We start from the raw sequence: 144,179 nt of genomic DNA, 5'->3' as shown, positions 1-144,179 counted from the left end.
AAGGTTCACCTGTATTGCAACCTCATTGATGCATCACCATAACTGATTTTTAAACACATGGCGAACATTTCAGGCAATAACCTGTGTTGGTGGCTCAGACTTCAACTCCCCCTATTTCCGACCTCTCTGTTTATTTAGAAGATACAGCGGTGGAAAACAGGCTCTTCAGCCCACCGGGCTCCTTGCGCTCCCCTTCCTTAACATGGATCCCATCCCCCCGCCCTGTTCACACTACTCATGAAGAAGGGTTTTGGCCTGAAACTATTTCCTTCGCTCCATAGATGCTGCTGCACCCGCTGAGTTTCTCCAGCAATTTTGTGTACCTTCGATCTTCCAGCATCTGCAGTTCCTTCTTGATCCCTTTCTGGCTGTTTTGTAATGGTTAGTTAATGGGCATTAAATAAGAATTGTATTTCACTTATGACATTGCACCTTTGATATCACCATAACTTTAAACACATGGCAATTTCAGGGTGTGTTTGGCTCAGACTTATATTTCAGTTTTATTTAAAGATACCCGCTCTGGCTCCGGGTCATTCGTTCACACTACTATGTTGTAACACTTTCTCAACCACTTACACACGCAATTGACCTAAGGGCCTGTCCCGCTTGGCTGGTCATTTACGCGAGTGTGGGTAACAGCGCGTGGGTAGCGCGTGGGGTAGCGCGGGACGGGTGCATGGAGTGGTGTGGAGTAGTGTGGAGCAGCGTGTGGAGGAGTGTGGACTTCGTCCTGCACAAAATCTTCATGCGCCACCGGTCTGTCGCGTAACTGACGGCCAAAGTGGGACAGGCCCAAGACCCTGGCGCGGTGCAACGTCTCACCTCCAACAGCAGCAGAAGCAGGCAAACGATCAGCAAGCTCAGCCTGGGGCTCACGGCCGTTGCGGATCCGGATCCGCCCCCACTTCTACTCCCAGAACGGGGCCAAGACAATTGAAGATAGACACAAAATGCAGGAGTAACTCAGCGGGATCGGCAGCATCTCTGGAGAGAAGCAATGGGTGACGTTTCGGGTCGAGACCCTTCTTCAGACTGAAGAAGAGTTTCGACTCGAAACATCATCCATTCCTTCTCTCCAGAGATGCTGCCGGTCCCGCTGAGTTACTCCTGCATTTTGTGTCTATCTTCAAATGACGTCACGCGCTCCAGACGGCTGTGCGGACGTATGATGACGCGCGCGACAGTTGCGCGTAATTCACTACCGACCTGTTGTGTAAATGACGATCCAAGTGGGACAGGCCCTTTAAACCCCAAAGCTGAATGTCTTTGTGATGTGGGAGAAAACTGGAGCACCCAGAGCACCTAGAGGAAACCCATGCGGTCACTGGAAGAACGTGCTTCAAAGGCCAGGGACGAACCTGGGTCGCGGTGCTGTGAAGCAGCAGGTCTAACAGCTTAATGATTAGCGTTGGTATGTGAAATCTTTGCTCCACTTCCTAATTCTCAGGAAGGCTACAAGTAAAAGGAGCACATAACCCTTTACAAAATATCTTGCTGAAAATCTATCTAAGTCACACCGGGAGGTCTGGAGAAAAACGATTTCACATTTACTTACATTTAATTTTAACATCAAATACAAACCATAGAAAACGAAATTACCCATTATAAAAGTACAGAAATGAATTGTGGATATTTCATCTCTTACTATGTTTACAAAGGATATGATAAAATTAAACTTTTAATATATCTCAGCTATCTACGTACATTTACCAATGTCATTAAATATTCTGCTGTACACAATTCTGTGAAAATCTTGCTTGATAAACTCCACTGAAAACTTTAGGCAAGCAATGTCACATTAAAACTGCATCAATTATACAGGCGTAAATAATTTATTGTCCTTTGAAATGTGAATCGTTAAATTATCCATGGTATCTGTTTTATTTTAAGAATCACCTGCTTCACATTTGATGAATATTGGGTTGAATGGCATATTAGGTTAATCTGGCAGGAGGATCATTTGTACTGGTTTGAAACCTGACATTGAACCAAGGCTACGAGGAGCAAGTTGCTAACCCTAAATAAAAGGGCTCTATATATTAAAGTTGGGTGAAGCAGGGCACTGATATTAAATAGCTTCTTCCTTTGATGTGTAGGAAAAACCTTTCGATCCAGAAGATCACAAGCAGCAAGACCCTTGAGAGAATAGACCCTTGATCTTCAGAGATGCTAAACTTGCTCATTGATCTTACTGGGTGGGGCACTTGGAATATATGCCACAAGACCACCTAAAAAAAAAAATATTTTGTGAATAACATAAAATCCTTTCCATAGTGCAGAGGAAAGTCAACATTCCAGTATAGCACCAAGGTCAAGTGAACTATTCCGCGAGCATTGCCACTTTCATTTCACTGCACATCTCGTATGTGTATGTGACAAATAAACTTGACTTGACTTGACTTGACTATTCATCATTTCCATTATGATCAGGAAAACGTTGTTTGATATAAATAGCCTGCACCTTTGTATAGGTAGAACTACATTTTTCATATCTGTTGTGCTGATGCAAGTAAGAATTTAATAGTTCAGGTTTGGGACATATAATAAAATACTATTGACTCTTGAGTCTAGCACTTTGTGACTTATTTTGTTAACAAGCTTCTGCAGTTCCTTATTTTTACCTCAAGATTTTTATTGATTCATTTTTCCAGAATTAAAGAAAATATGTATTTTTATTCATTCATACATTCATTCATACATCATTAATTCATTCATTCATGCATGCATTCATTCATGCTACCATTCATTCATTCATGCATTCATTCATTCATGGAATGAGCACATGGAATGAGTCTTTTCTATTTGTCCCTGAAATCAGGTGTCAAACAGACTGATAAGTCTGAGGTGATAGGGGTGCCAGATCAGGTAAGGCAGTATTCCTTTCCTGAAAGAGAGAACAACGGTGAACTAGGCATGGGAATCCCACAGTTAATGGTTATGGTTTTTGTGTTAATTTCAGATTTCAGATTACTGACTGGAATCTTGCATAGAGCCAATGTGATCTTGATGGGCCATGCTGTAATATTTTTCTTAATCTATGATTCTGCTTTGGAACAAAGAACATAGAATAGTAGAGCACTGGGATGGGTCCTTTGGCCCACAATGTTTGTGTCAAACATGATGCCTAGTTAAACTCTCATCTGCCTACACATGATGCATATCCCTATTCCTTGCATTTCCATGGATAATTCAATGTTGTTACCATTGTGTTACCAAGTGACCACCAGGGGTGCCAGGGAGACGGCCAGCCCTGCCGGCAGTCTGTTCGTTTTTAGCATATTTTGTTATTTTTAGTGTTTGTTAAAAGTTTGATTTAATGTACTTCGGTTTGTTTTATGTGGGGGGAGGGGTTGGGGGATCAGGGGAAACTTTTTTTCAAGCTCTTACCTTCCTGGAGCTGTGGGCTCGAGGCCCACGACCGAGGAAGAACAAAAGGGAAGGACTTGAACTTTATTTTGCCTTCCATCACAGTGAGGAATGTTTTGGAGTCACTGTGGTGGATGTCATGTTGAAATGTGTTTTTGAGTCTGTTGCTTTTAATTGTATGATTGACCTGGCCAATGAAATTCCTCGTATGTTGCAAAACATACTTGGCGAATAAAATCTGATTCTGATTCTGATTCTGATTGTGTTGTAAGCTACTCAAGCAGAATATGAGGTGCTGTTGCTCCATTTTCATGTGGCCTTTGGCTATGCTCCTTTGCCCTCCTTGATACACTCAAAATTCACCCCCAAGTGTTTTGGTGTGTGCTATCCAGACAGCAGAAAGACTGGATACAATGAATTACAGAAATGTAAAGAAATACAAAGAAATTATTATAATCAAGCTCGTGAATAATCGCAGTGTACAGATCCTTCGCGCATTAATTTCCCACCCCGTCCCTTATTTCCTTTTTATTCACTCCCCTTTCCCCTTCCCCTGTCCTTGTTCATTCATATTGCTCCCTCCAGCATTACATTTCACTCCTCGTGTTCTCTCCGTATCTGACTCCCTGTCCTTTTCACCTCTAGTCTTTGTCACTCACTCCACCATCTGCCAATCATCTCCGGCAGCTGTATCCATCTATCACTTACCAGACATTTCGGAGTTGGCGGTTGGTGCCGTGCTGGAGCAACTGACGGGCGGAGGTTGGCGGCCCCTGGCCTTCTTCAGCCGGCACCTCAACCGCGCGCAGACCAAATACAGCGCATTCGATCGCGAGTTCCTGGCTCTGTACCTGGCAGTGCGCCACTTCCGCTACTTCCTGGAGGGCCGCCCGTTCACCGCCTACACGGACCACAAGCCGCTCACTTTCGCCCTGGCGAAGGTTTCCGACCCCTGGTCCACAAGACAGCAGAGGCAAATGGCCTACATTTTGGAATATACCGCTACGTCGAGGGGAAAGAGAACCGGGTGGCCGACGCATTGTCCCGCCCCGTTATCGACGCCGTTTTCGAGGTGGCGCCCGGAATTGACTATTCTGCCCTGGCCGAGGCACAGCTCACGGACGGTGAGATGCCCGCCTACCGGACTGCCATCTCCGGCTTCCGCCTCGAGAATGTCCCTCTCGGTCCTGGAGGAGCGACGATCCTGTGCAATGTATCGTCCGGTCAGCCGCGCCCCATCGTCCCTGCCGCCTGGTGCCGGAGGGTTTTTTGAGGCTATCCACGGACTGTCTCACCCATCTATCCGGGCGGCAACGGCACTAGTGGCCGCTCGTTTCATGTGGCACGGTCTGCCCAAGCAGGTTGGCCACTGGGCTCATAGAAACATAGAAACATAGAAATTAGGTGCAGGAGTAGGCCATTCGGCCCTTCGAGCCTGCACCGCCATTTAATATGATCATGGCTGATCATCCAACTCAGTATCCCGTACCTGCCTTCTCTCCATACCCTCTGATCCCCTTGGCCACAAGGGCCACATCTAACTCCCTCTTAAATATAGCCAATGAACTGGCCTCAACTACCCTCTGTGGCAGAGAGTTCCAGAGATTCACCACTCTCTGTGTGAAAAAAGTTCTCCTCATCTCGGTTTTAAAGGATTTCCCCCTTATCCTTAAGCTGTGACCCCTTGTCCTGGACTTTCCCAACATCGGGAACAATCTTCCTGCATCTAGCCTGTCCAACCCCTTAAGAATTTTGTAAGTTTCTATAAGATCCCCTCTCAATCTCATAAACTCTAGAAAGTATAAACCAAGTCTATCCAGTCTTTCTTCATAAGACAGTCCTGACATCCCAGGAATCAGTCTGGTGAACCTTCTCTGCACTCCCTCTATGGCAATAATGTCCTTCCTCAGATTTGGAGACCAAAACTGCACGCAATACTCCAGGTGTGGTCTCACCAAGACCCTATACAACTGCAGTAGAACCTCCCTGCTCCTATACTCAAATCCTCTTGCTATGAAAGCCAACATGCCATTCGCTTTCTTTACTGCCTGCTGCACCTGCATGCCTACCTTCAATGACTGGTGTACCATGACACCCAGGTCTCGCTGCATCTCCCCCTTTCCCAATCGGCCACCGTTTAGATAATAATCTGCTTTCCCGTTTTTGCCACCAAAATGGATAACCTCACATTTATCCACATTAAACTGCATCTGCCAAACATTTGCCCACTCACCCAGCCTATCCAAGTCACCTTGCAGTCTCCTAGCATCCTCCTCACACCTAACACTGCCCCCCAGCTTAGTGTCATCCGCAAACTTGGAGATATTGCCTTCAATTCCCTCATCCAGATCATTAATATATATTGTAAATAGCTGGGGTCCCAGTACTGAGCCTTGCGGTACCCCACTAGTCACTGCCTGCCATTGTGAAAAGGACCCGTTTACTCCTACTCTTTGCTTCCTGTTTGCCAGCCAGTTCTCTATCCACATCAATACTGAACCCCCAATGCCATGTGCTTTAAGTTTGTATACTAATCTCTTATGTGGGACCTTGTCGAAAGCCTTCTGGAAGTCCAGATACACCACATCCACTGGTTCTCCCCTATATCCACGCTACTAGTTACATCCTCGAAAAATTCTATAAGATTCGTCAGACATGATTTACCTTTCGTAAATCCATGCTGACTTTGTCCAATGATTTCACCACTTTCCAAATGTGCTGCTATCCCATCTTTAATAACTGACTCTAGCAGTTTCCCCACTACCGATGTTAGGCTAACTGGTCTGTAATTCCCCGTTTTCTCTCTCCCTCCCTTCTTAAAAAGTGGGGTTACGTTTGCTACCCGCCAATCCTCTGGAACTACTCCAGAATCTAAAGAGTTTTGAAAGATTATTACTAATGCATCCACTATTTCTGGAGCTACTTCCTTAAGTACTCTGGGATGCAGCCTATCTGGCCCTGGGGATTTATCGGCCTTTAATCCATTCAATTTACCCAACACCACTTCCCGACTAACCCGGCTCGTACCTACATTCCGTGCCAGACGGCAACGATCCAGCGCCATGTCCGTGTGCCTCTCCAGGAGTTCGGTCTACCTCACCGGCGGTTCGACCATCTCCACGTGGACATTGTGGGGCCTCTTCCGCCGTCCCGGAGCATTACCCACCTCCTCAGGATGGTGGACCTCTTCACGCGGTGGCCGGAGGCCATTCCGCTGGCCGATACTTCAACAGCTACTTGTGCTCGTGCGTTGTCCATGCACTGGATTGCTCGCTTCGGGGTGCCGGCGCACATCTCCTCAGACCGGGGGCCACAGTTCACCTCTGAGCTGTGGTCGGCCATGGCTCGCTTGCTCGGGGTGCGGCTGCACCACACCACGGCTTACCACCCACAAGCTAACGGTCTGGTGGAGAGGTTCCACCGGCAGCTGAAGGCAGCGCTGAAGGCACAATTCTCCAGCCCGCACTGAATGGACGAGTTGCCGTGGATCATGCTGGGCGTTCGGACTGCTCCTAAAGAGGACTTGGCCTCATCATCAGCAGAGCTCGTGTACGGGTTCGCCCCCCTTCAGGGCTCCCTCCGCCTGTCACTCCACCTGTCCTCCCGCCGGTCCCTTGACCTATCCCTTAACCTGTCCCTCCACCTGTGCCTCCGCCAGCCCCACGATCAGCTGACTTCCGCACGCGGGCCGGCCGGACCGTGCGCCCGCCAGTGCGTTTTGTGCCTCGGGTTCTGGGGGGGGGGTCCTGTGGCGGCTCCCAAGGGTCAGGCCATCCTAACTGTCGAACCCCTCGGCACGGGAGTGGTTCAGTCCGGAGGCGGCCCTTAACCAGAGGGTTTAAAGGCAGGGGTTTGGGTGCCATCTTTCTCTCGTGTGGACTTCCCTACAACCGGGAGGAACACAAATAAAGGTGCCTCTCGAAATACCTGACTCCTCTCTTTCGTTTCAGTGGAAGAATGAGCCATCCATGGTTTCAAGATTTTGCCAAGCCGATCTAATACATTTTGCATTATGCTGGTCAACGGATACAGATCTATAACTTTGGTGGATGGATACATGAAGATTAAGTAGCCACCTCCATGGCTTGAGTCTTGATTTTACTTTGGATGTAATAAACTTAGTATACACGCAACAGCCATGGTTCAACAAGGTATAAAATAGAAAATGAATGCAAAACAGGCAGAATGCTGTGTAGTGGTTTGACTGAAATATATTGTTTTGAACTACAGTATTTCATTCATCCAAATGTCGTGAAAATTTGGTTAACTGAGCATTTTCAAGTTATTATTATTTTCTATGATATTTCTTATGTCAACACTGTATAAACTTTTGATATAGGAAAATTTATGTAACCATGCGCTGTTCAAGGTCTGACAGTGAATGTGCTGAATCACTCAAAGTGTTTTAAGAAAAACAGCTGTCATTCACAATTTGAAATTTGAATTCAGTAGCTGAAAACATGTTTTAAAATAATTCCGGAAAAAAAACAAGTAGTTTCCAAGAAGAATTCATAAATTGCAGAAATTGTTTTAATGAATTTATTGAATTGTGGACTCTTATCTTGCTACTGTGCTCCACACAATCACATTCATTCCTATCCATGTTTTACCTGTAGTTGTGGCCAGCTAGCAAGGTAAATATACATTACTGTTACGATATTTATGTTGCAAAATGTATTTCAGAAAACTTGACGTTATAATACCAGCATACAAAAAGATAATTTACCTGAATGTTCCCAAGTTGTTTTAACTGCTCTTGAGGATCTATTGATTATAACTAATCTGTGATATTGTCAAGAAGAGTTATTATGCCTTGCTGCCAATAACTTCTGCATTTGTTGCATTTAGAATGGCAGGCAGTGACTAGTGGGGTACCGCAAGGCTCGGTGCTAGGACCGCAGCTATTTACAATATGCATCAATGATTTGGATGAATAGATTCAAAGTAATATTAGCAAATTTGCAGATGACACAAAGCTGGGTGGCAGTGTGAACTGTGAGGAGAATGCTATGAGAATGCAGGGTGACTTGGACTGGTTGGGGGAGTGGGCAGATGCATGGCAGATTAAGTTTAATGCGGATAAATGTGAGATTATCCACTTTGGTAGCAAAAACAGGAAGTCAGATTACTATCTAAATGGCGTCAAATTGGGAAAAGGGGAAGTACAACGGGATCTGGGGGTCCTTGTACATCAGTCTATGAAAGTAAGCATTCAGGTACAGCAGGCAGTGAAGAAAGCGAATGGCATGTTGGCCTTTATAACACAAAGAATTGAATATAGGAGTAAAGAGGTCCTTCTGCAGTTGTACAGAGCCCCGGTGAGACCACACCTGGAGTATTGTGTACAGTTTTGGTCCCCTAATTTGAGGAAGGGCATTCTTGCTATTGAGGGAGTGCAGCGTGGGTTTACAAGGTTAATTCCTGGGATGGCGGGACTGTCATATGCTGAGAGAATGGAGCGGCTGGGCTTGTACACTCTGGAGTTTAGAAGGATGAGAGGGTATCTCATTGAAACATATAAGATTGTTAAGGGCTTGGACACGCTAGAGGCAGGAAACATGTGCCCGATGTTGGGGGAGTCCAGAACCAAGGGCCACAGTTTAAGAATAAAGTATAAGCCATTTAGAACGGAGATGAGGAAACACTTTTTCTCACAGAGAGTGGTGAGTCTGTGGAATTCTCTGCCTCAGAGTGCGGTGGAGGCAGGTTCTCTGGATGCTTTCAAGAGAGAGCTAGATAGGGCTTGTAAAAATAGCGGAGTCAGGGGATATGGGGAGAAGGCAGGAATGGGGTACTGATTGGGGATGATCAGCCATGATCACATTGAATGGCGGTGCCTGGCTCGAAGGGTCGAATGGCCTACTCCTGCACCTATTGTCTGTTGTCTATTGTCTCTATTTTAGTGCCTCGCCGGTAAACCACAGGACCTTGTGTGGACCCCCGAGGCTGTGGCTGCATTTGATGGTGTGAAGGAGGTGGTGGCCAAAGCCTCCATGCTGGTGCACCCGCCAGCCGCTGCCTCTAGTGCCCTCACGGTGGATGTTTCTGACACTGCTGTGGGAGGGGTGCTCGAGCAGCTCAACGACGGCCACTGGCAGCCGCTGGCCTTTTTCTGCCATCATCTGCGGCCCCCGGTGAGCAGCTACAGCGCCATCGACCGGGAGCTCCTCGCCCTGTACCTGGCTGTCCGGCATTTTCGGTATTTTCTGGAGGGCAGGCCGTTCACGGCTTTCACTGACCTCAAGCCCTTGACGTTCGCCTTGGCCAAGGTGTCTGAACCCTGCTCTGCCCGGCAGCAGCGGCACCAGGCACTCGTGTCTGAATTCACCACGATCGTTCAGCATGTGGCTGATAAGCTCAACCTGGTTGCCGATGCTCTGTCCCGCCTTGCTCTCCTGGCAGTGGCGGCCCTGGACCCCAGCGTGGATTATGCGGTGTTAGCCGAGGCACAGCGCACGGGTGGCGAGATGGACAGTTACAGGACGGCCATCTCCGGGTTGCGGTTAGCCGACGCCCCTTTTGGCTCAACAGGAATGTCGGTCCTTTGTGATGTGTCCACCGGGAGACCACGCCCTATTGTCCCCGTGGGTTGGTGGCACCGGGTCTTCGACTCGATCCATGGCCTGGTCCACCCTTCCATCCGGGCGACTTCCGCGCTGGTGGAGGACAAATTTGTCTGGCAGGGCCTCTGTAAGCAGGTCGCAGCTTGGGCCAGTTCCTGCATCCCCTGCCAGACGTCCAAGGTCCAGCGTCATGTGCGAGCACTGGTACAAGATTTTGTGGTTCCCTCTGGCTGTTTCCGACACATCCACGTGGATTTGGTAGATCCACTGCCGCCATCTCGCAGTGCCATGCATCTACTCACCGTAATGGATCATTTTACGAGGTGGCCCGAAGCTATACCACTAACGGACACCTCCGCCGCGTCTTGTTCTCGAGCACTAGCGGCCCATTGGATTGCCCATTATGGGGTGCCTGCAGACATTTCCACCGACTGGGGGGCCCAGTTCACTTCCGCTTTGTGGGCCGCACTGGCGCAACTGTACAGGGCGCAGTTGCGTCACACCACCGCCTATCACGCTCAGGCCAATGGGTTAGTGGAACGTTTCCACCGGCATCGGAAAGCGGTGCTGAAGGCGTGGCTCACTGATCGACCAGTTGCCATGGGTGTTGTTGGGCATTGGTACGGCCCCTATAGTGGACCTGGACCCATTGTCCGCTGAGCTGGTGTACGGCTCTCCGTTGCGGGTACCCAGGGATTTCCTTCCTGCGGCTCGGGGGCAGCCGGAGCCTGCTTCAGCCGTTTTGGCGAGTCTTCGGGAGAAAGTGAGCAGCCTGGCTCGTGTTCCGACCTCGCGGCATGGTACAGCACCAGTATATATGCCGTCGGACCTTAACTGCATGTTTGTATTCCTCCACAGGGACTCGCACCGGTCACTGCTGCAGCGGATTTATCAGGGCCCTTTCCAGGTGTTGAGCCCCCGTGTCATGACTTTCCTGTTGGATGTCGGGGACAAGGAGGAGATTGCCTCGGTGGCTCACGTCTAGCCCGTCCACCTGGATGTCGATAGCCCGGTGGTGGTGGCTCAACCCCGGCATAGTGGCCGTCTGCTGGCCGTTCCGGTGGCACCTGCTGTGCCTGTCTCCCCTTCACCTGTTGTGCTTTTTCCCTGCACCACTACCGTATCCTGGCTCTGTTTCGCCATTCCCACTTGTATCACCTGTCCCGTCCCTTATTTCCACTCGGTCCAGTCGCCTTGTCCGGCCACCCGCTCAGTTGCGTACCTCAGACTCCGGGGGGGCGGTCCTGTAGCGGCACCTAGTGGCCTGGGGAATCACAAACCCTCACTATTGGCTGGTGCGGTCACGTGATCGCGGGAATGTTTTTGTGGGCTTTTCTATAGCATTCATTCAAGCTCCATACTGTTAGAAGGAGCTTCGTATTTTTGGCTGTTCTAAATGCGTTTGAGTAAATCGCTTTATTGTCATTCAAAAATAAAGAATCTTACCTTACTCAATCGACTCGCCAAAATACGTTGAAATTTTGCTGAAATGGAAGTTTAAATAAAAAGACTCAGTCCTGTATTAGATTACATATATGCATAAAATATCACAAAAAGTCATTACACTAGAAAATCAAAATCCCATGGCATGGACTGAGTGCTGAAAAATGTGACCATGGAAAGGATGGCTGACAGGGGCACACTGGGCAGAAGGATGTGTTTCCCTGATTCTACAATTAGTAAAAACAATGGCATTTTCCTGCAGCAACTCCATGGGCGACGCAGTGGCACAGCTGGGAGAGATACTGTCTCACAGCGCCAGAGACCCGGGTTCGATGTTTCCATGTTCTCCATGTGACTGCATGGGTTTCCTCTCAGTGCTCCGGTTTCCTCCCACATCCCAAGGACATGCCGGCCTGTAGGTTAAATGGCCTCTGTAAATTGTCCTTAATGTGTAAGGAGTAGACGAAAAAGTAGGATAACATAGAACCTGTGTAAACAGGTGATCGATGGTTGGAGATAGTCACAAAATGCTGGAGTAACTCAGCGGTACAGGCAGTATATCTGGAGAGAAGGAATGGATGATGTTGCAGGTCGTTGGCATGGACTTGGTGGGCCGATGGGCCTTTTTTCCATGCTGTATCTCTAAACGAAACTGTGATGTTTGGTGGACTGTGTGGGGTGGGAGGACCTGTTGCTCCTCCCGTGCAGCAGGTGGCGCTGCACAGGACAAAGGGAGATGTTTTGTATATAGTTTATCCTGTCTAGACAGTGTGCAGCCATTTCGAGTTGTCTTGCTGCCAGCATTGAGTAAAGCATTAAAGACTTCTGTTGTAAATTGAAGACTCTCAAGTTTTGTGCAGACCTAGGAAAAGAACACGAAAGTGGTGTCAGGAGTGGGATACTGTGGTTGCGTCCAAAGACCCATATAAGAGCCTAATATACGATTTAAAAAAAAATTTTTTTTTTGAGTTCCATAGTGTACTCAAACTAACATCTCGGCAATTTGATCGTTTTGATCCCAAGCAAGAAAGGTGGTTGTCGTATTGAATGTGCGCTGTTTTATTTTGAAAGCATGGCAATTACGACTGACCTGAAGGAGATGCTCGCCCAGAAGACGCGTTTGGTCCACTATGAACCATTGAAGCCGATCTCGCTGGCCGCCGATGCATCACCATATGGTCATGGAGCTGCAATCTCACAAACAGCGCCGAACAGCAAGAAAGAACCAGTTGCGTTTGCATCCAAAATGCTGACGACCACCGAGAAAAACTACAGCCAAGTGGAGAAAGAACAGCATCCAGATAATGCAAATACTGATATCTCTTCAAAAGAGAACAATGAGGAAAACTGTTGATTCTGAGCCTTTAGCAAGAGTTGTGAAATGCTGAAAAAAAAGAGTGAAGCGAGGTCCAGCCAAATGGAGACGTTCAAACAGGAAAGGGGGAATGTGATGTTTGGTGGACTGTGTGGAGTGGGAGGACCCATTGCTCCTCCCGTGCAGCAGGTGGTGCTGCACAGGACAAAGGGAGATGTTTTGTATATAGTTTATCCTGTCTGTAGACAGTGTGCAGCCATTTTGAGTTGTCTTGCTGCCAGCATTGAGTAAAGCATTAAAGACTTCTGTTGTAAATTGAAGACTCTCAAGTTTTGTGCAGACCAAGGAAAAGAACATGAAATAAACTAATCCACATCTTCGCTGTAAATTTTCTCTGTTGCAATTTAAGTAACAACAACATTATTCAAAATATGTTGATTAAAGACAAAAGTATTATCATCTAGAGTTGATTTGAGCCCATTTAACTTCAAGTTCATTATCATATCTTCAATTTTGCAATGTCACCTATTCAGCAACATTTCAATTTGATTTTTCTTTTAATCAATGGAAATATTGACCACAGATCAACCAAAAGGTTTTATGGCACAAAAATAAACGATTGAATAACATTTTAAAGTTGGTTATAAAAATTTTGTTTCAGAACAAAATAACAAAATTGTCAAGCATTTGGAGCTGTTAAAATACTTGAAACACGTTGGCTTCTTATCTGTAAATAATTGAGTTAAAATGGTCGAACAGAGATATCGGGCTGTCACATTGGGAACGCCAGCATGCCAGAAAGCAGCAAATTTGTGCAGTGTGATTGAAAGGCCCTTTTAAAGCAGCCACTGGATGACACATTATTTCCAATTTCCTCACCAATTATATTGTTCGGACTTGTTGTTAAGATGTGCAAGTTTTTTGATTACTTGCAAGAAGGAACATTGAATGAATTCTGGGCTTGGCTGCTTAACAAGGGAGGTTGTGTAAATATGTCACGTTTGCTCCTATATTGCTTCTTTCCCAAAGTAATGTTGTAAAAATCCACAATAACCAGTTTCGGAGAAGGCTGACCTTTGTCCTAAGGTGCATCAAGCCCCCCTATCACCCTTGTGCTTGGTAACCTACATTGCATTTTAGTTAAACATTGCCTCATATTTCATATTTTCTTATGTGTTTCCAAATTACTCCATGGTCCTATACCTCAATATTATTTTAATATGTTCAAGAAGGAACTGCAGATGCTGGAAAATCGAAGGTACGCAAAAAAGCTGGAGAAACTCAGCGGGTGCAGCAGCATCTATGAGCGAAGGAAATAGGCAACGTTTCGGGCCAAAACCCTTCTTCAGATAATATTTTAATATTATTGGTAGAGTCACTGTGGATTGAGTTGAGGAATTGCAAAGGCAAGAAGACACTAATTGGTGTTATCTACAGACCCCCAAATAGGAGCCCAGATGTAGGGTGTAAGTTGCAGCAGGAGTTAAAACTGGCATGTAACAAAGGTAATGCCACTGTGGTGATGGGGGATTTCAATATGCAGGTAGAATGGGAAAATCAGGTTGGTTCAGGACCCCAAGGAAGAGAGTTTGTAGAATGCCTCCGAGATGGATTCTTAGAGCAGCTTGTAATGGAGCCGACCAGAGAAAAAGCAATTCTGGATTTAGTGTTGTCTAATGAGCCAGATTTGATAAGAGAACTCGAGGTAAAGGAACCGCTTGGAGGTAGTGATCATAATATGATTAGTTTTAATCTGCAATTTGAGAAAGAGAAGGTTAGTGAAATCGGAAGTGTCAGTGATGCAATTGAACAAAGGGGACTATGAAGGCATGAGAGAGGAGCTGGCCAAGGTAGACTGGAAAGGGATCCTAGCAGGAATGATGGTGGAACAGCAATGGCAGGAATTTCTGGGCATAATCCGGAAGACGCAGGATCATTTCATTCCAAAAAGGAAGAAAGATTCTAAGGGGAGTAGGAGGCAACCGTGGCTGACAAGAGAAATAGGGATAGAATAAAACTAAAAGAAAAGATGTATAACACAGCAAAGAGTAGCCGGAAGCCAGAGGATTGGGAAACTTTCATAGGACAACAGAAGGAAACAAAACGGGCAATACGGGCTGAAAAGATGACATATGAGGGGAAGCTGGTCAGAATATAAAGAAGGACAGTAAAAGCTTCTTTAGATATATTAAGGGAAAAAGAGTAGCAAAGTCAAATGTGGGTCCCTTGAAGGCAGACACGGGTGAAATTATTATGGGTAACAAGGAAATGGCAGAATAGTTGAACAGGTACTTTGGATTTGTCTTCACTAAAAGAAGACACAAATAATCTCCCAGATGTACTGGAGGACAGAGGATCTAAGGGGGTAGAGGAACTGAAAGAAATTTTCATTAGGCGAGAAATAGTATTGGGTAGGCTAATGGAACTGAAGGATGATAAATCCCTTGGGCCGGATGGTCTGCATCCCAGGGTCCTCAGGGACGTGACTCAAAAAATAGTGGACGCATTGGTGATCATTTTCCAATGTTCAATAGATTCAGGATCAGTTCCTGTGGATTGGAGGATAGCTAATGTTACCCCACTTTTCAAGAAAGGAGCGAGAGAGAAAACGGGGAATTACAGACCAGTTAGCCTGACATCGGTGGTGGAAAAGATGCTGGAGTCAATTATTAAAGAGGTAATAATGGGGCATTTGGAAAGCAGTAAAAGGATTAGTCCAAGTCAACATGGATTTATGAAAGGGATATCATGCTTGACTAATCTTCTGGAGTTTTTTGAGGATGTGACAAGTAAAATGGATGAAGGTGTGCCAGTGGATGTAGTGTATTTAGACTTTTGGAAAGCCTTCGATAAAGTCCCGCACGGGAGACTGGTGACTAAAATGAGGGCACATGGTATTGGGGGTAGGGTGTTGACATGGATAGAAAATTGGTTGGCAGACAGGAAATAAAGAGTAGGAGTGAATGGGTTCTTTTCAGAATGGCAGGCAGTGGCGAGTGGAGTGCCGCAAGGCTCGGTGTTGGGGCCGCAACTGTTTACCATATATATTAATGATTTTGAAGAGGGAATTAGGAGCAACACTAGCAAGTTTGCGGATGACACAAAGCTGGGTGGCAGTGTGAACTGTGAAGAGGATGTTAGGAGGTTGAAGGGTGACCTGGACAGGTTGAGTGAGTGGACAGGTTCCTGCAGCTCTATGAACATTTGAGAAATCTGTTTTCCTCCACCTTCTGGATTCCTGTGTATCGTCACACTTACCTACTGGACCATTGGGAGATGAGCCATTATCTGCTCGTTTTAAGCTATAAAAACTCTTCCCAAAGCCTTTTAATTTTTTATCCCTTTAATGTACTTTAAAATCTTCCTTTCTCACACTCAATGGAGTATTGAATATACTGATGAATGTGATGAATATACTAATACTGATAAATACTCTTTCACATTTTATTTGTGTTACTTTTTTGCTATAAAACTGTTTATACTCTGAGTCAATCTCATCATGTGCTTTCGTCTATTAATGGCAATGGTTTATTTTCATCTTTCAGGCATAGTCTCTCTCACATCTCTATACTTCCTTTCCTGTGATCGGAGCTGGATAGTGACTAAGTATATGTGTTGTGCCTCTAGTTATCGAAGGGCATGGCTGGCTATTGTCTTCACCTGGTATTATTCACTTTTCTGAACTATGACCCCTCTCTTTGGCTGGAGTGCTTATGGACCAGAGGGTATCAGAATCAGCTGCTCAGTTCATTGGAAATCCCACACTAGGAATGGAATCTCTATTACTAAAAGTCTGATCCTGACCACTTCCTGTTGTTCTTTATATTGATTTTAGAAAAAACGCTGCTACTTATGGCTGCGAATTTTGGCCATCTTATTCAGTCCCCCTCCGCTGTGCAGGACAAGAGGATTTTTTCCCATTGATGAAAAATAAAAGATTTACTAGTGTTTAAAAATTGTTGAGATTCTCACTCCTGAAGGCCACGCCCCTTCCGGAGGGACTATAAAACCCGAAAGTGTTGAGTGCCTCAGTCAGTCTCTGCAAGATGGGGGAGCGAGAGGGTCATGTTGCTCAGTCCGAGCTGTGAATAACACTGAACAAATGTCTACTAAACTGTGAGTGTGGTTTTACTGGCCGTAAGTGCCGCTAATGTGGTTTGAAAATGAAAATGTGGTTGGTTTGAAATAAAACACAGCAAATGGTTGGTTTGAAATAAAGCACGGCAAATGGTTGTTGGTGGTCGGTTTGAAATAAAGCACAGCAAATGGTTGGTGATGGTCGGTTTGAAATAAAGCAGAGCACAATTAGAGCACATGGTATTGGGGGTAGGGTGTTGACATGGATAGAAAATTGGTTGGCAGACAGGAAGCAAAGAGTAGGAGTGAACGGGTCATTTTCAGAATGGCAGGCAGTGGCGAGTGGAGTGCCGCAAGGCTCGGTGTTAGGGCTGCAACTGTTTACCATATATATTAATGATTTGAAAGAGGGAATTAGGAGCAACACTAGCAAGTTTACAGATGACAGTGGGTGGCAGTGTGAACTGTGAAGAGGATGTTAGGAGGTTGCAGGGTGACCTAGACAGGTTGAGTGAGTGAGCAGATGCGTGGCAGATGCAGTATAATATAGATAAATGTGAGGTTATCCACTTTGGTGGCAAATCAAGGGGGCAGATTATTATCTCAATGGGGTTAGGTTAGGTAAAGGGGGGGGGGTGCAGCAAGACCTTGTTCACCTTATTCACCGGTCACTGAAAGTTGGCGTGCAGGTACAGCAGGCAGTGAAGAAAGCTGATGGAACGTTGGTCTTCATAACAAGAGGATTTCAGTATAGTAGTAAAGAGGTTCTTCTGCCGTTCTATAGGGCTCTGGTGAGACCACATCTGGAGTATTGTGTACAGTTTTTGTCTCCTAATCTGAGGAAGGACATCCTTGAGATTGAGGCAGTGCAGCGCAGGTTCACGAGATTGATCCCTGGGATGGCGGGACTGTCATATGAGGAAAGATTGAAAAGACTAGCCTTGTATTCACTGGAGTTTAGAAGGATGAGGGGAAATCTTTTAGAGACATATACAATTAAAAAAGGACTAGACAAGCTAGATGCAGGAAAAATGTTCCCAATGTGGGGCGAGTCCAGAACCAGGGGCCACAGTCTTAGAATAAAGGGGAGGTCATTTGAGACTGAGGTGAGAAAAAACTTTTTCACCCAGAGTTTATGGAATTTATGGAATTCCCTGCCACAGAGGGCAGTGGAGGCCAAGTCACTGGATGGAATTAAGAGAGAGTTAGATAGAGCTCTAGGGGCTAGTGGAAACAAGGGATTTGGGGAGAAGGCAGGCAAGGTTTATTGATAGGGGACGGTCAGCCATGATCACAATGAATGGCTGTGTTGGCTTGAAGGGCCAAATGGCCTCCTCCTGCACCTATTTTCTATGTTTCTATGTAAATGGTTGGTGGTGGTCAACTTGAAATAAAGCACATGATTAAAAGTCTAAACTTGACTACTTCCTGTTTGCACTGCATATTGATTTAAATAAAACGCTACCACTTACGGCTGAGATTTTTGGCCATCTTACTCAGTCCCCCTCCGCTCATCAGGTGCAGAGGATTCTTCCCATCAATGAAAAATAAAAGTGTTATTAGTGTTTAAAAAATGTTGAGAATCTCTCTCCTGTCAATCATGCCATGAAGGCCACGCCCCTTCCGGTGAGAGGGGGGATTGATTATAAAACCCGTAAGCGTGGGTGTGGCTCACTCTCTGCAAGATGGAGAGGGAGAAGTCACGACCCTGTCTGAGCTATGAATCATCTGAACACACTGAATGTCCACAGAACTGTTAGTGTGGCGTTTATGTGGCGTATTGTGTGGTTTTATGGTGGTTTCACCCTGCTTGAAATGGTATGAAACTGCATTTGAATTTGGTGTCCTTGCACCCTGCATGAAATGGTGTGAAATTGCATTTGAATTTGGTGTCCTTGCACCCTGCATGAAATGGTATGAAACTGCATTTGAATTTGGTGGCCTTGCACCCTGCATGAAATGGTATGAAACTGCACTTGAATTTGGTGGCCTTGCACACTGCTTGAAGTGTTCGGAAACTGCACTCGAATTTGGTGGCCTTGCACGCTGCTTGAAATGGCACAAAACTGCACTTGCATTTGGCGGCCTTGCACCCTGCTTGGTGGCATGAAACAGCACTTGAATTTGGTGGCTTTGCACCCTGCTTGAAATGGCATGAAACTGCACTTGAATTTGGTGGGATTGCACCCTGCTTGAAGTGGAATGAAACTGCACTTGAATTTGGTGGCATTGCACCCTGCTTGAAGTGGAATGAAACTGCACTTGAATTTGATGGCCTTGCACCCTGCTTGAACTTGCATAAAACTGCACTTGAATTTGGTGTCCTTGAACCCTGCTTGAAGTGGTACCAAACTGCACTTGAATTTGGTGTCCTTGAACCCTGCTTGAAGTGGTAGGAAACTGAACTTGAGTTTCGTGGCCTTGCACCCTGCTTGAAGTGTTAGGAAACTGCAATTGAGTTTGGTGGCCTTACACCCTGCTTGAAGTTGTAGGAAACTGCACTTGAATTTGGTGGCCTTGCACCCTGCTTGAAGTGGTACCAAACTGCACTTGAATTTGGTGGCCTTTGCACCCTACTTGAAATGGCATGAAACTGCACTTGAATTTGGTGGCCTTGCACCCTGCTTGAAGTGGATTGAAACTGCACTTGAATTTGGTGGCCTTGCACCCTGCTTGAAGTTGCATAAAACTGCACTTGAATTTGGTGGCCTTGAACCCTGCTTGAAGTGGTAGGAAACTGCACTTGAGTTTGGTGGCCCTGCACCCTGCTTGAAGTGGTAGGAAACTGCAATTGAGTTTGGTGGCCAAGGTTCCCACTGTATTCCCAGGAGGTTTTAACACAGTGACAGTGACCATCCTGAAAAAACTGTCCTAACGTTACATTTATGCTCTGCTAATTAATTCCATCTTCATTGAACTAAAAATAATTTTGGCGAATGAGTAGATTGGGCAAACAATATTATATCACAGATTTCTTGCCACAGAGCCAAAGATTAACTCTTTGCAGATGGTATCACCACGCACGATGTTAGTATATTCAGATGCCACAACTATTTGTATTTATAGTGCAAATTTGGAATCAATAATTGCTCACAAATATGGGCTTGTTGATTAATGGCCACAAGCACAAAAGGTATCGATGACTATAAACTGTCTGTTGGCTACCTGATTTCTCATCATAAATTGCAAGGAATGGCATGGGTGGATCAGGTGTTGAGGTGGATGAGGTGTTGAGCAATTTGAAGAGTGTTATATATTGTTGAATGTTTACAACGACCTCATGTTTACAACGACCTCAACGACCAGCAGAGACTGCACTTCCTGCGGGTGCTCAGGAAGAACAACATCACTCAGAGGCTGCTGCTGTCCTTTTATCGGTGCTCCATTGAGAGCATACTAACATACTGTGTATGCGTGTGGTACACCAGCTGCACAGCGGCTCAGAGGAAAGCGCTCCAGAGGGCCATTGACAACGCCCAGAGGATTGTCGGCTGCCCTCTCCTTACCTTGGAGGACCTACACAGTTCCCGCTGCACCAAAAAAACCCAGAATATAATAAAGGACATCTCCCACCCCGGACACTCCCTGTTTGAACTGTTGCCGTCAGGCAGACGGTACAAATCCACAAGGACAAGGACAAATAGACTAAAAAACAGTTTTTACCCCACTGCTATAAAAGCACTAAATGTAGCCGCCAAGGAACGCAGGGGCGATACAGACTAAGGGACTGTGGTAACGGTGAAATCGACAGAAGGATGGAGGGTTGGGTGTGTATGCGTGCTTTGTCTGTGATATTTATTTATTTGCTTATCTTTATTATTTTACCGTGGATGTTTCGTTAGCTTTAGAAATGTTTGAATGCTGCACTGACTGGCTGACATTTTAAATTTTGTTGTACATGGCCCATGTTACAATGACAATAAAGAAACTATTCTATTCTATGATGCCTAGGGCAAGCAGGTCATGAGTCACATGACCATGCTCCAGCAAACCACAGCCAACAGCTGATACAGTATCTGCAAATGCACTGTGGAAAACTTGCAAAAAAACGACTATTTCACTGGTTCAATGGTGCTTTTGTTGTCACAAGTGCAAATGCACAATAAAAAAAATATTCTCTTACGTACAGTTCAGTAAAATCCATTTGTGTGCGGCACAGTGGCACAACGAGAGTTGCTGCCTTAACAGTGCCAGAGACCCGGGTTATAATTTCAATTTTCCGCAGTAAATATTATTTTTCAATTGATAAAAATACATCTATTGATGCTCCTGAACACATCATCAGTGATGTACCTGGGGTCATTGGGTGTTTTGGGTCTTTCAACATCAGACACCCTCACCCAGGCGACCCAGCCGTGGTTGATCAGACCACGAACTGTGTTCAGGTGACATTCGCTCCTCCCCATGGACCTCCTCTCCTGATCCAGAGCCATCTCGAGGCTTTCTCCGCTGCCTCTGTGGTGTTCTTGATGGCCCTTCTCCTCGCCACTCCGTTGATGCCCAGTGCACTCAAGGCTTCGTAAAGCGATTGCCCTGCAAAACCTATGCAGCCAACCTCGATGGGCTTACACCTTGCCTTCCAGCCCTGCTTATGACCAGCTCTTCATACTTCGTCATCTTCCTCTTGTGGGTCTCCTCCTGACGGTCCTCCCATGTCAGTTCCAACAGGACAATATTTTTGGTCGCCTCTGAGACCAGGAGGATGTCTGGCCTCAGGGTGGTCGTGGCAATGTGCTCTGGGAACTTCAGCTGTTTCACCAGGTCTACAGAAAGCTGCCAGTCCTGCGCAGTTGCCAGGATTCCTGACGGATTCCTGGCTGCTGTGGTTCTTGACAGCTGCCCTCCGGCCTTCACGAAGGTGATCATCTGGGTGGTGAGGTGTGCTCATCTGCAGCTGCTGATTCCTATGCTGATGGCTTCTGCAATGGGTTTAAGAACGTCCCCTTGCCTGAGCATTGGGGGCAATCCGGAAACAATACATGTGAACAAAATGTATCTTTAGAATGATTTAAGCTACTTTTAAATGCAAACAATATGGGGAATAGGGTCAAGTGGTTTGTCAACAAGGCCATCAGAACTTGTTTCCTCAAAATACTATTTTAAAGGTCATCTGGCTACTCCAAGGAGATGGTCTTCGCTTTCAGACTATCCTTCCCATTAGTTTGAAGATAATCAGATCTCCTTAATTTTGTTGAAGAAAAGCTTCTATACTGATGGCCGCCATCTATTTTTGGAGTACCTGCACCTTTTCTTCCCTGGGATGGGATGACAGTATTTAGTTTAGTTTAGAGATACAGCATGGAAACAAGCCCTTCAGCCCACCGAGTCTCCGTCAACCAACGATTATTAAGATTATTATATATGTGATGTATAACTTGGCCACCTTGGCCGATATAACTGAAGCATGCTACTTTTGAATTTTATTTCTCCGAATGATAAACAATAAGATTCTGATACCTTTCCGTGAGGTTTGGTTGAGCTTGGCATTATCAGGTACCTCCAGTGATGCACTGAATGAATCCAATATTATACATTCGCTCTTTAAAAACAGCTGTCATTTCTGTTTTCCCTTCTAAATAGATATGAATTTCACTGTTTGCTTTACAAGTAACTCAGATATGACACAATATTTAAGCTGCACAAATGTAATTCTGTTGACACAAATGTCATGTCAGTAGCTGGTTGATGTAATTGAAACAGATATTTATAGTCAAGGCTGTAAATCACTGTGACTCCTGTCAACATGAATCCAAACTTAATTCATAACTCACTGAGAATATTCAGTTGCACGTATAGATTGATGGCATGATTTAAAGTCTTGTTTTTTTTGTAAATATGATTTGGAATATCTGGACTGTATATCAAATGATCTTCTGAATTCTTATTTGAGCAGGTTGGCAAAATAAAAAAGAATGAAGCTCGCCAGAAAGAATACCGTGCCCTTTGCATGGTGATTACCACAGTGGTTTGGTTCTTGCTTTGTTGGCTGCCTTATGGAATTGTGGCATTCCTTGCAATCTTTGATTAAAGCAGACATCATTACACCTGCAGCTAATATCGTGCCAGCCATCCTGGAAAAAATGGAGCTTTGTATACAATCTAGTTATCTATATCCCAATGAATAAGAATGTAAGTTAGTCAGAAATAATATAATAAACAATGTAGTAGTACATAAATATACTGTCTATAATATTTACAGAATTTGTCAATGTTGCACCTTTGAAAGGAGTGTGTTAAAACACAGTTGTGATTGAACATTATTTTTGAAAAAAACAACTATTTTCATCAATAGATAAGATATTCAAATTATATATTGATATTTATATTGCTTTGAATGAGATTTGGAAAATATTCAAATAAGCAATGTGTGCAGATAGAAAGTAAATATTAGTTATGATAAGTTTTAATATCCATCAAATTGAAACTCATTCTTCTATGAAAAATATTAATTCTTGATTAGTAAAGGTGTCCAAGGTTGCGGGGAGAAGGCAGGAGAATGGGATTGAGAGAGGAACGGAAGATCAGCCATGATGGTGGAGTGGACTCGATGGGCCAAATGACCTAATGCTGCTTCTATGACTTATGAACATGATTAATCCTAAAGATTTGGTTGATTTGAGTCTGTGCCAGTGCCTTTTGAATGGTGATGAGAAATCATCTGAGCTCCTACTTTGGAAGGACTGCAGCAGTAGAAATGAGGATCTACTTTATTGGTGACAACAATGTTACAGGCAGAAAGCCAATAGTGCAACACCCACAATGTATCTTGCTGAAGGAACGTGCTGAAGGTGGGTTCTTGATTTGCAATGGGAAGGCTTTATTTTCACATGAGATCCATCCTTATTGTACGGGAATGGATAATATGTCAGAAGTCAGTGGACGGGAGAAGAGTCTTTGAAAATAACTCTTCTCACATGTAAATAATCCAAATATGCACACCAACAAAATCCTTCCATTAGTACACCTGGGATAAAGGTACCTGCAAGTTGTTCAATTAAAGTTAAGGCCGCATATTGTCTAGCAGTTAGTACCACTGCCTCAGGGTCCAGGGGTTAGGCTTTAAGCCTGTCTTTGTAGAGCCAGCATATTTTCACCATATCTGTGTTGGTTTCCACTGGATGCTCCAGTTTCCTGCCACACCCCAAAGACATGCTGGTAGGTATATTTGATATTGTATACTTTGTGTAGGTTTGTGGCAAAATCATAAATGGGAAATTGACGGTCACGTGAGACAGGATAACTTGAAGGACTGTAGGGAAAGAGAATAGGTGTGCTCTGTTGGAAATTAGCATGGACCTGATGGGCTAAATGGCCTCCTTCTGTTTCATAGTAACCAAAATACAGTTGTTATAATATAAACAGAAACAATTTAAATGCATGACTCATGTCAATAAGCATCTGTGGAGAGAACAAACAAAATAACTTTTCTTCAAAAATTTAAAATGTCAGGAGCGGGTTTTATTGCCATATGTCCCGAAACCGAACAATGAAATACTAACTTGAGTCTGAAGAAGGGTTTCGGCCCGAAACGTTGCCTATTTCCTTCGCTCCATAGATGCTGCTGCACCCGCTGAGTTTCTCCAGCTTTTTTGTGTAACCAATGAAATACTAAAATACTGGTTTGTAAACACACTACCTAATAGATAATATAATAAACAAACTAAAAAAGGTTCAATATATTTAAAAAAAAAACAATATAGTGCAAAAGCAAAACAAAGCTCAAAGACTCTATGCAACCCAGGCAGTTCGTAGTTCGCAGTTTAGTTGGAGTTCGTAGTGTTCAATAGCCTGACGATTGTTGGGAAAAAGCTGTTACTCAATCTGGATGTTACAGTATTCAGATGTATGTACCTTCTTCCTGATGGCAGGAGTGAAATGAAAATATTTCCAGGGTGGTGTGGGTCCTTGTTAATGCTGATTGCCTCTTTCTGCCAGCCCCTCTAATAGTTCCCTACAATGGTGAGGAGGTCAGTACCCCTGATGGACCAGGCAGTGTTCACCACTTCAAGGCAATGAAAACATACATTAAAAACAAGAGGAGTTAGAACTATTCAACGACAAAGGAAGGAATTTATGCCTGGAAAAAATTATTTGGATGAAAATCCAAAAACGTAGGCTGGCTAATTAACAAGATCAACCATACTGATTGGCAGAGTTGTGGATACTAAGGAAGGTTGTCAAATAAATTAATAGAATTTATACCTGTTGGAAATATGGGCAAAGAAATGGCAGTTGAAGTTTAATCTGGACAAGTGTGCTACGTTGCCTTTTGGAAGGTCAATGTACTGAGGCATCTTGGGGTGCAAGTCCATAATTCCCCGAAAGTGGCAACACAGGTAGATAGGGTGGTAAAAATGGCGCATGACATGCTTACCATCATCGGTCAGGATGTTGAGTATAAAAGTCAGGAAGCCATGCTGCAACTGGATAAACCTTTGGATGGGCCTCATTTGGAATGTTGTGCATAGTTCTGGTTGCCATGGTATGGAGAGGATGTGGAGTCTTTGGCAGAAGAGGTTCGCTACTTTCTAGTCTGTATTGAAGTGTTTAAGCTCTAAAGAATGATTAGACAAACTTGACGCTTCTTCTGGAGAGTCGGAGGTTGAGGGATGTATAAAATTATAAGAGGCACAGATAGGACAGATAGAGTCATTTTCCCACGGTGAAAATGTCACATAATAGAGGGTATTCATTGAAGGTGGGAGAGGGAAAGTTAAAAGGAGTTTTTTAACAACAAATGTTTTTTTAATATACAGTATGCTTACTGCCTGGAACACAAGGCCAGAGGAAGTAGTGAAAGCAGATTTGATAGCAACATTTAACAGGCATGTAGGCAGTCACATATGTAGACACAGAATTGAGTGATATAGGTCAAGTGCAGTTTAAATTGGCATCATGGTCATCACAGACATTGTGGGCCAAAAGGCCTCTTCCTATGTTGAACAGTATTATGCTTTACTAAAGATTTGTTACCTGAAGCCGACTGTAACAAATCCAAGAGAGAATTTGTACAAGAGTTAATGTTTCAAATTTTATTGTTTCATACAATAATAATTACAAAAGGTGAACTTATTTGCCGACAGTGAAATTTGTTTGAAGGCATTTTGGTCATTTTTTAATTTATCTGTTTACAGGATAGAATGGCCAGCATTTACTGTCCATCTCAAGTTGTTCTTAAGGCGACAGATAGCACAATGGGCTAAGAGTTCGGCTGGCGACCGGAAGGTAGCCGGTTCAAATCCCGCTTGGAGTGCATACTGTCGTTGTGTCCTTGGGCAAGACACTTCACCCACCTTTGCCTGTAATGGAATGTAATTACGGCGGCAGGCGCGGGCACACCGCGACGCCCTGTGTCTCCCTTTCAAGGGAGATGCTAAAAATGCATTTCGTTGTCTCTGTACTGTACACTGACAATGACAATAAATTGAATCATTTCATTTTCATTTCATAAAGTGGTAATGAGATGGCTTGCTGAAGTTCTCCTGCTAATGATGATCCCATAATATTATTGGATAGGGAGTGCCAGGATTTCAATTCATCAGCAACAATGAAGGAACTGTGATATATTTCTAAGTCAGGATAGTGAGTGAATTTGTTCATTTTGACATCCCATTTAAATTTAACTATTAAAGCAAAAATAAATTGAATATGCAGTACCAAGTAACAAACTAAAGATGATCAGAAACAGGGAAAGAAGCAAGCATCATGCTTTACATCTTGACATTTTAATTCAACTGTGTTCCTAGATCTTTGCCCAACAAATATTTGTAAACTCTCCCAAATTGTAAACTATGGCGCCTCAGATATGTGCCACAGGATCTGAGGATGATTCCCAGCATAAGGCAGCAGTGCCATTGCACTTCACTTTGTAACTGTTCATTCAAGGAAGCATGTGACTTGCCTAGCAGCGGGAATAGACTTGATAGGCCGAATGGCCTAACACTGCTCTAATGACATAAAGTAATACTGAAGCCAAAAGGCAAGGCAGCTCCTTTACCACCTCAGGCAATTGAGGAAATTCAGAGTGTCTCCGAGGATCCTCCAGTGCTTCTACGCAGCGGCGGTGGAAAGCATCTTGTCCGGGAGCATTACCATCTGGTTTGGGAATTGCTCTGCCAAGGACAAGAAGTCTCTGCAGAGAGTAGTGCGTTCGGCCGAATGCACTATGGGAACTTCACTCACCCTCCTGCAGGAACTATACAACAGGAGGTGCAACTCCAGAGCAAATAAAATCATGGGAGACCCCTTCCACCCCTGCAACGGACTGTTCCAGCTGCTACGGTCAGGCAAACGCCTCCGTTGCCATGCGGTGAGAACGGAGAGGTTGAGAAGGAGTTTCTTCCCAGAGGCAATTCGGACTGTAAACGCCTATCTCACCAGGGACTAACTCTACAGAACGTTTTTCCTTCCATTATTTATTATGTAAAAGAATATGTGTGTTATGATTGTGTTTATAATTTGTTTGGTTGTTTTGTTGTTTGTCTTTTGCACAAAAGTCCGCGAGCATTGCCACTTTCATTTCACTGCACATCTCGTATGTGTATGTGACAAATAAACTTGACTTGACTTGACTTGTGTGGAAACCGGACCTTCGGCCCAACTTTCCCACAACTACACTGGTCCCACCTGCCTGCGTTTAGCCCATATCCCTCTAAACCTGTCCTATCCATGTACCTGTCTAAATGTTTCTTAAACATTGCAATAGTACCTGCATCAACTAGCTCTTCTGGCAGCTTGTTTCATTCACCCACCACCTTTTGTATAAAAAAAGTTACCCCTCAGGTTTCTATTAAATCTCTCCCCCCTCAACTTCAACCTATGTCCAATGTTTCTTGATTCCCCTACTCTGGGCAAGAGACTCTGTGCATCTACCCTATCTATTCCTCTCATAATTTTGCACACCTCTATAAGATCACCCCTCATCCTTCTGCGCTCCAAGGAATAGTCCTAGCCTGCTTAATCTCTCCCGATAGCTCAGGTCCCCGAGTCCGAACAGCATCCACAGAAACCTTCTCTGCACCCTTTCCAGATGCGGCCTCAACAAAGCTGACTGACGAAGGCCAATGTGCCAAATCCTTTTGACCCCCCGCTCTACCTGTGGTGCCACTGTCAACTATGTAACTGCATCCTACATCCCTCTGCTCTACATTAGTCCCCCAGAGCCCTACTATTCACTTTGTAACTTGGCTCATTTTGCTGATACTAATTAGACCTGCCTATAATAGGTGACTAGCTCCAGGCCTATCTGACTTCCTTAATAAAGAACGTCAATTAAAGTGCCCTCATATTTTATTCCAGTGGTAAATATGTTCTACTTGACACTTTTACTCCTCTATCGTCTCTATAAAGCTTGTGTGTCAACAGCTCATTGCACATCTATTGCTTTTTAAAGCAAATTTCTTAACACATAAGTAAGTGAAGACAAACATGTTTATTTACAAGTTCTATACAGTTTGTATGCATATAAAATATATAAAATCAAAATGTTTCATCCAGTAATTGTTGAAGCCATTTGCATATGTTTTTCATACTTCATAAATGATGAGAGGAAGTAAGTTTGAAATATAATTGAAATTTATCTCAATGTATTTCACTACGGGAATTACTGGACTTCTGGGAGTCCAATCATAAAAGTTAAATGCTTCAATAAGGGCTCCATCTGTTTATAACATTACTAAGCCTAAGGGTTGGGAGTAAAATTAACAACATACTATTTATTTAAACCACACAGGTCCTGTACATACAAGATCTCAGCAAAATTATGGCAGCACAAAAAAAAGGGGAATTCCTTGTAAATCTATTGTCTAAATCTTTATTTGAAGTTTGACAATTTCAAATGGTCTTTTACGAATGCATTAGAACACAGTATTCTGTTACAAAATACAAAAGGTTTAATATAATGGAACAAAGGAAGACTCAAAATGCTGGAGTAGCTCAGCGGGTAAGGCAGCATCTCAGGAGAACATGGATAGGTAACGTTTCAGGTTGGGATCCTAATTCAGACTGGATCGGTGTCTAAACAAGGGCCCTGATCCGAAACTTTGTCTATACAGAATGAAAAAGGGTCCCTTAGCAAAACGTCGCCTATCCGTTTTCCTGAGATGAGTCTGAAGAAGAGCCTGACATAAAACGTTGCCCATCCATGTTCTCCTGAGATGTTGCCTGACATACTGAGTTACTCCAGCACCCTGTGTTTTCTTTTGTAAACCAGCATCTGCAGTTCCTTGTTTCTATATATTGTAACAAGTCTGTTTCACAATCTCTCTATCTTATTACCTTGAATCCACCCCAAAGTTGGTCCTAACTACTCATTTCAAGTATTTTAGTTAAGCTTCAGTGTATATGTCATGTACACAACATGTAATTGTCCTGCAGCACAAGATTCATTGTTCACTGGAACACTTCATGGTACTAAAACCAGGCAGAATAACCTTGCCTTTTGAATATAAATCTGCCTCTACCCCTTTGTTCATCCGCTGCACCAGAAGTTTCTCATACAGCAAAGGGTGGTAGGCTCCCAAGGTACATGCTGCATCATAGTATCGCTCGTGGTAGTGACAGAGATCAGTCTGTCTGATGGAAGGGATATATTCATAGATATTGACATTATCACACAGAGACATCATAATGAGAATTCCTGCAAAAAGAGATAAGAACACATGATTACCTGCAGTATTTGCATTAAGAAATCCTTCTAAAGACATTTCTGTCTATCCACACCTTATTAAAAACTGGAAAGATAAAAGATAATTTTAGTGTAAATCATCACAACACATGATGATGCCTGAGCAAAGGACACAAAGTGCTGGAGTGACCCTGAGCCAGGAAGCATCCCTGGAGAATATGGATAAGTGACATTCTGGGTCGACAACCTTCTTCAGACTGATGGTAGGAGAGGAGAAGGGAGCTGAAAATGTGGAGAGGCAGGACAAAGCGTGGCATGTTATAGGTCGACATAGGCAAGGTTTTTTTTTTTTAAGAGGTATAAAGACGAGTGAGAAGAAAAGAAGGCGGAGACGGGTTTGAAGAGTTGTGGATTGTAAAGCCAGAGGGAGTTAAATTGTGGGTGGAAGAAAGAAGTGGGCCTGCATTTTGACACCAAGGCATCTCTTTTACAGTTTATTTTCATTAGCAAAATGATCTGTGGCTGTGCGATCGATCCATATTTTCATCTACATATCTTCATTTGTTTCTTTTCAAGTATTTTTTTCAACTAACCAAAATGTGATGTCCCAATAAAATATTTTAACAAAAATAATTGAAAAACAAGAAACCTGTTGATTAAGGGAATTAATATGCGTTAATATAGGAAAGTATCACTGAGATTAGATCAGCCATGATGTTGTTGAATAGTAGAGCAAGCTTAAGGAAGTAGGTTGAGTAAGTAGATAATCACATCTCTGTCTGAAGAAGTGTCTCGACCCGAAACGTCACCTATTCCTTTTCTCCAGTGGTGCTGTCTGACCCGTTTAGTTTGTCCAGCACTTTGTGTCTATCTCTGTGCAAGTGTTAGTTTAATGCATTAATGCACTGGAGATTACTCTTTTGGGCTAGAGCTGCAGCATGTCTCTCATCCAGATATTGGTGTCTTATATTTCTTATCAAGTTTTATAATGAAAGAAAAATCAATGGCATTCCCTCCACCCCATCCCCAGTGCAATACGTCATATGACCATAAGCTATACTTAGCAAAGTTGAAGCACTTTTCTAGCAAGGGTATAAAGATGGCTAATTAACAGACAACAGTCACGTTGAAATGTTGTTCTTCAGACTGAAAGAAGGTTAATAGCAGTATTATACAGGGATCAGATTCTGGCCTTTTTATTGATCTACATTAATTAGCAACATGTTCTAAATTTGCAGATGACTTGGAACACTTAACAGTGTGACTGCAGAAAGGTTGCTGGTACATTGCAGCTTTGTATAAACAGGCTTTTATACAGACGATGCTTTAAGTGGCTCCCTGTCACAGTAACCATTCTGTAATTCTGCACAGTCTACGCACTAAAGTGAAAAGTAGTTCATCATATCTAAGCAAAAATATAAAATTTAAAGCAAAGTATAGATCTTGTTTAGGAATGAGAAATTACTATGAAGTCTGTAATAGTTTGTGAGCTTGATCTGTTCAAACTTGATGCTGCATTTGCTGCATTGTAACAGTGACTACATTTCAAAGTGTAATTTGGATGGAGTGTTCCAAGAATGTAAAATATGCAATATAAATTTAAATGTTCCAATAATCTCTTACAATAAGACCTTTAAATGAACCTCAAGTGGAAAGAAGCTGGCTAGCTGAGGCATAATGACACTAATTTCATCCCATACCAAATCCTAAAGGACAAGAGACCATTTTCAAGTTCCTAGGAATAAATATCATCAGCAATTTGTTCTGGCCCAGCCACAGCAAAGCTATGGCCAAGAAAGCACACCAATGCCTGTACTCCCTTGGAAGGTTTAAGACGTTCGGCATGTCCCCAACAACACTCACCAGCTTCTACAGATGCGCAGTAGAAAGCATTTTATCAGGATGCATCACAGCCTGGTTTGGAACCAGCTCCATCCAAGACCTCAAGAAATTACAGAGAGTTGTGGGCAGTGCCCAGACTAATAGGCAAACCAAGCACTCTGCCTTCCTTCGACTCCATCCACACTTTACGCTGCCTTGGCAAGGCTACCAGCATAATCAATGATCAGTCTCACCCCGGACCTCCCTCTTCTACCTTCTCCCATCAGGCAAGAGGTATAGACGTTTGAAAAAGCACACCTCCAGTTTCAGGGACAGTTTCTTCCCAGCTGTTATCAAGCGACAGAACTCTTCTCTCAGCAGCTAGCGTGCGTCCCATCTACCTCATTGGAGACCTTTAAACTATCTTTAAACGGTCTTTATCTTACACTAAATGTTGTACCCTTTATCCTTTACTGCAACTCTCTTTACACTGGCATCAGCCAATCTTCCCTGTCCCGCCTGCAACTGGTCCAAAACGCCGCAGCGAGACTTCTGACGGGCACCCGAAAAAGGGACCACATCACCCCGATCCTGGCCTCTCTCCACTGGCTCCCTGTGCGGTTCCGTATACATTTCAAGACCCTCCTCTATGTCTTCAAAGCCCTCAATGGGCTTGCCCCCTCCTACATTAAAGTCTTCTCACCCACCACTCCACCTCCAGGTCCCTCAGATCGGCCGACTTGGAGCTGCTGAATATCCCGCGGTCTAGGTATAAGCTTAGGGGCGAACCGCACTTTTGCGGTTGCAGCTCCTAGACTGTGGAACAGCATCCCCCTTCCCATCAGAACTGCCCCCTCCATCGACTCCTTTAAGTCAAGACTAAAATTTTATCTATACTCCCAAGCCTTTCCTGACGTCCACTGAGCGAAGGCTATATGTATATATGTATGTAGTTTGTTTGTTTATACTATTCTTATAACAAATGTAAAGCACTTTGGCCAACGAGAGTTGTTTTTTTAAATGTGCTATATAAATAAATGTGACTTGACTTGACTTTATCTCTGCACCATGGACGGCTTGATTGTAATCATGTACAGTTCCTTCTTTGACTGGATACCACACAAACAAAAGTTTTTCACTGTACCTCCATACACGTAACAATCACAATCTAAATTAAACTCCTTGTACATGTCTTTCCTCATCAAATTTTTTGAATTAACAATCATCTTCAGACAGCCCTGCCAAATTTTAAGTTTCTTGCAAGCATATCTCCTTAAAAACATCTTTAAAGTCCAAAGAAGGATCCTGATCCGAAACATTGCCTATTCATATTGGCCGGAGATGCTGCCTGTACCGTTGAGTTACTACAGCACTTTGTGTAAACTTGCATTTGCAGTTCATTGCCTCTACTTGAAGGTATGTGAACAATGCAAAATAAGAAATAACACTCACATTCAACTGAATGGTTCTACCTCAGCTGCTATTGTTATTTATCTGTAATTTTTTAAATATGTATGTATTTTTACCTTATCTTATATATTTAAAATTGTTCTTGTGAATCGCACCGTGGGATTGACTTTTAAATTTCGTTGTACCATGTGCAATGACAATAAAGAGATTCATCATCACGTACAGTTTGATGCCTACACTTCCCTAGCAGTAAGCAATAAATTATAACAGGACTACATCGTTTTCGATCCTGTTAGAACCAGGTTCGATTCTGATCACGGGTGCTGTCTGTACGGAGTTTGTACGTTGTCCCTGTGACTGCGTGGGTTTTCTCCGGGTGTTCCTGTTTCCTCCAACATTCCAAAGTTATACAAGTTTGTAGATTAACTGCCTTCTGTAAAATTGTCCCTGGTGTGTAGGATAGTGATAGTGTACAGGGTGATCACTGGTCAGCGCAAACTCAGTGTGCCGAAGGGCCTGTTACCGTGCTGCATCTCTAAACTCTAAAGTTTAGTCAGACCTCATCTGGGCTACCCTGTGAAGTTCCTGTCACCAAGGTACAGGAGGGATGTAATAGGCCTACAGAAGGTGCAGAGGAGGTTCACCAGGATGTTGCCCGAGATGGATTAGTTAAGTTGGGAGAGAATGGAGAAATAAGATCTGTTCTCCTTGAAGCAGAAGTTTAGAGGGAACATGATTGAGGGATATAAAATTATGAGGAGTATAGACAGGGTAGACTTTAATAACTTTTCCCCCATATCAGAGGTAGGTAAAATGAAAGGATTTAGGATATGGAGGAAAAGATTCAAAGGGGATATAAAAGGAGCCTTCTTCACCCGGATAGAAGCTGAGTCACCAACAGTGCTTAAGTACTCAAGTTGGCGATATGCAGAGTACTGCCCTACCAACTACAAATTCAGAAGGTTCAGAAGGTTAAGAAATGTCCAGATATATACTTGAAACACACAGGGCTCGGGACCAATTGCTGGGCAATGGGATTAATGCAGAAGGATGCCCACTGGTTAGCATGGATGAATTGGGCCGAATCGCATGTTTTTAAGCCTGTTTCTATGGATGGCAATACGATACATCACTAAGGTAGAAAGCAATCTGAGCCTTGTGAAGTTATTTCAGTTTTAGAAACCTGGGTTTTATTTACAAGAAGAAAAATACTTTGAAAACAATTCCTTTTATAATGTATAGTCGGCAGTGTGCTTCTAAATAAGCTGATACATGTGGACCACGTTTTGTCATCTATTCTTTAAGGCAAACTTGAAAACCGTATCAAATTCTCTCAGGATTCAGCTTTGGTAAATTGAAATGTTGACGTATATGTGGATAGCATTGCTTTTACAGACTACCATAATAGGTTGTTTCTGTGCTTTCTCCTGCAGTTTTACAAATGCCTTCTCAAACTTTTCTGCCGTAAGTCTACCTCGGCATCGTGTGCACCAAATATACGAAGATCAAAAAACACTGCCCTCGAAAGAAAACTGGAATGTGTTAAAATCATCCAACATTTATACCGAGCATGTTTATGTGTATTATGTGATTCAATCACAAAATAAAAAATCAATTGTAATTAATAATTAGGGACCTCCTGGAAGTAGGATTTTAAAGTTGGATCTCCAGCGTGGCACAGAGAACTTTGCTCATGTATACCTGCCTGTGTTATCTGCAGGCCTTAACAGCCAAGAAACGAGCTTGCTCGTGTCTTAAAGAGAGGCCTGACTTAGCAGGTGCAATCAACCCTGGGATCCCAATCCTTTATGTAACTCGGGCATCTTGCTATTGAGGGAGTGCAGATTCCTGCTATTGAGGGAGTGCAGCGTAGGTTTACAAGGTTAATTCCCGGGACTGTCATATGCTGAGAGAATGGAGCAGCTGGGCTTGTACACTTGGACTTTAGAAGGATGAGAGGGATTCTCATTGAAACATATAAGATTGGTAAGGGCTTGGACACGCTAGAGGCAGGAAACATGTTCCCGATGTTGGGGGAGTCCAGAACCAGGGGCCACAGTTTAAGAATAAGGAGGAAGCCATTTAGAACGGAGACGAGGAAACACTTTTTCTCACGGAGAGTTGTGAGTGCGTGGAATTCTCTGCCTCAGAGGGCGGTGGAAGCAGGTTCTCTGGATGCTTTCAAGAGAGAGCTAGATAGGGCTCTTAAAAATAGGAGAGTCAGGGGATATGGGGAGAAGGTAGGAACGGGGTACTGATAGGGGATGATCAGCCATGCTCACATTGAATGGCGGTGCTGGCTCGAAGGGCCGAATGGCCTACTCCTGCACCTATTGTCTATTCGGCAGTTATTTAACCAGGCTCTCCCTCAGGCCCAGCACCCCACTTCACCGTGGAGTGAAGCCCACAGCCCTGGCATGCAGAAGCCCTGCCTACACCCCTTCCTTCCTCCATCACCCGTCTAACAACCCTCCAACACTGATGGCGTGACAGTACAGATGTTAGCTCTACTGCCTCAAACTGCTGAGATCCAGGTTCAATCCTAACTTCTGGCGCTGTCTGTGGGGAGTTTGCATGTAATGTTTCCAGCATGTATTCCAGTATTCCCTTCTCAACACTAAGAAGTGCTGGTTGGCAAGTTAATGGGTGCTAGGAGAATCAGAGCAGAGTGGATGGGCATGTGGGAGACAATTATTTTTTTTGCGAACCGTCTTCATTTATGTTCAAACATTTAAAAATGTTTTATGGTGTATTATAAATTGTTTTTCTTCCTCTTGTTGGCTGTATATTTAGCTCATTTAGAGAGCTCTTTTTAAAAGAGTTTTAAATTTAGATTTTAATTAGATATTTAAATTCAGGCCTTTGAGAGGAAGGGAATTGATTATGGTCTTAAAATGGTGTTTAGTATTTGTTATTGTAGCTCTGCAAACGACAGGACAAATTAATTAGATTGCAAACCCTTGCTCTAAATGTACAAGCAAAACTTTAATGATTGCTAATCTGTCTCATTGAAGCCGTGTTCAGATATCTCAGTTCAATGTGATCTCATTAATATCCATTAGTAATCAGATTCCAATTAGTTTGTTATTTACACCAGGGCACAATGAAATTCTTGTTTGCATGAAGCTCAGAAGGTGAACAGTATACACGATAATGAAAGGTACATTGTGCAAATGTTTAAGGAGGAACTGCAGATGCTGGAAAATCAAAGGTACACAAAAATGCTGGAGAAACTCAGCGGGTGCAGCAGCATCTATGGAGCGAAGGAGATAGGCAACGTTTCGGACCGAAACGTTGCCTGTCTCCTTCGTCCCATAGATGCTGCTGCACCCGCTGAGTTTCTCCAGCATTTTTGTGTACCAACAATAAATGTTGCCTGGATCAGAAGGTTTCAGCTTCAGGGAGAAGTTGGATAGGCTTCTCTGGAACGTCAGATGTTAAAGTGAGACTTGATAGAAAGAAGTATATAAAATTATGAGAGGCATCAATAGGGTAAACAGTCAGAACCCTTTTCCCCCCCAGAGTGGCAGTATCCAACACAATAGGGCATAGCTATAAGGCGAGATGAGGGGGGGGGGGGTTAATGGAGATGTGTAGACAAGTTTTTTTTACACAACACAACAGTGAGGGCATGGAACGCATTGCCAGGGCTGGTGTGGAGGCAGATACAAGAGTGGCATTTAAGAGGCTTTTTAGATAGGCACATGGAAATGCAGGGAATGGAGGGATATGGATCATGGACAGGCAGATCAGATCAGTTTAACTTGGCATCATGTTTGGCTCATACACTGTGGGCTGAAGGGCCCGATACTGTGCTGCACTGTTCCATGTTCTATACATCCAGTGACAAATGCAAAACAGCAGAATGATGCAAAGATGATAGTGCAATTAGAAGTAATGAAAAAAAAACAACTAAACAATAACAAAATAACCGGATGAGGTGGAGTTGAAGGTACATGGCAACACCTCTGGCCTGTCCCACTTAGGCGATTTTTTAGGCAACTACAGGCGACTGGTTTGTCGCCACATGTTCGCTGGTGGTCGCCGGGAGTAGTCTCCTCAGTCGCGCAAAAAGTCATTCTGGTCGCCACCAAATTTCACCATGTTGAACATTTTTTGGCGACAGTGGGTTTGACTTGACTTCTCCTGCTGTAGGTGCTGTTGTAGGTTGTCGCCAGGATGACATAGGTTATCGCTGTTTTTTCTGAGACCTGCTACGGCTATGACAGTCGCCGGCAGTTGCCTAGAAAAAAATCGGCAAGTGGGACAGGCCCATTAGGATGTGAAAGTGGCAATTGGTTCAGCAGTCTGAGAGCAGTGGAGGAGAAGCAATTTTCAAGTCTGGACACATCCTGTCTCCTGAATCTTCACCCAGAAGGCAGCAGAGAGAAAAGGGAATGGCCAGGGTGGCTGCAATACCTTGCTGCTGTAAACTTCAGTTTACATTCGTTTAGTTCTCTTCCCTGTCGGGTCTCCGTTGTCGTTGGGGCCTAGCACCGTGGAGCGGCCTCCAGACTTACTATCGTGGGGCTGGCTGGCCCACCGGAGCGTGGAGAGCTGTGGTGGCTCGCGACTGTGACCAGACTTCGGGGCTTCGGAGGCTCCAGCTGCAGGCCTGTGGACGGTGACGTCGGGAGCTCGCGGGTCCCTGGTGGGAGACTGCTGTTCGGAGCTCCCATGGCGGCAGCTTCTCCCACCCAAGTTGTGGGACTGAAGACGACCCGGAGCGGGGCATGACATCGCCCGGCGTGGCTTTAACGGATGCGGGACTTGCCATTGCCCACCGGGGTCTTTAACATCGGGAGAGGATGGAGAGCAGGGGAGAGACAAGACTTTGTCTTCCATCACAGTGAGGAGGAGATTCACTGTGATGGATATTTGTGCGAGTTGGGTTGGTTGTGTATCCTGTAAAATTGGTTCTTCTTGTTGTATGGCTGCAGAAACCAAAGTCCCTAACGAAAAAATAAAGTTCATTGTATTGGATGGGGTGATCTCTATTCCCATACTCAGTGGGCCGAAGAGCTGTATCTCTAATGTCTAAAAGTCTGATTCAAGATAGTCCGAAGGTCTCCAAAGAGGTAGATGGCATGAATACTTTTTATAAAATGATCAATAATTCAACATGCTATGTTTTAATTTAATTTTTTCCCAAAATGTGATTTGTTCTTGGTGCTGTATTTATTTCTGTAAAATTATTTCACCTAATTATTTACTCAATTGTCAATCAGGCTAGAAACATTAAACTCTGCTTTTATTACGTAACGATTCATTTGATTAAGATACGAACACAGCTGATAATAAATTAGTGGTGTTTTATGCTTCCAGTGAGTTATTTGTTCCTCTATTATTTTATTGTCAGCTTTTTGGTTCATGTTGATCATTGCAATCCAGTACATAAATACGACAAAGTTATTTTGAATGCATTGATTCTAATGTAACGTATTTTGTAATCAGAGACATCAAATGATTCTCCGAGCTCAGTAACCATTCAGTGTGGGGCTTGAAACAATAACTAAGCTTATCAGAAATCAGATACAAAACAGTGCCCTTTTCAGGAACAACAGAAACAATATAGACCATTCACTAATCAGATTAAAGAATCATTAGAGGTCTAATAGTCCAAATCAGGAAATGCTCAGTAAAATATTCATTTCAACATAAAATCTAGAATGGAAACCAAACTAAAGGAAATTAAAAATGTGATTAAGAGAGGGGAATGAGCCAGCAAGGGAAAATATATATTCTCTCATTTTCAAACTGACCAATAAACTAAAACCTTATGGAATCTTAAGAAAAAGGCAGTCAATTGATTAAATATATTCATGTTGAGAAATCAAATTATAATTACTTTTAATGAAATAAAATGTAAATTCTTGAATTAAGTTTAGTTGAATATATTTTATTGTTTTAAGCACTAAAGTTACAATTTTTTTTTTTAAATGACTAAATCGTTAACAGCATGCAATGGAACTTAGCACAACAAAGGATTGTGTAACAAAAATAGATCAGATTCAGAAAGGACAATGTAGAAACAAAGAACTGCAGATGCTGATTTGTGTTCTCCAGGTATGCTGCCTGACCCGCTGAGATACTCCAGCACTTTGTGCCCTTTTAAATTTAGAAAGAATATAGATCTCAAAGTCTGAAGAGGGGTCACGACCCAAAAAGCCACCCATTCGTTCTCTCCAGAGATGCAGCCCGACACACTGTGTTACGCCAGCATTTTATGTCAAGCTTCGGTATTATCCAGCATCTGCAGTTCCTTCCTACACATAGATCTCAAAGTGCTCACTTGAGAACTTTTTGAATATGTGAACTGTGAGGAGGATGCTATGAGAATGCAGATTGACTTGGACAGGTTGGGTGAGTGGGCAGATGCATGGCAGATGCAGTTTAATGTGGATAAATGTGAGGTTATCCACTTTGGTAGCAAAAACAGGAAGGCAGATTATTATCTAAATCTAAATGGTGTTCATCAGTTGAAAGTAAGTATGCAAAAGGGGGAAAAATACAAGAGGAGGGATATAGGGGGTCCTTGTTGTCTAGTCAGTCATTTGAGGAAGACATTCTTAGTGCAGCATGCAAGGTTACAGGATGGCGGGACTGGCATGTGAAGAAAGTTGGGCTTGTATACTTCATTTAAAGGCTGAGAGGGAATCCTATTGAGGGTTTGTACACGTTAGGTAGGAAACAGCATGTTGGGAGAGTCCAGAAGCCACAGTTTACGAATTGTACGTTTTTAAAAGGGAAACCCTAGTACACAGTTGTGAGTCTGTATTCTCTGTGTGCGGTTTTCTGGATACTTTCAAGAGAAAGCCCCTCAGGGGAATTTGACTGATTGTGGAATCCGCCATGATCACATGAATCGGTGCTGGCTCGAAGGGCCGAATGGAGTGCACCTTGCATTTTATCCCTGGTGGGTATATTTTCACAAAGGTGTAATTCGGCACCGTGGAGCCCATCCACTGTCCTCTCCAAACATCAGAAGGAAACAAAGACTGATAAAAATAGGTTGGGACTGTCATTAAAAGTATCCATTTTGAGCCGAGAGAATAAAATGATCATGTGGGTGTGGGCTGCTGCCTATAGGAAGATGTGGTCACCTACATTTGGAGAAGGTAATCTTGCTGCCTGAGCCGGGAATCTTTATTGAAAGACATAAAATGCTATTTAGGGTTTGGACACTCTTAGAAAAGAATAGGTGGTATTGGGTCGGAATGTTCCTGATGTTGGGAGAGTCCAGAACTCTGTAAGGTTTGTCAGGTTTGGCCCAGGTTTCTGGTGTGTTAAGAATATCGCTGTACCACTGGGACTTAAGGCATTTAGTCCCAACCCCACGGACCTGACTGCAAGTACTCCAGCACTTTGCATTTCCCACAAGATTCCAGTATCTGCAGTTCCTTGCGTCTCTCTCAATGTCAGCAGCTTTGGGGATGGTGCCTGCTCTGCCACAAGCTGCCTCTTTCCACCAACACCATTTCCACTACGTTAGGCTACGCAACAGGTTTTGGGAAGTAAAATATTGCCAGAAAATCCACCGGAGACAAGCGTGGACAGCACAGTAACCAGTAATAGCACTGCCAGAGATAGTTTGACGGTAATTACAATTTATTACCCCATTATAAAATACACTCAAACTTGAATCCACAAGCCTCAAACATAAATGCACCACTGTTAATCTTTTCCAGTCGTAGTCAAAGAGTGTGGAAACATGCCCTTCGGCCCAACTTTCCCACACCAACCAACATGTCCCATCTACGCTTGTCCACCTGCCTGCATTTGGTCCATATCCCTCTAAACCTGTCCTATACATGTACCTGCCCAAATGTTTCTAAAATGTTGCGATAGTACCTGCCTCAACTACCTCTCCCAGCAACTTGTCCAATACACCCACCACTGAGCGTTTACTCGATGTATTCCTCTCATAATTTTGCACACCTCTATAAGATCACCCCTCATCCTCCTGCGCTCCGAGGAATATAGTTGTAGCCTGCTCAACCTCTCCCCATAGCTCAGGCCTTCAAGTCTTGGTATTATTCTTGTAAATCTTCTCTGCACCCGTTCCTGCTTGACATCATATTTCTTATAACATGGTGCCCAGAACTGAACACAATACTCTAAATGTGGCCTCACCAACGTCTAATATAACTGCAATATGACCTCCCAACCTCTATACTGTCATGGAAAAGTACTGAAATTGACTAGTCTACATTTGTTCCAGTGAGACACTAACAGAGCAAAGACCAGGAGTGCACAGGGCAAACGGAACAGCAACTTCCCAACAAGTGCATTTTTCTGTGCATGAACAAAATGCCAGAAATTGTTATCCAACTTGCTCCTTAATAACAATGTGTAAGTTGCATTGTGGATTATCCTCCCACAAAATGATCATCTGTGTGAGAACATTTTCATTTGGGAACGTGACATTTGTGAGAGATTCACAGTCTAAGAATTGAAGATGACTACATACAAAGCACCATGTTGTAAATGGCTTTGGGTACCATTACTATCGAAGAAAGGTAAAGCATATATTAATTATAATCATCACATGAAATGGAACAGTTGTGAGTGATAGCTAGAGGTAGCTGTAACCATTTCTACTGGAGCAAAGAAGAAATACAATTCTGCATCAAATGCATTTAAAATACTGGATTTAGATTTTTTTTTAATTATTCCGGATTATTTTCTATGCTGGAGAATAAGAGGCTCGGTCTGAAGTATGCAAGTGAATGACATGTTTTGTTCCTAAAAGGCTGAGGGAGAATTGTATGCAATTTCTTCACTTGCATTCTTTATTAAATGTGTAAAGTGTTTAATTTGTAACAACTCATAAAATGGAAGAAAAATGGTGATTGATAATGTGTAGCATATAAATTATTTCTCTGCAGTACCCCTAGGACTCTGCTATTTCTTTATATAGAAATATAAACAAGGCAAGTTAATGCTCTTCTGTCTATTCTAACCAGGATTAATGTCAGAATGCTTTACACACTCAAGTTCTTAATAGTTCTTTAAATTGGCCATGAATAGCTGTTTGTTTTTATTGGAACAATTCACTATTCATGCATCCTTTACCAGTTGCGCAAGATTTTGCCTTTAACAATTGTGCTCTTCTGAAGCAGTATCCAACAGTTTTTAAGAAGGAACTGCAGATGCTGGATAATCGAAGGTTACACAAAAAAGCTGGAGAAACTCAGCGGGTGCAGCAGCATCTATGGAGCGAAGGAAATAGGCAACGTTTCGGGCCGAAACCCTTCTTCATCTAACAGTTGATACATAGATCCATTTAGTTCAGTTATTTCAATTTTTCCCCTGAAACCTTCAAGATACCTTTATTGTCCATTGCAAGCAAACTTATTGCTAATTTAACAACCAATTTTTCAGCCTTTGAAAAAATTTGCTAGAGTGCTAGAGTGGCAATTTTTCAGCCTTTTATTAATTACCTTACACAATTTATTGCTGTCCCTTTAATTTTCCAGACATTTCTTCAAAAAAGCTTTGGTGGACATGTCAAGCACAACATCACATATTCTTGTTGATTCATTCTATGAATTTATCAATTCATACAACTGTTATCTTCAATCAATTATTGTAAATGTTTGGTCACGTGAAGTTAGACTATCAGATCTATTATTAATTAATTTGCAATCCCATTCTTTCCAATCCTATTGATCAAATTGCATATTGAATGAATGAATATTGAAAAACTCTGGTTGGAAACTCAGTTTTCATCTCCCTTCTTTCAAGAGGTGTAGAGTATAAGCCATCAGATGGTCTGTTAATTTTAGGTTGCTTTCACTTCCAGTATCATTTGTAAAAACAAAATATATGTCAATTCGATTTTTTCACTGGCCCATTCATTCCATTATGGTTAACAACCTTACCATACTTATGATGAGACACATCAGAGGGGAGTGAAGTAATGAGATACAAAGTGCTAGAGATATTCAGCAGGGCAGGCAGCAGGTTTTAAAGGGTTCCTACCCAAAACGTCACCCATCCTTTTTCTCCAGGGATGCTGCCTGACCCGCTGAGTTACTCCAGCACCTTTTACTCCAGCACTATGTCCGGTACAAACCAGCATCTGCAGTTCCTTCCTACACATCATTTAACATTCCGGGTTGACTTCTTTCAGTACCACACCAGTTCTGATACCAGATCATCAACAAAGAACTCCGACATTTGCCAGCATCTTATTTCACATTTTCAGCTTCTGAAATATTTATCTTTGCGAAAGGAGGCGGCTGGACTTACCAATGAATCCGGATGACGGGGGATTTGGCTGGATCTTTTCCTGAGTATTTTCCTGGATTATATCCCAAAGCTGCCAAACAAATTTTGGATGAAGGATGTAGAAGGGCTGCTCAGGGTTCTTTCTCCTATATCGCAAGTAGGGCATGAATAGGTTGTAATCAGGCTTCTTGTACCACTGCGGAACACAAAATGTGCATTAGAAGGGGAACTAAAGGGCTCATTTTCAATGCTGGAGCTCAAAACAGAAACACATTCTTTCTTTCCCTTTCCATTATTTATAAAACAGCCAAACAAATTGATTTATTTTCATATAAATTGGAATTCTGGTAATACCAGTGATTGTATTTGACTTTATAGCCCAGATACCCATGACCAGAACTAAATTTGGTTTCAACTCTGTGATTTACGTCAATTATCATGGATTGTAAAGCGCGCACCATTTTAAGTGCGTTCTGCTAATCAAACCTTTGTGCAGGTCCTAGGCAGTTTGGCCAAATTATTCTTTCTCGCGGAATCCTGGACAAAGGAAATTTCTATCACGAGACATACGGTTTGCATGGAGCACAATCAAATTTTAATCAAATATTAAATTAATATTAAAGATCAATATTATTGAATGTAAATGTTTTGTATGCTTAGTGCGCCTTGGGTCCTCCATGCGCGATTGATGTAATGTTTGCATTATTGACGTCACATCAGCTGTTATTGAACTTGAACTCAGGGTGGCAGGTTGCACCACCATTATTGTCATGTGTTGCTCGAGTCTGGACCTCAGTCAACTTCCATATTCCTGACGATTATTCTAGGTGGAGTTGGAGGGGCTACAACGTCCTCATGGTTGCTTTGAGGCAGGTAGTGGCCAACTATACACCCAAACCCAAGGGCACACCTGCCCCAGATGATTTGATTGGTTGCTTTACATTTGCAAAGGGCTCAACACTTAAGATATGGAAACAATCACTTGAACTGCAATGGCTACAGACCAAGTGCTGGAAAATAGGATTAGTATGCTCGATGGTCGACATGGAGACAGTGGGACAAAGGGCCTGTTCCTGGAGGTATTTGTCCTGACATTATAAAGTTTCTACTTTGATTATGTTTTTCTTATAAATAATGGACCTCCATAGGCCTAGATTTCATGGTCTTGCTGCAAACCAGTGCAAATTGCATAGGTAACAAATGTTTATTTGTCAGCAAAGGCATTTTCAGACAACCTTCCTTAATTTCAGATCAAAAGAAAAACAAGATGAGCTATAGGGAGAGGCTGAGCAGGCTGGGACTATTTCTTGGAGCACAGGAGGATGAGTGGTGATCTTATAGAGGTGTAAAGGGGTCACAGTTTAAGGATAAAGGGGAAATATTTTAGGACTGAGATGAGAAAAACATTTTTTACACAGAGAGTGGTGAATCTCTGGAATTTTACTTCGGAGTCACGTGAGTGACTACGTGAAGAACCCCGCTAGGACGCATGCGTGTCATATCTCTACACGCATTGCAACAAGTCACAGCGGCAGAATTTAAAAGCTGGGAACAGCAGATAAGGAGACTCTGCGTTCTTTCCACTTACTTCACAGGTGGAGGCACGGACAGATCCACGAGAAACAAGAAGGCCCTTGAAAAAGCTGGCGGGGGAGAACCGCGGAGTTGTGGGCAGCCAGCAGCAGCCAACGGCACACCAATCTCCCGTAATGGGAACAGCTGTGCCCGACTTCACTCCCGCACCGGCCAAATCAACACCACGGCCGGGCGGTAAAGCGAAGCAAAAAACAGACAGAGTCATTGACTCCGATGAGTCCGACTTTGAACAGCCGCGAGCGGCCAGTGCCCGTGAGCATTGGGGCCGGTTGGAGCGGCTTCAGGAGCAGCCGCGAGCGGCCAGTGCCCGTGAGCATTGGGGCCGGTTGGAGCCGCTGGGGGAACAGGAGCAGCCGCGAGCGGCCAGTGCCCGAGAGCATTGGAGCCGGTTGGAGCGGCTGTTGGAGCAAATACTCCAAAGAGGCAGGCTCCGGGAGAGGGAGCCTGGTCACAGTGGGCAGCTAGTAAGTCCTACAGCAGTACCTCTTGTAGGGCTGCACAGTGTTTCTCCCTCATCAGAGGGGAGCACGGGGGGTCAATTCTGGGCTGACCCTGAAGAGGGGTGTGCAGAACATACCCCTAGTGTGCATGGGGTGCAAGAAAACCTATTGGATATGGTGTCCCAGTTTATTCAACCCGACCAAACTGGCCAAAACCTGAAGCCCAAAATAGCTACAAGGACAGGCATTATTGGACACCACAGCAAGACATTTACCACCAGGGAACTGCAAATCACTAAATGTTCCCAGTGTATTTGGAAACATGTCGGGGCATCAATCAGAGCCAGGGACTTGAAAATACAAAAAGTTCTGAAAGTCCTAACAGCAGGAATTACGGCTTTCGCCCGCACAAACAAGACATGACACAAGATCACCAAGATGCACTGGCTTTATTTTGCAACTCCCAATACGAGTTAAATAGTATTAGGAAGAGTGCCATCCAACCGGCTTTAGACCCCAAATTTGCAGGCCTCTGCAAACCTGGAACCTCCAAACCACCAATACTACTATTTGGAGGGGACTTAACCAAACAGGTAAAATAACTTGACGAAGAGGCTAAAACCCTGGGGCTCATTAAAGCAACGTCCAAAAACTACTTCGGCCAGAAACAGCACCCCTACGCACCCACCAGTCGGCCAAGACAAACTGGTGAAAGCTCGAAGGCCATGAACACTCAACATCGGTCTTTTTTAGGCCATGGCCCAGACCGACCTTCCTGGAAAATGCGCAAACCCTCAACACCAACCCAACTACAGACCCAGACGCCGGCGCCTCAATGTCCACGGAGGATGCCAAAAAAGTAACAAACCTACCACTGGTAACCATGGAGGTAGGTGGGTCTGGTTCCTTACGAATTGAAGGGAGCATGGAGGTTGGTGGGAGATTACACTTATATCTGGATGCATGGAATAAGTTAACTGCCGACACTTATATTTTAAGCAGTATCCAGGGTTATACCATAGAATTTATACAAAAACATAACCCTCCAGTTCAGCATGTACCGAACCGAATGTTCGTGCTCACAGGCAAAGAAAAATCAAAAGCACATGCTGAACTACAGCGGCTTTATAAAAAAGCAGTAATTGAGAAAACCCAACACGAATCACAGGAATTCGTATCCAACATCTTTATCAAAAACAAGAAAGATGGTGGTTGCCGCATCATCATCGATTTGACTAATTTGAATACTTTCGTACAATATATTCATTTCAAGATTGATTTCCAAAGGTTACTACATGGCAAGCATCAATTTAAAAGATGCTTACTAATTGTAATTGTAATTGTAATTGTAAATCTTTATTGTCATTTCCTGAGTATTCACATACCCAGAGGAAACAAAAAAACGTTGCTCAACCAGTGTCCATTCAGTTTGCATTAAAAAATAAATAGGAATTAAAATTAAAAAATACATGTCATGAAACAAATTTAACACTCTACTAAACATTCAACAGCCGTTCCGACTGGCAGCGGCACAACAGTGGCTCTGCTGCAGTGTGGGGGTTTGTGCGCGATACTTGGCAGGGGGCAAAGTCCATTTAACAGTCTTATAGCCTGTGGGAAGAAGCTGAGGAGCATCCTGCTGGTTTTGCAGCTAATGCTCCTGTACCTCTTCCCAGATGGGAGGATGGAGAAAATGTCATGCGATGGGTGGTAAGGGTCTTTGATGATGGAGATGGCTCTGTTGATACATCTCTTCTTGTATATGTCCAGCAGGAAGGGGAGTGGAGCACCAATAATCCTGCTCGCGGTCTTCACTATCCTGTCCAGTTGGTGCCGTTCGTACGCCTTGCAGCTCCCGAACCAGGAAGTGATGCCGTATGTCAGTGTGCTCTCAACAGTCCCCCTATAAAAAGTCCGTAGGTGTGTGGTGGGGAGGCCTGCTTTACATAGTCTTCGGAGAGGGTGATGTCGCTGCTGGGCTCTCTTGACCAGAGCTGTGGTGTTGGCCGTGGACGTCAGGTCCTCAGACAGATGTAGTCCTAAGAACTTTATGCTGCTGACCCTTTCCACATCAGCTCCGTCGATGTGCAGAGGTGTATGGTGTTGTTTCCCCGCCCTCCTGAAGTCAACTACTCCTAAACAAGCGGTAACAGCCACAAAACAATTATTTGAAACACTGGGGTTTATCATCCATCTAGTTAAATCTAAATTAACGCCTTCAACCACAATGGATTATCTGGGGTTCACCATTAACTCAGTTATTTGCTGAAAGAAAAGGTTACAGCCTTAATAGAGGCTTGCAGCAAAATCATTGACATCACTAAACCATCCATCAGACTGGTAGCAAGAATAATTGGCAAAATAGTGGCTGCGTTTCCAGCCACACAATTCGGACCTTTACATTATCGAAATTTACAGAGGGCGAAAATGCGAGCACTCAAAATTAATGGTGGTCATTTTGACAAGACCAATGAAGCTACCAACAGAAGCCATAATGGAACTAAAATGGTGGGAAGATAACATTAGGCATTGTTCCAATCCAATCATTATCAGCAACCCGTCTATGGTACTACAAACTGATGCCAGTGCACTTGGTTGGGGTGCTACCAATTCCATCTCCAGCTGTGGAGGGAGATGGAATGCACAGGAGGCATCATTATTTCAAACACTGGGCATAAACTACCTGGAGATGTTAAATGCATTCTGTGGCCTTAAGTCATATTGTTCTGGGTTAAATCACCAGCATGTTAGACTACAAATTGACAACACCACCGTGGTAGCATACATTAACCATATGGGTGGAAACAAATCGACATCATGTGACAATCTGGCCAACACAATTTGGAAATGGTGTATCCAGAGAGATATTTGGATATCAGTTACCTACTTACCAGGTAAACTAAATTTAGTGGCAGACACCAGGTCACGCAAATTCAATAAAAACACTGAATGGATGTTGGATAAAAATGTATTTGCTGAAATTACAGCACGGTATGGAACACCAGATATCGATCTATTCGCATCCAGGCTCAATCACCAGTTATCGAATTATGTTTCATGGGAACCAGACCCTGGGGCAGCGGCAACAGATGCATGTTCGCTGTATTGGGGGAAATTATTTATTTATGCATTCCCTCCTTTCTGCCTCACCAGTCGGGTATTAAGGAAAATACAGCAAGACTCTGCGTCTGGTATTTTGAAAGTACCCGATTGGCCTACTCAATCATGGTTCCCGGTGATACTCAACATGGTATTAGAACCATGCATCACCATCCATCATAGACCTAATTTACTGGTTCATCCCGTAACAAGGGAAAGTCACCCATGTCATAATTATACAAACCTATTAATTTGTAGAGTTTGAAAGCACCTCTACTACACCTGGGACTGACGGACCGAACAGTGGATATTATTTCAGTGGCCCAGACAGTCCACCAAAAAACAGTACTTGGTGTACATCAAGAAATGGGAAATGTACTGTCACAACAATAACATCATCCACAGATCTATGAACATCCCGTCTGTTCTGGAATTCCTGGCAAGCCTCCATTACGATGGGGGGCTCAGTTATAGTGCCATCAACTGCGCCAGAAGTGCTCTGTCAACATACCTGTGGCAAGGAACAGAACGGCATTCTGTTGGGACACACCCCCTGGTAACCAAACTCATGAGTGGCATTTTTAATGTTAATCCTCCAAGAACCAGGTACTCCCAAATATGGGATGTGAGCATTGTACTGACCATGTTAAGAAACTGGTCTCCACCTACACCTCTGTCCCTACAGAAACTGACTATGAAAACAGTCATGCTGATGGCCTTGGTCACAGCACAAAGGGTCCAGTCACTACAGAAACTAAGGCTGGACAACATTACTATTTCATCTGGAAATTTAACTTTTCACATCAATGAATTAGTCAAACAGAACAGACAGGGGTCAGCAGGCCTAAAAATAGAATTCAGGGCCTACCCGACAGATGATCGTCTCTGTATTGTAACACACTTACTATTATATATGGAGAATACTAAGATCACCAGAAGCAAAGAAATGGCACTTTTAATCAGCTACAAACAGCCACACAAAAAAGTGATAGTCCAGACCATCTCGAGATGGCTAAAACAGGTCCTAACAAAGGCTGGAGTAGACACTAACATTTTTAAATCTCACTCCACCAGGGCTGCAGCTACATCGGCAGCTATGAAGTTGGATGTTCCTATGGACCAAATCCTCAAGACAGCAGGATGGTCAACGGAGAAAACTTTCCAACGATTTTATAACAAACCAGTAACTGAACCTGGAACATTTGCAGAAACAATTTTAAGTTCTGTAATATGATTTTACCCCATAAATAGGGGCTATGATTTGGTGTTAATAAATTTATCGTTGGTTTTCAATATCGTGTTGATGTCTAATGATGTTAACACTATTCTCCCCATAATCAAGGTAGATATGATGCATGGACTCGTTTGAAAACACAGAGCTTTAAAATCTTCATGTAGTCACTCACGTGACTCCGAAGTAAAATAGTACCATTTTTGAAGTTTGATCGTTATTTTATGAGGAGTAACGTTGAGGGAATACGTGCCCTCCGCTCCCACCCTTGATCATATACTCAACTGGTATCTCTTCTCTAATCTTACTATGTTTAGTCATTACAGTTATCTGTGATTTCACACCGCTGCTTTGAAGAATGACACGCATGCGTCCTAGCGGGGTTCTTCACGTATTCCCTCAACGTTATTCCTCATAAAATAACGATCAAACTTCAAACTGGTAAGTTCTCGTTTAATCTTACTATTCTCTGCCACAGAATGTAGTTGAGGCCAGTTCATTGGCTATATTTAAGAGGGAGTTAGATGTGGCCCTTGTGGCTAAAGGGATCAGGGGGTATGGAGAGAAAGCAGGTACAGGATACTGAGTTGGATGATCAGCCATGATCATATTGAATGGCGGTGCAGGCTCAAAAGGCCGAATGGCCTACTCCTGCACCTATGTTTCTATGTGTATAAAATCATGAGAGGAATAGATCGGGTAGACACACAGAGTCTCTTGCCCAGAGTAAAGGAGTTGAGAACCAGAGGACATAGGTTTAAGGTGAAGGGGGAAGATTTAATAGGAATCTGAGGGTACCTTTTTCACACAAAGGGTGGTGGGTGTGTAGAACGAGCAGCCAAAGGAGGTAGTTGAGGTAGGGACTATGGCAACGTTTAAGAAACAATTAGGCAGGTATTTGGATCACACAGATTTAGAGGGCCATGGGCCAAAGACAGACATGTGGGACTAGTGTAGATGTGACATGTTGGTTGGTGTGGACAAGTTGGGCCGAAGGGCCTGTTTCCACGCTGTATGACTCCATGACTCTGAGGTACACTTCTTACGATTAAATTGGACACAAGATAGAGACATTGACTTGTATCGTTCACAAAAATAAGCCAATAAATATTCTGTTGAGATTCTGTTTTCCATTTACCCCAAAATATTGTTCCACGTCAACCTACGTGCTTTGAAATAACAGCTTCATGCCATGGCTATTTTTGCCCCTTTGGGACTCATCTTTATTTGATGGGAATAAAGTCTTGATGTGTTTCAATTTTATTCTGAAACAGGATTTTTGGTTTTCTGGCTTTACATTTCAGAATTGTAAATATAGCACTGAAGTCAAAATGCAATTCTATGCACCAAAGCCATGGAAGGGTGAAGAGACAACATCTGCCAAGCATCTGGATTTCTCAGCAACCCCATCCTCACCAACCACAGTTTGAATATTTGCTCTGCTGAACATATTTCTCCTGGGACAAACCTCGTGTTTGTCGTACCCAGTGGATCTTAAAAAGTTTCCCGAGTTAAATAGCAAGGAGGGAAAAAGAAGAATATTGGGAGCAAGGGAGTACTAAAGAACAAGAAAACTATTTGCGCAACAATTATAGGACATTCTCTGAAATAGCTCGGGAAACAAGAGCAAAATACATTTCATGAAAATGAATATAGAAAGGAGGGAAGTAGCACATTAACCAAGCAAATCAGAAGAGAGTAATATTAATCTAAGATTAATATTTAAATGACAGTTCCACGGAAATCTCTACTGAAACCAATAGGTTAAACAATGAATTGAAATATAAAGTCTTAATCTTAAAGAGTCTTAATCCACTCCCTCCTTATGTAGGGAGTGGATGAGAAAGCGGGATAACATAGTGTAAACAGGTGATAGATGGTCTGCATGGACTTGGTGGGCCAAAGGACCTGTATCCATGCTGTATCTATAAAATTAATCTATGCCAAGCCTCCTCATATCTACCCTAGGACCATGACCCCACAAACCAACACCAGGCCACCATCACCCAGGCCATTACCGATCTCATCCCTCTCAGCAGTTACCAAACGTATAGATTCCCAACCCATACTGCCCTTTCCTATCTCCTTCCCAAAATCCACAATTGTCCTGAAAGACCCATTGTTTTCTGCCTGCTCATGTCCCAGCCAATTAACTACAAACCTGCACATCTTTGGAATGTGGGAGGAAACCGGAGCACCAGAAGAAAACCCACGCGGTCACAGGAGAACATACAAACTCCGTACAGACAGCACCTATAGTCAGGATCGAACCAGGTCTCTGGTGCTGTAAGGCAGCAACTCTATCGCTGTGCCACTATGCAGTCCTTTCACTAAAATCTTGTGCACAGCTGCATTCCCCAAACAAGGTTTTACTACTTCAAGGTGTTGCTGGGTGTAATTTATGTTGGATGAGTTTGCAGATGACACAAAGCTGGGTGACAGTGTGAGCTGCGATGAGGATGCTATGAGGCTGCAGGACAACTTGGATAGGTTGGGTGAGTGGGCAGATGCAGTATAATGTGGATAAATGTGAGGTTATCCACTTTGGTGGCAAGAACAGGAAGGCAGATTATTATCTGAGTGGTGTTCGATTAGGAAAAGGGGAGGTGCAACGAGACCTGGGTGTGCTTTGTACATCAGTCACTGAAAGTAAGCATGCAGGTACTGCAGGCAGTGAAGAGAGCTAACGGCATGTTGGCCTGCATTGCGAGAGGATTTGAGTTTAGGAGCTAGGAGGTCCTACTGCAGTTGTACAGGGCCTTGGTGAGACCGCACCTGGAATATTGTGTGCAGTTTTGGTCTCCTAATTTGAGGAAGGACATTATTGATATTGAGGAAGTGCAGCGTAGGTTCACCACGTTAATTTCCAGGATGGCGGGACTGACATATGATGAAAGAATGGGTCGACTGGGCTTGTATTCACTGGAATTTAAAAGGATGAGAGAGGATTTTATAGAAACATAAAATTCTTAAAGGATTTGACAGGCTATATGCAGCAAAAATGTTCCCGATTTTGGGGCAGTCCAGAACCATAGGTCACAGTTTAAGAATAAGGGGTAGGCCATTTAGGACTGAGATGAGGAAAAACGTTTTCACCTAGAGAGTTGTGAATCTGAGGAATTCTCTGCCACAGAAGGCAGTGGAGGCTAATTCACTTGATGGTTTCAAGAGATTTAGATTTAGCTTTTAGGGCTAAAGGAATCAAGCAATATGGGGGAATAAAGCTGGAACGGGATACTGATTTTAGATAATCAGCCATGATCATCTAAAATCATGGCTGATCATGATTGATCGAATGGCCGAAGGGCCGAATGGCCTACTCTTGCACCTATTTTCTATGTTTCTATGATGATGATAGCATTTCATTGTTGCAACATTGCTCTCCAAAATCATAGATAATACCAAAGAGAATAATCTATATTACTAAAAGTCTGATCTTGACCACTTCCTGTTGTTCTGTATATTAATTTTTGAAAAAACGTTGTCACTTATGGCTGTGAATTTTGACCATCTTACTCAGAGTCCCCCTCTGTTGCGCGGGACAAGAGGATTTTTCACATCAATGAAAACTAAAAGAGTTATTAATGTTTTAAAAATGTTGAGATTCTCTCTCCTGAAGGCCACGCCGCTTCCGGAGCGACTATAAAACCCGGAAGTGTTGAGCACCTCAATCAGTCTCTGCAAGATGGGGGAAGCGAGAGGGTCACGTCTCTCAGTCTGAGCTGTGAATAACATTGAACACATGTCTACTAAACTGTGAGTGGTTTTACTGAACTGTCAATGCCCTTAATGTGGTTTGAAAATATAGTTTGGAAATGCTAATGCCGTGTTGCCTTTGGTCTGGAAATGCTAAAGCTGTGTTGCCTTTGGTTTAGAAATGCTAAAGCTGTGTTGTCTTTGGTTTGGTAATGCTAAAGCTATGTTGCCTTCGGTTTGGAAATGCTAAAGCTGTGTTGTCTTTGGTTTGGTAATGCTAAAGCTGTGTTGCCTTTGGTTTTGAAATGCTAAATATGTGTTGCCTAATTAAAGTTGCCTTGTCTAATTAAAGTTGCCAAGCCTAATTAAAGTTGCCAAGCCTAATTAAAGTTGCCATGTCTTCTATATAATTAAAAGTCTAATCTTGACCACTTCCTGTTTGCGCTTTATATTGATTTTAGAAAAAAACGCTAACACGTATGGCTGTGATTTTTGACCATTTTACTCAGAGTCCCCCTCTGCTCATCAGGCGCCGAGGCTTTTTCCCATCGATGAAAACTAAAAGAGTTATTAGTTTTTTAAAAATGTTGAGATTCTCTCTCCTGCCAATCACGCCATGAAGGCCACGCCCCTTCTGGTGGGAAGGGGGACTATAAAACCCAGAAGTGTGGGCGTGGCTCAGTCTCTGTGGTTCCAACGGTACGTGGTTCCAACGGTTCCATTACCTTCAATTCTACCTTGGATACTTCCAGATGCAACAGTAGACTTTACAATATTAGAACAGAAAAACAAGGATAAACAACGTATGTATAATTCATTCATCATACAGGAATACATTGACAGATACTACAGCTTTGTCCAAATTTATACAGATGCATCAAAAGATTCAGTAGATAAAGTAGGAGGAGCATTTATTGTACCAGAATTTCACATCAAAGTAGGGAAGAGGATCAATAATGAAGTCTCAGTATACACAGGTGAAATGATTGCAATATTGTTAGCGGTACAGTGGGTCGAGGATACCAGGCCTTTATGGACAGTTATTTGTTCAGATTCAAGTTTAGCAATAAAGAGTTTACAGCACAGCCATTCAGACAGTAGACCAGACATTTTGATAGAAATACAACAAACACTATTCAGAATTCAAATGATGGGGCTTACAGTCATATTTTTATGGGTACCAGCACACATTGGCATTAGAGGACACAAAATGGCAGATAAGGTGGCAAAAGAGGTAACAAAAAGAAGTAAGATTGATTTAAGTATTAACATAAAACTGAAAAAGCAGAATAAGGAATTTGATAAGAGATTAAAATCAGAGTGTGTCAGAATTGAAAATGATTACAACAAGAAATTTAAAGGTGTAAAGGATGATTTTGGAAAGCTGGATGAGATAATGGAAGAAATGGAGAAGGAGATAAAAGAGATTGTCTCGGAAATAAAGAGTTTGAAACAATCACAGAAAACTGAAGAGGAAAAACTTGGAAGAATGACTGATAAATGTCTGGACCTGGAATCAAGAACTCGGAGATATAACTTGAGAATTCTTGGGGTAAAGGAAGGACGCGAAGGGCATGAATCTCAAGCATGTACTTTCGTTACTGATTTGCTCAAAGATGTCTTTGAACTGTCAGAAGAACCAAGAATAGACGTCGCTAACCGAGTTGGGTATGTTGCACAAGGAAAAAAGTATTCAAGACAGATAATCGTGAAATTCCGTGACATCTCTTCAGTGGAATTTATATTGAAAAAGATCATTCATGGCAAGAAGCTAACATACCGTGGGGATAATTTGCGAATATTTCGTGATTACTCTCCTGAGGTAGTCCAGAAAATGAGATTGTTTACACCGGCAAGACACACTTTGAGGGATGTCCCGGGAGTAAGATATGGAATTTACTTTCCCGGAAAAATGAAGATATCTTATAATGGCGTTGAACGCTCATTTGCAGTGCCCGGAAAAGCTTTAAATTATGCAGAGGACATCGCTAAGAAAACATCGGGGCAAGCTGCCGACAAAGAAGAAGATTGAACTTTTTACAGAGCTTTGAACTGATTAAAATGGCCGAGCTAACCAGACAATTAAAAAGCTTATCTCGTTGGAATGTGTTATTCAGAGAGCTTGGTTATATTCAACCTTGGATGAAAAGCTCAAAGTTTAAACCCTTGGCACCTGCCTGTACGGTAGTTAACCCTTTGGTACCGGCCTGTATGATGTATGGTAGTTATAGAAAGGGATATTATGTAAGAATCCTGGGGGGATATATATTGGAAAGTTTAGATTAGACTAAGATTGGATAATTGGAAGGACATATATACTTATATAAAATCGTGTATATGTTGTGTTCTATATTTGTTTTGGGGTTTTTTTTACTCTTTATGTCTCTTCCTGGTAACTTTTTTTTTTAAATTTTTTATTTTTTCTCTCGGCTGTCACTCACTGGTTTGATAAACTCATATAAGAAAAGACAAAATATGAAACGGTATGTAACTTTTTATGAGGATTCACCAAGGGGGAGGAGCTCAATGTATAACAACATCACGGAGGTCGATACATTTTTTGCCATCATTGATGGCTATTCGTCCTTAAGGTATCTTCCCTTAGATACCTTAATAGCACCTTTTTTTTTAAAGCACAATTTTTATCTGTTTAATTTTTTTGAAAGTAATTGTATATCACATTCTTTTTTTTTTTTTCTAAGGCACTTTACAAGAAGGAGATGCAATATAAATCTAATGAACCGGGATGACCACCCAAGTCCTAAAATTCTGAGGTATTTGGTTGCACCATATGATTCAGGAATATTACCCTGATTACAATGCAAGACGATAGACAAATAAAGAATGGAGGAATTACATTTTGTAGTTGGAATATAAGGGGTGCCAACGAACCAATTAAGAGGGGTAAAATTTTTGCCCAACTAAAATCGTTGAAAAGCGACATAATGTTTTTGCAGGAGACCCACATGAAACAACAAACACAAATAAGATTAAAGGCGAATTGGATAGGCCAAACATACTACTCCTCATTTACTTCTAAATCTAGGGGTACAGCTATTCTTATTAGGAAAGGTATTCCTTTTAAATTAAAGAATACTATATCAGATAAAGAGGGAAGGTATACTATAGTCTCGGGTGAAATTTATGCAACCCCACTAACTTTGATAAATATTTATGCTCCGAATTTTGATAACCCCCAATTTTTTGATAAAATTATTGATATAATATCAGAGTTTAATTACCAAAATGTGATAATAGGGGGGGACTTTAACTGTGTTTTAGATTCATATCTAGATAAGTCATCAAAACAAAAGAAGAGTAATTTAAAATCTAAAACTAGCGAACTTCTAAATACATATATAAAAAATACTAATATAATAGATGTATGGAGATCTGCTAATCCAGTTGGAAGGGAATACTCGTTTTACTCTCCGGTGCATAAAACTTATTCAAGAATTGATTATTTTTTAGTGGACATGAAATTAATGCCTTATACAAATAACCCAACATACCACATTAGTAGTATCTCAGATCATTCTCCGTTGACATTCTCAGTAAAATTTGAGGGAATGCCGGGTAAAAAATTTTTTTGGAGGTTTAATACACATATTTTAAATGACGTGCAAGGATATCAATATTTAAAACAACAAATGAAACTTTTTTTCGATACAAATGATATACCAGGTACTTCGCCTTCTTTATTATGGGAAACTTTTAAGGCATTTATGAGAGGATTATAATTTCATACCAAAGTTTTCAAAATAAAAAGAATAAGACAGAACAATTGTTGTTAGAACAAGAAATCAGACAGTTAGAGTTGGATAATGCCAAAGATTCCACGACAGACAGATAAAACACAATAAGATAGTATTACTGAAATTTAAACTTAATCGAATTTTATCGGCAAGAGTAATAAGACTATTCCAAATTACAAAACAGGAACATTTTGAGTTTGGTGACAAGCCACATAAACTTTTAGCTCGCCAATTGAAAAAAAAAAACAAGAAAGGGAAAATACTATAACCAAAATTAAATCAGAGAAAGGCGAATTACTAATATTACCTAAAGATATTAATAATAGATTTGCCCAATTTTACCAAAACTTATATACATCTAAAATTAAAATAGAAGATAGTAAAATAAAAACATTTCTAGATAACTGTAATCTTCCAATACTGGACCCTTTGGAACAAGAGGAACTAGGAGCTCAAATTACAATCAAAGAAATAAGTGAAACAATAAAATCGCTGAAAAATGGTAAGACACCGGGACCAGATGGTTTTAATAATGAATTTTATAAAAAATTTCAGGAGATAACGGCCCCTTATTTATTTAATTTATACTCCCATGCTTTTAAAGAAAACAAACTACCTGAAACACTAACAGAATCAACTATTACGCTTATTCCAAAAAAAGATAAAGATTTAGAAGATCCGGGCTCGTACAGAGCTATATCACTTTTAAATACAGATCAGAAAATTTTAGCAAAGATTTTAGCAAGTAGATTAAGCAAATATATTAGTAAACTGATAAACCCTGATCAAACGGGGTTTATACCTAAAAGATACTCATTTAATAATCTGAGACGTCTGTTTAATATAATGTACTCGCATAAAGTAGAGGAAGAAGATATATCAATTATTTCTTTGGATGCAGAGAAAGCATTTGATCAGGTAGAGTGGCAATATTTATATAAAGTACTACAAAAATTTAACATGGGAGAGAATTTTATAACATGGGTAAAATTATTATATGATAAACCGATGGCAAGAATTTTAACTAATAACATGTTATCTCAAAAATTTCAACTATCAAGGGGTAATAGGCAGGGATGTGCACTATCACCCCTGCTATTTGCCCTTATGATAGAACCTCTGGCTGAAAGTATAAGAATTCATCCGAATATTCAGGGCTATAATACCAGGGACTCAAAGAATAAAATCTCATTATATGCAGACGATATACTTTTATATATTACAAAGTCACAAACGAGCATACCAAATTTATTAAACTTAATAGAGGAATTTGGGTCTTTTTCTGGATATAGAATAAACTGGAACAAAAGCGAAATCATGACATTAAAACCTCAAGAACCTACACACTTACTGAAGTTCCCCTTTAAAATCGCAACAGAAAAATTTAAATATTTGGGTATTCAGATTACTAGAAAATATAAAGCATTATTCAATGCTAATTTCATACCTTTATTAAATAAACTTAATACACAGATTAAATTTTGGAAAACACTTCCCTTATCATTATTAGGTAGAATAAATGCAATAAAAATGATCTTCCTACCACAATTACTATACCTATTTCAGTCTATACCGGTATATATACCAAAATATTTTTTTAAAAAATTAGACTCTAACATTACAAATTATATTTGGGACTATAAATCACATAGAATCACAAAAAAACACTTATGTAAACCAAAAGAGGTCGGGGGACTTTCACTTCCGAATTTTATGTATTATTACTGGGCAGTGCATATTAAGAATATGATTTATTGGTTGGATAGTTCTACACAACAGACAGAATGGATAAAAATGGAGAAGGAGGATTGTCATCCTTGTAATATAGGAACGATCCTCTTTTCCCCAAAAAAACTGAATAACACAATATATAAGAAGAACCCAATTATATATGGTACAATAAGAATTTGGAAACAAATAAAATTATCTTTAAAATTAAGAAATCTATCACTGTTAATGCCAATTGCGAATAACCCTTTATTTAAACCATCTCTTATTGATAAGACATATAACCAATGGGAAAGTCTCGGAATTAGAAGGATCAGGGATATGTACGAAACAGGAAACCTACTATCATTCCAACAACTACAATTAAAATTTAAATTGAAAAACAATCAATATTTTAAATATCTTCAGATTTGCGACTTTGTGAAAAAATATATACAAGGATATCAAAAAGTAACTCCTGACTTATTGGAAGAAGCAATGAATATTGAAGCTGACTCACAAAAATTAATATCCTATTTATATAATAGTATTCTAAATATAGACCTACCATCGACAGAGGTACTTAGAGAAGAGTGGGAACGGGAATTAATGATAAAAATTACGAAGGTTAAATGGGAAAAATACCTGATATATATTCACAAATGTTCAATTAATGTAAGACATAATCTAATACAATTTAAAATTGTACATAGATTATATTATTCAAAAACAAGATTGAACAAATTTTATCCAAATATATCCGCCACTTGTGATAAATGTCTAGCCCAAAAGGCAACTATAACACACTCCTTAGTTTCCTGCATAAAACTTTATAGATTTTGGAATGATATTTTTGAAATACTTACAAAATTATTCAAGACAAGAATGGAACCTAATACTGAAATGATTATATTTGGTGTAATGGAAGATGGGAATAAATTGAACACATCTCAAAATCTATTCCTTAATTATGGTTTAATAATAGCAAAAAAATTAATACTTAAATTTTGGAAGGGTACATCAATACCAACGCTTAAAATGTGGATTGCAAGTATGTTGGACACTGCTCATCTTGAGGAAATGCGATTCCTCCTAATGGATAAATCAGACCAATTCATAACGAGTTGGTCTCCATTCGTCGTTTTTTTGGAATCATATGGTGTAACACAATTGTAAAAAATAACTGTTTCAGGACTGGACGAGGGTTGGTCAAGACTATAAATAATGATCTCCTTTTCTTTTCACTATTTTCTCTCTCAACTTTCTTCATTTACTCGTTTTCTTTCTTCACACACTATATATTTCACATTTTTCTATCCTTTACTATCTAACCTCTTTTTCTTATTCTCATCTTTTTTCAATGTAACAAAAAAAAAAAAAGAAGTTGTACATAAAATGTATTATGAAAATATATATTAGGCACTTTGGTGCCATATGACTGTGCTTACTTCTAATAAAATAAAATATAAAAAAAAAAAAAAAAAAAAACATAGGTAAAACTGAAATCAAAGACATTATTAAGCAAAGACTGAATGAAAGATGGCAAAAGCAATGGGAGGAAGAGTGGAAAGGACGGTGGTTCTACAGAGTCCAGAGGAAAGTGGGAGAAATGAGATGTGCAGGAAAAAACAGAAACGAGGAGACAGTAATTTCAAGAATCAGATTTGGACACACTGCTCTGAACAGTACACTTTTTATAATCGGCAAGCATAATACAGGCAGATGTGAATACTGTGGGCAAGAAGAGACAATAGAGCATGTCATTATACATTGTGAGAGGTATGAGGAAGAAAGAAGACAAATGAGTGAACGATTCAGAAAAGAAAAAGTACAATTTGATTTAATAGATATTTTACAAAAGAATTCATATAAGTGCTATCAAATCCTAATGCTTTTTCTCAGGGTAACCAATTTGTTTGGAAAGATATAGGTTATTAGTATATAAGTTGTAATGTTATTTGATCCACACTCCATACCAGTTGCTGGTGGTAATGCACGAAAAAGTTGTTTGCCAACCGCCAAAAAAAAAAAAAAAACATAGTGGCTCAGTCTCTGCAAGATGGAGGAGGGAAAGGTCACGACTCGCTGTCTTTAGTAGCCTTGCACCCTGCTTGAAATGGTTTGAAACTGCACTTGAATTTGGTGGCCTTGTACCCTGCTTGAAATAGAATTTCAAGGAATAGCCGCGAGTCAACTGCCAGCCCACCAGCCGTGAGTGAGTGAGCTGCCAGCACAACAGGCTTGAGTGACTGAGCCGCCAGCCCAAGAATCCATTCGGCCCACAATGTCCACACTAGCCCTCTGGAAATCAGTCCCTTCAACCCACAACACCCATACTAGTGCTCCAGACTAGTATGGTCTATCCCCCCCCCCCACCACGGGCCACCAATATTGGGATTGGTGGAGAGGTGGAATATTGCGTTGCGGAACCAGTCCTCCAGTGTGATACTTAGTCTAGTTAATATCTAGAAATGAGCTAAAATCTAGTCTGCAGCTCACAATTATGCCATTTATCATCTGGTTTCTCAGAAACTCATCCCTATTCTGCAAATTAATAAACCTTGGATTTATACATTCTCAAAGCACTTTCCACAGTTGCTAAATTATTTTAAAATTTAGGCAAATATAACTAAAGGGAAACAGGGTGGATAATTCGCGCATTTGTAATCTACACAAATAAATCAAGGATAAATGTAGGTCCTGGTAGAAAGCAAAGGCCCTGTTGTTCTTCAACGCTTGCTCAATTCTTTTATGTACAATTAAAAAACAGAAAGTGGGCGGTAGGGGATGGGGAGTGAAAAGAGGGGAGGTGAACATCTGAAAACAGTTTCAGAAATGCAGGATCGAGTATCGTATTTCATCGGGGTTTTGAATCTCAACCTGCCTGACAGGGAGATGAGTGCATGAACTAAGTGTGTGTAACTATGACTGAATTAAAGTGACACTATAGGACACAACATGCTGGAGTAACTCAGTAGGTCAGGCAGCGTCTCTGGAGAACATGGGCAGGCGACATTTCGGGTCGAGACCCTTTTTCAGTCACCCATCCATGTTCTCCTGAGATGCTGCCTGATCTGCTGAGTTACTCCAACACTTTGTGTCCTTTTGTGTATTAACCAGCATCTGCAATTTCTTGTTTCTACATGAGGCGACACTACGATAATCTCTAGTCATTAGTGCTAAACACATGGTCCAAGGGATGATTGGGTTAACATATGATGAGCGTTTAACGGCACTGGGCCTGCACTCACTGGTGTTTAGAAGAATGTAGAGGGGGGGGGGGGGGGGGGGGGGGGGGGGGGGAAAACACCTCATTGAAACTTACCTGATAGTGAAAGGCCTGGAAAGAGTGGATGTGGAGAAGATGTTTCCACTAGTGGGAGAATCGAGGACAAGAGGCCATAGCCTCAGAATAAAAGGACGTACCTTTAGAAAGATGAGGAGGAATTTATTTGGCAGAGGGTGGTGAATCTGGAATTCATTGCCACAGAAGGCTGTGGCGGCCAAGCCAATGGATATTTTTAAGGCAGAGATTGATAGATTCTTGATTAGTACAGGTGTCGGGGGTTATGGGGTGAAGGCAGGGGAATGTGTTTGAAAGGGAAAGATAGTTCAGCCATGATTGATGGCGGAGTAGACTTGATGGGCCAAATGGCATAATTCTGCTCCTATAACTTAAGTTCTGAAAACATGTTAACATCTGCATCTTTTACTTCACTTCCTAACGACCCATCAACATTTATCGTCATAGTGATTAAATACCCAGCATAACATTTTCCTTCTGTTCCTCTTACCTTTAGCAAGTTTACAGAGTAAGGAGCAGGATCCCAGGCTACCAGAACAATATTCTTGAATAGGGTGCTATTGTTAAATTGGTGCTCTGGGTTCACAAGTATCTGGAAATCAGGACACAAAGATACCATTTTAAATATTTGAATATTCAAAGTTTTATACAGCTGCACCATGACTTCCTGACATTCATATTAACTGCCTCCACATCTTTCTCACACTACTCACTTGTGTTGCCACATTCAGGGGGCTATGGACTTGCACCCCAATATACATGTGATATGTTTTGTTGACGGATGATAATATTAAGGAACAAAATGTAGATGAGAAGCAAGTTCAAAATTACTTCTTCAGTGGCTTTGGCTGTTACAGAGACAAGATTAATTTCAAGTACAGGTCCACCACTGATTTTCCGGCACCCTTGGTTCCAGAGCCTTGCTGGATTATCCATTATGGTCATGGTCATGAGGGGAGTTGAATGGTACCGGCACAGTTCGCCAAGGCTGCCGGGAGGCCGAGATGCCGGCCCACATAGTCGGCCTTGCAACTCAGCTATGGGAACGAATCAGCCGGCTCCGTCGGGGCCGGAGTTCCAGAACCCCAGCCGCAGAGGGCAAATTCAACCCTCCAATCGGAGGTTCGTCCATGAAAGTCTTGATGAGGTCAAGATCGGCCGCCTCATCCGGCCTAGGTGCCACATTTTTGCCTGGACCTCCGGGGTGGGTTTTTAAGCACGCTCCCATAATTTTGCACGGATTAAAGGAGGTGCTGGATCATCTGGAAAAAAAAAAAGTGGTGGACCTGTATTTTCCTCCTAGAATTGGCTCACGTGATTCCCGTCCCACTGAGGGATCACACCAGAGAAAAATGTAATGGTCAAAAAGTAACGTCACAAGTCACACAAACCAATGATCTTTCTTCTATCGTCAGGTCATTAATTTCCCACTGATTGTGTTTGAATAAATCTTCCGTGTAGAATTTGTCAAATCATGTTTGAAGAAGGTTGAAACTTTTGTTTAAAAATAAAAACATTATGAAGTGATAAACATCAACGACATGATCCTTGGATGGTCAGCCTTTGACTATATTAACAGACCTGCTACATTCCATTTTCAACTTCAAGATGAGTACGTTTCATTATTATAGTTGTGGGATTTGGGGGGGGGGGGGGTGAAGAGGCACCAGGGAGATGCCAAAGGAGTGTTACCTCCACATTGTATACTTGTGGTAAACGACATAAGGAGTTTAATAATGAATAAAGAAGCTTTAAAGTCTTTCTAGGGGTGATGCCCCAATGGTATGAAGAATATTTTATAGTGAGAAACAAAAATAACTGAAGCAAAGATACATAAAGGCATGTGATCACTCACCTGCGAGTTAATAACACGGATTGTGGTTTTGCTTCCAACATCGTTCTCATAACCTTGTGTAGGGGCCGCATTAAATCTTAGAACCGCATCATGAGAATCTGGAAAACAAAAAGAGTAACGATCTTTGCATTTATTCAGGAATTTAAGAGAACTGAATTGTACTGTCAAGTTAAGTCAAGTGAGTTTATTGTCATGTGTCCCTGATAGGACAATGACATTTTCACTTTGCTTCAGCACACAGAACATAGTAGTCATTTACTACAAAACAGATCAGTGTGTCCATATACCATAATATAAATATATACACACATGAATAAATAAACTGCACAATTTATCCGACAATGCCTGCAGAGAAAAAAACAATATGCATTCAATTCTTCTCTAGTGTCATTACATGGCAGTTGTGTACAGAGCATTGAACAGTACAGCACAGGAACGGGCCCTTCAGCCCACAATCCTTGTGCCGAACATGATGCCAAGTTAAACTGATCTCATCTGCCTGTACATGATTCATATCCTCCATTCCCTGCACTTCCATGAAACCTATCTAAAAGCCTCTTAAATGCCACTATCCTGTCTGCTTTCACCACTACCCTCGGCAATGCTCTCCAGTCACCCATTACTCTGTGTAAAAAAACGTATCCAACACATCTCCTCTTACCTTAACGCTAGGCCCTCTAGATTTTGACATTTCCACCCGAGAAAAGGTTCTAACTGTCCACCCTGCCTCTCATCTTCTATTAATACCTCCCTCTGATCCTCCAGAGAAAATAACCCGAGTTTGTTCAACCTCTTAGTCCCCATCAGCATCAGCAAACCTATTTGCAAGGGTATTGGTCTCAGACCTGTTGAGGTGTCAAGATTAATATCCTGGCCTCTTAAAAAATGGTTTACAGAAAGAATAGAGTAAAAATGGCTGCTTGATCATTACACGGACTTGGTGGGCTGAAGGATATGCTGTGCTGTATCTTTCTATGACTCCTTATAGAGTAGCTAATGCTTTCTCGTCCAGGCAACATATTGGTGAAGGAGAACTCCAGCTTTTTGTAACAATGGGACCAAAACTGCCCCCAATATTGCAAATATTGTTGCAACTATCGATTTCTGCAGATGAAACAGTAAATGTTTATGAAGTTGCTTGACTCTGGTTGATGAGCAGTCCAATTAGTTGGATCTTGTTAATATCAGGAAATTGCAATTAAAACTGCAATGCCCTCTGTAGCTACTTCAATGTTAACTATAGTGCATTAGAGGGCATAGCTATAACATGAGAGGGGGTGCAGGGGAAATGGTGGAGGCAGATACAAGAGCAACATTTAAGAAGTATTTAGACAGGCACATGAATATAAAACAAAACACTAAAGGGCCTATCCCACTTAGCCGTCATTTACGCGACAGGCCGGTAGCGACAGAGATAGATTTGAAGATAGACACAAAATGCAGGAGTAACTCAGCGAGACCGGCAGCATCTCTGGAGAGAAGGAATGGATGATGTTTTGGGTCAAAACTCTTCTTCAGTCTGAAGTAGAATATCAACCCATGCAGTAGAATATCAACATAGAAACATAGAAAATAGGTGCAGGAGTAGGCCATTCGGCCCTTCGAGCTTGCACCGCCATTCAATATGATCATGGCTGATCATCCAACTCAGTATCCTGTACCTGCCTTCTCTCCATACCCCCTGATCCCTTTATCCACAAGGGCCACATCTAACTCCCTCTTAAATATAGCCAATGAACTGGCCTCAACTACCTTCTGCGGCAGAGAGTTCCAGAGATTCACCACTCTCTGTGTGAAAAAAGCTTTCCTCATCTCGGTCCTTAAAGATTTTCCCCTTATCCTTAAACTGTGACCCATGCCAACTGATTACTGTGGACATCATCCCAGATAACGTATAATGATACAATATATAAAATATGTAATCTGAGCTGCACAGTGCAAGCAACTTCAGACTCACACAAAGCCACTGTGCTATAAATATTTATGAATCTTTATGTCCACAAGATGGCAGAATAGGTTTGTCTGTCTTAGTGCAACGCATTGTTACGTGTCGCTCTCCCACAGCACATGGAAGTCCAGTTATGGACCACTCTGGGGTCCTACATTACACTTATTATAAAAATGCCTCTGGATGATACTCGAGGCCACTCTGTGAGATAAATGAGATAATATTCTTCCAAAGATAGGTAGGAAAACACATCGGATTAAGGGAACATGTAAACATCTGGAAGATCTCAGCAGCCCAAGCAGCATCTGTGGAGGCAAAGGGATGGTTGATGTTACAGATCGAGACCCTGCATCAGGAGGGAAGACAGCCGGCATATATAAGTGCAAGGGAGGGGTGACGTACTGTAGGTGGTAGTCAGTGGACTAAGTTTGTTATTGTTCTGTATATGAGCTACAGTGAAAAGCTTTGTTTATATGCTATCCAGTCAAGGAAATGATCATACATGATAACAATCAAGAAATCCACAGAGGACAATAAGGATCAAGGGTACATCTTTTAGTGCAAGATAACGTGCGATTAATGATAGTTTCCAACGTGGTAGATGGGAGTCAGGACTGCCCTCTAGCTGACGAGAGGGCCATTCAGTAGCCTAATAACAGCTGGGAAGAAACAGTCCCTGAATCGAGAGGTTTGCGTTTTCAAAAATTGATGCCTCATGCCTGAGGGGAGAGGGAAGAAGAGGCAGTTGGAACCTGAAAACCTCACCTCTCCATTTCCTCCAGAGATGCTGGCTGATTTATTGAGCTCCTCCAGCATTTTGTGTCTCTTTTTGGCATTAACCAGCATCTGATGTTCTTTTTTTTTTTTAAACATAAAGAGTTAATGAGTTTTGTTTGAAACTGTGGTGAATCATGGAGTTGTTTGAAATGAGGTTCTTTCCTAACAGTCCATGACTTAGAACGTGGCATGACTTTCGGCATTGTGTTTGTCAGACTACATTGCATCAATTTACTATCTCTAATGAAGCCTATCTGGCATGATAGTGATGCGTCTATCTGTCTGTCTGTCTGTCTGTCTGTCTGTCTGTCTATCTATCTATCAAACTCTGGGGCTATCTGTCCGGCTGCCGTCTGGATCCCTTTCTGCCTTTTGATTCGTGCCCGATACTCGCAGATGTCCAATTGGAATGGCCGATGCTCGCAGATGTCCAATCGGAATGGATCCATTTGCATGTACGGCTGCCGGCTGCATTTCTTCCTTTGATTCATTGCCACGCCCAATCCACACGCTCAATCTCCGAGATCTTTTCCATTTCGGTAGAGATTTCACTTTTCTATCTAAGTATCCATTTCGTCGTATTGAAGTACACGTTTTTAATCAAATCCTTCTCCCCCACCCCCCCCCCCCCCCACCCCCAAGTATTTCAAAAATAAACTGGCTTCTCCATTTACATGTCAGCTTCCAACACACTTCGAAACAAAGTTGCAAGACAGGAACACTCTGAACTTTTCACTGCCGCAGCAGGCAGGGGAGGTGCCATTGGATTTTTTTTTAAATCCACTGCTGAGGGAGGCAGGGCACTTTTGAGAACGGCTTCAGTTCCATTGGAGGAGACGGGTACATGGTGGAATATTGGGTTGGGGGATCACGCCATTGGGGGAGCAGACCCAACGGGTCTGCACTTGGTCTAGTAGCAATTAATTTCACCCCAAATACTAAAGGCTTGACATCTGGTAAACCCTGGAGCTGACTCCACGTGAAAACGATCGATTAAATCAACTGATGAGCCAGACTAAAACTTAGATGATTCACCAGAACTCATGCGGTATTGTGCAAGAAATTCGTATTCTTTGCCATTGGGATGAAGCAGCCGAAATGTGACACAAGGAAGGTGTTCTGGCACCACAGCCCTTGGATCCTGCAGTATTGCACATCTTCTAACCCTTACCTGCAGCTGTGGCAGCCTCCTGTACCTGGCCACTGACCAAGCCTGAAGCAATCCAAGGATTTAGTCGAGGACAACGAGAACTAAAACTGCAATTGCTGGAAATCTAAAATAAAACCAGAATGTGCGAACAGAACTCAACCATAGAAACATAGAAAATAGGTGCATGAGTAGGCCATTCGGCCCTTCAAGCCTGCACCGCCATTCAATAGGATCATGGCTGATCATCCAAATCAATATCCCATACCTGCCTTCTCTCCATACCCCCTGATCCCTTTAGCCACAAGGGCCACATCCAACTCCCTCTTAAATCTAGCCAATGAACTGGCCTCAACTACCTTCTGTGGCAGAGAATTCCACAGATTCACCACTCTCTGTGTAAAAAATGATTTTCTCATCTCGGTCCTAAAATACTTCCCTCTTATCCTTAAACTGTGTCCCCTTGTTCTGGACTTCCCCAACATCGGGAATAATATTCCTGCATCTAGCCTGTCCAACCCCTTAAGAATTTTGTATGTTTCTATAAGATCTCCCCTCAATCTTCTAAATTCTAGCGTGTACAAGCCGAGTCTATCCAGTCTTTATTCATATGAAAGTCCATATCAAAATGATTAAAGTTTAATGCAAACTAATCTACCTGATTTATTTGAAAATAATTTGTTTAATTTAAAAGAAAACCTCCCTTCCATTAACCATGGACTAAATCCTCTGTTTCCAATTCCCTGTGTGATGGGTTCCCTATACAATCAGTTAACTGTCGATTATTTGGTTGCTAACTGCTTTTACAGTTTTAAGTTCAGAGTTGATTTAAGAATATTAAACAAATTTCACTTTTGTCTTTTTATTGACTGAAAGTGCGCCTTGCTTACTAAATGTTCCAGTCCTTGCCCCAACTACAGATTTTCCACATTGGACTAAGAACATGCTCATCTTCCAATCAACACTGTAGGTCAGTTAGCAGCCAGTGTAAAAAATATTTCCCCCCAAAATTTCTCTTTACACATGCAAGCCATTGTTAGCCCAACAAAAAGTCCCAGTCAGTAACAAGAAGTGGGTCTAAAAAAAGACAACGTGGGTCTAAAAAAGACAACAATTATGGTCTTACCTATTTCTTCTCCAAGGGAGGAGTTCAATATTGCACCAGCAGATGCAACAACTGCACAATTCCTGAAGGCTTGAGGGTTGCTCCGGATCTTGCTCAGAGGAATTTTAGGAATGTGTTTTTTCCATCCAGATGTAGAAAACGGAGCCTCTTTCCCATCGATGGTCCTCAGATTGACTTTGTTTTTCAGTTCACACAGGAGGTCTTCCCCAATCATCGTCTCAGCCTCCCTTTTCTTTTGATAGTGGACGCCGTGTCTGTTTGCATTCATATAGTCCCTCATCGCTTTTTTTAAACGAGGATTCAGCATCGCCGATGAAATATTTCCTCTCCACAGTTTCACAAGCATTGAACTGGATTTTGAAAACTCCAAGTCCTCCAGGTCCAAGGAATCTAGATTTTCGAGTAACGGGTCGAGAGAGTAACTCGATCGCTCCTTATACTGAATCACTGTTTCACGAGGCCTAGACTTTGCATCTTGAATAATTCCTTCCTCAAAGACTTTGCCATCTTTCATGACAACATTAGCCATCTGATCCACTGCCCTGTTTCCATTGACCTGCCCTCTCTTCACACTTTTCCCCACTTGAAGCTCGCCACTGTCATCCTGGGTCCATTCTAGTCTGGGGTCATTCAGATAATCTAAACGCAATGAACGTACAGAATCTTCGTCATCTTCAAAGGAAAGACTGCTTTCTCTGCGACTCGCTGAGACCTTTGGATTTGGGAATGCTCCCATAATGGCCCGCAGTTTTTCCTGGATGGGGTAGAGACTTCGTGTCTCAGAGTTAGCGAAAGAGCTGGCTGGACGCTCATTGCTTCTGAAGTCTGTGAAATATGTAAACAGCAGCAAGACAGCGAGGGCCCATGTCAGTATCCCAATCAGCACTAAGTGCTTCCATTGCTTGGCCTTGGCTTTCATTGTCCAAACTGCACCAAACTCCTCTTGGATTCAGCACAGATGGCGTGTTAAAAAGCCAGCTAAAAAAAAAGTGATATAAAATAACAGATTGGATTAAAACCTATACATTGTAGCAACAAAAGTAAATTGTAAGCAGGTCAAATTTATCTTATTCTATTTTAAAGAGTAAATCTTTCACACAGCTGCTCTATTAAAGGGGCATTACCACACCAGTTTCAGGATGCCAAGTCTTCAGTCAAATTGCCAATACACATGAAAGGTGGTAATGATATCACAGTGTAATAATGTATGAATTCCATGATTAGTCTTTAGAGTTTGCCAATATTAAGATCTAAGATTATTCATGTTAAAAGGCATCATTAATATCTTTGCGAGAAGGAAGACGAATATCTTCTCATCCGGAGCACTTTTGGATGTAAATATGCAGAACGAGTTATTTATCAATGATTGATTAGCTGAGATTTTTTTCAAAGCATGGAATTGATGTCATCCAAAAATAAAATCTGACAGTGCAGTTTTTGATTAGTACAGGTGTCAGAGGTAATGGGGAGAAGGCAGGAGAATGGGGTTAGGAGGGAGAGATAGATCAGCCATGATGGAATGACGGAGTAGACTTGATGGAGCAAAGGGCCTAATTCTACTCCTATTCCTTCTGACCTTATGACCTAGCACCCTCTCAGCAGGAAGTGTTTAGAGACAAATCTCTGCTCAAATCTCAAGAATGATTCATGAACCTTTAGACACGTGATTCGGAGACAGAAACGCTATTACTAAATCATGTGGAAATGACTGAATGATGTTAAATTACCTTAAAATCTTCTTCACTGGTCAAAAAGAGAGCAAGAAAAATAGAACTCATGAAAAACAGGCAAATTGTGCCCAAATCAGAAACCTTCTTACATCTGAATAAGATAATCAGCAATACATAGCTTAGAGTTCAAGGTAATAGCACCCTGAAAATAGCAACACGGGTACAGAGTGGCTAAAGGCAGCAGAGGGCATGCCTGCCTTTATCGATCGGGGCATTGAGTATAAGAATCAGGAAGTTATGTTGCAGCTTTATAAGACTTAGGTCCCGCTGCATTTAAAGTGTTACATGCAGACATGGTCATTGCATTACAGGAATGATGAAGAGACTTTGGAGAGGGTAGAGGGTGTAACAGCGGTTTACAAGAATACTGCCTGGATTACAGGGATTTAGCTATAAGGTGGTTGGAGAAACTCTGATTGCTTTCTCTGGAACACCTTGAGACTGATGGGATATCCGATAGAAGGATCGAGAAAACATCATGAGAGGCATAACTGGAATAGATAGTCAAAATCATTCCCCCCCCCCCCCCCCAAAGGTTGAAACTGTAAAATGCTAGAGGGCACAGCTTTGAGGCAAGAGAGGGAAATGATTAAAGAAGATTGGTAGGAACGATGATTTACTTTTATAGGGAACAGTCAGTGCCTGGAACACACTGTTAGGGTTGGTGGCGCAGGTAGATGTGATAATGGCATTTAAGATGATTTTAGATAGTTTAAACTAAACTAAACTAGATAGGCAGACATGGTTATGTATGGAATGGAAGGATATGAATCATGTGCGGACAGAGACGGGATTAATATAATTTGGCATCATGTGGGAAGAACATCGTGGGTAGAATGGCCTGTTCCTGTGCTGCACGGTTCCAAGTGCTTTAAAAGTGATTATTTTGATGGCTTCTAGTGTTGCTCTTCCATGCAAATGAACAACAACACTCTGTACATGTAAGCAAATTTAGTTTCCAATGTATAACCACCCACCTTTTAATTCCCTGGTTAATTCCCTATTTTCTGCATTATCCATTTAAGTATTTCATGCTCAAGTCTCCCATATCCTTTTTGAATATATAGTGATTGGGATGGTAAACAATATTTCAAGCAAGATTCTATTGTCTCCTCTGGTTTCCGCAGAGACCGTTCTCTCCGCAACTCCCTGGTTAATTCATCCCTTCCCACCCAAACCACCCCCTCCCTAGGTACTTTCCCCTACAACAACAGAAGATGCAACACCTGTCCCTAAACCTCCTCCCTCAACTCCTTCCAGGGACTTTCAGGTGAAGCAGAGGTTCATTTCCTCCTCCTCCTCCAACCTTATTTGCTATATCTGTTGTTCTTGTTGTGGTTACTTATACATAGGCACGAGCAAGCATAGACTGGGCGATCATTTCGTTGAACACCTACGCTCAGAACGCCTTGGCCTACATGATCACCTGGTTGCCAACCATTTTAACTTCCCTTCCCATTCTGACCTTTCTGTCCTGGGCCTACTCCAGTGTCAGGGTGAGGCCACATGCAAATTAGAGGAACAGTACCTACGCGCCTGAGATACAGCTGAAAGGTTTTCTTTGTACCTATATCTTACCATACTTGTGCATATGACAATTAAGTTTACTTGATTATAGGACAATTATAATTAATCTTTTTCTTTTATTGATAGACAATAGACAATAGGTGCAGGAGTAGGCCATTCGGACCTTCGAGCCAGCACCGCCATTCAATGTGATCATGGCTGATCATCCTCAATCAGTACCCCGTTCCTGCCTTCTCCCCATATCCCCTGACTCCGCTATTTTTAAGAGCCCTATCTAGCTCTCTCTTGAAAGCACCCAGAGAACCTGCCTCCACCGCCCTCTGAGGCAGAGAGGACTGGTCTGTCAACAGTTTCTACTTTTGTCTCATCAGAATTATTCTCAATGTCATTGTTATCTTTAATAAATATTTCTTCCCACTTTCCATGTTTCGAAATATATAGGTTGCAGTATTTGCTTTATATTTAAAACATTAACATCTTCTCAGTAATCTTTGTTCTCTCGTCTTCTCACTGTAACCCATTACTGCCTCCAGTTCTACTGTTTTATTTAAGAAATACAGTGCACATTGCATGCAAGTGGTTTATTCCATTAATAATATAAATTGTTCTCGCTTTATTTTTAATCATGCTTCTACAATCCAATTTATTGTATTCCTGGCTATAAATGTCCTCCTTTATTTAAATCTGTCCCAAAATCTTCTTTCTGTGTTCATTTATATTTAAACATTCCTTGTCAATTCCTTTTCCCAACAATTAGTTCAGAGCCAAAAGGACACAAAGTGCTGCAGTAACTCAGCAGGTCATGCAGCATCTCTGGAGAACATGGACAGGGGACATTTTGGATCAAGACTCTTGTTTAGCTAACATTTTGACTTGATACGTCACCTACCTATGTTCTTCAGAGATGCTGCCAGACAGGCTGAGTTACTCCAGCACTTTGTGTCTTATTGTGAATTAACCGGCATCTGCAATTTTGTAACTACAATTAGTTTATTGCCTTTGCCATATCTTTATTTACCTTTTAATCCTAGTGCTTCATCCCACAGGTGGAAACCAAACAGCTTCATTCTAATAACATCTACAGTATCTTTTAGTTAAAGCATTTCTTTATTCATTTCTTCACAGATGATTCACCTACATCTTAAACCACCAAGGGTTATTTTTTATGAGATGAAGTCACTTCAGCTTCGGAAGACGAGTCGAGAGAAGGCTCCTCAGTCAATGGTGGAGGAGGGTTTGAATCCCGACTAGTTATCATCTCCTACATTTCAGGAACAATGAAGAGTCCAGAAGAAGCAAGAGGGAACAACCTCCTCCCAGTCGGGCTCCATGGCTGCAGCACCTCCTCCGAAAAAGCTGCAAAGCATTGCTGGAGAAAGTTGGAATAAAGGGAAAGCTGGGAGAATAAAAAAGAGAAACAGCTGCATTAGTCACAATGTGTAGCAGGGGGACGCAGATTCTGCTTCCCAGCCATTACTCAGAAATAGTGATTATTCCCCCGGCTGAAATATTTCTGACTGTACAGGAAACCCTAGAAATGTGGCGATCTCTCTTCCCTGATGTTAAGGTTAAAACTCCATCCGTGCAGCCAGGAAATTGAGAGGTAGAGGCTCATTGATTCAATCTCTGGACTGTCACTGGACCCATGTACCTCCAGTCTATTCGGAGACAGCTGACCGCTGCTGTCATTTCCTGCTATTCAACCGACTACACGTCCTTCTGCAATCTACTGAAACAGACTGTGCTGTCCCCCAGTACGCAAGTGAAAAAAGGTTTATTTCCAATGGTGGTCTATTTATGTTTAGGCTAACTCTGCTTCCGAACAGTTCACGCTTGAATACTCTCACAATAAGGGGACGGGAAAAAAGCAAATACAACAGGGCAGGAAACTAAATAAAGGCAAAAAAGTTTTCACAAATAGCAGAGGATCGGATAAAATAAAAGTAAAATAAACAAACAAGCAGATCATTACAAAAGATAGCAGAATTGAGAAGTGGGAAGAGAAAATAGGAAAGGTGATCATGAAACTCAGGTTGAAGAAAAATACATTTTACATTGATTTATTGAGTTATTTTCCCCACACATGTTCCACGAGAACTAATTTTATTCCATGTTTCAAATTTCTTGGTAGTGATTTGTGAATTCTATGGGAAGAACTTGAGCAGCCATAACAGGAGGATCATCTGTACTTACAATCAGAACATTTGGAAGCTTGTGCCCATAGCCTTGGCTCTGTGTTGGTATCATTAGCATCTTAGAAACCAGAGCCCCCGGAATACAATCGAATGTGATTGGGGCAAATAAGAAATCAATAAAAGTATGACTGTATTACTTTATGATGATCAATGCTACACTCATAAAAAATATTGACTATGATGAGTGCTTCATTTACATACACAGAGCAGCTGCACAGACCTGATATTTATATAAAATGGTCATGTTTAAAGGGAATGTTTCCAAATGGGACTCCATCTATGTACGATGTCCATTTTTAAAAGGCAAGCCAGATATGTGCGCTTCCATTTTCCATATTCCATGTTATCCCCTTGTGTGAATAATTTAGTACATGATCCGTACAGTTTTATTGCACTCTGCTTGATAATCAATTTCAAAATGTTAAGTTGGCAGATTTAGCTCACCAGTGATCCAACACCAGCACTATCCAACACACTAGGGACTATTTACAATTTTACCAAAGCCAATTATCCTACTTCTTTGGAGGGTGGGAGGAAACCAGAGTACCCAGAGAAAACCCACGCGGTCACAGGAAGAATGTACAGACACCGTTCAGAGAGCACCCATGGTCAAGATCGAACCCAGGTCCCAGGCGCTGTAGGGAAGCTGCACCACCATGTCTCCCTAATTCAGGGCAGAGTATTAGACAGGAAATGACAGTGAATCTGTCTCCTTTTACCTTCACTCCCTCCCACTTAAAAAAAAATTGCAGCAATAAAAGCACTTACAATGGCATCATGTAAAGCCGTAAAACAGGATAAAGTGGCTTGGTAGTCACAGTGGCACAGTGGTAGAGTTGCTGCCTTACAGCGGTAGAAACCCCAGTTCGATCCTGACTACGGGTGCTCTCTGTACAGAGTTTGCAAGTTCTCCCTGTGGCTGCACAGGTTTTTCCAGGTGCTCCAGTCTCCTCCCACACTCCAAGAACGTGCAGGTTTGTAGGTTAATTGGCTTCTGTAAATTGCCCCTAGTAGAACTAGTGCACTGGTGATCACTGGTTGACGTGGACTTGGTGGGCCGAAGGGCCCGTTTCCCCGCTGTATCTCTAAATACCCAAACAAAACCTTTATAAATGTTTGATATTCATTCTCGAAACATCAGTGACATTGACTGCCAGCACTGAAAGACAACCATATGGTAATAAGCCGTTATCAAATGCAGATCAGAGTAAAATTAGAAAGTCTTTCTCTGAATGACAGAAGTGCTAAACCGACCATCCAACAGTATCACTGGTAATGATTCTAAAATAAGCCCCCCAAAGTTACAAGATCACAGTATTGAATTTTATTTGACAATGTTCTGTTGTAGGATTTAAACTCACAAATTTGTTACATTACAATCTTGGTGGTTGTGCAGATTTTGCACTGCTTCAGGCACATTGAATCTGCAATTATTTCTTTACGAAGGTAAACTCAATGGACCCATTTCAATTAATGTTTCCCCCAAATACTATTAAATATTTTATTTTAACCCTGGAGTTTTACAACTCATAGTTGCTGCACCCGCAAAGATGATTTGATCCCATTCTCCTTTCAGTGCTCCACATGCCAAACACTTGCAGGTTTGTAGGTTAATTGGCTTCTGTAAGTTGACCCGAATGTTCGGATAGAACTAGTGTATGGGATGATTGCTGGTCGGTGGGGTGGACTCGGTGGGCCAAAGAGCCTAATTTCACACTGTATCTCGAAACTGAACTAAACATTTTAAACAAACTAACCGGCTCATGAAATAATGCTCATGAAATTGGCAACACAAGTAGATAGAGTGATAAAGAAGGCGTATGGTATGCTTGCCTACGTTGGTCAAAGCATTCGGACGGACACAGCTTTAAAAGATACTGGTTGGGTTGCATTTGGAGTTTTGCGTGCTGTTCTGGTCGTCCCGTTACAGGAAGGATGTGGAGGCTCTGGAGCAGGGGGTCTACAAACCATGGCCCGAAGCAAGCTCTTAACACGTTCTGTGCGGCGGTCTGTTTCGGGGTTCTGTGATAGCGCGGGAACTTACGCGTCAGTTTTCCGTAGGCTATCAAGTTGAGGGTTTGTGTGCAGCTGCTGACAGGTTACCGTTAGTTGTACGTGACTAATACCCAGCGGTGCAGTGCTGCCGGAGCTCACTGGAGCAGCTCCGGCATCTCTGTAAAAAAAGAAAGACAAAATAAACAGCGGGGAATTTTAACTAACAGGTGTGTGCTCGGGGAAGACCCACCACTACTGAGGTTCCCTGTAGGAGGGGAGGAGCACTAGGACCCAGCAGAGTCACACCACATTATGTCTGCATGGTGGAGGGTGTGGGCCTGGTGAGGTGACGGCTCTGGACCGCTGGTGGCCGGTGGAGAGGCGAGAGTCGGCGGTGTCACTGGTGGAGGCCCGTGGGGGGCTGGAGTAGAGATACGGCTCGGTGGCAGCAGCATCGATGGCCCCCGGGAGACAGTGAAGATCAGCGACAGCAGCAGCGGTGGCCTCAGTGAGTGAGTGAGTGAGTGGATGGGTGTGTGAGTGTGTGTGTGAGTGTGTGAGTGTGTGTGAGAGTGTGTGAGAGAGTGTGAGAGAGTGTGAGGGAGGGTGTGTGTGTGAACATACGACCCGCACAAATGTGCCAAATATATAGAAACATAGAAAATGGGTGAAGGACGAGGTGCAGGTGGAGGCTTATTATATAATATATAACATGCTGAAATATTTGGAGGCCCCTGCTCTAGAGGATGAAGAATAAATTTACCAGAATGCTTTCTGAATCAGATTGTCTTAGCTCTAAGGAGAGGTTTAGTTTAATTTGCAAGTGTACTGAAGTATTGTGAAAAGCTTTTGTTATGTGCTAACAAGTCGGCGGAAATACAATACATGATTACAATGGTGCCACAGTGTACAGATACAGATACATGATAAAGGGAATAATGTTTAGTGCAAGATGAAGCCAGTAAAGTCTGATCAAAGATAGTCCAAGTGCCTCCAATGTGGTAGATAGTAGTTCAGGACTGCTCTCTACTTGTGTAGGATGGTTCAGTTACCTGATAACTACCCTGGAATATGACATGCTGCCCAGAACTGAACACAATATTCTAAATGCGGTCTCACCAACGTCTTATACAACTGCAACATGACCTCCCAACTACTATACTCAATGCTCTGACTGATGAAGGCCAAAGTGCCAACAGCCTTTTTGACCAAATCTCGCTGCGACTTGACCTTCAAGGAACCATGCACCCTGTACTCCTAGATCCCTCTGGACAACACTACCCAGAGGCCTACCATTTACTGTGTAGTCCTGCCCTTGTTTGACGCCCCAAAATGCAACACCTCACACTTCTCTGTATTAAATTCCATCAACCATTCCTCCGCCTACCTAGTCAATCGATCACTATCCAGGATGTGACTGGATGCTGAACTTCCTGTGCCTTCCAAGGAGGTAGAGGTGTTGGTGTGCTTTCTTGGCCATTGTTTCAATATGGGTGGTTCAGGAGAAGTTGTTGGTGATATTTACTCCTAGGAATTTGACGTTTTCAACTATCTCTACTTTGGTGCCATCAATGCAAACTGGGGCATGTGCACCGCTTCACTTCCTGAAGTCGATCACTATCTCCTTTGTCTTTCTGACATTGAGAGAAAAGTTGTTGTCCCAACAGAGAAAAGTTGTTGTCCCAACACCAGGTTCTCAATCTCGGTCTCATCATTGTGTTCAAGAAGGAACTGCAGATGCTGGAAAATCAAAGGTACACAAAAATGCTGGAGAAACTCAGCGGATGCAGCAGCATCTATGGAGCGAAGGAAATCGGCAACCTTTCGGCCCGAAACGTTGCCTACTTCCTTCGCTCCATAGATGCTGCTGCAGCCGCTGAGTTTCTCCAGCATTTTTGTGTACCTTCAGTCTCATCATTATTTGATATCTGGCCTACAATGTTGGTGTTGTCTGCGAATTTGTAAATTCAATTAGATTTGTACATGGCTGCACAATCCTGGGTCGACAAGGAGTAAAGGGGGTTGAGAATGCATCCTTGCGGAACGCCCGTCTTGAGGATTATCATAGAGGACAATCTGTCCCCTATCCTTACTGATTGGGGTCTGTTAGTCAAGAAGTCAAGGATCCAGTTGCAGAGATGAGTGCTGACCTCAAGTCCCCTGAGTTTGGTGATATACTTGAATGGCATAACGGTGTTAAAGGCAGGGGTGTAGTCTATAAGTAGGAGTCTGACATTATCCAGGTGTTCCAGGGATGAGTGTTGTACAACTTGGATTGTTTTCTCTGGAGCATCGGAAACTAAGAGAAGACCTGATAGAAGTATATAAAATTATGTAAGGCATAGATAGAGGGGCACAGTCAGAACCTTTTTCCCCCAGGGTGTAGCATGTCAAAAACTAGAGGACATCATTTTAAGGTAAAAGGGGCAAAATTTACGGGAGATTTGCGAGGCAAGTTTTATGCAGAGTCGAGTGCCTGGAACATACTGCCGGGGGCAATGCTGGAGGTAGATACAACCAAAGATCTTAGAGCAGGCTCTGCTATAAGATCTTTGGATACAACAGTGGTGCTTAAGTTGCTTTGAGATAAGCACATGGATATGCAGGGAATGGATCATGTCGTAGGCAGAGATTAGTTTAGCACACGTCAAGTTCAGCACAGGCATTGTGGGCTAAAGAAACTGTTCATGGGATGTACTTTTCTATGTTCCTTTGCAAAAGATACCGTTCACTGCAAAAATTCAGACTATTAAAAATGGTTTATTCATATAGAAATGCTAAGCCCTGCCTGCTGATTTTGAAGTACAAAATAGCAAAAAAATAAAAGACTTGAAAACCGATAAAAGTTTTGGAGTTGGTGCTGCTTTATAATTTAAAGTAAACGAGTGTTGATCACAGGTGCATACCATGCATTGTTCTGTGTTGGTGATCTCAATGTTGATAAGCACAGCAGCAGAGCAACTGGAGAGGGGAAGGGCCAACCCAAATATGAATTTGAAAGCCATTGTATGACTATCTGAGAAAACCTGTGAGACATATGAAGATCTCTACAGTTTACTTTTGTTTATTGTCATGTGTACCAAGGTACAGTGAAAAGCTTTTGTTGCGTGCGAACCAGTCACTGGCAGGCTATATGTGTAAGAAGGAACTGCAGATGCTGGTTTAAACTGAAGATAGACACAAACAGCTGGAGTAACTGAGCGGGACAGGCAGCATCTCTGGAGAGAAGGAATGGGTGATGTTTTGGGTCACAATCAAGCCATCCATAGTAGAGAGATGCCGGATAAAGGGAATAATGTTTTCTGAAACTAAAGTACAGTTTCAGAAAAATTACCAGTGATGCTGTTGGATGGTTGGTTTAGCACTGTCCTTCTTCAGGGAAAGGCCTTCGAGCGTTATTTGTCGGATCGGCTGAGTTACGATTGTAACAGGAAGTGAGTCGGTCTGCAAATGCTCACCTCATCCTCACCCTCCTAGGAACCCAAGCTTTACACTGACAATCCCAATATCGCCTGCTTTAACATGCCCACTGGGCCCTCACACATCGCTCCACCACAGCCCGCCCCACTCACAAGCACGTCCGCCCTCCAATTATCTTTGTTGGCTCAACGTAGATCATACGATTTGGGAATACAGCACAAAATATTCCATTTAGCCACCATTTCTCTCTCTCTTAAAATACATTTGGACAAGGACGTTGATGGGAAAGCTTTAGGAGGATATGGGCCAAAATGGGCATGTAGGACTAGTGTAGATTGGGCAACTGGGTCCGCATTGGCAAGTTTCCATGCTGTATGACTGACATCATGGAAGCACTTTGATCTGACGGGAAAGTTGAGATTCTCATCCAAAAGATTTTGTGTTTCTCTACGATAAAAGTGCTATATAAATGTAACGTTTCTTTTCACTTTTGAACATTGATTTGCAAAGTGACTAATCAGTTGCATTCAGGTATTTTCATGACAGCTCTAGCAGACAGAACAGGAGCACTACAGAACTCAGTGATGTCGAGCTATTAATTTTCAGTTTTTCATACAAAAGGTAGATTTCCCCAGCGTGAGAGGACAAAGTACTTTTGGTTCATGCAAAGATGATTTTGTTCTTAGACACATGACTTACCAGCATGGTTCCCTCTGTGTGACTTTCAACCATAAAAGATATGCATAGCTGGATATTTAATTTCCCAATTGTGTAAAACTGAATTAGAACTGCAGTGGGATTCATTTCTAAATTCCACCATGCTTTTTACCACTATCTCTTCTGATCCTGTTGTTAGAATGCCCTACTTTTCCTATTTTCCTCTTTTTCCTTCTCTCCCCTGTTTTCTTCTCCCTCCTTCCTCCCCCACCTTCCTCTGCAATACTTTCCTTCTCCACCTCTTATCAACCACTTCTCTCTCTCTCTCTTCTCCTCAGTTGCTTTCACCTTCTCCCCATCCCTTGACTGCTCCTTGCTTGCCCCGTTTTTGCCAAACTTTAGAGCATCTTGTCACGTTTAATTTAGTTTAGAGATACAGCGTAGAAACGGGCCCTTCGGTTCACTCTGTTCACTCCGACTATCGAACACGAGCTCTATTTTATTCCACTTCTGCATTCTACGCTCTAGGGACAATTTACAGAAGCCATTAACCTACAAACTTACACATCCTTGGAAAGTGGGAGGAAACCGGAGCACCCGGAGAAAACCCATGTGTTCACAGGGAGAACGTGCAGACTCCACACAAACAGTACCCGAGGTCAGGATCGAACCCGAATCTCCAGTGCTGTGAGGCAGCAACTCTACCAATTACACCACTGTGCCACCCTTATTCCTGCCTTTCACCTTCCCCTCATCTTTCCTTATATCGTTTTGCTTTTCCTCATATTTTGCTTTGCTACAAATGTTTTCCCTCACTCTGTGCCGTGAATTCCTCCATTTTGTCCTTTGCATACAAACTATATGCACACAGCACCTATAGTCAGGATCGAACCCAGCTCTCTGTTGCTGCGAGACAGCAGCTCTACTGCTGCACCACTGTGCCACCCGCAAGTTGAACAGTGCAGCCCAACCCTTCTCAAATTTAATGGTAATAGCAACCGATGGACTCTGCTCCCTCACCCCAATCACCTAGCATTCTTCTCCTAAGCCTTCCTTCCAATTTTCCACAAAGGTTTTCACTCACCTAAATCTGTTTCCCCTCTGCTTTAGCTACTGCTGTTCCTCTCTCCTTCAATCTCTCACCGCCCATTATCTTCCCCACGCTCCTCAGACTCTAACTGTGGCAGATTTGCCACAACTGAGACCTAACAATCCACGTCATCATTCCCTTTTTATTTAACCTTCCCTCCCTAACCTCATTCATCACAAGCTTCCCAGCCTTGAATCCAAGTCGACCTATTGATCGTGTTTGGACTTGACTCGCTCTACACAATTTGACAGAACACAGGCCACTGGAGTTAAATGACAAAAAAGCCTCCAGTTTGCGTGTCCTTCCTGTCAGCTTTGTTCATTATAAATTCACATGTCCGTGATTTTAAAGGAAGGTGCCAGTACAAACTTGTCATGTTGAAATTACACCCACCTCCGGAAAAGCTGCCACGTCTCGAACAGCAGATGGGCATTAATTAAAGCTTGACAATATTCAGGTAGGGAATTGCCATTATAAATATTCATAATGCAAATATAGAACCAAGAACAGATTGCATGACTTCTAAAAAAGGGACTGAATTACATTTATGCGTATGGTTCCAATTATCCTCTGACCTTATTCATTTCAACGAGTCTTCACTCTGTTTACAACATCCAAGAGGGATCAATGTGGATAAATACAAAGTCCATGCAATGGCAGATAGCTAATTCTATTTTATGGTGCAAAAATCAAACCATATAACCATATAACAATTACAGCAGGGAAACAGGCCATCTCCGCCCTTCAAGTCCGTGCCGAACACTTATTCTCCCCTAGTCCCATCTACTTACACTCAGACCATAACCCTCCATTCCTTTCCCGTCCATATACCTATCCAATTTATTTTTAAATGATAAAATCGAACCTGCCTCCAGCACTTCCACACAGCTACCACTCTCTGAGTAAAGAAGTTCCCCCTCGTGTTACCCCTAAACTTCTGTCCCTTAATTCTGAAGTCATGTCCTCTTGTTTGAATCTTCCCTACTCTCAATGGAAAAAGCTGGTCCACATCAACTCTGTCTATCCCTCTTATCATTTTAAAGACCTCTATCAAGTCCCTCCTTAACCTACTGCGCTCCAGAGAATAAAGACCTAACTTATTCAACCTTTCTCTGTAACTTAGTTGTTGAAACCCAGGCAACATTCTAGTAAATCTCCTCTGTACTCTCTCTATTTTATTGACATCCTTCCTATAATTAGGCGACCAAAATTGTACACCATACTCCAGAATTGGCCTCACCAATGCCTTGTACAATTTTAACATTACATCCCAACTTCTATACTCAATGCTCTGATTTATAAAGGCCAGCACCAAAAGCTTTCTTTACCACCCTATCTACATGAGATTCCACCTTCAGGGAACTATGCACAGTTATTCCTAGATCCCTCTGTTCAACTGCATTCCTCAATTTGCTACCATTTACCATGTACATCCTATTTTGATTTGTCCTGCCAAGATGTAGCACCTCACACTTATCAGCATTAAACTCCATCTGCCATCTTTCAGCCCACTCTTCCAAATGGCCTAAATCTCTCTGTAGACTTTGAAAATCTACTTAATTGTCCACAACACCACCTATCTTAGTATCGTCTGCATACTTACTAATCCAATTTACCACACCATCATCCAGATCATTGATGTACATGGCAAACAACAGTGGACCCAACTCCGATCCCTGAGGCACCCCACTAGTCACCGGCCTCAAACCTGACAAACAGCCATCCACCATTACTCTCTGGCATCTCCTATTCAGCCACTGTTGAATCCATCTTGCTACTCCACCATTAATACCGAACAATTGAACCTTCTTAACCAACCTTCCATGAGGAACCTTGTCAAAGGCCTTACTGAAGTCCATATAGACAACATCCACCGCTTTACCCTCATCAATTTCTCTAGTAACCTCTTCAAAAAATTCAAGAAGATTAGTCAAACATGACCTTCCAGGCACAAATCCATGTTGACTGTTCCTAATCAGACCCTGTTTATCCAGACTATTAAACTATTAAGAAAGTTTGTGTAGGAAGAAACTGCAGATGCTGGTTTACACCGAAGATGGACACAAAATATTCCTTTTCTCCAGAGATGCTGCCTGAGTTTCTAAGATTGTGCTGCTAATTCAGCTAATCACAGTCGGGTGAAGAACTCGACGTCATAATTGGCCTCGCATTCTCGAGATGGAGAAAGGGTTTAATATGTACATACATGTATGTAACTCAAATATTAATTTTCTTTAGGGCAGAAGGAAAATCAAGAAGCAATGGGAGTTTTAAAATCGCAAGACTATTCACATAAAGACAGAGTGCTGGAGTAACTCAGCGGGTCAGGCAGCATCTATGGAGAACATGGAGAGATGACATTTCGGGTTGGGACACTTGTTCAAACCAATATCCTAGGCCAATGTCTCCGCTTAATGTTGGTTTATACAATGTCAGTCCTTGCTCAGCTTTTACAAGAAACATCATTGTTTTAAAGGTCAAAAGGTCAAAGCAGTGGCAGATTATGGCTAATATGTTTAACACTTTACACTTAGATTTTCTGTTTACTTTTAACTGTCAGTACTGATTGAGCATGACCTTGACTGAATGAATTATAGGGATTACACAGAATAAGATCCTCTTTCTTGGGGTAAACCCAGAGACATAATCATGAACTATAAAGTTTAAGAAGGAATGGCAGATGCTGGAAAATTGAAGGCAGACAAAAATGCTGGAGAAACTCAGCGGGTGAGGCAGCATCTATGGAGTGAAAGGAATAGGCGACGTCTTCAGACTGATGTGGGGTTGGGGGGCAAAGAAGAAAGGAAGAGGCGGTGACAGTGGGCTGTGGGAGAGCTGGGAAGGGGAGGGGGAAGAAGGAGAAAGCAGGGACTACCTGAAATTGGAGAAGCCAATGTTCATACCACTGGTGTGTAAACTACCAAAGTGAAATATGCGGTGCTGCTCTTCCAATTTACGGTGGGCCTCACTCTGGCCATGGAGGAGGCCCAGGACAGAAAGGTCAGATTCGGAATGGGAGGGGGAGTTGAAGTGCTGAGCCACCGGGAGATCAGGTTGGTATAAAGTGAACTATAAAGTGGTCGGTCAAATAACTGCATTGGGTTATTCCTTCCAGATGAAAATTCTCTGAAGAAGCTCGACCCGAAACGTCACCTTTTCTTCAGGGATGCTGCCTGACCCGCTGTAAACCAGCATCTGCAATTCCTTCCTGGACATTCTCCAAAGTTGTGTTTTACCATTAAATTTACCATTAAATGGGAGAGCTGAATAATATGCAGGTTCCGTCGATAATTACATAAAGTTGTGCAGTCTATTCATACAAGTCATGAAAGTAATTGTTATATCCCCTAAATTTGCTATAATCGTTATTGAAGGGAGAAATCAGAATGGGGAAGATTTGAGGTAAAGGGACAAAAGGTTCTTGTAGGAATAACTGAAAGTTCCTCTTCCAGAAGTTACTGTTGCACAAATTATTAATCAGGATGACACTGTTTCAAAGTAGACAAACATGCTGGAGAAACTCAGCAGGTGAGGCAGCATCTATGGAGTTAAGGAAATAGGCAACTTTTCGGGTCGAAACCCTTCTTCAGACTGATGTGTGTGGGGGGCAGGGGGCGGGGGGGGAAGATGCTGCCTCACCCGCTGAGTTTCTCCAGCATTTTTGTCTGACTTCGATTTTCCAGCATCTGCAGTTCCTTCTTAAACAACTGTTTCAAGGTAAATGCACAATAACCATATAACCATACAACAATTACAGCACGGAAACAGGCCATCTCGGCCCTACAAGTCCGTGCCGAACAACTTTTTTTCCCCCTTAGTCCCATCTGCCTGCACTCATACCATAACCCTCCATTCCCTTCTCATCCATATGCCTATCCAATTTATTTTTAAATGATACCAATGAACCTGCCTCCACCACTTCCACTGGAAGCTCATTCCACACCGCTACCACTCTCTGAGTAAAGAAGTTCCCCCTCATATTACCCCTAAACTTCTGTCCCTTAATTCTGAAGTCATGTCCTCTTGTTTGAATCTTCCCTATTCTCAAAGGGAAAAAGCTTATCCACGTCAACTCTGCCTATCCCTCTCATCATTTTAAAGACCTCTATCAAGTCCCTCCTTAACTTTCTGTGCTCCAAAGAATAAAGACCTAACTTGTTCAACCTTTCTCTGTAACTTAGTTGTTGAAACCCAGGCAACATTCTAGTAAATCTCCTCTGTACTCTCTCTAATTTGTTGACATCCTTCCTATAATTGGGCGACCAAAATTGTACACCACAATGGTCACCGAAAGGCTTCAGTCTTTTCTAAGAGAGTGGATGAATTCAATTTGATAAAAGTAGTTTAGAGGACATGTTCCTGGAATGCATTTGAAACAATTTCCTTTGGCAATCTGATATGGAGCCATCCGGGGAACAGACTGTTTATAATGTTATTTTGTGCAATGAGACAAGATTATTTAGTAATCTAAAATTTAGAGGTCCACTAGGGAGGAGGGAGCTTCATATAAAAAGGTATTTTACATTGATGTAGGAAATGACATATTTAACTCAGAAGCTAAAAGTCTCAAACTTAAAGCCAATAAGCTGCTGCACACAATTAAACGGGGATAACATCAGTCACCGAAGATTGGCAAATGGACAGAAAACAGTGAGCTTTCAGCTGACAGGCTGTTATTAAAAAGCTGCTGCTGGATGGTAATGCAGCAACATTTACAATCTAGATTTACTAGGAACCCGAGGGGTTTTTTTTTTTTGTATACAAAGGCTTATGGGTGTATGAAACGAACGAGCTGCTGGAGGAGGTAGTTGAGACGTGTACTATCTCAATGTTTGAGAAACATTTGGACAGTTGCGTAGATAGGGCAGGGTTAATGGGATATGGGCCAAAATACAGGCTGCTGGGATTAGTGTAGACAGGGCAAGTTGGTCCATAAGGAATAGCACATGATCATAAATGTCCCTCAGGTCATTTGTACCATTTTGTGGAGTTGTACAGCATGGAAACAGGCCCTTTCATCCAACTTGTCCATGCTGACCAAGATGCCCCATTTGCTAGTCCCATTTGCTAAGAAAAGACAAAAAGTGCTGGAGGAACTTAGTGGGTCAAGCAAGTTGGACAGGTTGTGCTGAAGGGTCTGTTTCCACACTGTATGACTCCATAAGAGGATATAATGTGCAGATGTTTGCTAGGCAGAAAGAACCTACAAAATATTTCTCTTCACGGTGACATGTTGCTTTTGAGAGTGATCTGTTTCCCCATATATATTAAACACAAAGTTAACAAGTACATACTGGAATAGATGATAAAGCAAAATAGTACCTTGGTCTTTATTGCACATGTAATTGGAGTGCAGGCTTAAAGAGTCTTGCTGCAACTACATAGACCATTGGTAAGGCCATGCCTGGAGTACTATGTACAATTTCAGCCTCTATAATTATGGAATTGTATACTTGAGCAATGCAAACTAGGTTTATCAGATTGATCATTGAAGATTAGATAGACACAAAAAGCTGGAGTAACTCAGCAAGACAGGCAGCATCTCTGGAGAGAAGGAATGGGTGACGTTTCAGGTCGAGTCCCTTCTTCAGACTAGTCAGGGGAAAGGGAAACAAGAGATATAGACGGTGATGTAGAGAGATAAAGAACAATGAAGGAAAGATATGCAAAAAAGTACCAATGATAAAGGAAGCAGACCATTCCTGGCTCCTCGTGGGGTGAAAACGCGAAGCTGGTGCAAACGAACAACAAAACCGCCACTCTTAAATGTGTTCATGAATTTGACTCTTTTTGGGGAAAAAGGTAAACATCAAAACATACAAGAGTAGCAGCTTTGTTAGGGTCTTTACGATCGAGGAGAAACTTCGTCACTTCTGTCTCGGAGGATTAAGAACGATCAGTTTTTCTAATTTATTCAAAATTACATCAAATTATTTTTCGACGAAGATGTTTAAAAAAGAATTGCAGATGCTGGAAAAATCGAAGGAAGACAAAAAGCTGGGGAAACTCAGTGGGTGAGGCAGCGTCTATGGAGCGATGGAATGGGTGACGTTTCGGGTCGAGACCCTTCTTCAGACTGATAGGGGTGGGGGGGGGCGGGAAGAAGAAAGGAAGAGGCGGAGACAGTGGGCTGTGGGAGAGCTGGGCAAGGGAGGGGAAGGAGGGAGAAATTGGAGAAGATGCAGGAAAAATGTTCCCAATGTGGGACGAGTCCAGAACCAGGGGCCACAGTCTTAGAATAAAGGGGAGGTGATTTAAGACTGAGGTGAGAAAAAAACTTTTTCACCCAGAGTTGTGAATTTATGGAATTCCCTGCCACAGAGGGCAATGGAGGATTTACAGAGGGTCACTGGATGGATTTAAGAGAGAGTTAGATAGAGCTCTGGGGGCTAGTGGAGTCAAGGGATATGGGGAGAAGGCAGGCACGGGTTATTGATAGGGGACGATCAGCCATGATCACAATGAATGGCGGTGCTGGCTCGAAGGGCCGAATGGCCTCCTGCACCTATTTTCTATGTTTCTGCTCCTATAAACTTACAACTTAAATTGCAAATGTGGTTTTCAAAAACATGGTCAACACTCTTACAATATTTAAATAAATATGTATGGAATTAGTGATCAAGGACCGCCACCACAAAATATGATCACAGCCTGAGAGTTTTCAATAATTATTTTAGAAATGTCACATTTGGACCAGAGCTCCTCCAGCCTTTAAGAAGTAAATGACATTAATTTTCTTAATCATCAACAATTATTCATCTGTGATAATCAACATCTTCTTTTCAAACTTATTCAAAGAATACTTCCAAATGACAATTAAACACACTCAAGGCATGGTAAGTGGTTTAGGTTAGAGATACAGCGTGGGAACAGACACCTCGGCCCTCCGAGTCCACATTGACCATAGATCACCTGTTCATACTAGTTCTATGTTATCCCATTCCCTACAAGCTAGGGGGCAGTTTACAGAGGCCAATTAACGTACAAATTTGCACGTCTTTGGGATGTGGAAGGAAACCGGAGGACCCAGTGGAAACCCATGCAGTCATAGGAAGAACGTGCAAACTCCACATAGACAGCACCCGAGGTCAGGATCAAACCTGGATAGGGCAGCATCAGCAAACAATAGGCCGATGTGTTGTGCATCAGGTAGCGAGACCTTGCACTGTTCAATGTCCTTTCGTCAATGACTCTGCCATTGTAGAGCATGCCAAGGAAGTTAGGCAAGTTACAAGTCCAGCTCTGGCAGTTCTGGGTCATAGTGACAAGTTTTTCAATTATGGTGGACCAGAATCTTTGGAATGTGGGAGGAACCAAAGCTCCGGGGAGAAAACCCACACGATCACGGGGAGAACGTACAATCTCTGCACAGATAGCCTTCGTAGTCAGGTTCGAACCCGGGTCCCTGGCACTGTCAGGCAACATCTCTACTGCTGCGCCACCGTGCCGCCCTTTAAAGAAAGATCCCAACACAAAACGTCACCTATCCATGGTCTCCAGGGATGCTGCCTGACTCATCATCATGCTGCCTGACTCGCTTAGTTACTCCAGCACTTTGTGTCTCTTTTCTAATACTAATGAATTGTTTAGTCTGAAAGGCTGCACGTTAAATCCAATTCCATGGAGCCTACCTGACAAGCTGCAAATTCCACAACAGAGCTGCATTGGGAGCGAGACCAAAGCAGGTAGAGGCCCTCGGGGGTTTGGGATTTAAAAAAATCCTTCACTGTGTATTTGATCTGAATTAAATGACGACAGTGGCTTCGTCAAGTTAACATCAATTTAATCCTTTTCGAAATACATCTTAAATAATTAAATGTTTTCATGTATGCAGCACTATGTAATGGATTAGATGCTACACATAGACAAATATTCTAATTCCAATGGATAGCAGTCAGATGTTATCTGGAAGCCTCATCTCTCATGCAAAATGGAGGAAGGACTGCCTCCAAAATTCAAATTGATGAACGCATTGAAATTTTTCAAATTACATCTTGTGCAGTAGTACCAGGAAGAACCAGACTTACACGCTACCCTTGCAGAAGTCACATAGATAGCAAGATCATATAGATAGCAAGACCATGGCAGAGAATTCTTTAACAGGTGTTCGGTGCATAAACTTGTGCGGGAAACTAGGTCAAGGGAGCTGGTAGTGAAGAAATGGCTGGCTGCAAAGAAAGAGAATAATCATGAGCGGAATATATCGGGTAGATGCACAGAGTCTCTTGCCCAGTGTAGGGGAAATTCCAGGGCACCTCTCACAGGGGGTGGTGGAAAAGAATTGAGTGAACCTTGAGGAGTAACTTTTTCCACACAAAGCATTGCTGGAGGATATGGATGGGCAACCTTTCAGGTCGGCACTCTTCCTCAGTCAGAAGAAGGTCCCGACCCAAAATGTCACCTATGTAGGTCTTCCAGAGATGCTGGCTGACCCGCTGGATTACTCCAGCACTTCCAGTATCTGCACTTCCTATTGTCCAAAGATAGACACAAAATGTTGGAGTAACTCAGCGGGACAGGCAGCATTTCTGGAGAGAAGGAATGGGTGACGTGTCGGGTTGAGACCCATCTTCAGGTCTTGTTTAAATTTTGTACAAATATTGGTTTAATAAAGACCATACCAACATAATAAAATAGCTTTGAACACTGCTGAGCTTATTCAATACTTTTATTGCATGAAACTGTGAAACAGTTTATAACCCTACCTTCAATCAAATAACCAATACTTATTTTTAGATTACATGTTGATGTATGAACCATAACTGTCATTACCAAAGCTGTGAAACAAGGCGCTGTGTGGCATTCCATATACAAATACATTTCTATCATGGTTGCTATGGAAATAAGGATCCAGTCCTTCATGTTAATAGTTACTCCATTAAAAGCTGCCTAATTGGTAGGGGGAAGGGGAGAATACCATGGCTGCTAATCAATCATAAGAGGGTCTGCTTTGTTACATCTTGAATAACAGAGATGAAAGGTTTCTGTCAGTAAGCTGCGAGACATCATACTACAGATTCCAACCTACGAACAGTTTGGAATCGGATGTTTTCCAATCCATTCCCGATTCATTCATTCATTCCGGCTGACGTTTTAACGGCTGGGTATTGAACCCAGCAGGGATCGCAATGGAGGCAAACAAAGGTCTCGTAAAAAAAAAACCCAGATCCAGTCAGAATTTGGACTCCCGCCCAAGCTGAGTGATCCAGAGACATGGGGAATAGGAAGGTTTGTGGCTAGATATCAGAGAGAGGGGTGAATGTTTTAACCATTTGAGACTAGGGTGCCACGGTGGCACAGCAGTGTAGTTGCTGCCTTACAGCGCCAGAGGCCCAGGTTCAATCCTGACTACGGGTGCTGTCTGTACGGAGTTTGTACTGTATATTCTCCCTGTGACCACATGGATTTTATCCCGGTGCTCTGCTTTCTTCCCACACTCCAAAGACATAGAAAATAGGTACAGGAGTAGGCCATTCGGCCCTTCAACATGATAATGGCTGATCATCCAACTCGGTATCCTGTACCTGCATTCTCTCCATACCCCCTGATCCCTTTAGCCACAAGGGCCACATCTAACTCCTTCTTAAATATAGCCAATGAACTGGCCTCAACTATCTTCTGTGGCAGAGAGTTCCAGAGATTTGTAAGACCTACAGGTTTGTAAGTTAACTGGCTTTGGAAAAGATTGTAAATTGTCCCTAGTGGGCAGGATAGTGCTGGGGGTCGCTGAGTGACACAGACTCACTCGGTGGATGGAAGGGCCTGTTTCTGCGCTGAATCTCGAAACTAAATAATAATTTGTGGGGTTGCAGGGAAAAAAGCCTTTCCAGGCTCCAAAATGGAGAGATGAGATTGACCCTGCCCTGGAGCCCAGTTCCTCACCTGAATTGAAGTGGCACTGTCCAAAATGTCAGGAGGGCAAGATGTAGATAGGGGGGGGGATGATTATTTAAGTTGCCAGGAAAAAAAAAAAGAGAGAGAGAGAGAGAGAGAGAGAGGCTATCGGCCTATTGCAAGTTTATGTACAGGGACATATCTATCCATGCACTGTATACTTGTATTTATACTTATGCATTCCAAATATGTATGTCATGTTTTATGCTTTGGCAATACAGGTATAACAAGTCCACTCCCTAAACTCTAGGGGCAATTTACATTGGCTAATTAACCTATAAACCCGCACGTCTTTGAAATGTGGAAGGAAACCAAAGCATCAGGAAAAAACCCACGCGGTCAGAGGGAGAACAGGCACACTCCGCACTGACAACATCCGATGTCAGGATCGAACCTGGGTCTCTGGCCCTGTGAGGCAGCAGCTCTACCTGCTGCGGCCGCTGCACTGCCCAAGGAGAGAAACCTTGTCCCCTAAATGATAATGAATCCCACGAGTTGAAAATGGACTTGACATCTTGTTGGCACTGTCCACCTCACCCCACTCCCACACCTTTGCTGCGATTCATCTTCGAATCAGACTTCAACGGCTTTGTTGATGAATAATGTTTCTTCTGGCTGTTACTAGCTCTTACAGGAAACAATTTTCTTAATGTATTTCTAGAGCACAGAGCATGGTGACCGAACGTTATTTCCTCAAGATTATTACTTTCATTATGTGACTCACAACACAATATATTGAACCGAAGAGAACATATCTATGAATACAAAATAAAAATGTGAATGGAACAGGTGCCTCAATGCATTTCACAGTTGGTGACCCAGTTATGATCTATTTTGATAGCTTATCGTTTAACTGTGCCAGAAATCCAATTCTTGGTCTGATCGGAATTCACAGATTTGCGATGGTCAGTGATAATAATGCTCACACAAGAGGTTACAGTTTTAATTTAGTTTAGTTCAGAGATACAGCGTGGAAACAGGCCCTTCGGCACAATACGGTACAATGTGGTACGGGCATGTGCAAAGATTGGGGAGGGGCTAGGGGAGGGGGGAGTCAGTCTACCCCATAACAGAAGGGGGAGGAGTTGTACAGTTACAGCGATCCCCATACACTAGCATTATCCTGTACACACTAGGGACAATTCACCAAAGCTAATTAACCTACAAACCTTTACATCTTTGGTGTGGGAGGAAACCGGAGCACCAGGAGCAAACCCACCATGCAGCCAGCATCTGTAGTCAGGATCTAACCCAGGTCTCTGTCTCTGTAAGGCAGCAACTCAACCTCTGCGCCACCATGCCACCCCTAACACATAGGATAAACATCATTGGGTGGCATAGTGGCGCCGTCAGCGATGGCAGCCTTGCCAACGGTCTGTCTGCCTTTTCGTCTTTTTTGTGTGTTTTAAAAAGTACGTGTTAATGTTAATCCCTTACCTTGCCGGAGATGCGAATGTTTTCCGGATCGTATCTCCGGTTGCTCTGCAGCCTAACATCATGGAGCTGGCGGCCTTGCGCGAAACTGACTTTAAGCCCCACCGCAGGGCCGTGGACTTACTATCGGAGCTTGCGATCCCTTGCCTGGGATCACCGCTCCAACCGCAGCCTGCGAATTTTACCATCGAGGTTAGAGACTGATGTCGGGAAGCTCCAAAGTCGCAAGAGGTTCGACCAGCCCTTACCCAGGGTCCGATCGCCTGCTGCGAGGGAGCTGAGATCCCCCCCCCGATGCGGAGTGCCCGACCGCCGGCTAGGGGAGCCAAGATTTTCCCGTCAACAGAAGCCTCGGGGCCCCCGACTGCGAGAGGGCAAAGAAGGGAAGAGATTTGAACTTTTTTTTCACCTTCCATCACTGTGAGGAATGTGGAGGAGTCACTGTGGTGGATGTTCATGTTAAAATGTATTTTGTGTGTTTTGCTTTTTATTGGTATGACTGTATGGCAAATTGAATTCCTCGTACATTGCAAAACATACTTAGCTAATAAAGTATGATTATGATATGGACCACCCAATCAATTTGTAAGGTAGACACAAAATGCTGGAGTAACTCAGTGGGACAGGCAGTATCTCTGGAGAGAAGGAATGGATAATTAATCTTCAATCCATATCTAGCTGTGTAGCATTAGCCTTTCTGAACAAGAATTCACCACCAGTTTTCCTGTATTATCCAAGCTGACAATAGCTAGGAATATCTTTACAAAATTAGGCAAAGGTGTAAAAACAACGGTGAACCTATACAAAGTTATTAAACATAAAGGTATTTCTTCATAGTTTTCACACGATTCATACTTTGAGGTTTAGATTTATTATGGTCACTTGCACTGAGGTACAGTGAAAAACGATGTTTTTGCACGCTATCTAACCAAATCAGATAATACTCTACATAAATACAAGCAAGCAAAACTCAAGTATAGTAGGTACAGCGAAGGGGGAGATACAGCGTGCAGAATATAATTCTCACCATTGATCCATCTTGTGTCAATTTCACAGCTGCAGGGTGGCACCAAACATACAGAGCCATTTTAAATGAAGGAAGATAATTACAGTAAATATTTCATTTGGAATTCTTCTCTGACATGACCATTTCCTGTTTAAAATCTGTTGTTTACTGACAAACAAAATATTACTGAACTACTCAAGAGATCCTGTTGTTATATTCTATTTAAAAAGGGGAGAATACAATCCATAATTAGCTTGGCTGACATTTTGGGCAAGAACAGGTAGAAATATTCATTGAACTGGAATAGTTCCAAAATTATTCAAAACATAGTTACAAATACAAAGTTACACAAAGACAAACAAAAGTTATTTAATTGCTTCTGAAATGATAGACGAGGACAAACAATGACTGATTACCATCTGTTATTACCAACTTTGGTGTGGCATACAGTGCATGCAAAATGGATCTGGATTCTTAACTCTGCATTCGCATAACTTTACAACTTCAATTCCTCGCTCAAGTAGTTCAAGAATGTCATGTTTTATCCTTTGTCTGGTAGGCTGGTTAAAAATGTTTCTGTTAAGTAATGATAAATATCAATTATCTCACATAGTTATCTGTAGATAATGTGCAATATCTCATGCCTTGTAACCTTACATTACCTGAAAACAACACAAGGGTGCTTAATCGTCATACGTGCCAACAACAGACCAATAACAGTTTTCCTTGCTCACCGAGTCATAGACCATGGAAACAGGCCGTTCGGCCCAACTTGCCAACACCAACCAACAGATCCCATCTACACTAACCCTACCTGCCTGCATTTGGCCCATGTCCCTCTAAACCTGCCCTATCCAATAGCCCCAGCCTCAACTACCTCCTCTGGCAGGTCATTCCATACACCCACCACTATTTGCATGGAAATACTTACCTCTCAGATTCCTATCAAATCTTTCCCCTTCACCTTAAATCTTGTTGCAACAAAAGAGGCCCGTAAACACGGTGCTCCCAAATTTGTAACAAACAGAAATTCAATAAATGAACAACACCAATACTAATGAAAAAAAACCCCATCCTCAGTGCAAACAAAGACAGTTTATACAATTGAAGAGGAAGTTATTTTCCTACAACAAATGTCCATCTTATCTGAGAGTGCATACACTTCCTGGTTTATCAGAAGTGTTCTGTCATGTATGAACAATGGGAAAAAAAACAGCAATGTTCACATCTAACCTAGACATTATTCATCTTATTTGGATCTAAATCAGAGGGAAGTACAGCAGCGCTGCGGTAGAGCTGCTGATTCACGGCGCCAGAGACCTGACTTCTAGCAACCATGATTCACGGCGCCAGAGACCTGATTTCTAGCAACCATGGGACTCAGTGGGCCTAAGGGCATTTTTCCATGCTGTATCTCTAAACAAAACTAATACCACAAGGTCAAGTACGGGAGGCACAACCCCGGGATGAAGAGCGCCGTGCAAGGAGAGAGATGATGGTTTGCGAGACGACTGGAATAGAGGAGACGGCTGCAACGGGCCTTTGTGGCCAGCTGCAGCTGAGAATGCAAAATGGCGCCAAAATTGCACCTCTTGCATATGAACTCAGTGTGCCAACCGGGGGATTGTACTACGTATGGTGATTATGTAGGGTGATAAGTCTCGCTAATCTGTATGCAAAAAAAGTATTTCACTGTACCTCGTTTCACGTGATAATAAAGAAGCTATTCAAAGTTACATACCATTAAAGCTATACACCAATCTAAACCAAAATAAAAAAGCTCCAACTGCAGTTACATTAAAACATTTTTCTTGAGCTTTGCCTGGATATAGAAGGTCTACATTGCCAGGGGGTTAAAATGTTTCTTTCGTTCTGATTTGCAAAAAAACAATTATGCATCCGGCACAATTATACATTCAGAGTGCCCAATATTTAGGTTTAATTTATCTTCAGAGCAGATCTCCAAGCCCTGCCGATGCTGGATCTCATTAGTCTGAATGTTGTGGAGGTCTCCAAATTCCTTGAGGCCATAAATGCTGAGTTCCTAACCATACAATCATATTGTGAAACAGTAGGGTACTTCAAATTTAATTTAATTTCACTATAAACAGGAACCAGTGGAAACCAATTCTATTAAAAGCATTTTTAAGGGGTGGGGAAGAGGGGTATTGATTACACTTACATAGTTCACTCTATGTTATTAATCAGAGTGCAAAGTTACAAGGTGTTCATGATGCACAGTTAGGATTATATTGTAAACAAGTTTGCATTCTCATTTTTATACTGGTCGTGGTAACATAATATAGTTCTTATATGTCCTGGATGTCGAGTTTGTCATGTAACTCAATAAGCTTTAAGTTAACCATACGTGTTTAACTTAAAAAATGTCTGAGTTGTTTTTATTTTAATTGCATTATAAAATTAAAATAAATATTCAAGAAACCTTTCATCCCATTTTGCCCTGGTATTTTCTATCAATAAATGCTAATTGCATTCGAGCAAAAAAAAAACTTTCAAGGCAGAGGATGTTATTAGGATCACTGCTTTAAATATTATCCACTGACCTCTTAATCCAATTTAGTTTAGTTTAGTTCAGAGATACAAGGAGGAAATAGGTCGTTAGGCCCACCGAGTTCACGCCGACCAGCTATACCCATGCACTAAACATCCTAAACACTAGGGACAATTTACAATTTTACCACAGCCAATTAACCTACAAACTTGTACATCTTTGGAGTGTGGGAGGATACCAGAGCACGCAGGGAAAACCCACGCAAGCAAGGGGAGAACGTGCAAACTCCATAAAGACAACACCCATAGTCAGGATCGAGTCCGGGTCTCTGACGCTGCAAGGCAGCAATTCTACCGCTGCGCCACCGTGCCGCCCCCGATAGTGTTTAACAATGAAATTTGCAAACAATGCAATACTTGATAACATGGGTCATTTGATCCATTTATAGCAAGCAGGGATCACTTACAAAAATTGTTCATCCACCAGTACCTTTCAGTAGATGTTGGTGAACCCTGCTGCACGAGCATTCACTTAGATCATAATAGGTCCTCGGAGCAGCATTAAGCCATTTGGCCCATCAAGTCTGTTCTGCCATTCAATCATGGCTGATCTATTTTCCCATCTCAACACCATTCTCCTGTCTTAGACTCGTAACCTTTGACACCCTTACTAATAAATAACCTATCAATCTCCACTTTAAAAATATCCAATGACTTGGCCTCCACAGCCGTCTGTGGCAATAAACTCCACAGATTCACCACTCTCTGGCTAAAGAAATTCCTCCTCATCTCCATTCTAAACAGTATGTCTTTTTATTCTGAGACTGTGCCCCAACGTATGTTAGTGTAGGAAATCCAATAGATAGACCAGTGGCAATGAAGTGCGCATGATAGTAGGAAACTTCAGAAGGTTAGAGGCAGAATGATAAAGGGGGCAGATACATGGAAGTCCAATTTAACATGCAAGTGTGAAGTGGTGCACTTAGGGAGAACATCGCGAAGAGGCAAAATAATCCAAGGGTACTATTTTGAGGTTGGCCTTAGACAGTTGGTACTCATTCTCAGGTTTCTGAATGTGGGAACAGGGACAAGAAGGAAAACCTAACATTTTAAACGGGGGAGGAAACCGGAGCATCTGGAGCAAACCCACTTGGTCAAAGGGAAAACGTGCTAACTTCACACAGATAGCAGCTGAGGTCAGGATTGAATGTGGGTCTGGTGCTGCAAGACAGCAGCTTTACTTTAGACTTTAGATATACAAAGGCAAAAACAAGCCCTTCGGCACATCGTGTCCAACCAGCGATCACCCTGTATACAAGCACTATCTTACACACCAGGATCACTAGGGTCATTTTACAGAAGCCAATTAACCTACAAACTTGTACTTCTCTGAAATGTGGGGATGAAACAGGAACAATATGCAAACTCCACACAGACAGCACCCGTAGTCAGCATTGAACCCGGGTCTCCAACACTAAGAGGCAGCAACTCTTACCGCTGCGCCACTGTGCTGCAAATGTCTTAAATGCCTTCTTTACCACGTGAACTGACCAAAGCACAGGAGCACAAAACGGGGAATTGTGGGGCTGCCTTGAGGCAGACGGCAAACCTTAAATCACTAGACTCTTCTGATCCTATTCAAATTTATATAAATTGCCATTATTAAGCACTCAAAGAACAACTGCAGCTCCCATCCCCAGCAGTGCCTCCATTTTAGAGTTCTTATGCTTCTTTTCACATCATATCGTGGCCTCTTATCTTTCTACCTCTGTAATCTCCAACAACCTTAAAACCCTTCAAGTACTCTGTGCTCCTCAGATTATGACACCTTGCACATCCCCATTTGACCATTCTGCGATTCATGGCCATGCCTTCAATTGCCCACTCCCCATGCTCTGCAATTCTCACCATTAATCCCCCCCACAGCTACTTTTTTCTCCCCCTTAATAAAGTTTCTCCAAAAATGCCTCTTAGATCAATATCTTGGTTACCGGGTTATTACATCTCCTTGCGCAGGCTCCATCAATTTTTCTTTGATAATCCTCCTCTGAAACATCTTTTGACAGTCTACTCTATTATGAGTGCTATATAAATGCAAATTGCTGCTGTAATGGCGAAGGAGAGATATTGGAAGCATGCCAGTTGCTATTGAAGACTGCATAATATGCACTTCAGATTAATACACCAAGCAAAAGATGAAATCTCCAGTTACCAGGGCTTCCTTGATATTATGATGAATTGCCAACATAAATGGCGTCCTCAGATGTCTGGTGGATCAAGTCCTGAACATTAATCTTCCTGACTCAGGATAAGACCGCTACTGATGTGCAGGGTCGTTCTTGGCTGTGATGCTACCCTTATCAGTCAGCAAATGTTGTATTATTCTCGGAAAGGAGAAAGGGCCACTTTGGCACAGTTAAAAAGTTACCATCTGCTACCTTCTGAAAATGGGTCACTGGATCAACCTGCTCAGCTAACACCAAGATAAAAATTAGATTAGTCAAGAGTTAAGACAAGAGTTTTTATTTATTGTTTTATGGCCCGAAACAGAACAATGAAATTCTTAGGGTGTAGGAAGGAACTGCAGATGCTGGTTTACGCCAAAGATAATCAGAGATGCTGCTGGATCTGCTGAGTTACTCCAGCATTTTGTGTCTATCTTCAATTAACATAGAAACATAAAAACATAGCAAACAGGTGCAGGAGAAGGCCTTTCGGTCCTTTGAGCCAGCATCGCCATTCATTGTGATCATGGCTGATCGTCCCCGATCAATAAACCGTGCCTGCCTTCTCCCCATATCCCTTGTTTCCACTAGCCCCTAGAGCTCTATCTAACTCTCTCTTAAATCCATCCGGTGATTTGGCCTCCACTGCCCTCTGTGGCAGGGAATTCCACAAATTCACAACTCTGGGTGAAAACGTTTTTTCTCACCTCAGTCTTAAATGGTCTCCCCTTTATTCTAAGACTATGCCCCCTGGTTCTGGACTTGCCCAACATTGGGAATTTTTTTCCTGCATCTAGCTTGTCCAGTCCTTTTATAATTTTATATGTTTCTATAAGATCCCCCTCATCCTTCAAAACTCCAGTGAATACAAGCCTACTCTTTTCAATCTTTCCTCATATGACAGTCCCGCCATCCCAGGGATCAATTTTGTGAACCTACGCTGCACTGCCTCCATCACAAGGATGTCCTTCCTCAAATTAGGAGACCAAAACTGTACGCAATACTCCAGGTGTGATCTTACCAGAGCCCTATACGACTGAAGAAGAATCAGAGCCCTATACATCTGCAGAACAATTAAATTCTTACTTGCAGCAGCACAACAGATATGTAAATGCAGTATTCTGTAAACACCATAAAAAAACAAAAAAGTTCAATAAACACATGTAAAACAAAATCACAATCACAAACAGTGATTATTCTTGCAGTGAACAAGATTAGATTTAGGTTTATTATTTTCATGTGTACCAAGGCAGTGACAAGCTTTGTTTATCCACACTAATCAAATATGCTATACACAAATAAAATCAAGTCAAGTACAATAGAAATAGGAAAGGAGAGTATACAAAATGCAGAACATTGTAGTACATCTGAAGAAGGGTCTCGAGCCAAAACGTTGCCTATTTCCTTCGCTCCATAGATACTGCCTCACTCGCTGAGTTTCTCCAGCATTTTTGTCTACCTTCGAGTTTCCAGCATCTGCAGTTCCTTCATAAACACGTTGTGGCACATCAATTCTATAGACAAACTCCTATGTCCACAGCAGACAGTACGCGAGCTTATTGAAGGAAAGTTCGTAACCTTGATAATAGAGGGGAAGAAGCTGTACCAGAGTCTGGTGGTGCACACTTTCAAGAGCATATATCTTTCCCGTTTTTTTTAAAGTCTGTTTAACATGTGCTCGTTTTTTTTTCTTTGAAATTATAAAGCAAATATCAAAATTCAAGCCTTGGTTTAAGCTCTGTCCTACAATTCCACCCACGTTTTGCTTTCATAAAGGGCAACTAATACATTCTGGAAGGCTGGCTGTGTTGATGAAGGCGCTTCATATGCAACAATTTGGAGGAGAGGCAAAGATCTCCCACACTGAACTCACCAATACAAACCTCTAAATGATAACGTATTGATATTTGATGCAGAGTTCTTTCATTTATAGGGTAACTAATATTTCATGGTTAGGCTTAAAAAAAAACCCCAATTCTAATATCTGACAAGGAAGGCAGGCATCGGTCCAATTTCACGTCCAAAAAGTTTAGCTAATAACAGGGAATGCAGAAGTAATCTCATAAATATTCCTCTGTGTATAATTATATCCTGGACGGGTGATGATCAGTAGGGGCAGACATCAGCATAGCTTCTTGTTCCAGAGATGTTGCTGCCATCACAGAACACATAAATATTATTTTATTTATTTAAACCCCCCTCTAAACAGAAAGCTGGAGCTGACTGACTGCTGCACGGTGCCTCAGAAAATAGAGTCCTTTCATTCTGGGACAACGAGTCTTTACGGTAAATGCATTCGGTACAGATCATCCCCAAAATACTGGCTAAATGGACAGGGTCAACATTTATTTAAAATAAATAGAAAGTCGGCAATATCGACAGTGCATCAATACGTAAAAGCAACTCAGGAAGCCACTAATATATTATCGTGCTGGGCAAAAAATAAAATCATCTTTATGCCAAGCTTCAAAGATAATTTAAGTAGATATCTTACAATTGCAAGTCTCCGGTACTGCGGCGCTCAGAATCCAAATAAGATAATTAATCAAAGCACCAAGCCAACCTTGAATAGACTTTAAAGCCATCTACTCAAAATGCAGCTATACATTCAGCCCGGAAAGCATTTTTCATTCAAATACAATGGGCTTACCTGCAAGCAGCCACCACCACCTTCCTGGCTTCAGTGATCAAAATCTGCTTTGAAATTTTCCAGCAAGCGTTAGCCAGACAAGCAGGGAAAGTATTCCTCTTGGAATGCTACCAGCACAGTTTACTGTTTTGCTTGTCATTTCTTTGTTCCCTTCACACTTGCCTCAGCAGCAACCATGCTGTTAGTGGGTGGGGCTTTGTCTGCATGCAACTTCCTGTTATCTGCTCTAAATAATAGCCCTCTCACACCCTTCTTTCACAAAGCAGATGCCGGAGAGCTCCGGTGAGTATATGCACCATAAAACAAACACACACCAGCTTTCTCTCACTGGCGACTGTAAATACCTTTCGGCTGCCAACACAATCGGACATTTCAAAATGACGAATGAGCACTGATTGACATTTGATTGTTTCATCCGTCCCTCCCTCCCTCCCGCCGACTACTTCACAGCTTTATTCTTTTTAATGGGCTGCTTTCTCGGCGCTAGGCAGAGCAGACATTCGCTACTTTGAGCTGAATGTATAAAAAGCAGACGGGGCTACTGCAGAATATCACCAATTGCAGTGATTGTACACCCTCGTATCCACTGCAGTGTATCTGAGCTGCTGTAAATATGCCCTTGAACTGAAGGTTGGAGGCAACCTTGCATACAGTAAACAAGTGAGACTTTCACCAATGTCGCAAAAAGCCAAAAATAACCTGCATACACATGAAATTCCAAACACAAGTAGGAAACATTGAAGATAGGAGGAGGATTTTATAGAGGAGTACAACATAATGAGAGGATTAGATCAGGTCGATGCACAACATCTCATGCTCAGAGTAGGGGAATCGAGAACCAGAGGGCATAGGTTTAAGGTGAGAGGGGAAAGATAGGAATCTGATGGCTAACTTTTTCACACAAGAGTGGTGGGTGTTAGCTTAGAATACGGCGCGGCAACAGGCACTTCACCCGAACGAGTCCACGCCGACCAGCGATCACCACACTATCCTACACACACACCAGGGACAATAGTCAAAACGGCACAACAGAGGATGTACTTCCTGCAGCAGCTGAGGAAGCACAATCTGCCACAGGCAATGATGGTCCAATTCTATACGGCTATCGTAGAGTCTGTCCTCACCTTCTCCATCATGGTCTGGTTTGGCTTAGCCACCAAGCACGGCACCCAGAGGCTGCAGCGAATCGTCCGATCAGCAGAGAAGGTTATTGGCTGCAGCCTTCCCTCCATTGACAAACTGTAAACTGCAAAGGCCAGGAAGCAAGCGGGCAAGATCATCTTTGACCCTTCACACCCTGGCCACAAACTCACTGACACACTTCCCTCTGGAAGGCGACTCCGGACTGTCAAAGCTGTCACAGCCAGACATAAAAACAGCTTTTTTTCCCCATGAGTAGTAGCTCTACTCAATAACCAAAAATCTGTACCCTACTTTTGCTCTGGTATTTTATTTAATTCACATGTTTAATCGATAATGTTTTATTATTAATGTTTTATGTGTCATTCCTAACTGTCACTGTATGTTATGTTGTCACTTGCGGGCAGAGCACCAAGGCAAATTCCTTGTATGTGAATACTTGGCAAATAAACTTATTCATTCCCTGAAGAAGGGTTTCGGCCCGAAACAGTGCCTATTTCCTTCGCTCCATAGATGCTGCTGCACCCGCTGAGTTTCTCCAGCTTTTTTGTGTACCTTCGATTCTCCAGCATCTGCAGTTCCTTCTTAAACAAACTTATTCATTCATTCATTTAAAATTTTACAGGCCAATTAACCTATGAATCTGTACGTCTTTGGAGTGTGGGAGGAAACCAGGGCTCCTGGAGAAAATCCATTCAGTCACAGGGAGAATGTACAAACTTTGTACAGACTGCAACCGTAGTCAGGATTGAACCCGGGTCTCTGCCGCTGTAAAGCTGCCGCGGCGCCACCGTGCTCTGGTAGTTTATGGTTGAGAACTTTAACCTGAAAAGAATGCAGAGAAAGACAGAGAGTGCTGGGGTGATATGGGATGGGGAGGATGGAGCCAGCGACAATGGGCGTGACCATCGAGGAGCAAAGCCGAGAGGAAACCACGGTCTGGCCTCCTGCACCCTCATGCTCAGCTGCATGGGGCACCCCCAGGGAACAAAGATGGACGGGTGACGAAAGGCACATGGCATCCAAGGAGAGAGAGGCTGGAGGCCTGCAACAGCCTGGGACTTGCCTGGAATGGGCATCGCTCATGAGAACTAGAGCGTGGAATTAGAAATTGGGCCAAAACATGACGCCTCTTGTCGGAATGTTGCCTATCAATATTCTGCAAGCATGCTGCCACACCCGCTGGCTGAGTCACCCCAGCGCTTTGTGTACTTTTGTGCAAACCAGCATCTGCAGTTCCTTGTTTGTACAATAGTGCAGAGAAGATTTATGAGGATGTCCCGAGGACTCGAGGGCCTGAGCTACAGGGAGAAGTTGGGCAGGCTTGGGCTTTATAACTTGGAGCGCAGGAGGCTGAGGGGTGGTCTTATATAAGTGTATAAAATCATAAGGGGAATAGATAAGGCAAATGCACAGTCTTTTACCCGGATAGGGGGATCAAAGACCAGAGGACTGTAGTTTAAGGTGGGAGGGGAATGGTTTAAGGAGAAATTGAGGGGCAACTTTCTCACTCATAGGGTAGTGATTATGTGGAACAAGCTGCCAGACAAGGTAGTTGAGGCAGGTACAGTGACACCATTTTAAAACCTTTTCGACAGATACATGGATAGGACAGGTTTAGAGGGATATGGGCCAAATGCAGGCAGGTGGGACTAGTGTAGATGGAACATGTTGGTCGGAGTGGGCAAGTTAGGCCGAAGAGCCTGTTTCCACATTGTACGATTCTATGACTATGGCTCTATGACACTGATTCTTAGGAATCCTTGGTCTTCCTACCGCTCAAAGCAGAGAACGAACATTCAGGATACTGTTGATAACATTGCATAATGCGCACTTAACCATATTTAAACATCAGCAAGGGTGCACCCACTCATAAACTAGCCACCCGCCAGCCCCATCGGCACTTCCTGCCCCATCTTTCGATGAGCCAACAGTTCGTCCATTACCCTCAATATCTCCCTCAGAACCAACAAACTGGAATGCAAGCAAGTCAACCTTGATCGCTAGAGAATGACTACAAAGAAAATGACAAGAGAGACTTTACATCAACAATATCTCATTGGTTGCACAAAGCTTTAAGATATCGAGGTTATGAAGAATTCTATAGAAATACGGTAAATTCATACAGTACTTTTTTTCTGATTGCTTCTTAATATAAGATCCTCCTTAAAAATGACTGACCCAGTGTTCACTCTTCAGGCTGATGGTTTCCATCAGGGAGAAAGCCAGCAGAGTGAGTCTAAACCCAACATCTTCTAGCAGAAGCAAGAATAATATTGTGAGCAATAACACCATCATGCTTAAGTAAATGTCAACATCTTATATTTCTGATAGTAGCTAAAGTTCAAAAAGAGAAACATCCAAAGATCAAGTAATGCAGTCGGGCATTAATAGAATATAAATGAAAGGAGAATGAAAGGCAGAAAGATATCACTTTATGTGTGACACATATGAAACAAGCTCCCACTGCTCTCACATAAATTGTTAGGTGCTAATCACAAAAAAATAAGTGCTTGCTTTTTCTCCATTCAGCTCCTACAATAATCCAACATGTTTTTCAGCCACATAATTGAATCATACACATTCAGACTGGTTATCTGGCCTTCATGCTGTTTCTGATAACATAGGAATTGTGCATCAGCAACAATTTCCAGTTACCGGTGACAATTTGCAAATCCAATCCTTTACTATTAGATATAAATGACTAAACAGCGAATAAAATGAAATCACAGTACTTATTCTTGAAACTAGTGCTTCTTGTGTTGAAAAAAAATTAAAAATTGGGAGTATCCATTTTATTACAAACAAATCTAAATCCTCCAGTTTCATGAGAAGGATTTTTGCGGATCAAGCATTTCAATAGTTATTTTGATTTGGACATATGCAGGGAACAATTCACGATAGAGCCAGAATCTAAATGGATGGGAACAATTGAGGGGAAATAGCAGATGGATTAGTTTTATACCTTTCAACTTCTAATAAGTTATGGCTCAATTGAAATATTATGTATAAAATCATAAGGGTATTTGAATGATACCCAGGGCAGGAGATTTAAAAACAAGAAAGCATATGTTTAAGGTGAGAATGACAGGAATTGCTACAAACCTGAGGGACAACGTTTTCACTCAGGTTTGAAGCTTTGTGCAACCAATGAGATATTGTTGATGTAAAGTATCTCATGACATTTACTTAAGCATGATGGATATATGGAATGACCTGACAGAGGAGGTGGTACTATAACAGCATTCAAAAGACACTTGGACAGGTAAATGGATCAGAAGCGTTTGGAGGGATATGGGCTAAATGCAGACAAATGGAAGTAACTTAGATCTTGGTCAGTATGGACAAGTTGGGCCGAAGGGCCTGTTTCCCTACTGTATGACTGTAACTAAGATATTGAAAAGTAAAGGAAAATCAAGAGAAGGACCCTATGCTGAGAAAGCTGATTATAGCATTATTGCATGTAGTGGGTTAATACCAAATAAGATAAGTTGGTCAAAATGTTATTTTATCATTAGGGCAGTTTAAATTCAGAGTAAAATGCTGAAATGGGACACATGTGATTTCTAAGACAATTACTCTAGATTCAGTGTATCTGCTGACCCCCACATTGCAGTTAGTACCAAATATAGTCACAGAGTTGTACAGTGTGGAAACAGGCCCTTCGGCCCATCTTTCCCACACCAACCAACATGTTCCATCTACGCTAGTCCCACCTGCCTGCGTTTGGCCCACATCACTTTAAACCTATCCTATCCATGTACCTGTCTAAATGTTTCTGAAACGGTGCGATGGTCCCGGCCTGAACTACTTCCTCCAGCGCGTTTACTCTATCCCTCTCATGATTTTGTACACATCTATAAGATCATTTGTTCACATCAACACTGTGACAGTCAAAAGGTACAGGGAAAGAAGAGAGGAAATGGGATTGTAGACACAAGGAACTGCAGATGCTGGTTTACGGGAAAAAACAAGACACAAAGTACTGGAGTAATTCAGCAGGTCAGGCAGCATCTCTGAAGAACATGGATAGGGGGGATTTTGGGTCAGGGCCCTTTATTCTTTGAGATACAGCATGAAAACAGGCCCATCGGCCCACCGAGTCCATGCCGACCAGCGATCACTGTGTACACTAGCACTATCCTACATTGTAGGGACAATTTACAATTTACAGAAGCCACATAATCTACAAACTTGTACGTCTTTAGAGTGTGGGAAGAAACTAGAGGACCAAGAGAAAACCAATGCGGCTACAGGGAGAACATACAAACTCCGTGCAGACAGTACTCATACTCAGGATCGAACCTGGGTCTCTGGTGCTGTGAGGCAGCAACTTTACAGCTTTGCCACTGTGCCGCACCTTCTTCTGACTCTGCTAGGAACAGACATAGGCTCAATGGGCTGAATGGCCTCCGTCTATGTCACAATGGAGGAATTAATTCACTTCAATGTACAATCATAAGTCACACACCCATGTCAGTTTCTGGCACTCCTGCAGTCAGTCATTCCACACCGAGAAATATTCTTACCATCGTGCAGTTCACGTGAACACCCTTGATTGCTGAGTGGTGTTGAGTGAAGCTTTCCCCATGAATATTAATGCAATGCTTGTGAAATAATTAGAATCATGTTGCAACTGCATGTTATTCTGGCAAAGTTTGCATGGAAGCTCCAAACTGGTTGATTAAGATTCTCTTCATTCTTATCCCCTGCTTGTTTGTCTGTCTGTCTGTCTGTCTGTCTGTCTGTCTGTCTGTCTGTCTGTCTGTCTGTCTGTCTGTGTCCTAACTGGCTCTGTGAAGGAACTTTACAAGAGGTAGAGAATTAGCTTGCTAGCTTGAAATAATGTACCATCAGACTCTGAAACAGGTTAGACCTCTGTTTTGTCAGTCCTCTGTTATCAGACCTTCGAAGGATCCTTCCATAAGCCATAAGCTAGGGTAGAGTCCTGACTTTACCACATATTTCATTGCAGACATTGGACATTTTCTGTGGAACTGATACATTACATGGCTGAGAACTATATTTTTCACTCTGGTATTTTCCCTTTGCTCGACCTGTTGTACTTGTGTTTGGCTTGATGGTCTTAATTGCATTATCATATTGTAATTGGTCTCATTGTATTATCTGATTATGGTTAGCACGCAATCAAAAGCTGCACGGTATACGTGACAATAATAAACCTAAACCTAACTCTGAAGAAGGGTCTTGACCCGAAACATCACCCAGTCCTTCTCTCCAGAGATGCTGCCTGTCCCGCTGAGTTCCTCCAGCATTTTGCATCCATCATTGGTGTAAACCAGGATCTGCAGTTCCTTCCTACATTAAACCTAGGAAATATGGGGCAGCACGGTGGCACAGCGGTAGAGTTGCTGCCTTGCAGTGCCACAGACCCAGGTTCGATACCCACTCTGGGTGATATATTTGTACAATCTCCCTATAACCGCATGGGTTTTCTCCGGGTGCTATAGTTTCCTCCCACAACCCAAAGACGTGCAGGTTTGTGGATTAATTGGCGTCTGTAAATTGTCCCAAGTGTGTAGGATAGAGCTGGTGTATGGGGCGATCACTGGCCAGCGTGGACTGAGTGGGCCGCAGAGCCTGTTTTCACACTGTATCATTAAAGCCTAAAGTTTAAATATGCGGCAGCTTTATGCAATAAGGAGAAATATCTGTTGGATGTTGTCTCTTCTCTGAAAACCATTCCTACACGAGTGATTGAAAGAGATGAAATTAGGCGAGAGGATTAATGAAATGTATACACAAATAAGCGATACCAAGTTGCCCAGAAAATGAATGAAACAGTGCATCTGCAGCTTATACTTCATCAGTTCTACCCGTCTGCAGACCTTTAAGTGTTCAACTGGTGCAATAACTTAAAGATAACTGGATTCCCCTTGGCATTTTATTGTGGGCTTCATCAGTTCAGTTCAGTTTAGTTTATTGTCACATGTACAGAGCTACAGTGAAAAGCTTTTGTTGCGTGCTAACCAGTCAGCAGAAAGACAATATATGATTAGAATCGATCCATTTACAGTGCATAGATACACGATAAGGGAATAACGTTTAGTGCAAGGTAAAACCAGTGAAGTCCGATCAAGGATAGTCCAAGGGTCACCAAACAGGTAGATGGGAGTTCAGTATTGCTCTCTGGTTGTGGTAGGATGATTCAGTTGCCTGATAACAACTGGGAAGAAACTGTCCCTGAATCTGGAGGTGTGCGTTTTCACACAGTTTGAAATGTTAGCCCCTCAATGTATCTCTCCACCTGTTGAATATCGTTATACCCAGCTGCTACAAGCAAAAGTCCTAAGAGCTTAAGATTTTAATGAATGGCTGGGGAAACTGCATTTTGTGTTGAGTTAAGTATTTTTTATAAATGGGATGTCATTCACCTGAAAATACAGAAATGTTTTGTTCAGTGATTTTATCATGACGTCTTGTGTTATAATCAATGTCGATGAACTTGCAAATTAGGGCACGTGAAGGAATTTTATATGTTATCTGGCCTCCACTGTTTTATATTTGTAAATGAACCACATGTACAAGTGATGTAATAGTTAATATATGTGTGACTTAAGCATTCACGTCCGTTGTGTTAATCTACAATAAAGTGTAGACCCCTTCTTGGAAACTCATGGTGTCCACTATAGATGATTACAGCAACTATTTTATGAGCACTACCACACAAATGCACAGACTGACTTCAAATACTCCATAAAAAAGACATGAAATACTGGAGTAACTCAGCGGGTCAGGCAGCATCACTGGAGAACATGGATAGGCTTCAGATAGAGTGAAGAAGGGTCCCGACTCAAAACATCACCTTTCCTAGTTCTCCAGAGATGCTTCCTGACCTACTAAGTTACACCAGCATTTTATGTCATTTCTTATATGTTCAAAAGTTCATAGGTTCTAGGAGCAGAAATAGGCCATTCGGCCCATCAAGTCTAATCTGCCATTCAATCATGGATGATCTATCTTTCCGTCTCAATGCAATTCCTCTGTCTTCTCCCCATAACCCCGACACCCTTACTAATCAAAAATCGATCAATCTCCGCCTTTAAAATATCTATTGACTTGACATCCCCAGCCTTCTGTGGCAATGAATTCCATTGATTCACCACCTTCTGACCTCCTCATCGCCTTTCTAAAGGTGTGTCCTTTTATTCTGAGGCTATGGCCTCTGCTCCTGGACTATCCCACTAGTGGAAACATCCACCCCACATTACAGTAGTGGAAACATCCTCTCCATATGTTGTTCCATTATATTGAAGCTATTGTATTATGTAACAGAATGCTCTTTTTTTTTTAAGCCAGCGTCTTACAAAATGATGCCATTCCTTGTTTCTACAAATACATCACAACGGGCAATAAAGTTTGCCAAAACAACTGATGAATATAAACTCTGCAATAAAAATAGTGGCTCGAAGAAGTGCTTGGACTGATCAGTGATCAACGATACGGGCAATAGGGGCTCGTACTCCACATTTGGGAAGAGAAAGTGGTTTCCGGGACAAAGTGAGCACAAGCAAACATTGTGTGGTGAACCTGTGCAGATAGTGCTGATTAAACTAAGAATGACTGCAGTCATCTGCAGCCCAGACAGATGCCTTGATAATAGAGGAATGAAACGCATAGCCGAAGTGAGCACAGGGCAGAGAAGTCTGAAGTGTTACAGTCTGATTCTTTAGGTCAGCAATGGGGCAAATTAAAGGCTCAGTGTTGGGTATAACAGCACTCGATTTGTTGGGTAATTGGCCTCTGTAAAATGTATCTGATTTGTAGGGAGTCGATGTGAAAATGGAATGACAGAGAACTGGTGGGAATGGGTGATTGATGGTCGACGAGGACTTGGTGGGCCGCAGGGCCTGTTTCCATGCTGCATCTCGTAACTAAACTAAACTAAACTAAACTAAATAAATGGGAAGCAGATGCTTTCGAAGTAGAGGACAACACTGTAATCATGCAGGTAGTGAATACTACTTTCAGAGTGCAGTAAATGGCTATTGCGGAGATTGACTCTGAGATCAAATGCTTGCTAATCTGGCCAACCTACAGAAAGCCAAAGCTGTTCCATTCACTAAAGCAGCGCAGAAATTGTAGGGCTTATTTTAATCCTCTGCTATTTCAAAAAGCTGAGAGCTACAAGTTTGACACAAAGCATTGAAGAATAGGTGGAACAATCCATGGCTGTATTGTTGCATTAAACGATTTATCCAGACAACGCAACTTTGGTGAATTCTTAAACCGTGTGCATAATCGTGCTGTACCTGATGAATGGACTCAACGCAACTTGTCTGACATGGAGTAACTTACATTTAACGTGGCTTGCATGATCTCAACTTGACAGAAATGGCAGCAAAAAGCTACAAAGAATGTTGTCAATCACCAGATGCATGGGTGCATGCATGCAGCTTATAGGCTTAAAGGGCCTGTCCCACTTTCACGACCTAATACAAAACCTCTGTTGAGTTTGCCCTTGATTCATACTCGCAGCCTGGTCGTAGGAGGTCGTAGGTAGGTCGTAGCAGGCCGTGATGCTAGTCGTAGGTACTCGTGGCATCAAGTAAGTCGGGGCGTTTTTTTCTAACCCGATTAAAAATGTCCACGAGTAAAAAAGGTCGTGAATTAGGTCATAAAAGTGGGACAGGCCTTTAAGGAAGCAGGTTAGGGTCATGCCTGGAATACAGTTAGCGCAACATGAGAATTGCAGCAGATTGCGGCTGCATACTATGTTTGGTAAGGACCCTAGACTTACGGAGGCTACAACGTCTCATCGGCAATCAGTGGGTTTGCTCTTCTGGCAGAGGCAACCAGCAGGGTGGGTGGGGGAGCAAAGGAATGGTGTTGCATTCCTAGACTACAACCCATATTGCAATCTTCTGTAATGCAAAGCAGTGTGATTTGTGCACGCATCACATAATACAATGACTTGCATTATGCAGTGAAAGCTAGGCCTCTGGAGAGTGTTGGAGAGCAGAGGGATCTAGGAGTACAGGTACATAGTTTGTTGAAAGTGGCATCAAAGATAGATAGATAATGTGATCAAAAAGGCTTTTGGCACATCAGTCAGTGCATTGAATAAAGAAGCTGGGAGGTCATGTTGCAGTTGTATAAGATGTTGGTGAGGCTGCATTAAGTGTACCCTGCTCAGTTTTGGGCACCATGTTATAGGAAAGATGTTGTCAAGCTAGAAAGGGTGCAGAGCAGATTTACCAGGATGTTGCAAGGACTCGAATGCCTGAGCTACAGACAAATGTTGGACAGGCTAGGACTGTATACCTTGGAGCGTAGGAAGATGAGAGGTATTCTTATAAAGGTTTTTGGTTTTAGTTTTTGAGATACAGTGCGGAAACAGGCCCTTCGGCCCATCAAATCCATGCCGATCAGCGATCCCCGCACACACACTAGGGACAATTTACAAATTCACCAAGCCAATTAGCCTACAAACCTGTACGTTGAGTACGGGAGGAAACTGGAGCACCTGGAGAAAACCTACAAAGGTTCCGGGGAGAACATGCAAACTCCATCCAGACAGCACCCATAGTCAGGCTTGAACTAGGGTCTCTGGCGCTGTAAGGCAGCTGTGCCATCTGTGCCATCGTACCGCCCTTGTATAAGATCATAAGGGGAATAAATAGGGTTGATGCACAGTGTCTTTTATCCAGGGCAGGTGAATCAAGAACCAGAGGACATCGGTTTATTGAGAGAAGGAAAGTATTTAATGGGAATCCGAGGAGCAACGTTTTCAGGCAGAGGGTGGTGGGTATAAGGAATGAGTTGCCAGGCAGAAAGCTGAGGCAGGAACTATAACAACATTTAAAAGACATTTGGACAGGTACATGGATAGATAGATAGGAAAGGTTTTGAGGGATTATGGGCCAAAAGTGAGGCGGTAGGACTAATGTAGTTGCAGCATCTAGGTCGGCATGTGCAAGCTGGGCTTTAGTATAAGTTTCCATACTCTATGACTCTATAGAAGTTAAAAATAGCATGACAGCAGAAATATTGCTGTAAGAATTGTATTTAAGATGAGGAAAGCAAACATAGTTCATGAGGTGAAATGCTGGTGATTAAGGGCAATTATTTTACAATCCATAGTAGGAAATATGCGTGAGGGTACTCAATGGAAGGTAATAAATAATGATTGGGAGAAATATTGTCAATTGTTCTGTCTGCATTGCATCTGCATGCATTCGTTCACAGGAGGTAATGAGTTGGAAATTGTTGAATAGTTGTTCTGTTTCTGTATTGCACATCACGTGTACTTCTAATGGCACAGGGGCCAACTGAGAGGAAGTCCTGTCTGAGACAGGACAGAGCTTTATAACGTGACGCAAACACTTTCCAGGTGCGTTTCTAGCCACTACACGAATACGACTATTTCCGAATCTTGTTAATGTATAATGGGTGACCAGGGCTGCTAAGCAAACAGCAGCTGGCAGAAGCTCATTTAATGAGCAGAGTGAAAAAAATCAACCATGAGTTTTAGCCCATTCCAGTCAAGGTGTACTTCTTTTTGGTTTAGTTTAGTTTAGAGATGCAGCGTGGAAAAATGCCCTTCGTCCCAACATCCGCGCCGACCAGCGATCACCCTGTCCACCAACACTCTCCTAGACACTCGGGACAATTTTACCAAAGCCAATTAACATACGAAACAGCACGTCCTTGGGGTGTGGGAGGAAACCGGAGCACCCGGAGAAAACCTACGCAGGTCAGGTGTAGAAGGTACAAACTCTGTATAGACAGCACCCGTGGTCAGGATCAAACTGGGGTCTTTGGTGCTGTAAGGCAACTTTTCCCCCATTCTTCTCTATAGTGCCCATTCGGCTTTTATGAAGCTTTTGATAACTACATTGTTCATACTTTCCCCGCAAACTTCCTGCAATGCCGAGCAGTGCGGAGCAAGGGCCGTTAGGAAGGTGAACCAAGGTATTGCCTCCGGCGCCTTCAACGTCAACTGCAGGATGCCCCCCCCCCAACCCCACGAGACACAAAGGTGGCTGGGCGAGGTGAGGGATATCGGTTTGTGGGCCAATCTGGAAAAAGGAGATGGAGGAAGGCCTTTCAGGAGCCTGGGGCTTACCTGGATAGGGAACTGCTCCAGGAGACCGAGCGTGCATGTGGACCGGACTTTGGACATGGCTTCAAAACAAGGCGGCGCCTGCATGTGCAAACATGGAAAAATAATTTTATTGTGCAATGCACATGTGACATATAAAGAACCATTGAACCAATAAAGTGAAAATGCTTATGTATGTTGGCTGTTTGAAGTACAAGAAAATCAACCTGGAAACGCAGAATTGTTGGTGTGGTGTTGAGTGACCTTGTGGTACAATGTTGATGCTTAAATCCACGGATGAAGGTACCTGTATTTTTCTTTGACAGACACAGTTCATGTTGCAGTTATATAAGACGTTGGTGAGGCCACATTTAAAATATTGTGTTCAGTTTTAGGCACTTTATTATCATGTGTACCTAGGTACAGTGAAATTATTTTATTGCATTCAATTCAATGACAATCCTACCATACATTAGCACATATTAAGTGTAAGCCTGTAAGATAGTAGACCACATTGAGTCAAGTGTCACATTGACACAAGGGTCACCACATTTTAGGTGCCATCTTATAATCTTCAAGTCTGAAATTACAGCATGGAAACAGGCCCTTTGGCCGACTGCATCTACGGCAGACATCGATCAACCATTCATACTAGTTCTATATTATCCAATATTCACTCTCCCTACGAACTATTTACAGAGGCCAATTAACCTGCAAGCCCGCGCGTCTTTAGGATTAGTTTTAGTTTAATTTGGAAATACATAGTAGAAACAGGCCCTTCGGCCCACCGAGTCTGCACTGACCAATGATCACGCATACACTAGTTCTGTCCCACACACTAGGGACAGTTTACATAAGCCAAGTAACCTACAAACCTGCACGTCTTTGGAGTGTGGGAGGAAACCGGAGCGCCCGGTGGAAACCCAGGTAGTCACAGGGAGAAGGTGTGGACTCCGCACAGACAACACGCATGGTCAGGATCAAACCCGGATCTCTGGCGCTGTGAGGCAGCAGCTCTCCGCTGCGCCACTAGGCCTAATGACTAAGATGAAATAGACTGGGCTTTGCTGACCTAATGTTCTTCCTCCCCATTGGAAGATTGCGTACATTGACAACACACTCATACTTCTCAGGTTCAGATACAGTGGACCAGTCTCACTTCCCAGACTCCAGCAAAGCAATCTCCACAGTGGGAGGGTGTAGATTGCCTGAGTGGGAAGACCTAGCCCTGAAAATGCCCCAATAACTTTGACACTTAGCTTTAGTAGCTGGAAAGATTCCTGAAACATTTTAATAGATTTTAAATGACTAACTCTTTCACTTTCCTATAGATTTATCATTGCCTAGAAATTGAAATCGCACTGCAGGTTTTTCAGGCATAACATGCTTAGAAATTGATTTTATGTGGAGTAGATTATGCTGTTTTGGGTGAAAATACGACAATCTTCCAATGCGAGTTGCCTTTGGCAGAAGATAAGCAGCGGGAGATACAGAACACAAGATGCACGAAGCTATGATTTTTCACACAGTCACTGACCTCATTTCTTGGAGAGATATTTTTTCCTCAGCCCACCTACCTTCTCCCTCAAGACCCACAGTGGGCAAGAGTCAAGAATTGTCATATGTACTGACAAATGAACTACCTACAGCAGCATATCAGGTCTGGAAACACAGGACATAGATAACGTTAAAAAAAAATAATGAAAACCCCAATTCTAGTACAAAAATAAGTCCTTAGTGCAAGCAGGACAATCTCTAGTTTGTAGGTTAGATGGTGTTTTGCGGTGTTCAAGAGCCTGATGGTAGTTGGGAAGAAGCTGTTCTTGAACCTGTAAGTCACGGTTTTCAGACTCCTATACCTTCTTCCCAACAGTGGGAGTGAAATGAGAGCATGGCCAGGGTAGTGTGGATCTTTGATAATGTTGGCTGCATTTTTGTGTCAGCGCCTATAGATTCCTTCATTGTCATGATAGCGCTAATGTTTCAGCCTGTTTTAGTCCCAAGGAGCTAAATTCTCCCTACTTTGATTCTATTCTCTCTCTCTTTTCCAATTGCTCCCCATTTACCTTTCTGACACTTCCAATAATCTCTGGCACTCTGGCAGTTTCTAATCTCCTGATCCTAACTGATTCTTTGTCACCACGATAATCCCGTCTCTGCACCTCCACCCTTTCCAGAGGTCCAACCTGTCTCTTCCACCACCAACCACATACTACTGGCTGAACCACAATCATTGGGCCTGAGTTATAGGGACAGGTTGAGCAGGCTAGGACGCTTTTCCTTGAAGCGCAGAAGGATGAGGGGTGATCTTATAGAAGTGTACAAAATCATGAGAGGAATAGATCGAGGGGATGCACAGAGTCTCTTGCCCAGAATAGGGGAATCAAGAATCAGAGGACTTAGGTTTATGGTGAGGGGAAAAAGATTTAATACGAACCCGAGGGGAAACTTTTCACACAAAGGGTGGTGGGTGCATGGAACGAGCTGACGGAGGAGATAGTTGAGGCAGGGACTATCGCAATGTTTAACAAACATTTCGACAGGTACATGGATATGATAGGTTTAGAGGGATATGGGACAGATTCAGGCAGGTGGGACTAATGTAGATGGGACATGTTGGCAAGTTGGGTTGAAGGGCCTGTTTCCATGCTCTTAGACTCTCTGACTCTATACCTGCTTTTTACATTGTAGGATTGCTTTATCTCCATTCCCTCCACATCAAAAGGAATGGTTAGGGAAACTCACATGACCCTAAACCATGTTTGCCTCTTCATTGGACAAATGGAATAGTTCTTATTTCGATACCATTTAGGCTCCCTCCTCTGTTTTTCTGATACGTTGAAGACTATATTGACATCGCTTAGAACCCAAATGAGTTTCTTTACAAAACTGTTTATTACAGTTCATAACAGTTTAGAACTTGTTACATTTGCTGTCAATTGACATTCTGCTCTCATTTTGATATATATCTGACTATTCCCTTCCCTTAAAAAAACCCCCATAAAGTGCTGGAATAACTCAGTGGGTCAGGCAACATGTGTGGAGGACATGGATAGGTGATGTTGTGGAGGGGGGACCCATTTGGACACGGGAGGTGCTGCCTGACCTGCTGAGTTACACCAGCAATTTGTTTATTTTTTGTAAACCAGCATCTGTAATTCCTTGTATCTCCATTCCCCTCCCTTTCTTGATTTGTCTATCTCTGATAGTTGGACGACCAATATCCATTCCAATTCCACAGATTACCGCCACTAATTTAGAAAAAAAAACTGTTTCCAATCAGGGTGGCGCAGCAGTAGAGTTGCTGCCTTACAACGCCAGAGACCGGGGTTTGATTCTGACTATGGCTGCTGTCTGTACTAAGTTTGTACGTTCTCCCTGTGACCACGTGGGTTTTCTCCGGGTGCTCTGGTTTCCTCCCACACTCCAAAGGCATACAGGTTTGTAGGTTAATTGGCTTTGATAAAATTGTAAATTGTTCCTAGGGTGTAGGATAGTGCTAGTGTACGGGGTGATCACTGGTCGGCACGGACTTGGTGGGCCGAAAAGCCTGTTTCCACGCTGGATGGAACCCGGGTCTCAGGTACTGTAAGGCAGTAACTGTACTGCTGTACCACTGTGTCGCCCCAGAGGGGGCAACTAAATGTGCTGCATTTGGTGCTCACAATGTGGCTTCCTCTATAATGAAGAGACCAAATGTAGATTGGGTGACCACTTCATTAGGGCAACCCTGAACTTATAATTACTTGTCATTTTCAGTGCCCACCCCGGTCCCATTGTTTCAACAAAGCCAAATAATATCTTAAAGAGCAGCACCTCATTTTCCATCCTGGCACCTTGCAACGCTTGGCACACGGTCTCAGTTTTTCCTGTTTGTGCTAGATCTAGCTGCTAACATTGACTCATTTGTTCCCTCCCCAGAGATGTAATCTGACCTACCGAGTAGCTCTAACATTTCATATTTTTAATTAAAGTGAAAGGAATTCTGTTGCGTTTTGACGTGACATTCGGATATCCTCAACACAGTGTTGATTACTATTGGTCATACTTGTTAGCTATTCTTAGTGGCTGCCCAGTTACGTGATATTGAGCTGCCAAGCTTCAATTACCTGTGCAGAGATATGCAAAATGAACCTGTGCAAGATACAAAGATTCACAGTAGCACATCAATGTCTCTCAACTAGAGAACAAATTCCACCTTTTAAATCAAATTTCCTGTCTCGTCTCCATATCCTTCAAAATCTCACTTCCCACACAAATGTCATCCATCTGAGTAATTCAGTCAACTTGCATCATATTAGAATGCAGCCTAGATTGGAAAGCTTCAACTACAAGGTGACATTGAACAGACTTGGATTGTTTTCTCTAGAATGTCGGAGGCTGAGAGGAGACTTGGTAGAAGTACATAAAATGACGAGAGGCATAGATAGGGTAGACAGTCAGATTCTTTTGCCAAGAGCGGAAATGTCCAACACGAGAGGGCATAACTATAAGGTGAGAGGGGAAAAATCTAATGGAGAAGTGCGGGGCAATTCTTTTTACGTAGAGAATGGTGGGACACACTTCAAGGATGGTGGTGAAGGCAGATACGATGTTGGCATTTAAGAGCTTTTAGATAGGCATATGGAAGTGCAGGGAATAGAGGGATGTGGATCATGTGCAGCCAGATTTAACTTGGCATCATGTTCGGCACAAACATTGTGGGCCAAAGTGCCATTCCTGTGCTGTACTCTTCTATGTTCTTATAAACGAATTGGGATGAGAATTCCACATACTTTTTATGAAAAAGCTTTTGCAAATTTCTTTTGAAACCAAGGGTGAGAAAATATTGATCAACAAGAAACCAACATAACTCAGCAAGCAAAGCTTGCTGAGTTATCCCATTGTTATCCCAAAATTATCCCATTGCATCAGGAATGCAATGGGATAATTTAACGTTTGGATGGCTCCAATAACAAAACCAAATGGAAAAGTCATATTTCTCCATTAGGAAATGTGCAGGTTCTAAAGTACTTCCAGTCTGCAAAAAGGGCGGCACAGTGGCACATCTAGTAGAGTTGCTGCCTCACAGCGCCAGAGACCCAGGTTCGATCTGGATCTCAGGTGCTATGTATGTGGAGTTTGCATGTCCTGCCAGAGGCCTCGTGGGTTTCCTGCGCTTACTCGCATTTCCTCCCACATCCCGAAGATGTGTAGATTTGTAGGTTAATTGGCCTCTGTAAATTGCTCCTAGTATGTAGGGTTTGGATGGAAGATTGGTGTAACATAGAACTAATGTAAAGGGGTTATCGATGTTCGGTGCGGACTCGGTGGTCTGTTTTCATGCTGTGTCTCTAAACTAAACATTGAAGTCGGTGTAGGCAGTCAGAGTGTATACATGGCCCCATGCTCATCTGATACAACAACAAAGCTGCAAGCTGTTTGGTCCAGACTCAAGCGGACTGTCAAGGTAAGAGTCGGAGTCAGTGGTGAAAGAACATAATTTATAGTGTAGGAATGACAATGGCTTCCCAGTGGTTAGATAAATAGTGTTTCTGTTCTCAGTACTGGTCATCATTCCACCAGTTTAGGTACAGAAGTGGCTGAGAGGGAGAGGCTGAGGTCCTTCGCTCCATTGATGCTGCCTCAGCCGCTGAGTTTCTCCAGCATTTTTGTCTACCTTTGAGAGTGGAGACATTTGTTTGGGAGGGGTGAGGTGGAGAGGGGGAGAAAGGGAGAGGTGGAGAGGTGGAGAGGGTGGAGAGGGGGAGGTGGAGAGGGGAGAGGGGGAGAGGGGGAGAGGGGGAGTGGGGAGGGGAGAGGAGAGAGGGGGAGAGGGGGAGAGGGGGGAGAGGGGGGAGGGGGAGGGAGGGAGGGGGAGGAGGGGGGAGGTGGAGAGGGGGGGGAGAGGGGGAGAGGGGAGGGAGGGGGGGGGGGAGAGGTGGAGAGGGGAGAGGGGGAGGGAGGGAGAGGGGAGAGGGGAGGGGGAGGGGGAGGTGGAGAGGGGGAGAGGGGGGGAGGGGAGAGGGGGAGGTGGGAGGGGGGAGGGGAGAGGGGGAGAGGTCGAGAGGGGGGTGGAGGTCGAGAGGGGGAGGTCGAGAGGGGGAGGGGAGGGTCGAGAGAGGGGGAGGTCGAGAGGGGGAGGGGTCGAGAGGGGGAGGGGGGGAGGGGTGGAGAGGGGGAGGGGGGGGAGGGGGTCGAGGGGGGGGAGGGGTCGAGAGGTGGAGAGGGGGGAGGGGGAGGGGGGAGAGGTGGAGAGGGGAGGGGGGAGAGGTCGAGAGAGGGGGGGGGTGGAGAGGGGGAGAGGGGGGAGAGGGTCGAGAGGGGGGAGGGTCGAGAGGGGGGGTCGAGAGGGGGAGGTCGAGGGGGAGGTCGAGAGAGGGAGGTCGAGAGAGGGAGGTCGAGAGGGGGGTACCGAGAGGGGATGTCGTGATGGGTGGAGGGCGAGAGGGGGGAAGACAAAGGGGGGAGGGAGGTCAAGAGGGGGGGAAGTCGAGAGGGGGAGAGGTCGAGGGGGGAGAGGTCGAGAGGGGAGAGGCTAAGATGGGAGTTTCAGGTTGAGCGAGATGAGGGGCAAGGTTGAGAGATGTTGATGTTGATGGGCAAGAATGAGAGGGACGAAATAGAAAGAGAGAGGTTGAAGTGTGAGGTTAAGAGAGAGAAAAGCTGAGATTGAGAGAGAGAGAGGTTAAGAGAGAGAGAAAGCTGAGATTGAGAGAGAGAGGGGCAAGGTGGGGAGGCAAGAGGCTGAGATTGAGAAATGTGAGGCTGAGATGATTCAAGGTGTCGGTGATTTCAATGCCTCGAGGGAGGAGAGTGGAAATCTGAACCTTAATTAGGATCTTAAAAAAAAACCCCTTCACTAAGATAAATCCGTGAAACTAACTGAAACATTGTAAGCCAAACAAATCACAATAGTCTTCAAGGCAAGGAACTTGATATTTACAGTGTGACACCCATCTTTTAGAACCCTTTGTCCATACAAAATATTTTTATCCGGTGTTGAAATACCAAAGTAATGCAAGAGTGATGCTGACACTTAGACTTTTAAAAAATAACTTAGAAACCATCTGCACGTCCTTAAAGGCAGATGACAATTCCCTTCACTCCCACGGTCTTTAGGATAAGCCCACGTTTATGACATTTCCATTTTATGTTGATAACAACTAATAGAACAAGACAGAAGTATGTCTCTGTAGCGCCAAGAAAGTCATTAAATAAGAAAAACAGGTTAGGAGGTGCCCGTAAACCTGACACAATTTATTGGGTCAACACTGCTAAAGAGCAATGTCCTCAGGGTATAATGATGTTGCTTACCTGCACTTTGAAATATTAAGAGTTTAATGGACTTGGTATTGATGTAGTCTTCTAACTATCCTGTTCGTATCCAAGTGTGATTTATCCTCTGACGTGCAGATACTCATTACAATAAATCTGTGGTGTTATTTCAATTCTGGGACTAGGACTCAAATCTTGCCCTATCTGTTCTCTTTATCAGCTACCGAGGCACAATTGAAAACAGACGACAAACAGAGACGGATTACTGAGAGAAACAAAGAACAGCAGATGCTAGTTTACACAAAACGATGCAGTGCTGGAGTAACTCAGTGGGTCAGGCAGCATCTGCGGAGAACTTGGATAGGCGACGTTTCGGTTCTGGACCCTTCTTCAGATTGATTGTAGGGAGGGGGGGGGAAGAAAAAAAGCTGTGAGAGAGCGTTATATACACCTCTCTCCAGCTTTCCCCGACCCCCTCACAATCAGCCTGAAGAAGGATCCCGACACGAAACATCATCTATCCATGTTCTCTGCAGATGCTGTCTGACCTGCTGAGTTACTCCAGCAATCTCTGTCGCTAAGCACTGCTGTTCATTCCCACAATCTTTCTGCTCCACTTCCATTTTGGTTTCTTCTCTGGTTTAAATCTGCCTCTCTGAACAAGCTTCAGGTCGTCTACCCTAATATCTCTTAAGGTCTTCATTTCAATCCCTCTTTATGAAATTCCTAAGAGGTCCCTTGGAACATTTAGTAATACAAGAATGCAGATTATAGCTGTACCCTGGGGCCAAATGATTCTCAGAGCCGACAAAATGTAAAAGTTCCCAGATACGAGATTCCCAAACCTGACAATGTTTCCAAAGACCATTTGTAATGTTTTATGGTTTGATCAAAAACAGCTGTTTTTGAGGATGTCGAAGTCTCCTCTGTAATGACCTCCTTTACACATTCATTACAACATCAAACTCCAGCAAAGGATATGACCAGAGGGCCTTTGTCAAGTTTTGCTCTTTCAAACCTATCCGACTTTCGATCTCCACATTAAACAGTGTTTCTCAAGGGACAAAATGGTTGAGCACAACTTTAGTAACTATGAACCATGAGTGTTCACGTTGATGTGTCAAGCAGTGGTGAATGGATAAACAAGGAACTGCAGTTGCTAGTTTGCAAAATAAGACACAATGTGCTGGAGTAACTCAGCTAGTCAGGAAGCATCTCTGGAGAATGCGGATAGGTCCTGATCCGAAATATCACCCTTTAGACTCTAGAGATGCAGCTAGGAGATAGGCCCTTCGGCCCACTGAGTCCGTGCTGATCAGCGTTCACCCCATGCACTAATGCTATCCTACACACTAAAGACAATTTACAATTTTACCAAAGCCCATTAACCTACAAACCTCTCCCATCAGGCAAGAGGTACGCAAGTGTGAAAATGCCCACCTCCAGATTCAGGGACAGTTTCTTCTCAGCTGTCATCAGGCAACTGAGACATTCTATCAACAACTAGAGAGTAGTCCTGAGCTACTATCTACCTCATCCGTTATCATGTATCCATACATTGTTGACAGCTCGATTGTAATATGTATAGTCTTTCCGCTGACTGGTTAGCACCCAACAAAAATAACTTTTCACTGCACCTCGGTACACCTGACAATAAACAAAACTAAAATTATTAGTTGTTGTTGCATATCCTTAGATGTTTATTATTTCCTTTAATAAAAGTTTATGATCATTGGTCTTTTGTCCAATTTCATGGAGGTGACTTCTGTGCAATGGTGAACATTTTAACCATTCAATTAATTGATATGCTCTGTTCATGGCTGCTTTGTATCACTGTTTTGTGCAGGTGGAGCACAACAGAATACAAACCTGCCGTGAGATTGCCCTAAGTCGTGTTCTGTTACAGACAGTGGCAGCCCCCACATAAAATTGCTATGTTTACTGACGATTTTTCCTCATACCCGACCTGAACAAATTCACCAAATATTATACTGCGGTTGCCAAAGGCTACATGGGATCTCTACACCCAAGTGGCACAGCAGTTAGTGTTTCTGCATTCAGCACCACTCACCCAGGTTCAATCCTGACCTCGGGCACTACATATGAAGTTTGCACATTCTCCCGATTTAATTTAGTTCAGTTTAGAGATACAGCGCGGCCCACTGAGTCAGCACTGAAGAAAACGATCGCCTGTACACTAGCACTATCCCACACAATGGGGACGATTTACAATTCTTACCAAAGCCAATCAACCTACAAACCTGTACGTCCTTCAAATGTGGGAGGAAACCAGAGCACCTGGAGAAATCCCATGCGGTCACAGGGAGAACGCACAAAACTCCGTACAGACAGCACCCATAGTGAGAATCGAACCCAAGTCTCTGGTGCTGTAAGGCAGCAACTCTACCTTTGCGCCACTGTGCCGCCCACTTTGCCAATTACTTTCCCATTATGCAGTTTTGAAAAATATATATATATCATGATTTAAGCTTGGGAATCAAAAACATCCTTTCTAAATTTGCAGATATTTTGCACTCTGGAATGGTGGGGGATGGGGGTATCAAATGATTGATATTGAAAAGGATAATAAATATATATGTGTGTGTGTGCGTGCGTGCGCGTGTGCGTGTTTATTTATTTATTTATTAATTAACCTTTTCAGTATCAATTTGATATCCCCATCCCCCACCATCCCAGAGTGCAAAATATCTGTAAATTTAGAAAGGATAGTTTTGATTCTCAAGCTTAAATCATGATAGTAAATTTAGAATAGCAGCTTTGCGCTGTCCTTTGTGGAACACTGCTACTCACATTCCCACAATGAATAGTTATCTTTTATTCCCACTCCCTGCTTTCAGCCTTAAACTAGCTATAAATCCTTTCTGCTACTTGTCCCCTGACTACACATTCTCTGACCTTATTCATTGTTATATTACGGGTTCCTTTCTCAAAGGCCTTTGGAAAATCAATCTAAGTAACATCGACTGAATTACCATTGTTTACTGCCTCTGTTACCTCCTCGACAAATTCAATACGGTTGATCAAGCAAGACTTTCCCTTTTGAAACCCTTGCTGACTAGTCATTGCTATACTTCTCATTTTAGATTTTTCTTTTCTGTCCCTTGGTAGGGATTCCATTTCATCTCCTCCCATTAATGTTGATCTGACTGGTCCACAATTCTGAGACACGGGAGACTGCAGATGCTGAAATCTGTGGCAGAAAAACAGAGAGAAGCTGAAGTAACTCAATGTGTCAGGCAGCATCTGGGGAGTGAAACAGACACGCTAGATGGCGGGTTTTGACCAAAAATGTCAACTGTCCATTTCCCTTCTGTCTGTCCCGCTGATTCCCATGAGCTTCCCTTCTTTCTATTTTGCTTTGGTCTACAATTCCCTGGATATGTTCTATTGTCTTTATGGAGTACAGCTGTTGCTTTAGCTATCTGCCAGTCTTCTGGCATATTATCCTTTTGTGTAGAAGGGATGTGGATCATGTGCTGAGAGATGAGATTAGTTTATCGTACAGGTTCAGGTGCAGATTCTTCCCAACAACCATCAGGCTATTTAACACTACACCCTCCAAATAGGCTCCAATCGATGTACACATAGGGGTTTTATTTTTGACTTTATTTAGTTTAGTTTAGTGTGAAAACAGGCCTTTTGGCCCACAGTCCGTGCCGACCAGCGATGCCCGTACACTAACACTACCCTACACACACTAGGGACAATATAACAAACTGGACCAAAGCCAATTAACCTACAAACCTGTACGTCTTTGTAGTGTGGAAGGAAACTGGGGCACTCGGAGAAAACTCACGCAGATAGCACCCGTAGTCAGGATCGAACCTGGGTCACTGGTGCTGCAAGGCAGCAACTCTATCGCTGCGCCACCGTGCCACTCTGTATTAGGTTTAGCGGTGTTGTGCAGCTGCAAGTAATAATTTAATTGTTCCGTTTCAAGCCAGATGATAATAAAACATACTTGACATGAGTCTTGACTCCTGCCGTTTGCACATTTCCCTTTTGCAGCGGTGTTAAATAAAGAGCAAGGTGACTGTCTCTCTACGACATCCACAATGAACGAGTGCAAAGTGAGTGAGCAAAGTGAGTGTACAAGCTTTCCTTTTGGTCCATCATCAACTACTTTGTAGGCTGAACGCAAACACAAGGACAAACGGTGCTTCCAACATCACCGAGGGCAACAAAAGGTCATCTCATTCCCGCAGCCTCCCTGACATTGCCAACTAATAAATGGCAGCAGCTTCAGAATGTGACCTGCTGACCCCCAGTAAGATCAGCTGTCAGCCGTCCTTCATCCTGAAGACAATAACTCCAGGACAGAATCCCCAGGCTGTTAGGACAGATAAATGGTGCATTAGTAATCTAGTTGGACAATGATGATTTAGCAGAATATTCTCCACAATTACAAATTGTACTGCAAAATTTATTTTTTATCGTTTGTTTGGTACTCAAACAAGCATTATTTCTACAATAAATAAGATGGGCAGGCATTGGTTTAAGTTAATAAGGTTCTGCTGCTGTAGTATATAAAAGGATTCTCAACAATGAATGCTGACAGTTAATCACAGCTGGAATCATTTAAACTAATTGGTGGTGCAAATGAATAAAACCCATTACAATGCCCTGTTTTTTTTTAATTTAGCAGAAAAAAATAGAACCTGCGACATTTATAGAGCCAATCTTGATAAAGATGCAGGTCTCACTGTTCTTTGCAATTCTTCCATGGAATATCCATCAGCCCAGGGGTCATGATGCTTATGGTTTTCTGACGTAATTCCTGACTCTTTCCTCATTTTCCTTGGTATCTTTAATAGAGCTGGATGACTATTCTAGATACATTACCAACATATATCCACATCCCTCTCACGCTTTTGCTGTAAAAACAAACACAAAAACGGTATGGTTGCAAAAAGAAAATGGCGAACACAAATTAAGAAAAAAGCCTGTAAAGGATAAGAAAGAAAAAAATTGCATTAATATTATTGACAGTCACACCACCCTGACCACAGTTTCATTTCATTCCTGCCTGAAAACTAATGCCCATGTTGAGAAGCAGCTTCTTCCCAACAACCATCAGGCTATTAAACACTATAAGTAAGCTCTTGTGGGCATTGTTTATATACATTTCATATATACACATATAGTGGGTGCGTGTGCATGTGTTTAATCTAGAGTTATTGCCCGACTTTAAAAAAAGAAAATTATATATATTCTTGCTAATTTGCAGGATGTTAACATAAACAACAGGGCATTATATTTGCTCCTTGAAATAAAACTCCAACCTGCACACAACAGAACTTATTATTGTTTGTGTGTAGGTCTCTTGGGGGGAAAAAACCCCCATCATTGCTTTAGACAATCTAATGACGATCTGATGAGTTGGCAAACAGAAATTAAGATGTGCAAAGTAAAGGGCCTGTTCCACTTGGCGATTTTGCCAGCGTCATATCAGTGTCGCCAAAAGATTTTGAACATTTCAAAATCCAGCAGGGCCAAAAAAGTGTTTGCGACACTTGAAAAGACATTATAGAAACATAGAAAATAGGCGCAGGAGGAGGCCATTCGTCCCTTCGAGCCAGCACCGCCATTCATTGTGATCGTGGCTGATCGTCCCAAAACAATAACCCGTGCCTGCCTTCTCCCCATATCCCTCGACTCCACTAGCCCCTAGAGCTCTATCTAACTCTCTCTTAAATCCATCCAGTGACTTGGCCTCCATTGCCCTCTGTGGTAGGGAATTCCACAAATTCACAACTCTCTGGGTGAAAAAGTGTTTTCTCACCTCAGTCTTAAATAGCTTCCCCTTTATTCTAAGACTGTGGCCCATGGTTCTGGACTCATCCAACATTGGGAACATTTTTCCTGCATCCAGCTTGTCCAGTCCTTTTATAATTGTATATGTTTCTATAAGATCCCCCCCTCATCCTTCTAAACTCCAGTGAATACAAGCCTAGTCTTTTCAATCTTTACTCATATGACAGTCCCGCCATCCCAGGGATCAATCTCGTGAACCTACGCTGCACTGCCTCCATCACAAGGATGCCCTTCCTCAAATTAGGAGACCAAAACTGTACACAATACTCCAAATTGTGGTCTCACCAGAGCCCTATACAACTGCAGAAGAACCTCTACTCCTATACTAAAATCCTCTTGTTATGAAGGCCAACATTCCATTAGCTTTTTTCACTGCCTGCTGTACCTGCACGCCAAATTTCAGTGACTGGTGTACAAAGGCACCCAAGTCTCGCTGCACCTCCCCCTTACCTAACCTAACCCCATTGAGATAATAATCTGCCCCCTTGTTTTTGCCACCAAAGTGGATAACCTCACATGTATCTATATTATACTGCATCTGCTACGCATCTGCCCACTCACTCAACCTGTCCAGGTCACCCTGCAACCTGCTAACATCCTCTTCACAGTTCACACTGTCACCCAGCTTTGTGTCATCCGCAAACTTGCTAGTGTTGCTCCTAATTCCCTCTTCCAAATCATTAATATATATGGTAAACAGTTGCGGCCCCAACACTGAGCCTTGTGGCACTCCACTCACCACTGCCTGCCATTCTGAAAAGGACCCGTTCACTCCGACTCTTTGCTTCCTGTCTGCAAACCAATTTTCTATCCATGTCAACACTGTACCCCCAATACCACGTGCTCTAATTTTAGTCACCAGTCTCCCGTGCGGGACCTTATCAAAGGCTTTCTGAAAGTCTAGATACACTACATCCACTGCCACCCCATCATCCATTTTACTCGTCACATCCTCAACAAATTCCAGAAGATTAGTAAGCATGATTTCCCTTTCATAAATCCATGTTGACTTGGACTAATCCTTTTACTGCTTTCCCAATGCCCCATTATTACCTCTTTAATATTTCCCACCACCGAAGTCAGCATCTTTCCCACCACCGAAGTCAGGCTAACTGGTCAGTAATTCCCCATTTTCTCTCTCGCTCCTTTCTTGAAAAGTGGGATAACATTAGCTCTGCTCCAATCCACAGGAACTGATCCTAAATCTATCAAACATTGGAAAATGATCACCAATGCGTCCACTATTTCTAGAGCCACCTCCCTGAGGACCCTGGAATGCAGACCATTAGGCCCGGGGGATTTATCAACCTTCAGTTCCATTAGCCTACCCAATACTATTTCTCACCTAATGAAAATTTCTTTCAGTTTCTCTACCCCCTTAGATCCTCTGTCCTCCAGTACATTTGGGAGATTGTTTGTGTCTTCCTTAGTGAAGACAGATCCGAAGTACCTGTTCAACTCTTCTGCCATTTCCTTGTTACCCATAATAATTTCACCCGTGTCTGCCTTCAAGGGACCCACATTTGACTTTGCTACTCTTTTTCCCTTAACATATCTAAAGAAGCTTTTACTGTCCTTCTTTATATTCCTGGCCAGCCAGTACATCCCCTCGTACTTCATCTTTTCAGCCCGTATTGCCCATTTTGTTTCCTTCTGTTGTCCTATGAAAGTTTCCCAATCCTCTGGCTTCCGGCTACTCTTTGCTGTGTTATACATCTTTTCTTTTAGTTTTATTCTATCCCTAACTTCTCATGTCAGCCACGATTGCCTCCAACTCCCCTTAGAATCTTTCTTCCTTTTTGGAATGAAATGATCCTGCGTCTTCCGGATTATGCCCAGAAATTCCTGCCATTGATGTTCCACCGTCATTCCTGCTAGGATCCCTTTCCGGTCTACCTTGGCCAGCTCCTCTCTCATGCCTTCATAGTCCCCTTTGTTCAACTGCATCACTGACACTTCCGATTTAACCTTCTCCTTCTCAAATTGCAGATTAAAACTAATCCTATTATGATCACTACCTCCAAGTGGTTCTTTTACCTCGAGTTCTCTTATCATATCTGCTTCATTGGACAACACTAATTCCAGAATTGCCTTTTCTCTGGTCGGCTCCATTACAAGCTGCTCTAAGCATCCATCTCGGAGGCATTCTACAGACTCTTTTTCTTGGGGTCCTGAACCAACCTGATTTTCCCAGTCTACCTGCATATTGAAATCCCCCATCAGCACAGTGGCATTACCTTTGTTACATGCCAGTTGTAACTCCTGCTGCAACTTAAACCCTACATCTAGGCTACTATTTGGGGGTCTGTAGATAACACCAATTAGTGTCTTCTTGCCTTTACAATTCCTCAACTCAATCCACAGTGACTCAACCTCGTCAGTCCCTATGTCTTCCCTCGCAAGGGACTGAATTCCACCCCTCACCAGCAGAGCTACCCCCCCTCCTCTGCCCACCTGCCTGTCCTTTCTATATGATGTATAACCCTGAATATTAAGTTCCCAGGCCCGATCCTCCTGCAGCCACGTCTCAGTAATCCCCACAATGTCATATCTACCTACCTCTAACTGAGCCTCAAGCTCATCTACTTTACTTCTTATACTTTTCTCATTCATATACAATATTTTTAATTCCTTACGCATCTCACCTTTCACATCGATCCCTATTACACGTGGCCATACTCTCCTATCCCTTTGTGAGCTTTCTTTCCCGTTAATTCTGGGGTCATTAACTATCCCCCAACTATCATACGTCATCACGGCGAGTCACCGCCGCGTCGTACGTCATCACGGCGAGTCACTGCTGTGTCGTATGTCGTCACGCGGCATATTTTTCGGTGACATGATCCATCAGTCAATGATGCTGCAGTCGCCGAAAAAATCGCCAAGTGGGACAGGCCCTTAAGTTTTGGGATGTTATCGGGAAATATACTCCAGCTGTCTGACTCTCCAAGGATGGATGAGACATACCTCGAAGTAGGCCTTTGTTGTCGATTTCAGAAGAAGAAAAATAAAAGATTGTATTATATTGCTAACCATATGGGCCTGTCCCACTTAGACGACTTCTTAGACGACTGCAGGAGACTACGAGTCGCCACATGTTCCCGGGTGGTTGCCAGGGAGTCGCCCTCTTGGTCGTGAGGAGTTCCTGCATTCTGGGAACTAGTTGTGGCCTCATTATGGTCACTGCAAATTTGTCAACGTTGAAAAATTAGCGGCGACTAGAATGAAGCCGCCTTGGAGAGTAGCGAGAATTCTCGTGCCGTAAGTGAGTCGCCAGGAGGTCCTAGTGGGTTGCCATGAGGTCGAAGGTTCTCTTAGGTACTAGTAGGTTGTAGCCAGAACTGAATTTCATTGGCTCATTGGGGAAAAAAACGTAAGCAGTAGTTTTCAGAACCAAGGATTAGAAGGATGTAGAAGGATGAGAGGATATCTTATTGAAACATATAAGATTACTAGACTAAGTGGGACCCGTTGGGTCCCATGTTCACATGGGACGGCTGGTCCCCCGATGCAGTATGGGTACTGTGGGTTGAAGGGACTAGTTAGTATGGACATTGTGGGCCAAATGGATTCTTGAGGTGGCAGCTCAGTCACTCAAGCCTGATGTGCTGGCAGCTAACGGCTGGTGGACTAACAGTTGACTCACGGCCATTCTTTGAAATTCCATTTCAAGCAGGGTGTAAGACAACCAAATTCAAGTGCAGTTTCTTACCACTTCAAGCAGGGTGCAAGGCCACCGAATGCAAGTGCAGTTTCCGACCACTTCAAGCAGGCTGCAAGGCCACCAAATTCAAGTGCAGTTTTATACCACTTCAAGCAGGGTGCAGGGCCACCAAATTCAAGTGCAGTTTTATACCACTTCAAACAGGGTGCAGGGCCACCATATTCAAGTGCTGTTTCCTGCCATTTCAAGCAGGGTGCAAGGCCACCAAATTCAAGTGCACTTTCATGCCATTTCAAGCAGGGTGCAAGGCCACCAAATTCAAGTGCCGTTTCATGTCAATTCCAGCAGGGTGCAAGGCCACCAAATGCTAGTGCGGTTTCATGCCATTTCAAGCAGGGTGCAAGACAACCACATTCAAATGCAGTTTCATACCATTTCAATCAGGGTGAAACCACCATAAAACCACTATAAAACCACACAAAACACCACACTCGCAGTCCAGTAGACATTCAGTGTGTTCAGTTGATTCACAGCTTAGACAGTCGTGAGCTCTCACCCCCCCCCCATCTTGCAGAGACTGAGCCACATCCACACTTACGGGTTTTATAATCCCTCCCCCTCCAAGTGGAAGGGGCGTGGCCTTCAAGGCATGATTGACAGTAGAGAGATTCTCAAAAACATGTTTTAACACTAACACCACTTTTATTTTTAATTGATGGGAAGAATCCTCTGCACCTGATGAGTGGTGAGGAACTGAATAAGATGGTCACAAATCACAGCTGTAAGTGGTAGCGTTTTATCTAAAATCAATATTCGTGCAAACAGGAAGTTGTCAAGTTTCCACCAACAACAGCCATTTTTTTTTGCCATGCAGCCTTTCAAAGCAGTTACCACCACCTACAATAGCCATTTTTTTTTGCAGTGCAGCCTTTCAAAGCAGATACCACCACCAACAACAGCCATTTGTTTTTGCAGTGCAGCCTTTCAAAGCAGTTACCTCCACCAACAACAGACAATTTTTTTTTTGCAATGCAGCCTTTCAAAGCAGATACCACCAACAACAGCCATTTTTCCCAGTGCAGCCATTTAAAAGCAGTTACCACCACCAACAGCCATTTTAGTTGTAGTGCAGCCTTTCAAAGCAGTTACCACCACAACAACAGCCAATAGATACTTTTTGCAAGCTTTAGAACCAATAGAGACACTTTCTGCAAGCATTTTAGAACCAAAAGAGACAATTTCTGCAAGCATTTTAGAACCAATAGAGACACTTTATGGAACCATTTTAGAACCAATAGAGACACTTTTTGCATGCATTTTAGAACCAAAAGAACCAATAGACACTTTTTGCAAGCATTTTAGAACCAATAGACACTTTTGGCAAGCATTTTAGAACCAATAGACACTTTTTGCAAGCATTTTAGAACCAATGACAGTAAGCATGTTAGAACAATAGACACTTTTTGCAAGCATTTTAGAACCAATAGACACTTTTTGCAACCATTTTAGAACCAAAAAATACACTTTTTGCAAGCATTTTAGAACCAATAGAGACACTTTTTGCAACCATTTTAGAAACAATAGACACCATTAAGAGCACATTAAGGGCACTCACAGTTGAGTAGACATGTGTTCAGTGTTATTCACAGCTCAGAGAGACATGACCCTCAGGCTTCCTCCATCTTGCAGAGACTGAGTGAGGCACACCACTTCCGGGTTTTATAGTCCCTCCCCCCTCCCACCAGCAGGGGCAGCAGAGAGAATGGCAATTTAAAAAAAAAACATTAATGTCTCTCTGATTTTTCATCGATGGGAAAAACCCTCCGGTCCCGAAAGGCGGAGGGGGGCTCTGGGCGAGGTGGCCAAAAATGACGGCCATAGGTGGCGGCGTTCTCTCGGAAATCGCAGCACAGTGGGCCAAAAGCGGCCAAGATCAGACTTTTAGTAATATAGATTAGGGGTTTGGACATGCTAGAGGCAGGAAACATGTTCCCGATGTTTGGGGGGGTCCAGAACCAGGGGCCACAGTTTAAGAATAAGGGGTAAGGCATTTAGAACGGAGATGAGGAAACACTTTTCACACAGAGAGTTGTGAGTCTGTGGAATTCTCTACCTCAGAGGCCAGTTCTCTGGATACTTTCAAGAGAGGGATATGGGCCAAATGCACGCAGGTGGGAATGGTGGAGATGGGACATGTTGATCGGTGTGGGAAAGTTGGGCTGAAGGATCTGTTTCCAAACTGTTTGACTCTGAGAATTATTGGGCCACAGTACTATTTATTTAAAAATACTGTAAAATATACCCCTAAAAATTAGGACATTTTGTTTTGTACTGCAAATTGACATTTTTCATTGACAGACCAGGGTATCTAATTAAGATGAAACATGGAGCAATGGGATATATGACTTCTCATTGTAAATGCAATCCAGATGAAAAAAAAAGTATTATTAATCCTGAATTGTCACGAAACACCCCATGGACCCAGGCATGTTCAAGTTACACCTCCAAGTTTGTCATAAAGGAGAAATATTTTGAATATCCTGAGGCAAAGTAACAAAAGTACATGTTTCACTTCATCTTTTTTTATCATGATTGAGTGGGAAACTTGGAAAGTCAAACGTGGAGTGGCAGGTCTGCTGTGCAGCTTCCAACTGGTTTAAAGGCAAGAAAATTCACCTTATGTCTGCCATTACCAAGCAATGTTGATCATAGTTCTGTTGTTTGAGGACTTGAATTCACATTGAACAAGTGCCCTTGTGTAGTAGTCCAGTAATTATACCATAGTATTGCTCGGCTGTAACAGTAGGTGCCCTACGAAGCTAATTATGAGAGCACAAGTCAAGGCATGTTCACAATTAATAGCTTTCAAGGCTTCAGAAGTTGAAACAATAAATTTATTCTTTGAATACATTATTTCTAAAAAGAAAAACACTATGATTTTGTGATCCAAGCCTCCTGGCTGTAATGAAAATTCCTTTGCTTTATTTTGAGAGATGGACCAAGAATGCAAGAAGTAATGCTTGTGGACAGCATTGTAGTGGACCAGTGTAGCACTGTTGACTGGAGTAGCCTGGGATGTGAATGCCTGCATTTTTAGAGCGAGTTAGTCTGGACTGCCCGTTTGTAAGTTGAGTAAAGCCTCAATTAATTCATTTCTTTCACAGAAAATTAGATGATTTGTTGTGCAGAATGATTCACATCATAAATGAAATGAGACAACTATTGATCTGGGACATCTTTTTCCATTGAAATTGAGGAACTACTTCACCTGTAGATGCCACACCAGAGAACGTGACTCTTGGTTTATTGCAGGCTGTTAAAACAAAACAACTGGCCATTATCTTTGCCCCTTGTAATACAACTCCAATCTGTAAACTAAAGAACTTATTATTGTTTGTGCGCATGAACAGTTTGCTTTCTGTCGGTCTCTTGAAAAAATAAGTTTGACAATCATTGCTATAGACAATCCAAGGATGATCAGATGAGTCAGCAAACAGAAATAAAGACAGGCAAAGTAAGTCTGGGGATTTTATTGGGAAATGTACTACAACTTTCAGACTCTCCAAGGGTGGATGAGAAATCCATCGCGAGGTGGACCTATGCTATCAGTTTCAAAGGAGGAAAAATAAATGATTGCTGACCTTACTTTAGTTTAGTTTAGAGATGCAACATGGAAACAGGCCCTTTGGCCCTCTGTACCGACCTGTACACCTTTGGAGTGTGGGGCGTAAACGGAGCTCCCGGAGAGAACCCACATTGATCATGGGGAGAACGTACAAGCTCCGTACAGACAGCTCCCGTAGTCATAAACAAACCCAGGTCTCTGACGCTGTAAGGCAGCAACTCTACAGCTGTGCCACCATGCTGCCCTGAGAACAATTATTGGGCTCCAGTTCTATTTGTTTAAAAATATTGTAAAATATGCCCCAAAAAATTAGGACATCTTGTTTATTACTGTAAATTGACATTTCTCATTGACAGACTTCAGGGCATCTTATGAAGATAAAACAAGGAACTACAGTACAGGACATATGACTTCTCATTTTAAGTGCAATCCAGGTGAAAAATATATTATTAATCCTCAATTGTCATGAAACACTCCATTGTCTCAGGCATGTTCAAGTTACACCACAAGTTCATCACATGTGAGAAATCTTTTGAAAATCCCAAGATAGTGTAACAAACACACACATTTCAGTTTATCTTTTTATTACGATTGCATCGGAAACTTGGAAAGTCAAATGTCAGATTTGCTGTACAGTTTCCGACACTAAAGGCAAAGAAAGTCACCATTTGTCTGCCATTGCCAAGCAATGCTGATCATAGTTCTGCTGTTTGAGGACGGATTCCCATTGAACAAGTGCCCTTGCACAGTAGTCCAATATAGTGTCATGGTGTTACATTGTGTCCAATTAGTGCCTTTGGCCCAATTGGCCCATGCAGCTCAAGATACCACCTGCCTGCATTTGGCCCATATCCTACTGATGCAGAGTCATCAATGCACAAATAAGAAAGGAATTCTCTGCATTTTCTATTCTCATGGATCAAAGACAAAGCAGAAAGATTTGTTAAATGAAGCAATTAAATTACCCGAGACAGACACAAAATGCTGGAGTAACTTAACGGGTCAAGCAGCATTTCTGGAGAAAAGGAATAGATGACATTTTGAAATGTTATTATAGTACCTGCCTCAACTACCACCAATGGCAGCTCGTTCCATATACCCCACCACCCTCTGCGTGAAAAGGTTGCTCCTCAGGAACCTATTAAATCCGTTCCCTCTCACCTTAAGCGTAAGTCCTCTGGTTTGTCATCACTGAACTCTTGGCAAAAGACTATGCATTCACCATATCAATTCACCTGAGGATTTTACACTCCTCCATAACATCAAACCCCAGCTTCCTGCATTCCAAGTATTAAAGTTCTAGTCTGCCCAACTTCTCCCTTTAGCTCAGGCCCTCGAGCCCTTGCAACATCCGTGCTTTGAACTACAGGAGCTTGAAAGTCCAGACTTCTAGACTCTGGACCATCTTCGAGTACTTATCAAATTTCATAAGGTTGCAACCAGGAAGAGTGCAGTGGACTCAAAGCCAATGCAGCAAGTCACTAAACCGCACTGATAGAGGGTCTGAACAAGGGTTTTGTCCCGAAACATTGCCTATCCATGTTCTCCAGAGGTGCTGCCTGATCCGTTGAGTTGTTATTCCGGCACTTTGCGTCAATTGTATTACCAACATGCCATGAGTGACGAGTGAAAAAGTTGCCCTTCAGCCTCCTATTAAATCTTTCCCCAATCACCAAAACTATGGCCTCTGGTTCTTGTTTCCCTACACTGGGGTAAAAGACAGTGCATTCACTTTGTCAAATCCCCCTCATAATTTTATACACCTGCATAAAATCACCCCTTAGCATCCTGCACAATAATTAAAGTCTGAGCCTGCCCAACCGTGCCCTTTGGCTCAGGGCACCGAATCGTGGCAACATCCTCGTAAATCTTTATTAAGTGCTTTCCATTAGAATTGGAATAAAAACTGGTAAGAGCTTAAACAGAGTTTCGTTTGAGCCTCACTGAGGTTCAAATGACAATAAATATTGTATTGTATTGTATTGTATTGACCAGGTTTTCAAGCAAATAAGCCATCAGATAATAGCTTAGTTTAGTTTAGAGATACAGCACGGAAACACTAAAGGGCCTGTCCCACTTGGCGATTTTTTTCGGTGACTGCCGGCATCATTGACTGACGTATCAGGTCACTGAAATAGTTGCGGCGTGACGCGGCGTCATGACATATTGACGCGCGGTGTTGCCTCAAGCGTCGCAACTTTTTTTTGTCACCGCAGGATTTTGAAATGTTCAGAATCTTTTGGCAACCCTGATACGTCAGTCAATGACGCTGGCAGTCGTTGAAAAAATCGTCAAGTGGGACAGGTCCTTAACACTATCCTACACACTAGCGGCAATTTACAATTTTATCATAGATAAACCTACAAATTAACCTACAAACCTGTACGTCTTTGGAGTGTGGGAGGAAACCAGCCCCCGGAGAAAACCCACACGGTCATGGCAAGAACATATAAACTCTGTACAGACAGCACCCGTACCCAGGATTGAACCAGCGGCTTTGGTGATGCAAGGCAGCAACTCCACAACTCCTCCAACCTCATCTACTGCATTTGCTGCTCTAGATGTCAGCTGATTTACATTGGGGAGACTACACGGAGGTTGGGCGATCGTTTCGCCGAACACCTCCGCTCAGTCCGCAAGAACCTACCTGACCTCCCGTTGGCTCAGCACTTCAACTCCCCCTCCCATTCCCAATCCAACCTCTCTGTCCTGGGTCTCCTCCATTGCCAGAGTGAGCAACACTGGAAATTGGAGGAACAGCACCTCATATTTCGCTTGCAGGCATGAACATCGAATTCTCCCAATTTTGTTAGCCCTTGCTGTCTCCTCCCCTTCCTCAGCCCTCGGGATGTCTCCTCCCATCCCCCAGCCCTCGGGCTCCTCCTCCTCCTTTTTCCTTCCTTCTCCCCGCCATCCCCTATCAGTCTGAAGAAGGGTTTCGGCCTGAAACGTTACCTATTTCCTTCGCTCCATAGATGCTGCTGCACCCGCTGAGTTTCTCCAGCATTGAGGTAGATAGTAGCTCTGGATCACTCTCTAGTGGTTGATAAAATGGTTTGGTTACCTGATAATAGCTGGGAAGAAATTGTCCTTGAATCTGGAGGTGTGCTATTTCAAACTTCCATTTGATGTGTGATTACTGATTATATACATAGATCAAAAATAAAAGCAAGAAACCAAAGGGAAAATATTTTGAACGGCTTTGGGAAAAGAGGAAAGAAGCAGGAGGGAGAGTGGGAATTATTTGACTCTCTCCGATTCTCTCATTCTAAGATGATGATGCCTGATGAAGTGGTGCCAACATTGGTTTGGATAGCAATTGCTCTTCACAAGGCAGGCTGTGAATCAAAGTGTGCCTAATGTAATTCAAGACGGTTTGCCCAGTACCATTGAGAATATTGAAAAATTGTGCATAACAAGATATTGGCATCATTAAGAATATTATTGGCATTTTCTAAACAAGTTAGCAGTGCATATGGGTGGATATATTTAAGTTATGGAACATGTCTAATTCTGCCATTTCAAATAAACTACAGGTTTTTCCTTTTTTTTCCTTTGGTAATACAACTTAGATTATGTTACATTATGACACGCCGTTATTAATAGTGTGGCATGATTGATTTTGGCCTACTTTACATTTCGGCAACCTTCCCAACTAACCTTCCCTGAAGCCATGTTTGACAATAACAAAAGTCTTCCATGTCTAATGCAGCATGTGGTGCTCTGGACATCATTTATTCTGCTGAATGTAGTCATCAGGGGGAATGGTAAGTGGAAAATAATCTAACTTGGAAAATGGTCATTTCTACATTTTGCATTTTGGAATTCAAAATTTGAAGCCAATGACTGATGTATGAATGATGACTGGAATAGTTGTAGTGCCCATGGAATGTCGCCAATTCCACTTGTTATGTTTTGAAAGTACTAGAGGAAAAAACTTTGAAAGGAGAATGAATTTTAAAATATTCCTGTCTATTTCTTCAGGGTACGGGGATTCCCCTCCTCCACCATAGATGAGGCTCGCACCAGGGACTCTTCCATACCCCGCAACACTGCTCTCTCTCCCCATCCCCGCACTCGCAACAAGAGCAGAGATCCCCTAGTCCTCACCTTTCACCCCACCAGCCGGCAAATACAACAAATAATCCTCCGTCATTTTCGTCACCTCCAACGTGACCCCACCACTCGCCACATCTTCCCATCTCCCCCCATGTCTGTCTTCTGCAAAGACTGCTTCCTCCACAACTCCCTTGTCAATTCTTCCCTTCCCTCCCGTACCACCCCCTCCCCGGGCACTTTCCGTTGCAACCGCAAGAAATGCAACACCTGTCCCTTTACCTCCCCCCTCGACTCCATTCAAGGACCCAAGCAGTCGTTCCAGGTGCGACAGAGGTTCACCTGTATCTCCTCCAACCTCATCTACTGCATTCGCTGCTCTAGATGTCAGCTGATCTACATCGGGGAGACTACGCGGAGGTTGGGTGATCGTTTCGCCGAACACCTCCGCTCAGTCCGCAATAACCTACCTGACCTCCCGTTGGCTCAGCACTTCAACTCGTCCTCCCATTCCCAATCCGACCTCTCTGTCCTGGGTCTCCTCCATTGCCAGAGTGAGCAACACTGGAAATTGGAGGAACAGCACCTCATATTTTGCTTGGGGAGTCTGCATCCTACGGGCATGAACATCGAATTCTCCCAATGTTGTTAGCCCTTGCTGTCTCCTCCCCTTCCTCAGCCCTCGGGCTCTCACCTCCCATCCCCCAGCCCTTGGGCTCCTCCTCCTCCTTTTTCCTTCCTTCTCCCCGCCGCCCCCTATCAGTCTAAAGAAGGGTTTTGGCCCGAAACGTTACCTATTTCCTTCGCTCCATAGATGCTGCTGCACCCGCTGAGTTTCTCCAGCATTTTTGTGACCTTCGATTTTCCAGCATCTGCAGTTCCTTCTTGAACACCTACTATCTACCTCATTGGAGACCCTCAGACTATCTGTAATCGGACTTTACTGGACTTTATCTTGCACTAAACATTATTCCATTTATCATGTATCTGTATACTGCGGATGGCTCAAATGTAATCATAGATACATAGAAAATAGGTGCAGGAGTAGGCCATTCGGCCCTTCGAGCCTGCACCGCCATTCAATATGATCATGGCTGATCATCCAACTCAGTATCCTGTACCTGCCTTCTCTCCATACCCCCTGATCCCTTTAGCCACAAGGGTAACATCTAACTCCCTCTTAAATATAGCCAATGAACTGGCCTCAACTACCTTCTATGGCAGAGAATTCCAGAGATTCACCACTCTCTGTGTGAAAAATGTTTTTCTCATCTCGGTTCTAAAAGATTTCCCCCTTATCCTTAAACTGTGAACCCTTAGTTATGGACTTCCCCAACATCAGGAACAATCTTCCTGCATCTAGCCTGTCCAATCCCTTAAGAATTTTGTAAGTTTCTATAAGATCCCCACTCAATCTCCTAAATTCTAGCGAGTACAAGCCGAGTCTATCCAATCTTTCTTCATATGAAAGTCCTGCCATCCCAGGGATCAGTCTGGTGAACCTTCTCTGCACTCCCTCTATGGCAATAATGTCCTTCCTCATATTTGGAGACCAAAACTGTACGCAATACTCCAGGTGTGTCTCACCAAGACCCTGTACAACTGCAGTAGAACCTCCCTGCTCCTATAATCAAATCGTTTTGCTATGAATGCTAACATACCATTCACTTTCTTCACTGCCTGCTGCACCTGCATACCTACTTTCAATGACTGGTGTACCATGACACCCAGGTCTCGTTGCATCTCCCCTTTTCCTAATCGGCCACCATTTAGATAATAGTCTGCTTTCCTGTTTTTGCCACCAAAGTGGATAACCTCACATTTATCCACAGTATACTGCATCTGCCATTCATTTGCCCACTCACCCAGCCTATCCAAGTCACCTTGCAGCCTCCTAGCACCCTCCTCACAGCTAACACTGCCACCCAGCTTAGTGTCATCTGCAAACTTGGAGATGTTGCATCATGTAATCATGTATTGTCTTTCCACTGACTGGCTAGCACTCAAAAAAAGCTTTTCACTGTACCTCGGTACACGTGACAATAAACTAAACTAACTAACAAGGAATGTAAATTGGTTGGGAAAGGGGGGCGGAGAATGTAAAGAAGAGGACTTTGAACCTCAACCCAGCACGTTGGGTAGGAGAGGGCATGAGAGAGCCTGTTGAGTGGGTAATAATATAATACCATTACAAATGTAAAATACTTTTGATTTTACCGAGACAGGTTTGAGTGATGTAGCCTATTGATCCAGAAAGTCAGGCTAGTGCTGGGAATATTTAAGAGCTCCAGTTCTCAGCGTTTGACAGCCGTATGTACCCCATGGGTTAGATTTCCCCCAAGGATTGGAAAACCAGCTGTACTTTTCCAGAAGAGAAACACAAAATGATGGAAATACTTGGCATGTCAGCCCGGGTGAAAACATTGCAGAACATTGAGTTGTCATCTAAGCTGAAAAAAAGTTTGAGATGTTAGATTTTGAGTAAGTAGTGTGAGTGGAGTATTAGTTCAGGTGGAAATGAAAGAACAAAAGGCAAAAGCTGTGATTGCAGCAAAACAAGAGTGACAAACAGCGGAAAGGAACCGCAGATGCTAGAATCCTGGGTAGAACACAAAGTGCTGGAGTAACTCAGTGTCTCAGGCAGTATTTCTGCAGAATATGGATAGGTGACGTTTCTGGTTGGGACCTTCTTCAGTCTGAAGAAAGGCTCCAATCCGAACTGTCACCCATCCATGTCCTCCGGAGATGCTGACCCTGACCTGCACTCTGTGAGCGTCACCCATCCATGTCCTCCGGAGATGCTGCTTGACCTGCTGAGTTACTCCAGCACCCTACAGAGGAAGGGATGGTGCATGGATGAAAGCAATGGTCAAGGATCTGGATCAATAAAAACATATAGTTTTAGATTATTTTTTGATGTCAATAACTGAATCGTTATGCACTTTTGCTGTCAGAGAAAATGCTTGTAATGATTAGGAGGCCCCCCATTTTTTTCACTAATTGTTGAATTCAAAAGATCAGTTTAGAGATACAGCATGGAAACAGGCCCTTCGGCCCACTGAGTCTACACCGACCATCAATCACCCTTTCACATTAGTTCTATGTTACCCGTCTTTTTCATCCACTCTACACACACTGGGGGGTAATATACAGAGGCCAATTAACCTACAAATCTGCACGTCATTGGGATGTGGAAGGAAACCAGAACACCTGGAGGAAACCCACGTGGTCACAAGGAGAAAGTGCAATCTCCACACAGACAGCACCCGAGGTCAGGATCAAATTCTGGTCTCTGTCGTTTTGAGGCAGCGGGTCTACCAGTTATGCCACTGTGCCAGATGTAAAGTGCCCCATCCAAAGATGGAGCACTCTTTCTACATTATACAACCTATTCCCCTAGTTTCCTCCTTGCTTACATTTTTTTATCAATCCTTCCCTTTTTCAATGAACTCCCATGAATTTAATTATTAATCTTCAGTCTCTCCCACATTCTACTCACCAACTACAAACTATAAACATATAACAATTACAGCATGGAAACAGGCCATCTCGGCCCTTCTAGCCCGTGCCGAACACGTATTCTCTCCTAGTTCCATCTACCTGCACTCAGACCATAACCCTCTATTCCTTTCCCGTCCATATACCTATCCAATTTATTTTTAAATGATAAAACGAACCTGCCTCCACCACCTTCACTGGAAGCTCATTCCACACAGCCACCACTCTCTGAGTAAAGAATTTCCCCCTCATGTTACCTCTAAACTTATGTCCCTTAATTCTCAAGTCATGTCCTCTTGTTTGAATCTTCCCTATTCTCAGTGGGAAAAGCTTTTCCACGTCAACTCTGTCTATCCCTCTCATCGTTTTAAAAACCTCTATCAAGTCCCCCCTTAACCTTCTGTGCTCCAAAGAATAAAGACCTAAATTGTTCAACCTTTCTGTGTAACTTTGTTGTTGAAACCCAGGCAACATTCTAGTAATTCTACCAACTCCCTCAATTGCTACGATCACTGTATTTCTTTGATTTCATTTTCTACCTGTTTTCACCATCTCCCTCCAAGTTCCCTTGCTTTCTGTCTGTATAGTGTATCCATCAAGAATCAAAAATATAGATTATTAAATCGCATAGATACAAACTAAAGAAAGGCACAACGTGCTGGAGTAATCCAGCAGCTCTGGAGAACATGGATAGGTGTTTCAGATCAGGATCCTTCTTTAGACATACAAATAGAAAAAGCTAAAAAAATTAAAATAGAAACATATAAGCCAGTTTTAACATTTGCTGAGTTCATCAGCGGTATGAAATGCTTGCAATTAATAAAACTGGAGAAAGTCTCTCATGTCATAATCCATAGATGGGCTGAAAAGGTGGAATGAGGAAGCCCCTTGATCTTTTGTTATTGGATCTTTGCTATTCTCACCAGAGTAACGTCAACTTGTAAAATCCTATAATTCACATAATGAATATTTTAATGACCATCATACATATATTTATGTAGAAACATGGAACTGCAGGTGCTGCTTTACTGCAGAAGACACAAATTGCTAGAGTAAGCGGATCATTTCGGGTTGGGACCCTTTTTCAGACTTCATATTATTGATAAAAAAACAGCATTACAAAAGTACATGTGCCTAAAGATTTGACCCAGAAGCATTTCAGACAAACCAGTTTGTCAAATGAATGCATAAAAACAGGTTTTTCTTTAATACCAGTTATATGATTGACCTCCTTTGATTTCATGGAAGTCTTGACCAGTCAAAGTCTTTCAATGGCTTTACAATTGAAATATCCAAATATAACTTAAAGTTGCTGCACCTAAATTGAAACACAACCTTTCCAAAAACTGGCTCACAAAACATTTTAAATTGTTGTATCACAGTTTATATTGCATACTTCATGTTGGAAGGTCTCATTGTGAAATTAATTTGTTTACACTTGAAAATGCTTTACCAATTTTAGCAGCACAAAATGAATGGATTTTATGTCAAGAACTAGAAGTTTAGAACTTATCTTTCTAAAATGTACGGCAAACAAGAAAAGCAAATGGAAATAACAGGCAAGAAACTGTGTTTAGTGTCTTAATACGCAGGTGATGTAATTGTTGCACAGATCATGTTGTATATGGAAATAGCTAAGAGTGATCAAGACAAAGAGAGAGTAGAGGAAGCACAGGAGGGGATACCACTCATATCACCATCATACTTTGTCAAGAGAGGTCCAGCACCAAAAGAGGCCCCTTGGTCCAACTGACTCTATGGCACACATTTATAGCCCTACTGCGTGGAAACAGGCATAACTTGCCCACACTGACCAACATGTCTCATCTACACCAGCCCCACCTGCCTGTGTTTAGCCCATATCCCTCTTAAGATTCCCTATCCATGTACCTGTCTAAATGTTGGGTTCGGTGAACGGGCAGATGCATGGCAGATGCAGTTTAATGCAGATAAATGTGAGGTTATCCACTTTGGTAGCATAAACAGGAAGGCAGATTATTATCTAAATGGTGTCAAGTTGGGAAAAGGGAAAGTACAATGGGATCTGGGGGTCCTTGTTCAGCCCTTCGAGCCAGCACCGCCATTCAATGTGATCATGGCTGATCATCCCCAATCAATACCCCATTCCTGCCTTCTCCCCATATCCCCTGACTCCACTATCATTAAGAGCCCTATCCAGAGAATCGGACTCCACCGCCCTCTGAGGCAGAGAATTCCACACACAACTCTGTGTGTGAAAAAGTGTTTCCTCGTCTCCGTTCTAAATGGCCTACCGCTTATTCTTAAACTGTGATCCCTGGTTCTGGACTCTACCAACATCAGAAACATTCTTCCTGCATCTAACCTGTCCAATCCTTTAAGAATGTTATATGTTTCTATAAGATGCCCTCTCATCTTTCTAAATTCCAGTCCAGTTCTAAATAAGCCCAGTCGATCCATTATTTCATCATATGTCAGTCAAAGATATCTCCAAACATTCTTCCAATAAGTTACTTTTAGAGTTCAATGATTGATAAATTTAGGATGAAGATTCGCAGGGCAGTGGAGAAAAAGCATGGGAATGAATTGAACATGTCTTCTGAACAAGTTTTGAAGGATGAGGGGGAATCTCATAGAAACTTATTGTATAATGGAAGGCCTTGATAGAGAGGATATGGAGAGGATGTTTCCTTTAGTGGGAGAGTCTAGGACCAGAGGGCACAGCTTCTGAATGAAAGGCCGTCTCTTTACAATAGAGATGAGGAGGAATTTCAGCCAGAGTGTGGTGAATCTGTGGAATTCATTGCCACAGACGGCTATGGATACCAAGTCATTGGTAGTTTTAAAGTGGAAATTGACAGGTACTTGATTAGTAAGGGTGTCAAAGGTTTCAGGTAGAAAACAGGAGAATGGGGTTGAGAGGGAATGATAGATCAGCCACGACTGAATGGCAGAGTAGACTCCATGGGCCTAATTCTGCTTCTATGACTTATGAACTAATGATATCTCCTTCCAGGAGCTGGCAAAAGCTAACATAGATCTTACTTCTCAATTGTGCAGCAACATCCCACAAGAGTACCCAAGATCAATAACGTTCATCATTTTGATCTAGATGGCTCGATTGTAATCATGTATTGTCCTTCCCCTGACTGGTTAGCGCACAAAAGTGTTTCACTGTACCTCAGTACA

The 144,179-nt window shown here is 42.8% G+C and overlaps 2 protein-coding genes across 6 annotated transcripts; one reads left to right on the top strand and one right to left on the bottom strand.

Annotated features, from left to right (window-relative positions):
- Positions 1-12,474: 12,474 nt before the first annotated feature.
- LOC129698420 (melanopsin-like) lies at positions 12,475-22,934 on the top strand. Its single transcript, XM_055637566.1, is given in 6 exon segments — positions 12,475-12,724; positions 16,236-16,481; positions 20,719-20,779; positions 21,604-21,640; positions 22,661-22,792; positions 22,794-22,934. Coding segments are annotated over 6 exon segments (825 nt in total). The 3' UTR covers positions 22,893-22,934.
- Positions 22,935-28,179: 5,245 nt separating this feature from the next.
- Positions 28,180-101,245, bottom strand: LOC129698164 (beta-galactoside alpha-2,6-sialyltransferase 2-like). Of its 5 annotated transcripts, none has more exons than XR_008723628.1 (9): positions 100,872-101,245; positions 76,034-76,162; positions 72,813-73,190; positions 68,538-69,515; positions 63,540-63,637; positions 62,175-62,276; positions 42,878-43,052; positions 28,955-29,404; positions 28,180-28,720 (listed from the first exon to the last, which is right to left on the bottom strand). XR_008723628.1 is itself a non-coding variant. In XM_055637104.1 (9 exons), exons 5-9 carry the CDS (start codon positions 69,454-69,456, stop codon positions 29,151-29,153), a joined length of 1,548 nt encoding a protein of 515 aa, XP_055493079.1. In that variant the 5' UTR covers positions 69,457-69,515; positions 72,813-73,190; positions 74,758-75,074; positions 76,034-76,162; positions 100,872-101,245; the 3' UTR covers positions 28,180-29,150. The 5 variants fall into 5 exon arrangements, 4 of the variants coding, with proteins under 4 accessions (XP_055493079.1, XP_055493076.1, XP_055493077.1 ...); XM_055637104.1 differs by adding an exon at positions 74,758-75,074 and having other exon boundaries at positions 28,180-29,404; XM_055637101.1 differs by having other exon boundaries at positions 28,180-29,404.
- Between the last annotated feature and the right edge of the window lie 42,934 nt (positions 101,246-144,179).

This window comes from Leucoraja erinacea, chromosome 6 (assembly GCF_028641065.1).
Source record: "Leucoraja erinacea ecotype New England chromosome 6, Leri_hhj_1, whole genome shotgun sequence".
Taxonomy (NCBI): domain Eukaryota; kingdom Metazoa; phylum Chordata; class Chondrichthyes; order Rajiformes; family Rajidae; genus Leucoraja; species Leucoraja erinaceus.
This window is presented reverse-complemented; position numbering and strand designations above follow the sequence as displayed.

Bases quoted from the DNA above. Each gene is read 5' to 3' on its own strand.
- LOC129698164 (XM_055637104.1), bottom strand. From the start codon at position 69,456: ATGAAAGCCAAGGCCAAGCAATGGAAGCACTTAGTGCTGATTGGGATA. The intron at 62,277-63,539 runs GTGAGTGATCAC...CCTGATTTCCAG, and splicing joins TCCGTGTTATTAACTCGCAG to ATACTTGTGAACCCAGAGCA. The intron at 43,053-62,174 runs GTAAGAGGAACA...TGTGTTCCGCAG, and splicing joins ACTCTGTAAACTTGCTAAAG to TGGTACAAGAAGCCTGATTA.